Source organism: Corythoichthys intestinalis, chromosome 14 (genome assembly GCF_030265065.1).
Source record: "Corythoichthys intestinalis isolate RoL2023-P3 chromosome 14, ASM3026506v1, whole genome shotgun sequence".
NCBI classification, from domain to species: domain Eukaryota; kingdom Metazoa; phylum Chordata; class Actinopteri; order Syngnathiformes; family Syngnathidae; genus Corythoichthys; species Corythoichthys intestinalis.
The window spans coordinates 36,786,560-36,922,500 of record NC_080408.1 but is presented as its reverse complement, the minus strand read 5'-3'; the positions used below and the strand labels follow the sequence as shown (position 1 = coordinate 36,922,500).

General features: G+C 39.9%; 3 protein-coding genes across 5 annotated transcripts; 1 reads left to right on the top strand and 2 right to left on the bottom strand.

Annotated features, from left to right (window-relative positions):
- Positions 1-12,241: 12,241 nt before the first annotated feature.
- On the top strand, positions 12,242-14,469 carry LOC130929970 (insulin-like growth factor-binding protein 1). The gene is made up of 4 exons (XM_057857616.1): positions 12,242-12,586; positions 12,656-12,786; positions 13,555-13,683; positions 13,765-14,469. The coding sequence occupies exons 1-4, from the start codon at positions 12,268-12,270 to the stop codon at positions 13,888-13,890; spliced, it is 705 nt and encodes a 234-aa protein (XP_057713599.1). The 5' UTR covers positions 12,242-12,267; the 3' UTR covers positions 13,891-14,469.
- A 9,546-nt stretch (positions 14,470-24,015) lies between these two features.
- Positions 24,016-36,196, bottom strand: LOC130929992 (insulin-like growth factor-binding protein 3). Of its 2 annotated transcripts, none has more exons than XM_057857646.1 (4): positions 35,797-36,196; positions 33,957-34,246; positions 26,287-26,406; positions 24,016-24,738 (listed from the first exon to the last, which is right to left on the bottom strand). In XM_057857646.1, the coding sequence occupies exons 1-4, from the start codon at positions 36,170-36,172 to the stop codon at positions 24,613-24,615; spliced, it is 912 nt and encodes a 303-aa protein (XP_057713629.1). In that variant the 5' UTR covers positions 36,173-36,196; the 3' UTR covers positions 24,016-24,612. The 2 variants fall into 2 exon arrangements, with proteins under 2 accessions (XP_057713629.1, XP_057713631.1); XM_057857648.1 differs by having other exon boundaries at positions 33,957-34,207.
- A 22,765-nt stretch (positions 36,197-58,961) lies between these two features.
- LOC130929655 (tensin-3-like) lies at positions 58,962-134,131 on the bottom strand. 2 transcript variants are annotated; one of them, XM_057856999.1, is made up of 27 exons: positions 133,794-134,131; positions 115,587-115,758; positions 113,691-113,741; positions 113,366-113,488; positions 112,979-113,043; positions 111,878-111,961; positions 108,381-108,493; positions 107,955-108,015; positions 105,696-105,771; positions 105,479-105,608; positions 105,262-105,327; positions 94,694-94,795; positions 85,630-86,799; positions 83,502-83,653; positions 83,281-83,413; positions 82,993-83,076; positions 81,837-81,969; positions 81,234-81,763; positions 81,060-81,146; positions 78,175-78,306; positions 66,704-66,799; positions 64,360-64,437; positions 64,169-64,246; positions 61,459-61,627; positions 61,302-61,370; positions 61,070-61,099; positions 58,962-60,994 (listed from the first exon to the last, which is right to left on the bottom strand). In XM_057856999.1, exons 2-27 carry the CDS (start codon positions 115,734-115,736, stop codon positions 60,850-60,852), a joined length of 4,107 nt encoding a protein of 1,368 aa, XP_057712982.1. In that variant the 5' UTR covers positions 115,737-115,758; positions 133,794-134,131; the 3' UTR covers positions 58,962-60,849. The 2 variants fall into 2 exon arrangements, with proteins under 2 accessions (XP_057712982.1, XP_057712983.1); XM_057857000.1 differs by lacking the exons at positions 111,878-111,961; positions 112,979-113,043; positions 113,366-113,488; ... (1 more) ...; positions 115,587-115,758; positions 133,794-134,131 and adding an exon at positions 108,975-111,838 and having other exon boundaries at positions 58,963-60,994.
- Between the last annotated feature and the right edge of the window lie 1,810 nt (positions 134,132-135,941).

Here is a 135,941-nt window from a genome sequence, read left to right as displayed (position 1 = left end):
GTTCAGTTTGCTGTCTTGGCACTTTGAAGTCTTTGATATCTGTCAAGTATGTTTGCCTTTAAAAGGGTCCACGGGTATAGAGACTTGTCGGCCCTAATAAGCCACAATTGATCTCTTGTACTGAAATATGTATGAAACATAAAAATATAAAAATATTGCCATTGATTTAAAAATCTATAATATTTAGTACTTATTTTGACCTACAGAGGATGCCATGTTTTACGTGCGCACTGCACGCTGATGGTAACGACGTACAGTAACTCGTTGCTTATAGTGTCATAGCAGTGCTTGATACTAGCGGAACTAGTATGATGACTAGCATGATTTTGTCAGATTCTGCTGATGGTCAGATTGTTTTGTTACAGAGTGTGTCCCGGACATTGCACTTGCATCCAATTCCAGCTCATCAGCAGTGTATTTAAACTCAGGTGATCCTGATATTGACTTGCTGGTTGCCATTTGACAATTTGTTATTCTCAAGCCCTTCGTATAATTTAGCTAGTTGCACCCTTGCCTTGGATTTTTCGTTCGTCTGCCACCCTTCTTATTGGAATCATCTACCTTGTGCAGGTATTTGATTACATCATTTGTACTTTTCACCCTGCTTTTGTGGCACTTTGCCTCGCACCTGGGTTTACCCTCGGGTTTCTTTTATTGATAGATGTCAACCTGTTGTGTCCCTTTTCGGGATTGTGCGTTTCGTTTTGTGTGTTTAATAAACCCTTTTATGCAATACCTCTGTTATTGTTGACTGTTCTGGGGTCCATACTTGCTTCCGCATTCATGGATCGTAACAGATTTGTTGATCTGAGGACATGAGTTACTGATTGCAACTAATATGGATAACCAATTCATATGATTCTATGTCAAAAAAATAAATAAATAAATAACAGGGTGCTCCTATACCTCAATCAATCTGCAAATTAAGGTGTCATTAATCTATTGGACAGAAAATGATACAAAAAATAGCCAGCACTGGAACTAATTTTAATACATTCATCCCAGGATTCTGCAGGGAACACCCTAAATGCATTGCCCATGCATCACAGGGCCACATGAAAGACAATAAAGGCGAAAAACAGTCTTACTGTGAGGCAACAGCGCTATCCACTCCACCGTGCCACCAGTTTTGATTTAATTTCATACTTGAGCACGTTGTACAGCATTACCCAAGAAGGCATTAAGGCATTTTTACATAATATTGTGAACAGAGATGCGCAAAATACATACTTTTTGTTTAACACATTCAATATAAAGTGGGACCACTAAATGCTCTGGATAGCGCTGTAGCTGCTCCTAGCTGACCGACATCTATCTGGACAGCGCTTTTATGTGACAATGATGGCTACCTACTGGAGACCCGGTTCCGATTGGGTAAGGCATCACTCTCTCAGTCATGGAGGCTAGCTAGGGTGGCTCATAAGGCGTCTCGGTTAAGACAAACTGCACCAAAGCTTTTTGTGTGCTATGATGCACAGGATATTTGCAAAAATGATCAAACAGCTGTTTCATGTTTTTGTATATCCTAACGATTGGAGTTCTTGACAACTCTCCCGCCATTATAACTGAGATGCAGTTGCCTCACGTAGACCAACGGTTTTGTCCCACTGTCGTCTCAACCCGTCTTTCCTGTTCATTTTGCATTTGCAAACAACATCAATGCTGTCATGATCATTAATATTTCGCTCGGGTTTATAACGAAATGGCTAAACAGGTGACATGTTTGTCGCTCATATGTCATACTCCAGACTTTGGCAAACGGAATGTCACCACCTAAAGTGCATTGCGACATCAGCAACAATGGCGACCTACTAGTTAAACTAATTTTACAAAAACAAAAAGATCAAGAGGAGTTTTATTATATCACATTTTTATAACTGGTACTTATAACTTTTATCTTTAAAGAACTACCAGACCTCATAGCTGGGTTCTGTTTGACAACCTTCTCATGTAGTTTGTACTTTTAGGCATATCTAAATAAGAGCAATCAATGACTTTTGTGTTACATTAACAAGACATATCTCCTCTAGGAGCCATGAGTCAGGGCAGACAATATACAGTGGTATGAAAAAGTATCTGAACCTTTTGGAATTTGGAATTCTATATAAAATCACCATCAAATGTGACCTAAAAACTAATGTGATGTAAAAACTGTGTCTGCTTTAACGAAAACCACTCACACATTTATAGGTTTTCATATTTTAATGAGGATAGCATATAAACAATGACAGAAGGTGGAAAAATAAGTAAGTGAACCCTCTACTCTGCCTAAGGAGACTTAAAGAGCAATTGAAATCAATTTTTACCAAACAATTTAAGTCAGGTGTGTGCCCAGTCACTAATGAGTGGTTTGAAGCTGCCCTGCCCACTATAAAAAGCGCACCTGGTAAAAAATTGTCTTGATGAGAGGCATTGTCTGATTTGCATCACGGCTCGGTCAAAAGAGCTGTCTGACGACCTGTGATCAAGGATTGTTGATTTATATAAAACTGAGAAAGGATACAAAACCATCTCTAAAAGTCTGGATGTTCATCAATCTACAGTCAGAGAAGTTGTCTACAAATGGAGAGAGTTTCTCCCAAGGAGTGGACGTCGACCAAAGACCACCAAGAGGTCAGCACAGAATAGTCAGAGAGGTAAAAAAAGAACCTCAGTGTGTCTGCTAAAGACTTACAGAAATCACTGGCACAGTCCAATATCTCTGTGCACACATCAACTATACTATATGTAAAATTGTGGCCAAGAATGGTTTTCATGGGAGGACTCCACGGAGGAAGAAAAAAAAACATTGTTGCTCGTTTAATGTTCGCAAAAAGGCACTTGGACACTCCACAGAGGTTTTGGCAAAATATTTTGTGGAGTGATGAGACCAAAGTTTAACTGTTTGGGAGTGACACACAGCTACATGTGTGGAGGAAAAATGGAACAGCTCACCAACATGAACACCTCATCCTCACCGTAAAGCATGGTGGAGGAAACATCATGATTTGGGGCTGTTTTGCTTCCGTAGGGCCTGGACAACTTGCAAACATTAATGGAAGAATGAATTCAAAAGTTTGTAAGGATGTTTTGCAGGAAAACCTTGGGCTGTCTGTCACACAGTAGATGCTAAAAAGGGGATTGATGCTGCAACAAGACAATGATCCAAAACACAGAAGTAAATCAACTTCAGAATGGTCTCAGAAGAACAAAATACATGTTCTGGAGTGGCCAAGTCAAAGTCCAAAACCTATAAATGTTTGGGTGATTTTAGTTAAAGTTTTTTCATCTGTGTGATTTAGACAAAAAATAGATCACATTTGATGGTGATTTTATACAGAAATGTGAGCAATTCCATCAGGTTCAGATACTTTTTCATACCACTGTAGGCTACTTGGTGGAACTGCTGTTTTTCCTAGATCCAGAAAGTCGCTTTTTAAAATCACTTTAGTTTGTGGTACTATCAAAATGATGCTTTTTTCCCCCTATACAATGAAACAACTGAGTGAACATTCTCCGAGAATGGTCATTCCACATTTTTTGCAAGAAATTTTATAGCAGCATATATCTCTGCGTACTACCCACTTGATGCCGAAATAAATAAAAAAAAAAGAAAAATTAGGATTTGAAAATCTTTCTCTTGTGTTCTTGCGCACAGGTAGATCCTAAATCAAATTGAGAAAGTTAATTAACTTTTTCACTGCTATTGACGTTGATAGACATCAGTCAAACCAGATTGGACATCTATCGCCGTCAATGGCGGTAAATGAATTAAAATAGGTAGTAAAATTAATAAACACCTGATCATAAAATAGATTATTTTACAAAGTATAAAATTATTCTCTATGAAAAGTGCATTATTTTAGAAAATAATATAAAATTATATTTTCTCTAATTATTTTGGCATTTAACAAAATGAAATACTTTTGTTAATCCTGACTGACCTGAAACAGAAGAGGTTTAGTTTGATTTGACAGTGAAACAAAATGAAACGTCCGTTTTTGCCAAACGTATGTAAACTTCAACTGTAAATTGTTGGGTTACGGTTGCTTAGCCATCTTTTACGTGACGTGAAGGTAGGGTGTGAGACGTTCCTAATGGAATGCCTCGTGAGTAAAATTTTTATTCAAATCAGTTTAACAGCACACATTGGATGTTTTTAATTCCCATCAAGGTATTTTTAACCCTCGTTTTCTCTCTTTTCACAGTTCAACACATTTGACTGATTGATTGAAGCCGCACATGCTTGTCATTGTCATTAGGGTTCACACTTGACATCAATCAAGTCATCAAGCTTCAAACCACAAATCGCAGACTAAACGCTTTTGTTTAATTAATCTAAACAGCAATGATGGCCACTCAACAATACGATGTGAGTTTTAATAACTCCTATATCAGTTTTACAATCTTTTATTGAGCCAAGGCACTATTTTATATTTTACAGCTAAGATCTTTATTTTTCATTGCACATTCAAAGAATAATGTAGGGGGGAAAGTTGATATACAGCTAATGTGCTTATTGCTTAATGTGCTTAATAAAGACCTTACATTTTTTTCTGTTGCTACATGTTACAGGAGCAAATGGATTAAAAAAAAAATACTTATTTTGAGTAAACAATTTTTTAGGACCATGAAAGAGAAATTTGATCATTAATATTACATCAGTTTTATGCTGAAATTTTACCCGAAAGTCAAATAGTCCTTAATTTTTGTGAATAGTGTAACTATTTTATGTTGACTGATTGATGGCAACACAGCTAAAATATGGAGGTTAAGAACTGACAATTGTACCTTATTATTTGTTTTTGACCATTTTCAATTACTCCAAACAGCCCGTGCTGAGTGTCATCCCAGAATCTGAGTTAGAGGTTGACACTGAAAAGAGATGCACAACGGAATGCAGAGAGAGTCAAAAAGATCGAATGTTATCAAGTGATGAGGATGACGTCCCGCTGATGGCTCGAAGGCCAAAGCGTGTGCACTCCATCAGCATGGACCTGGCAAGGTCTCACCAAGATCATCTGGAGTCATTACAATTGGAATCAACACAGCTGTGCGAGAAGAGCACAGCAAGACAACGGAGACCAAGCACAACAATAACAGCTAGTCTACACACATGGGAACAATTCCAAGGGCTGGCAAGGAAGATGCACAAAAAATCAGTGAAGAGGAGGAGGATCAGGCCATATCGGGTAATATAAATAAATAAATTGGACAGTTTTCAGAGGTTGAAGTAGAAATGAGAACATATTAAGCCATTTAAAGCTCTTTAGACATGGTATCCTCATTTACAAGTAATACTGTATGTATTTTATATATATGGCGGAAAACACAGACAAGGCTGAAAAAGCAGTTTCTGCTCTTGCACCCCTCTTTAAAATAAACTTTTGTATTTTAAGCCAAAAGAACTGTTGTGTTTGATAGAACAATGCGTCTATATGCTGCCATAGCAGTTTCATGACGCATTAAGCCCCAGAACTATTTTTAATTTGTCCGTTTTACCCTGGAAACCCCATTTACAGACATCGCGCAACCGCTTTTGTTTCGACCCAGCCATAAAAAGAAGGTAAGTAATTATATGTATTTTCTGAAATTGATGTATTTAATTAAAAAAAAAAAAAAAAAAAAATGACTTTATAATTTTTTTCCCTTGCATATTTTAAACTTTTAAACAAATTATGTCACAATGAAAAAATAGTGTCTGTAAATAGGTCACGGATATCTACCTCATAGCTATCGCTTAATTGTAGTTTTTTTTTTTTTTTTTTTTGTTACTGTCGCATTTCCCCGATATTTTAGATGATCATCGATCCAAACAAACAAACAAACAAACAAAACATTTAAAAGGTTACATATTTGAAAAAGAAAATCTCGACCACTCTTAGGTGTCTGCGATTTCTGCACTGCGACCCTTGATATATTACCGTGTTTCACCCATAAAATCCCCCAAAAGTCTGTGTCTTGACACTCGGTGAGACAAGCTACACAGTTTTTGGATCGAAACAAGGCAAGTACGTGCTAATATCTCGTTAAAATCATGGTGTCTTTAATTATGTTCTCTCATGCTCTCACATCGTTAGGGTTTTGGTGTTTAATATTTTTTTAAAATGCCATCCTGTTCAAAATGCCCCCCAGAAAATTGAGCTTTTGAGCTTTCCAATGATGTATCACACATGCATATGGGACAATTTTGAAATTTGGCCAAGTTGGGGGTCTCAGAGCAGAACTTAAAGTCACCCGAGTGTTTTCCGCTATATATATGTGTATTGTTGCACACTCAAATTAGGCTTATGTGTGTGCGTCATGCATTTGTTTTGATGCTACTGCGCATGCGAGTCAGTTTGCCAAGCGTATGTCCGACTGCGAATTAGTGCGCATGAACTTGAATGGGCTCAATGGACAAAAAAAAAAAAAAGACCTGCAGTATGAACCTGGCCTAATAGGATCATATCTCTGGTTTTACGTGATCAATCGGTGCAAAATAAAAACTGGGAGAGAGATTAATATCCGCGCTTTCGAGTCGGCAGTGCTCTATGTCAAATGCTTACATTTTTAAGGTGCTTCAAAAGACGCCACATGATTGAACAGGCCGGCATGATCATAGAACGGCAAGCTTGAGTCTGATTGGTATATTTAGGGTGACCACATTTTGATTTCCAAAAAAGAGGACACTCGGCCTGGCCTCGAGATACTTGAATTTTACTCGAAGTTCACTCAAAGGTGCTTATATCACTTTAATACAGTGGGGAGAACAAGTATTCGATACACTGCCGATTTTGCTGGTTTTCCCACTTGCAACCCATGTGAAGGTCTGTAATTTGTATCATAAGTTCTCTTCAACTGTGACGGACGGAATCTAATACAAAAATCCAGAAAATCACATTGTATAATTTTTAAATAATAAATTTGTATTTACTGTAACTGCATGAAATAAGTATTGGATACATTACCAACTAGTACATATTTCGGCTCTTAGTTCTTTTTTAAGAGCCCCACCTGTTCTCCACTCATTACCGGAAGTAACTGCACCTGTTTGAACTTGTTACCTGTATAAAAGACACCTGTTCACATGCTCAAACAAACAAACTCCAACCTCTCCACAATGGCCAAGACAAAAGAGCTGTGTAAGGACATCAGGGATAAAATAATAGACCTGCACAAGGCTGGGATGGGCTACAGGAAAATAAGCAAGCAGCTTGGTGAGAAGGTAACAACTGTTGGAGCGATTATTAGAAAATGGAAGAAGTTCAAGTTGATGGTCAATCTGCCTCGTTCTGGGGCTCCATGCAAGATCTCACCTCATGGGGCATCACTGATCATGACGAAGTTGAGCAATCAGCCCAGAACTACACGGCAGGACCTGGTCAATGACCTGAAGAGAGCTGGAACCACAGTCTCGAAGAAAACCATCGGAAACACATTACGCCGTCGTGGATTAAAATCCTACAGCGCACGCAAGGTATCGCTGCTGAAGCCAGTGCATGTCCAGACACGTCTGAAGTTTGCCACTGACCATCTGGATGATCCAGAGCAGCAATGGGAGAAGGTCATGTGGTCGGATGAGACCAAAATCGAACTTTTTGGTCTAAACTCGGCTCGTCGTGTTTGGAGGAAAAAGAAGGATGAGTACAACCCCAAGAACACCATCCAAACCGTGAAACATGGAGGAGGAAACATTTTTTGGGGCTGCTTCTCTGCCAAAGGTACAGGACGACTGCACCGTAGTGAGGGGAGGATGGATGGGGTTATGTATCGCCAGATCTTGGCTGACAACCTCCTTCCTTCAGTGAGAGCCCTGAAGATGGGTCATGGCTGGGTCTTCCAGCATGACAACGACCCAAAGCACACAGCCAAGGCAACTAAAGAGTGGCTCCGTAAGAAGCATCTTAAGGTCCTGGAGTGGCCTAGCCAGTCACCAGATCTGAACCCGATAGAAAATCTATGGAGGGAGCTGAAAGTCCGTGTTGCCCGGCAGCAGCCCCGAAACCTGAAGGCTCTGGAGAATATCTGCATGGAGGAGTGGGCCAAAATCCCTGCTGCAGTGTGTGCAAACCTTGTCAAGGACTACAGGAAACGTTTGGTATCTGTAATAGCAAACAAAGGTTTCTGTACCAAATATTAAGTTCGATTTTTGTGATGTATCAAATACTTATTTCATGCAATTAAATGCAAATTTATTATTTAAAAATCATACAACGTGATTTTCTGTTTTTTTGTATTAGATTCCGTCCCTCACAGTTGAAGAGAACTTATGATACAAATTACAGACCTCTACATGCTTTGCAAGTGGGAAAACCAGCAAAATCGGCAGTGTATTAAATACTTGTTCTCCCCACTGTATATTTAAAGTGGGCCTCCTCCGTCTGGATAGAAAAATTCAGTTTTAAAAAAAATATTGCCGTATGGTGGCAATATTTTTTTTACTCAACAGATTACAGGTTACTCAGCAGGCTTTATTCTTCCTTAAAAAAAAACAAACATGATAAAAAAAAAAATTAAAAAAAATGCAGACCCATGGAAATGTATGTATATAGTATATAATACGCATGCGCAAATTTGTATCCAAAGTCGAATAAAGGTACTCTTTTGAGTACATGAGCATTTGATCATCTACATATTGATTGCAAGAAAACTCTTAACAGCTGGGCAGGTTCCCTGGGAACACGTCATAGGCAGCACAGTATCATAGTATTCTGTGCAAAGTGTCAGTCAATTTCAACACACGCTAAATGTTAAGAAATACTCCTCCGTGTCAATTTGGAATTTCCTTTCATTAATATTGATGACGGAACCCTGAGGCATAACAATCACAGCTACTTCGAATATAATACTAACATTCAACCAAATACGTGAATGCAGAACAATTACTACAAGACTAATACAATATATTGTACCTCTGTGTACACTTATAACCCAATATACAACAGAAGACACATGATCGACATTAATAGGAGATAAACTTACAGATCTGGTTCTTCGAGTGGATGGCGAAGTGTATAAAGCACATGGATGCGTTGGATGGCTTTTTCAGTGGAGACTTTTTATGAACAAAACGGAACCAGCGTGGGACACTGCCACTCAACAAGGTGCTCCCACGCAACTTCAACTAATACCTGCCGCTCACGCTCTTTTGCTCTACACAATTTCTTCTTCTGTGCTATATTTGTAATGCCAGCCATATTGAAAAATGATAGCGGCCCCTTGGGGATGCAGGTAACACAACAGCATAAACGTCTCTTAGAACTACTCCTTCTCCCCCTACTAGTAGGAGCCACATCAACGCAGTCAGGAGCTGCCCTCCAGCGGCCGGAGAGATTCTCTCCAAATTGGTCCCATGAAAAATCATAAAAATCGGACATTTTCATGAATTTATAAAACCTGGCCGGACGATACGGACCGGACGTGAAAAGTGGACATGTTCTGGCAAAAGAGGACGTTTGGTCACCCTAGTTATGATGAAGTCGTGGTTATTGTGAATCATTGGTGAAACTGGTTGAGCCACTTTTGGCGTCTGGCAAAAAAAAAAAACAATATGTAGAATAAAGAGGGGAAAATGTAAAATTGGTGTATCCCAAAGTAGCGGAGTAAGTAGCGTTTCTTTACAAATCTGTTCACGTAAAACTAAAAAGTATGGCTTAGTAAAACTACTCTTAGATATACATTTTTCTCAAAAACTTACTCAAGTAAATGTAACGCGTTACTACCCATCTTTGCATTCACATATGAGAATATAACCAATTAATGGTCTAGTGGTCTCATAGCTAGAATTTGGGTTTGTTGTAACTTTTTTTTTTTTTTTTGTCAATGATGACTTTTGCAGCATGAGCAATTTCCCCAGTGGCTGGAAAACGTGATGGTCAACATAGAGGAGGCGAAAAGGCACCAGCTGCTGATTGAGTGAGGAGAAACTATGTACAAGTGTTGTTTTTGTTTGTTTGTTTTTCTATTAAACATCTGAATAAATGACCGAAAGGCGTTAATGTAAGAAGTGCTTTGGCTCCGCAATCTAAAACAGTGCTATAAAAAAAGTATCGGAACCTTTTGCAAATTCTCACATTTCTGCATAAAACCACCATCAAATGTGATCTGATCTATGTCAAAATCACACAGATGGAAAAAAAAGTGTCTCCTCTAACTAAAACCACCCAAACATGTATAGGTTTTCGTATTTTAATGAGGGTAATATGCAAATAATGACAGAAGGGGAGGAAAAATAAGTCTGTGAAATTCACATTTAATATTTTGTGGCCCACATTTTGTCAGAAATAACTTCAACCAGATGCTTCCTGTAGCTGCACATCGATCAGGACTAATCTTGGACCATTGTTCTCTACAAAACTGCTGTAGTTCAGTCAGATTCCTGGGATGTGTGGCATGAACTGCTGTCTTTAGGTCATGCCACAGCATTTGAATTCATTCTTTCATTAATGATTGCAAGTTGTCCAGGCTGTGAGGCAGAAAAACAGCCCCAATTCATGATGCTCCCTCCACTATGCTTCACGGTGGGGACAAGGTGTTGATGTTGGTGGGCTGTTCCATTTTTTCCTCCGCTCATGAAGTTATGTGTTACTCCCAAACAATTCAACTTTGGTTTCATCAGTCCACAAAATATTTTTCATAGACTTCTGTGGAGTGTCCAAGTGCCTTTTTGCAAACATTAAATTATTAACAAAGTTTTTTTCGACAGCAGTGACTTCCTCCGTGGAGTCCTCCCATGAACACCATACTTGGCCATAGTTTTACATATTGTTGATGTGTGCACAGAGATATTGGACTGTGCCAGAGATTTCTGTAAGACTTTAGCAGACACTCTAGGGTTCTTTTTTAACCTCTCTTGAGTTTTCTGCACTGAACTCTTGACGTCATCTTTAAGCGGACGGCCACTCCTTGGGAGAGAAGTCACAGTGCCAAACTCTCTCCATTTGTAGACAACTTCTCTGACTGTCGATTGATGAACATCCAGACTTTAAGAGATGATTTTGTACTCTTACCCAGCTTCATACAAATCAACAATCCTTGATCACAGGTCTTCACACAGCTCTTTTGACCGAGCCATGATGAACATCAGACAATGCTTCTCATCAAGACAATTCTTACCAGGTGTGTGTTTTATAATGGGCAGGGCAGCTTTAAACCGCTCATCAGTGATTGGGCACACACTTGACTTAATTTTTTTGGTAAGAAATGGTTTCAATTGCTCTTTAAGTCTCCTTAGGTAGAGGGTTCACTTACTTATTTGTCCCCTTTCTGTCATTGTTTGCATGCTATCCTCATTAATGTATGAAAACCTATAAATGTGTGGGTGGTTTTCGTTAAAGCAGCCACTTTTTACATCTGTGTGATTTTGGCAGAGATTGGATCACATTTGATGGTGATTTTATGCAAAAATGTGAGAAATTCCAAAAGGTTCAGATAGTTTTTCATGCCACTGTAGATGTGTTAAATGCTGTATATTTAACTTAAGGCAAAGCAATTGAAAAGAGGTTATCTTGCAGTGTTTTGAAAATCAGGTCAGCTATGATTCATTGGGTCAGTGGGCCCTGTGTCACTTCTTTCAGTGCCCAATGCCTGGCTCACCCAATTGGGTGGAAGCTCATTCATATGACTTGGTGCCGGTCATAGTAAATGCTTTATTGTCATCTGAAGGATTTTTGGTTTGTTCCTGTGACAAGGTAAGAGAGAAACTGGCTTAAAGGGAAAGCTGTTTAAAGTGTGCCACTTTCCACCAATACTACACAGAAGGAAACGTCCAATTACCGTCGGCTGTCTTCACACAAACATGTTATGATTCCAGAAGAGTTATGCAATAGAAAGACAAAGTGTGTGTGGGCGTCTCATGGCCTTGTATATCTCCCTTTCCTGATAAGATGAACCTTCAACAAAGAGGCTACTGGAACAAAACGGGTTGTAGTGTCAAAACAGTGCACACGAAACCAAACATGTTTTTCACATCTTCGTTGGAACATCTTAAAGCGACGTGTTTTCCTAACCCCTTCAGGAGGCATTGATGGGTGAAATGCCCTTCCAGCTACACCGGCGGAGCTTGTTTTGATGTCCAATCACTCTTAGTTCCTAAGTCAATATTGACCACAGACCCTGTGAACCTTCAACCACGCACGTCAAGCGGGGTCAATCTGTTTACCACTGCTATGTCACAAATATTTTATATCTGTAGGCGGTGTGTTAATCATTAACTCAAAACGGAGGCCAAACAGATGCATAAATACGGCTTTGTTGGGAGACGCTGACAAGAAAAGACAATTGACGTGCGGATTACAAGCAAAGACAATGTTGGTGACAATCATGGTTTTGGTCACTGCGGCGACGTTGGTGAGGTCGTCCCCAGTGGTGGGACCCGAGCCCATCCGCTGCGCTCCTTGCACCCAGGAAAAGCTGAGTGAGTGTCCCGCCGTCCCGGCCGGCTGCAGCCAGGTGTTGAGGGAACCGGGCTGCGGCTGCTGCATGGCCTGCGCCCTAGAAAAGGGAAGTGCCTGCGGGGTCCACACGGCCCACTGCGCCCTTGGCCTCAGGTGTGTGCCCAGGCCTGGCGAGGTCAGGCCTCTGCACGCCCTCACCCGCGGGCAGGGGGTCTGCACGGAAGAGCAAGGTCAGCAATAAATCTACTTTGTATCTCGCTCACAAAAATGCAGTGGCTTATTAAAGTGTTGATGTTCAGAGGGTGCTGAAGAGGAAGCAGACCACAGCTCCCTGCAGTACATGTTAAGTATGCCCGATCAAGATGCCCCTGACGCCCAGGAGAGCATCAAGGCCAAAGTTAACGCCATCCGCAACAAACTGGTACAACAGGTAAGGGGAAATACAAAAAAAATTAAGTCAATGTCAGTCCAAAAAAATACATATACCCGACTTAGTCCCTTGATGTTAAAATACACTTTATAGTTGATTAAATTTAGTTTAAAAACAATCCTAAAAATATTTGCTGTGATTACAATTGGGACTTTGTTGTTGTTTTGAAAACATACACTTTATGTTTGGACTTTATATTTGATTTAATTAAATTTAAAAACAATCCTGCAAATATTTTCTGTGATTAAAATTTGGACTTTGTTTTTGATTTTTAATCATACTGTAACTCATTTTAGTACCTTAAAGGAAAATCCAATTTAGTAAAAAAAGAAACGTGACCTTTGGAAATAAGTTTGGATTTAGGTGTCGGTAAGCATTTTTAAAAATGCATATTAATTTTTATCAAAAATGGTTTTCAAATTTGACACCTTCAATTGTAAATCTGTGCCCTGCGATTGGCTTGCTACCAATTTAGGGTGTACCCCGCCTACTGCCCTTGGTTAGCTGGGATAGACTCCAGCACCTCCGTGAGGAGGATAAGTGGAAGGGAAGATGAATGAATGAATAGTAAATTTGTATTGGTGATTGTATATTAATAGTTCTAAATATCTTAAAGAAATTGTAAGCCTACAATACAAAATTCTATTAATCAGTTGAAATAAGTATAGTATAAAAATACATTTTAATAATGAATGTCTGCTTCATTGTTCCTCAGGTTATATCTTATTTTATCAAGCCATGATTGCAACTTGGTTTTATTTCACACAGGGTCCCTGCCACATTGAGCTTCACGCTGCCTTGGACACCATCGCCAGCTCCCAGCAGAACCTCGGTGAGAAGTTCACCACTTTCTACCTCCCCAACTGCGACAAACACGGCTTCTACAAGGCCAAGCAGGTGAAAATTGCAAAGTGTAGTTGACCCTCTGCCGCCTGTCGAGGTCCCTTCATACCCCTCCTGTTTGTTTATATCCTCAAGTGTGAGTCATCTCTGGTGGGACCGCCTGCTCGCTGCTGGTGCGTCTCAGCCTGGAATGGCAAGATCATCCCCGGAACCGGCGACATCCCTGGTGATTCAGAGTGCCACCAGGAAGTCACTCACTGAAAATGGAAGTGACCCACACGAAAGCACAGCTTCCTTCTCTCATGAGGACAAATTGTAAATTATTTTATTTATTCATGACAAGTCACTTAAAAAAAACCTTTCCTCTTTTCAATTGTAAATAGGACAACACTGTATACATTTGTATTTCTGACTAAATAACTCCATCCCTCTGCAACCACCGCCAAGCCTCATTTCAGGGCCTTTTTTTTTTTTCTTTTTCAATTCATTCACATCAACACTGCCGCTCATTCATGCAACATGTTGACATTGTCTGCATGCATCTTCATTTCCTCAATGGGGGATACTTAAAGTGCCGCAAGTATGTGTATGCTGGTCAAGCACAAACATATCAGGGCTCATCCAAGCTCGTCTACCTCTGCAGTTACCCGCTCCTGTTTTTTTCTTCCCCCACGTCTGTCCACAGGGTCACTGCTTTTTTTATTGTTGTTTTTCCCAACATATATTCATGCATTTATTCTAATATTTATTATGTATCTGTTTCTTCTTTTGTAATTGAGCACTGCAGTCATATTCTGTTATTTATGTATGTGCATATGTTTAATACACAGTTTCATGAAATGTCTCGCTTGCTTTCATTTTACTGTCAAGACCATATACTGCATTTGCCATTATTTAGAACAGAACATAAATGATAAACGGCAGCAAATAATGTGGTTACCTCAAGGGCATAGGTTTGGTCTCAACATTGGTAGGGACGATATAACAGCATAACCTGCATGTACACTTTTTGCTCGGGACGGGACATTAATAAAACCAAACAGATAGGGTTAACGGGGTACAAGGCTACATTGCTCACAAATATCAACCTAATTAATTGATAGGCTAAATGATCAATGCAAAACAAATATGTATTGACTCATACAAACTTTTAGGGGTATTGGTTCAGGTTATACACAGTTCGATTCAAACCTTTGTTTTTAAAAACTACTAAAAAACATTTTGAAAATTTCCAGAATAAATGCCTGGATTCAACTTAACCTATACATGGAGCTACATGATAGCCTACATTGTCCTTCACCACAAGAGTAATACAGTCATGTGAAAAAATTAGGCCCCCCCTTTAAATATTCAGTTCTTTATTAAGAAATGTTCATATACTGTATCAATGTCTGATCTTGTTTTTCTTTATCTCTGGAAAAGAAAGTGATTTAACTGCTGGTAAACAAGAAAAATTAACGTTGTTTTACTCATTAAGCAAAATTTATCAACAAAATGCATTTTTTTACTGAGGAAAAAGGACACCCTACCATCCAATATCTAGTGTTACCCCCTTTGGCTGCAATAACTTTGGTGAGACACTTTTTGTAGCCTTTACCCGTCTTTGACATCGGTCTGAAGAAAGTTTGCCCCACTCCTCAACGCAGAATACTTTCAACAGTGACTGACTGTTGAAGTGAGGGAAAATACCATGGTGAGATCAAAGGAGCTATCTGAGGCCTTCAGAAAGAAGATTGTAGACACTTATGAGTCTGGTAAGAGATTTCAAAAGATATCAAAGAATATAAAATCAGCAATTCCTCTGTCCGGAAAATAGTCTACAAGTTGAAGACATTCAAAACAGCTGCCAACATGCCTAGGTCTGGTCATCCAAGCAAGTTCACCCTGAGAGCAGACCGCAAGATGCTAAAGGAAGCCTCCAAAAACCGTAAAATGTCATCAGGTGGACCTAAGCTGGCTTGCTGCTGTTGATGTGAAAGTTCATGCCTCTACAAACAGAAAGAGACTTCACAAGTTTAAACTTCATGAGAGGTGTGCAAGGAGGAAATCTTTGCTCTCCAAAAGGAACATGAAGGCCAGACTGAAGTTTGCCAGAGTGAATGTAGACAGACCAGGACTCCTGGAATAATGTTCTTTGGACAGATGAATTATTTGGACATCACATCAGAGGACATGTTTGGCATAAACCCTACAGCATTCCAGGAAAAGAATGTGAACCATGGAGGTGGAAGTGTCATGGTTTGGGGATGCTTTGCTGAAGCAGGACCTGGCCAGCTCACCATCATAGAATCCACCATGAATTCTATTGTGTATCAGAGGCTGCTTGAGGAATATGTGAGATTAATCTGTGAAAAAAATTAAAGCTGAAGTGAAACTGGACCCTGCAACATGACAATGACCCAAAACATACCAGTAAATCCAAGGACTGGCTCAAAAGGAAGAAATTGACAGTCATGGAATGGCCGAGTCAAAGCCCTGATCTTAATCCCATTAAGATCCTGTGGGGTGACTTGAAACGGGCTGTACATGCAAGAAACCCATCAAACATCTCACAGCTGGAAGTATTCTGCGTTGAGAAGTGGGGCAAACTTTCTTCAGACCGATGTCAAAGACTGGTAGATGGCGACAAAAGCGTCTCACTGAAGTTATTTCAGCCAAAGGGGGTAACACCAGCTATTAGGTCGTAGGGTATGCTCTTTCCTCACTTAGAATATGGATCTTTGTTGATATACTTGGTTTAATGAGTAAAACAATGTTACTTTTTGTGGTTTACCTGGAATTAATCACCTTCTTTTCCAGGGGGAAAGAAAAACAAGATAGGACATTGATATGTGTACATTTCTGAATAAAGAACTGAATATTTAATGGGGTGTCCTAATTTTTTCACATGACTGTACATCACTTTATTTGGTTGTCTTTCATCATCTTCTCCCTTATTGTTCTTGCTAAAGTGTATCAGTGGGTTGAGCAATTATGGGAAAAAAAATCTAAATTGGGATTAATTACCTAAATTATGATTAATTTATGATTATCTGATAAGATTTCTGCATAGGCTGCAAATTAAAAATATGTCTAAATAATGTAGGAAATAAATACATATTAATTAAATAAATGCACTAATAGGTATTTGGTTTCAAACGTATAAAGCCACATTAGCCAATCAAAGATGGGCTTGAGGGGAAAAAATGGACCGGTGTTCTACATTGGCGAAACGTCTTATATAAGGCGAATTTGACACCTGAAGTACTACCGTGCGCTTTCAACTTGTTTTGTTTAGATGCATACAGGCCGAACGTACTAAAAAATGGCTTAAGAAAATACTTGAATGTAGTTACAGTGGAATGAATAAGTATCTGAACATTTTTGAATTTCTCACATTTCTGTATAAAATAACCATCAAATGTGATCTGATCTTTGTCAAAAACACACAGATGAAAAAACAGTGTCTGCTTTAACTAAAACCACCTAAACATTTATAGGTTTTCATATTTCATTGAGGATGGTATGCAAACAATGACAGAAGAGGGAAAAATAAGTAAGTGAACCATCACATTTAATATGTTGTGCACCCCCCTTTGGCAGCAATAACTTCAACCATACGCTTCCTGTAGCAGCAGATCAGTCTGGCACATCGATCAGGACTAATCTTGGCCCGTTCTTCTCTTCAAAACTGCTGTAGTTCAGTCAGATTCCTGGTATGTCTGGCATGAATCGCTGTCGTTAGGTCATGCCACAGTATCTCAATAGGGTTCAAGTCTGGACTTTGACTTGGCCACTCCAGAACGTGTATTTTGTTCTTTTGAAACCATTCTGAAGTTGATTTACTTCTGTGTTTTGGATCATTGTCTTGTTGCAGCATCCATCCTCTTTTTAGCTTCAACTGTCGGACAGGCGGCCTCAGTTTTTCCTGCAAAAAAATCTTGATAAACTTATCAATTCATTTTTCCATCAATGATCATCAAGTTGTCCAGGCCCTGAGGCAGCAAAACAGCCCCAAATCATGATGCTCCCTCCATGCTTCATGGTGGGGATAAGTTGTTGACTTTGGGGAGCTGTTCCATTTTTCCTCCACACATGACATTGTGTGTTACCCCCAAGCAATTCAGCTTTGGTTTCATCAGTCACCCCCAAGCAATTCAACTTTGGTTTCATCAGTCCACAAAATATTTTGCCAAAATTTCTGTGGAACATTAAACGAACAACAATGTTTTTTTAGACAGCAGTGGCTTCCTCCGTGGAGTCCTCCCATGAACACCATTATTGGAATTTTACATACAAGTGTAGTTGATGCGTGCAGATACTAGACTGTGCCAATGACTTTAGCAGACACTCTAGGGTTCTCTTTTAACTTCTCTTGAGTATTCTGCGCTGAACTCTTGGCATCATCTTTGGTGGACGGCCACTCCTTGGGAGAGAAGCAACAGTGCCAAACTCTCTCCATGTGTAGACAACTTCTCTGACTGTTGATTGATGAACATCTAGACCAGGGGTCTCCAAACTGGTCCCCGAGGGCCGCTGTGGGTCCTGGTTTTTGTTCATACCAATCAAGCACAGACCTTTCAACCAATGTGGTTTCTACTAAAACAAGCAGCACCTGACTGCAATCAACTGCTTGCACTTATAAAACAACGGATAGGTGAAAAGGTGTGGTGTTGTTTTGCTGGAGCGAAATCCTGGACCCACTGTTGCCCTTTGTGGAATAGTTTGAAGAACACTGATCTAGACTTTTTGAGATGGTTTTGTATCCTTTCCCAGCTTTATACAATTCAACAATCCTTGATCGTAGACAGCTCTTTTGACCGAGCCATGATGCACATCAGACAATGCTTCTCATCAAGACATTTCTTACCAGATGTGTGTTTTATAGTGGGCAAGGCAGCTTTAAACCACTCATTAGTGATTGGGCACACACCTGACTTAAATTGTTTGGTAAAAATTGGTTTCAATTGCTCTTTGTCTCCTTAGGCAGAGGGTTCACTTACTTATTTTCCCGCCTTTTGTCATTGTTTGCATGCTATCCTCATTAAAATATGAAAACCTATAAATGTTTTGGTGGTTTTAGTTAAAGCAGACTTTTTTTTTTTTTTTATCTGTGTGATTTTGACAAAGATCAGATCACATTTGATAGTGATTTTATGCAGAAATGTGAGAAATTCCAAAAGATTCAGATACTTTTTCATACCACTGTATGCCAAATAAGGACTGTTTAAATACACCATGTGCCTAATGTGGTCAATAGATCGACACTTTGCTTTAAAGCTACCTCAAGAAAACACAATGCTTAAAAGTATGAGAGGGAAACACAAGGCAAAAAGTATTTTTGAGGCAAGGGAAAGGTAATAAAAAACTAAATAAAAACAAAAATAGTGAGTACTCGCCGCTTTTAACGAATGTGTGCATGCGTGCTGATGCCTGAGCAAGCGCACTGAGCATTGTGTCAACGTCTCGCCGCGTAGGAAGGAATTGCAGAACACAAATGAAAAGGGGTAAATGTAAGTCTAAACATAATGAAAATAATTCACTTGATAATGGTATGGTCAATTCTATCTTTACAGCATATTGGAAGACAATCTAATTCTAAAATATAACTGAACTCGTTGTATAATGCAAATAAGGTTGGTGGGGACAATTTGAGCACCCTGAAAAGTTGGTAGTGTTATGTCCCTACCGTCCCTATGCAAACCTACACCCTTGGGTTACTGCCATTTACGATACATATTTAATGCCTCAAGAATGACAAACACATTAAAAAACCTGTTTTGTTTCATAGTGCCTTTATTAAGTAAAAATAGACATTTGAGGGTTGCCTTCTACTGTACATGCAAACAACATATTTACCCCAAGCAGGGTTTCCCAAACATTTCCATTTTTGCCATAGCAATAATATACGCTGTACATAAACTGATGGTAATGAATTAACTTCATACAAACACGAGTCAAAAGATGTAGCTGTTAATCAAAGTGTAGCCAAGTAGAAACTTACCTGGATCTCAGTTTGGGCCCCTGACCAAAACAAATACTGCCAGCACTTATGGGTTATAGGCTTTATTCTTTGATGTGGTATGCCTTGGATTGGCTGATTCCCTGAGTAATGCACACTTGAATCTCGAGGATAAATGCAAATGATAATTACCTTGGTCTTTCTGAAAGAAAGAACAAGGTATTGTTATTGTGCAACTTTATTGTACTTATTATTTATTCATCTTATTCTCCGCGTTTTTTTGAGCCAACGCACAGCCCAAACCGTAGCACCGATCGGCACAGTTCAAGTATCGGCACGACCGGAATTTTCGCGTGACGATGGGAATTTTTCAAACCGCCACGAAAAATTTTCCGTTCGCCCGTAAACGGCAATTTTCCGAAAAATAAAAAAAGTTTCAAAATGTATCTAGTCCTACAATTTTTGACCAAATCACATAATTTGGGCATCAAAAATTCCGGGACGGTGAGGGGCATAAAAGTTGTATACAGAATTTGGCAAAAATTTACGGTTCCCCGGAAATTTGCCAAAAACTTTCCTATTCATTTTGAATGGAAAAAAAACGCGCGCTTCACAGCCCGAACCGTTAGACCGATCGGCACCGTTCAAGTATCGGCACGACCGGAATTTTCGCGTGACACAGGAAACTTTACAAATGGCCCCGAAAATTTTTCCGTTCGTCCGTAAACGGCAATTTTCCGTGAAAAAAAAAAAAGTTTCAAAATGTATCTAGTCCTACAATTTTTGACCAAATCACATAATTTGGGCATCAAAAATTCCGGGACGGTGAGGGGCATAAAAGTTGTATACAGAATTTGGAAAAAAATTACGCTTCCTCGGAAATTTGCCAAAAATTATCCCATTCATTTCGAATGGGAAAAGTCCCATTCACTTCCAATGGGATTTCCAATGGAATTTACATTGCATTGATGCCATTGACGGCCATGCATGTCGAATCTACTGATGCCAATGTACTTGGATTCAATTGATTATATGGATGTCGATGCCATTGACTGCCATGGACGTCCAAAATTTTTCCCATTCATTTTCAATGGGGAAAAAACAAAATTACCCCAAATCAACAGAAAATGACCAGATATCAATAGGACGTGTCCCCCAAACTTCCCCAATTCCATTGACGCTTATGAAGGGTGCCGCCATTGACTTACATGGACGTCCAAAATTTTTCCCATTCATTTTCAATGGGGAAAAAACTACATTTCTCCAAATCAACAGAAAATGACCAGATATCAATAGGACGCATACCCCAAACGTCCCCAACTCCATTGACGCTTATGGGGGGTGCTGCCATTGACGTCCATGGACGTCCAAAATTTTACCCATTCATTTTCAATGGGAAATTTTTTTTTTTCCCCAAATCAACAGAAAATAACTAGATATCAATAGGACCTGTCCCCCAAATGTCCCCGATTGCATTGCTGCTTATGGAGGGTGATGCCATTGACGTCCAGGGACGTCCAAACTTCCCATTCATTTCCAATGGCATTTCTTCATGTTTGTTCATTCTTTTGATGCCAATGTACTTGGATTCCATTGACGCTTATGTAAGTTGATACCATTGACGTCCATGGACGTCCAAAATTTTTCCCATTCATTTTCAATGGGAATTTTTTTTTTTTTCCCCAAATCAACAGAAAATGACTAGATATCAATAGGACGTTTCCCCCAAATGTGCCCGATTGCATTGCTGCTTATGGAGGGTGATGCCATTGACGTCCACGGACGTCCAAACTTCCCATTCATTTCCAATGGCATTTCTTCATGTTTGTTCATTCTATTGATGCCAATGTACTTGGATTCCATTGACGCTTATGTAAGTTGATACCATTGACGTCCATGGACGTCCAAAATTTTTCCCATTCATTTTCAATGGGAAATTTTTTTTTTTCCCCAAATCAACAGAAAATGACTAGATATCATTAGGACGTGTCCCCCAAATGTCCCCGATTGCATTGCCGCTTATGGGGGGTGATGCCATTGACGTCCATGGACGTCCAAACTTCCCATTCATTTCCAAAGGCATTTCTTCATGTTTGTTCATTCTATTGATGCCAATGTACTTGGATTCCATTGACGCTTATGTAAGTTGATACCATTGACGTCCATGGACGTCCAAAATTTTTCCCATTCATTTTCAATGGGATTTTTTTTTTTTTTCCCAAATCAACAGAAAATGACTAGATATCATTAGGACGTGTCCCCCAAATGTCCCCGATTGCATTGCCGCTTATGGAGGGTGATGCCAATGACGTTCATGGACGTCCAAACTTCCCATTCATATTCCAATGGCATTTCTTCATGTTTGTTCATTTTATTGATGCCAATGTACTTGGATTCCATTGACGCTTATGTAAGTTGATACCATTGACGTCCATGGACGTCCAAAATTTTTCCCATTCATTTTCAATGGGAAATTTTTTTTTTTCCCAAATCAACAGAAAATGACTAGATATCAATAGGAAGTGTCCCCCAAACTTCCCCGATTCCATTAACAATTATGGAGGGTGCTGCCATTGACGGACATGGACGTCCAATTCTCCCAATCTTTTCTAATGGCTTTAACTTTGTTTAGTGCCAATGACTGGCATTATGGTCCATTCTATTGATAGACCTGAGTGGGGCTAAGATTTGTATCTCCACAGAGGAAAGACCAAGGTGTGTAATTTGTGATTGTTATTAGGGCCAAAGTCCTAAGCAGTGTGGAATTTGTTTTTTGACTAATGGCAAAAGACGTCCAATCCGTTTGAACTGGCGGGCTTGTTTTGAATGATCATATTTCACTACCATTGGTGCTAGTAGATATGTAATCCATTTGAGTTGGGAGGGCTGGCAGAAAACGATCACTGCCAGACATTCCAGTTCTAATGGTTAGGACGCCTATAGAGCCTACCCACGTACCACGTGCTCGCTGTATGGTTCCGCCCACTTGTCCGTCACTTTGACTCTGTATTAGCATTGTTTTCAATTGATGGCGGAATTTAAAATGCATTTCATGGAAGACCCGGTGCTTTCTGATGCCGCAAACTCACTGGATCTGTTGCATAAAAGGCGTTATGTGGAAAAGCTTCGTTCTATACAGTCGCCAGATCCATATTTGATGCCTAGATCGATGATTTTTGACCGGCTGCCTTCACCGTCTCTGCCTGACCCTGATATTTACAACTATCTTGTCCACACAAAATCAGCCTATTCTCTCGAAAGTTTGAAAAACTTTAAGAGCTTGGAGGCTTGTAAATGCTACGTTGCTGGTTGGGTGAAACTGGTCCTCGTACACGAAAATTTGGCAGGAATCTTGTGCTCGGAAGGTGAGTTACGAAATTTTCAATTCAAAATCTTTTGTTCTTGCTAACATCCACTGTCAAGTCTAATGTATTTCATGTCATTTGTCAATGGAGCTAGGGCTTTTAATGTTTATATGGTTTAGCGATAGCACTCACTACATACATACGTGTATGTTGTCGGCGATTAGCCTAGCAATGATCTTAATTGTGGTTATTTGTCAGCCCCGTAGACGAGGCCAGTTTCTTTCACTTGGTACCAGCTAAATATTATTCAAAAAATAACGATGGTGGAAGAAAGGGAAGTCACAAACATCTTGAATTTGAAACTATGTCGTACTACGTCGTATGTTGTCGGCGATTAGCCTCGCAATGATCTTAATTGTGGTTATTTGTCAGCCCCGTAGACGAGGCCAGTTTCTTTCACTTGGTACCAGCTAAATATTATTCAAAAAATAACGATGGTGGAAGAAAGGGAAGTCACAAACATCTTGAATTTGAAACTATGTCGTACTACGTCGTATGTTGTCGGCGATTAGCCTAGCAATGATCTTAATTGTGGTTATTTGTCAGCCCCGTAGACGAGGCCAGTTTCTTTCACTTGGTACCAGCTAAATATTATTCAAAAAATAACGATGGTGGAAGAAAGGGAAGTCACAAACATCTTGAATTTGAAACTATGTCGTACTACGTCGTATGTTGTCGGCGATTAGCCTAGCAATGATCTTAATTGTGGTTGTCAGGCCAAAACCCTCTAAATATATATTAAATGCCTCTTACCGGATATAAAATGACTACTACATAGTCTGTGGTGATTTTTTGGTGTCCAGTTTTCACGTCGAATTGCAGCCGTCCATTTCGCTCTCCTCTTTGGATCCCTCGGAATACGGTAAAACTTCAAGTCTCTCCTTCCATCTTCTCTGTTAGTGCAACCAACAGCCACTCACGCCTTCACCATTTTGATTATTAATGTTAAGGAGCAGAAAAACACGGCGTAAATAGGAGAAATGTACGTAGCCGTAACAGGTTAACACTATGTTTTGACGGACAAGTGGGCGGAACCATACAGCGAGCACGTGGTACGTGGGTAGCCTCTATTGCCTTCAACGACAGCTAATGGGTTACATTGAAATTTAGTCCGAAAACCCGTAAATTTTTGCAAGTGCTTGTACGCTGCCCTAAAAACTCAGTAATTACCCCTTGGTAAGTTGATTTCTTCACGTGTAGACAGTTTTGTGGTTTTCATGTTGCTTACGCAATGCTTGAAATCCTGGTGAAAATGTTGCAATTTTAGCGGTCCTGAACACACAATCACTCAAGCGCCGATACACTGAATTGAATAGCAAGTCGGTTGCTTAGAAGTCATTTTGGGCAAATTCCAAAGCTCATACTTTTTCATTTTTGCCAATGAGCTCCAATCAGAATAAGGTATACTTGACAGATGGGCAATGCTTAATTGAAAGGCTTCTTTGCCTAATCATAATAATTGTTACTGTTATGACAGCACAGCTATGTGTCCTGTCAATTGCCCAAGTCTTCTTCATCGTCAGAAATGTTCATGAAGAATCCATCTTGTTCCTTGAGTCCCAAAAAGTCCGGCAGATAGAAAGAGCAAACATCCACACGTCGGCTGGCTCCCAATATCCTTGTGTGTCTCTGCTTGTTTATCCCTCCCCCTCCCTCAGGGAAGTCCCTTCTGGGCCGCTATTGGCTGTGCGAGTGGAAGTGCCGGGCGACTCCTCGTTCCTTCCCATCGAAACCTGGCAAGGGCTGCCCGTATTTGTCCACACACCAACAGAAGCCTCGCTTTCTGCCCTTGGATGGACGGCACTGCAAATGAAGAGGAGGGATAAGGTGAAGCTGAAGGTTTGAAGAAAAAAAAAAAAACTCCAGTTGAATGCACAGCATTATGGCTAACCGGCCACTTTAGTCAATGGAGGAGAACGGCAATAGTTAAGAGGCATTAATGGGCAGATTGTGCTGAGTGGACGCAGCCTTGGCCGCGCAGCGTCCTGTGGTATTTTCAGCTACTTTTATGGTCCACCTCCTGTTACGCACACATATAGAGGCCTTAAAGGTAAACAGAAACCTGCTCAAATATTTGCTTAGGGACCTTCGTGAACAACTGAGAACCCAGATCTATTTTCAGGAGCCGGTGGCAGCACGAATCATCTGTTGCTGATTATACCCCACAGCTCCAAATTATGGGTACTACAAATGACTTACAGAGTCTGCGTGGAGCAACCCGAGGGCTGTTATTTTATTGCCAATTTTACTAAAGGTCAACCTCCGCTTTAGTAAAACACGTTTGTTACCGATCGGGATGCAACTTGTGCATCTGCATCACAACACGCTGGAGCTAAGAATAGCCAAGAAGACATTTATTGCTATTAAGGGACGCTTTTGGCTCCGGATTATCCGCATGTCTAAATTAGAGGGGGCCACATGAAAGGAGGCACCGGAGGCCTGCGTGCACACTGCGCTGGATCCACTCTACATAAACAAAGACAATGAGCCTGGCTGTTTATGAGATGATTGCAGGTCAAAGGAGAGCACGTCCATTAAGCAGGAGGTCGTGCCGTGTAATAAGAAAAGCGACGCAGCGGCGCCCTAAATGCCTCCATATGAACGCGTCAGAACCGCTCATTTATTACAACCCCGGCATGGGCTGAGGATGCGGGAGGGGAGGGGTGGCGGGGGCACGGCCGCCACTCTATTTCTGGGACTGCTTCTCAAAAGTCCAGCAATTATGGGGCGAGGACGTCGGGTGCCGGCGGCCACCTTGACGTCTGTCTCGCTGGGAAGGTTCCCGAGCGTCGTCCCGGCCAGGCAGCGCCGCTGGGGTTTGGGCCCTGCGGTTGCAGTCTCCAGTGCCAGTGGCTCGGGGTCTACCTCACTGGTGTGGCGGCGCAATGATGAGGCTCTAATAACTACCGATGAATACAGGAGGACAGATTCACATCTATAATTGGGCTGCAGGAGGCCCACAGTTTGAGTCACTACACTTTGGATCTCTGTTAATGCAGCCTGCAAAGAGCAAGACATTTGAGTCGTGTTGTATACTCCAGATCGGTCTTGGTTCAAGACCACATTTTTAGGTCTTGACAGTAATGACTTTAATAAGTGGTTTGCATCATTCATGCACTTGTATCAGCATTTATGCATCTAAATTATCGACTCACATGGTTGCTATGAAGCTGATAACATCTTTATCAATATGCTATACGTGCATTTGCGAAGGTAATCAATATGTCAATGGGGTCTTCTCAACAAAGATAATTAGCTAAAATGTACAAAAGGCTATATTAAAAATCCATTTCAAAGTGAGAATGATCCATATATTATATGCTACCCCATACACTTGTGTTTGTTTCCTACCTGTTTTTTCTTATAAAAGCCCTTCTTGTCGCAGTTGGGAATACGGAAACCTCGTGGATTGAGGATGTCTGTAATCTTCAGGCTGCTTAGGATGCTCTCGATCTCTCGGCGGCAAGGACCCTGAACATGGGGAAAAGATGTAATCAGTCAGAAATAGTTCTACATGAAACAGTTTGGTTTCAATGATTGTCTGTTCATGTTCAATTCTCGTCCAAAAAGAATTTAGAATCATAAAGGTGTTCAGGGAAAGCACCCTGCCCCACACCGAAGGTCAGTCAGCTTCCCTTAACAGTATATGCGGAATGGAAAAACCTCCACTATCAGAATTGACACTGCTACAGTGGGGCAAATAAGCATTTAGTCAACCACCAATTGTGCAAGTTCTCCTACTTGAAAAGATTACAGAGGCTGTAATTGTCAACATGGGTAAACCTCAACCATGAGAGACAGAATGTGGGAAAAAAAACTGAAAATCACATTGTTTGGTTTTTAAATAATTTATTTCGAAATTAGAGTGGAAAATAAGTATTTGGTCCCCTACAAACAAGGAAGATTTCTGGCTGTCAAAGAGGTCTAACTTCTGCTAACGAGGTCTAACAAGGCTCCACTCGTTACCTGTATTAATGGTACCTGTTTTACTCATTATCGGTATAAAAGACACCTGTCCACATTCAGTCGGTCACACTCCAAACTCCACTATGGCCAAGACCAAAGAGCTGTCGAAGGACACCAGAGACAAAATTTTAGACCTGCACCAGGCTGGGAAGACTGAATCTGCAATAGGTAAAACGCTTTGTGTAAAGAAATCAACTGTGGGAGCAATTATTAGAAAATGAAAGACATACAAGACCACTGATAATCTCCCTTGATCTGGGGCTCCATGCAAGATCTCACCCCGTGGCGTCAAAATGATAACAAGAACGGTGAGCAAAAATCCCAGAGCCACACGGGGGGACCTAGTGAATGACCTACAGAGAGCTGGGACCACCGTAACAAAGTCTACTATCGGTAATGTCCCCCTGCTGAAGAAAGTACATGTCCAGGCCAGTCTGCGGTTCTCTAGAGAGCATTTGGATGATCCAGAAGAGGACTGGGAGAATGTGTTCTGGTCGGATCAAACCAAAATAGAACTTTTTGGTAGAAACACAAGTTCTTGTGCATGGAAGAAAAAGAATACTGAATTGCATCCGAAGAACACCATACCCACTGTGAAGCATGGGGGTGGAAACCTCATGCTTTGGGGCTGTTTTCTGCAAAGGGACCAGGACGACTGATCTGTGTAAAGGAAAGAATGAATGGGGCCATGTATCGAGAGATTTGAGTGAAAATCTCCTTCCATCAGCAAGGGCATTGAAGATGAGACTAGACATGTGCCGGTTAACGGTTTCACGGTTTACCGTGGTGTGAAAAAGTCGCGGTTTCAAAACCACTAAAATTTTCCGTCAGACCGTAGTACGGTATTCGCCATTTTTCATGTGTCAAAAATGCAGCCAGAAGTGGCGTGGCGCGGCAGCGCTCCTCCCCCCACCCCGTTTGTTGCTGTGTGTGAAAGTGACAGCCAGCAAACGCTAAACAAATACTCCAAACATAAGGCGTTCTTTTCTTCAATTTATTGAGCTTTCAAATCGTGGTAAGTGGAATATACAAAATGAATACATTTAAAACGTTGTACAATCGTATTTTTCCATGTGTGAGTAGCTAAACAGATTAGCACTATGACAAAGTTCGCCAAAAACAAAACACATATTTTCCTTTGAAATTCGATATACAAACTAACGAAAAGCTTTAAAAAGACGAATTTTAGCCTAGACTTAGCTGGGAGAGCAACTTCGTTGAGTGTTACAGCCGCAGAGTGAGAAAACAAGCTTGATTCGCTTGAATGAAGGGGGGGGGGGAAGGCATATCATCAAAGATCGTTAATTGAGGAAAAATGATCTTGCCCTAAGCACAAATCCACATTCGCTGGATCAAGGAGGGGTCTCCCTCCCAATGAATTTTTTTTTTTTTTTTTTAGATGAAACCTTTCCACAACAATATTTACATTTTAACTAACTTATACATTTTTAACTAACTTATTAACTTTTGAATTCTTTGTTCTTTCTAACACAAAGGCATGACATCATGTAGACTAGAGTTGACACAGTGGCTGAAAATGGCGAAACTTCACTTGAGCTTTTAAATCCTCAAAAAAAATTATGCAGTATAAATTTTTTAAAAATTTTAGTCAGAAGAGTTTTCACTTTTTTTTTAATAGAAATTATTTTGTTCTTGCTCTAAACTTGAGCAACTTGAGCTGTGGGTATAGTCTACGTTATATTTTAATTTTATTTGAAATATATATATATATTTTTTTTTATTGATTATTTATTTTAACAATAGATTCATATTCCAATTTGCAACTATGTTCTGGAAAAAAAAAATCCTGTTCAATGGAAAAAAGTTTTTTTTTTTTTTTTTTTTTAACCCATACATCTCAAAATAACACATTTTGGAGCTATAAATGCAATACCGTGATACCGTGATACCGCGATATTTTTGCTCACGGTTATCGTACCGTCAAAATCTCATACCGGCACATGCCTAGATGAGAAGTGACTGGGTCTTTCAGCATGACAATGATCCCAAACACACAGCCAGGGCAACAAAGGAGTGGCTTCGTAAGAAGCATTTCATGGTCCTGGAGTGGCCTAGTCAGTCTCCAGATCTCAACCCCATAGAAAATCTGTGGAAGGAGTTGAAGGTCCGTGTTGCCCAACGACAGCCCCAAAACATCACTGCTCTAGAGGAGATCTGCATGGAGGAATGGGCCAAAATACCAGCAACAGTGTGTGAAAAGCTTGTGAAGAGTTACAGAAAACGTCTGGCCTCTGTTATTGCCAACAAAGGGTACATAACAAAGTATTGAGATGAACTTTTGGTATTGACCAAATACTTATTTTCCTCCATGATTTGCAAATAAATTCTTTAAAAATCAAACAATGTGATTTTTTGTTTTTTTTCCCCCACATTCTGACTCTCATGGTTTAGGTTTACCCATGTTGACAATCACAGGCCTCTCTAATATTTTCAAGTGGGAGAACTTGCAAAATTAGTGGTTGACTAAATACTTATTTGCCCCACTGCATGTGACTCGTCTAAAATTACACAATGGAGATTTACCTTCAATGTTATGGTTTGGTGTGAGAAACAAAACCATTAAGTTTTTCAGAATGTAAATACAACCAAGTTCTTCCTGATTTACCAGTCTCTGGGAGTTGATATCAAAGTCAAAATTTATTGGAAGGAACTGTAGCGTAGTTCTGAGTTGCGTCTAGTCTGCTCGATTGTTAAATCGATGCAGCCAAATGACTTACGATACAATATAGTCTTAGCCGTATATGTTAGCTCCAGTGTTGTTAATCTCACTTTAAAAAATTAGTTACAGTTAGAGATTACTTCCCCCCAAAATTAATTGAGTTAGTAACTCATTAACCTAATTGTAAGAGTAATTAGTTGCTCAGCAAAGTAACTGACATTACTTTTCATGCTAAATACATTATTATATTCTATAAAATTTTCACATCACAGATGTTTATATTAACTGATTGAAGAAAACGTTATATACTGTATTTTAAAACATTTGGTATTTATTTGTATCAAATATATTACTGTTAAGAAAAGACAAATGTAAACTAACCATTACCCAGTGCAAATCTCAAACTGTATGTAAGGACTACTGTGCAACAAACAGAACACTATCATTAGATATTCCGTAAAGTCACAATAACAATATCAAAGGGAGCCTCAGACAGGCTCGAACAAACCACAATTGTGCTCTTTTACTATAATATGTTATTAGAAACGCATAAAATATTGCCATTTTATATTTAGTACATGTTTTGACCTACGGAGGGCGCCATGTTTTATGGACGCTCAGGGTGTTTAGGTAGATTGTCACTGTCACTCGATGAATACTACCAGGTTAACTGCAATTCCTTCTATGTGGCGAGACTTCTAACATATGCGCTCATCGGTTACAAGTGGCGAGTACTTACCATTTGTGGTTTTATTGATTCTTTTATTACCTTTTCATTGCCTCAAAATGCTTTTTGCATGTGTTTCCCTCTCATACTTTTAAGCATAGTGTTTTCTTGTGGTAGCTTTAAAGCAGATTATTGATCTGTTGACCACGTCAGTCACGTAGCGTATTTAAACCACCCTTATTTGATATTACTACGTTTAAGTATTTTCTTAAGGCATCTTTAGTTGTTCTGTCTGTATGCATCCAAACAAAACAAGCTGAAAGGTAGTTTCGCCGGTGTAGCACATTTTGGTAGAACACGGGTTTTGTCCCACTCTCGTCTCGTCTCATCACGTCTTTCCTGTTCATTTTGCTTTTGCTGCTTGTTTGTGGAATATCGACAGTGCAGTCATGCTTATTAATATTCCTCTCGGGTTCAAATTGAAAGGGTTGAACAGATGACATGTTTATGTCGCTACAGTCATACTCCGAAAGCCCGCCGGTGTAACCATGTGACGTCACCGCCCTGCGACGTCAACAACAATGGAGACCTACTAGTTAAACTATGTTCCTCTCAGGTTCAAATTGAAAGGGTTGAACAGATGACATGTTTATGTCGCTACAGTCATACTCCAAAAGCCCGCCAGTGTAACCATGTGACCTCACCACCCTGCGACGTCAACAACAAAAATTGAGACCTACTACTTTTACAAATTGTATAAAAGCGAAAACATCAAGAGGGGTTTCAATAATAAATTATTTTTACTCATAATAACGTTTATCGTTTAAGAACTACAAGTCTTTCTGTCTGTGGATCGACTTAAATCAAGTTTGAGCACGCAACCTTTGAAATTCCCTTGCCCGTCGCCATTATCGCTGTCTTGTTGTGTTTGCCAGAGCGTGCATTAAAGCAGGGCAGTATCCGCCCACTTAGCCAATCATCATCGCCAGGGGTCCCCAAACTACAGCCCGCGGGCCAGATACCGCCCGCCTCCACATTTGGTCCGGCCCCCTGAACAATACCAAACAGCATTTTGAATTTTTTTTTTTTTTTCTCAATATTGTTATTCATTTCCTGGCCTTTTTCTGTGAAGAACTCAGAGAGGGTTATTTGGTTATTATCTACTTAATTAATAATGTTATTATTATTTATTATTATTATAACAAATTATTATGTTTATTTTATTTACTTTTGTTCCGTGAAGAATTTCAGAAGAAGAATTATTTGATTGTGGCTTTATGAAAAACAATACATTTTTACATTTAGGCACTCCTGCAATCGTCACACTTTTTCTGTTACAAACTGACCCCGGCCCCTCATCAAAGAAGGGAAAAGTAATGCGGCCCTCACAAGAAAAAGTTTGGGGACCCCCGATTATCACATTTGCAAGGGTGTCACCACCCCCTTCCCTCCTCCCCTCTTCCGCTCTGCTCTATGAGTCTCCAGGGAGGTAGCTGATGTGTGACAAAATCAGACAAATCGTGGTTCATTCAACCAAATTGTAGTAATGCGCCCCTTCACATCCTCAGTAACGAGAACGACGTTGAAATGATGGCAAAAGTAATTAATTAGATTATTGACGAGTGAAAAAAATAACACCGTTATTAACAACAGTGGTTAGCTTCACTATGAGGACTTTGATTTTGTCTGGATTAAACATGTTCCGTCATCGTAGTCTGACCTGGAGGATATTAGAAATCGTTTGTTCACACTGGTGTTTATCTTTTTTTTTTTTTGCAATTTCAGAAGAAAAGTCCTTAGTTGTGAATTGCTGTCCAATAATAATTCCTTACTGGCATGTCTTCAAGTGTCCCAGTCATAGGCAGAGTTTGACTTTTGAGGGAGGGGGGCACAACATGTTGATAACCCCAAAACCCAATGTCAGCAATAAAATTAACTTACAATAATATTTATAATAATAAATTGGAAAATGAGCGTTTTTTGTGTCCCATCATTCTTGAGGGGAATTCTAAATCAGCAAGCTCAGGACAGCTATACTTTTCGCCCAATCTTTCATTGAATATGGTATGCCCGCCGGTGTTGTGCCAATGTAGTTACCCCTGTCAAAAATTGTATCCCCTGAGCGGAGCCGCTGCGCTGATTTACTGGATTTCTGTGTCTTAGTGATGTAATTATCTCTGAGGTTTTAAAACATAGCCCATCCATCCAAAAAGAACTTTTTTTTTCTGTCGTATTATGTAACAGACGTACTGAACGTAAAAAAGGCAATGTTTTACTGCTTTACTCGTAGGATGACGTGTAACTGTTATTTCTGTAATTCAAGTCCTGTATTGAGTTCCTCCAGTTTAATAAACATTGATGTCCAAAATATGTAACTGTGGTTATTTTCTGGCTTCAATTAATTGTTTAAGTCGACATAACACATAACTAATTGTGTGTGCGCGCTCCTACGGCCAGGGGATACAATTTTTGACGGGGGTAACGACATTGGCAAGACATCGGTGTTCTGTTGTACAATTATTAGCTTCTTTAGTGGGGCAAAGTGAAACTCCAATCACCATTTTGGCAGTGCTCTCTGGCGTTTCATGTTCCACATTTTCAATCCTTGGTTCTTGCTCAGTAGTTGTTGTCGCATTTGAAAGCTTAGGCCTGAAAAAATTACGTATATCCATCTTGCCTCTTTGGTCCTCGGGTGGTTTTGGATAAGCAAAACAAATGACTGTCTAAAGTGGTAGTCAATTGATCAGTTTGAAAAATAATTTTGACCCATTATAAAAATATCTTTTTTTGCTCCATTCATTCATTTTTGTAGTTTGTTTTATTGCTTTACAACTTTTATAGATAATATTTTACCGGAAAACTCTTATTTTTAAAATCATATTTGGGAAAGTCAATTACATGCAATGACACTTTTCGGCCATCAGGGGGTGCCTACACCCCCCCCCCCCCCCCAAACTCCGCGTATGGTTCTGGTACAGCTGTTTGGTCTATACCAGATATTGGATCACAGCATTAAAACCTACCCAACCAAAAGCAGCATGCTAGTTTCTTTTTATTTTTAATTCAATTCAATATGACAAATATGAACAAGGCCTTGAAAAGTCTTGTTTTGGTGCGACTAACTGCGTAATGGGATTTACTGTGATGATGAATTGCAATAAGACGAAGGTGTACCCTGCCATTCAACCTAAGTCCGCAGGGAATCCCTGACACAGCATAAGCAGTATAGGAAATTGATGGATGGATGTGGTATGGGGGACGCTTAAAGGCACGGCCAAAAAGGCTTGTCCTAAGCTCCAAGTACTCTGGTCGCTAATTAAAGCGACCATGCAGCCAAAGCCCAGTTCTTGTACGCCTTCACGTCTCTGGCCAAAAGAGGAGATGGAAATAGTAGCGGAGCTTCCCAACAGGCACTCACACCAGCCAATCCATCATCTGTTGGCTCTCAGCGCAGCCGGCACGCGGACGCCTTGTGGCCAAACAACCGCCTAACCCAGGTCAGCCGCAGGGCCACGGTCCCTGCTCACTGCTATGCCATTCTGTTGGTCGCGGCGCCTGCCAACCTTCAGCATGCTTCCCTCAAAACATTTCATCACCCACAGAAGAGAAAAACACCAAAACATAGGGCGAGAGAGAGTAAGGGAGAGTGGAGAAAAACATTCCAACTGCTTGCTACGGAGGAAGGAAAATGTTGGTTGTGGTACTTACATACTCGGGCTCCGGTTTGATCTCCAGGGAGAAGTTCTGTTGGTCTGTCAGGAGTGGTCCAGGTACTTCCTCAAGTTTAAACCCCTTATTTCGCTTCTGCTGATCCCGCCGTAAGATTTCAGCCTTGTCAGAGGGCAGGAAGGGGTTGAGCGGAGGTTTCATGTGTCCCATGGGTCTGCTGTGGGCACCGTGCCTCTTCGGGAGGACACCGCCGGTGGAATTGCGCTCCTCGTCCTGAGTCTCCATGGTCTCTGCCAGTGTTTTGAAAGAGCGTGTCACGTGGTTGTTTGCTGCGGTTGAAGACCCAAGCACACACTTTTAACTACCGAGAGACAAATACGGAAATACAAGCCAAGCTATACTGTGATCCAAAGCACCACTACACACAAATGTACTCCTTTAGGCTTATTTTTAGACACCACAGTACCTCTTCCATGACCAAAAAGTGCATATATGATCGCGAGCTGTCAGTGCCAAAGGCATAAGGGCATTTGAGGGTACCACTGTATTTACAAAGTACCACAATACAATTGTGTAAGGCAAAGGTATAATCACAAGCTAAAGTTAATGTCAAGAGTATAAAAATAGTGCATTTGGAGGGTACCTTGGCAGTTTATAAACTCCTAGGCTATAAATGCAACAATTATGTACAATGATGTAATGCAACCCCATTGCGATCATATTTAGACACTTTGGTACCTTTTCCAGGATCAAAAAATTCAAGTGTCAAGGCAGTGAAGGTTGAATTTGATAGGGTACCACCACAGCGAAACGTAAACTGTGATGAGTCCATTGCAAACAATCTGCATACCATGTAACCCATTTAGTTTGTTTAGGCAGCACATGTTCAGCTCATAAAAATGTCTGATATGCATTATGTTTGATATGATCCTAAATTGTAAGTGACGAGTGTAGTAATAAGGGTGCATTTGAGGATAGCATGACAAGCCAGACCATGATAGCAGTCGATTATTGACCACAAAGGCACATACTGGTAAATCCACCATCGTAGTTGATTGGCTTTAGTTCTAGACACCCTACTACCTTTTCCACAAAGAGGTTTCTGTCAAGGACATAAAGGAAATCAAAGGATTGCCATCCTTCAAAGACATTGTAACAAGGATCAATCCCCCCCCCCCCCCCAGATTGAATAATGCTCTAACACACATAACAGATTCATGCATTAATTAGATTGGGCGTCTATCATCGTCAGTGGCAGAAATTGAATTTAAGGACTTCATGATTTGTTAGATGGTTCCTTCACTGACCAAACTAAGGTGTATGAATTGAAGATCAGTATTCTCATACTAAACTGTCCGTCATCTATCCAATTTCTATAATCTTTGTCCTCATTTAGGGTTACAGGTGAGATGCGCAACTTTTGAATAAATGACATTTTCCAACTCACCTTGGCACAGATATCATATAATATGGGTCAAAGCTCTTCTTTTGTTCTAACAGATCTCTCATCTACAATTCAAAATTGCTTCTCAGCACCACCATGCCAAAAATTGATGCAAATATTAATGCTGTTATTGCTTGGTCAGAGCACGAAAACAGCAAATAGGTGAGTTTTCAGCTAATAAAACATGTCCAAATCAACTGATTTGAAAATATATTCAGTCCATCATGCGGACAGTTTGACATCATTCTCAGGGTTGCAGCTCACATTGAAGACCCTCTTGTCCCTCACCCAAACACTTAATTAGAAGTCTATAAAGCTCCAGTATGAGCCATAAAGACAACCCTGTGTTCATTTCATTCGCCGTTCCAAAGCCCTCAATGCACGCCAGTGTGCACGCACGCTCTGCGAGCGTGAGTAATCAAGGTGCACGCATACCTGGCAGTTCATTGACCGGAGGCGTCGGTCTCTCCGCGAGACGCCGAGTGGTCGTGGCGTTGGCGCAGACCCCTCGTCCTTCCAGAAGCGCCTGCAGAGGTTTGGTCTCTCCGGGCTGGTGCTGGCAAGATAGCCCAGCACCGCACCTTCCGGTGTACACGCCGCACGGCTGCCCGAAGCTGAGCGCGCACGTCAGGCAGCAGCCACATCCAGGCTCTCGGACCCTTTCGGCGCAATCTTTGGGCAGGGGCTTGCAGGACAGGCGCGCGCCATCGTCGCACGGCTCGCACCTGATCACCGGGCCGAGCGCACCTGACCCGCGGCCAAAAGACGCCAGCACGAAAGTCAGGTAAAGTGTGCGGAAGCACGGATCCATGGTGGCGTGTATGGCCGGGGGAATAATCCTGTCCTGGTGACTGCTTCTGTGCTCTCATTCACGTAAATCCACCGCACTAAACATCCCAATATATAGTGACTGTAGTCACTCCCCCCGTGGAACTCCACCGATGAATTGCCTCCACTTTACTCTTGCGTTTTTAATCACAGCGATGTACTTGAGATTATTACTTCAAATGACTAAATATTTACAAACCAGGTGTTATTTTTACATCCATCCCTTTCTCAGTCTGCATCTGATATTTAGGTCACCATGACAAATAAGAATGGACATTTAAAAAGTCGTCAAAATCAATCGGAAATCACTGAAAATGTAGATATTTCTCACATAAATTGGACAACGTTCAGGATTTTTTTGTGCATCAAGTGGGTCTTGTGGTTTAGTTGAGCTCATGCATAAAGCCAACCATAGGGGGCGCTAAATGTGTGAGTGTGAGTAATTGAGAGAGCTGGTACATTAACTCAAGTGACAATTTTGGGAAATTAAGAAAATATATACAATAGTATATATGGCGGAAAACACTTATGTGACTTGAAGTTCCGCTATGAGAACCCCAATTTGGCCAAACTCAAAATTGTCCTATATGCATTGTGATACATCATTGGAAAGCTTGCTATCTCAATTTTCTAGCGGAAGAAAATTTTTAAACAGGAGGGCATCTTTCCAAAAAAAAAAAAAATAGCAGCAAAACCCTAACTGGAGGTGAGAGAATGAGAGCGCATAATTAAAGATGCCACGATTTTAATTAGATGTTATCGCGTACTTACCTCTTTTCGATCAAATAACTCCATGTAGCATGTATCATCGAGTGTGAAGAGACAGCTGTGAATGGTCACAGCCAGATTTTGGGGGGATTTTATGGATGAAACATGGTCATTTAACAAGGGTCGGGATGCAAAAATCTCAGACATCGAGGAGTGGTCGAGATTTTCATTTTTCAAATAATTCCGATTTTAAATGTTATTTTTATTTCAAATTTTCTTTGTCTGGATCGATTATTTATCATCTAAAATATTGGGGGAAATGCGACGGTAACAAAAAAAAAAATACAATTAAGCAATAATTATGAGGTCGATATCCGTCACTTATTTATAACTTACATATACATATATACATATATAACATATAATACATAATACACATATAATACATACATATAATACATATATAACCTACTTACATATAACTATTTGTAACTTACCATTTTTTTCATTGTGACGTAATTTGTTTAAAAGTTTAAAATATGCGAGTGAATAATTTTTTTAAGTGTTTTTTTTTTTTTTTTTTTAAAGCTAAATATTAGACATCAATTAATGATTCCAATCTAAAAATGACAAACATCCCTTCTTTTTATGGCTGGGTTGAAACAAATGCGGATGTGCGACGTCAGTAAACGGGGGTTTTCAGGGTAAAATAGACTAATCAAAAACAGTTCGGGGACTTAATGCGCCATGAATCCGCTATGGCAGCATATAGACATATTGTTCTATCAAACACAACAGTTCTTTTGGCTTAAAATACAGCAGTTTATTTTAAAAAGGGGTGCAAGAGCAGAAACTACTTTTTCAGACTTGTCTGTGTTTTCCGCCATATACAGTATAAATAAAAAAAAAAAAAGACTTATTCTTTAATCTTTTTGAAAAAAAAATTTTTATTACATAGATTATAAATAATAAATTCATATTTTAATAACGTGTTAATAAAAACTAAACTGTTAAAATGATAATGAATAAAAACAGAAATACATTGGTTATGCCCCCCCAATAACACTCAAAGAGTTGATTAAAAAAAAAAAAAAAATCATAACGAACTACGTTTCAAAAGTTTTAATTAAATGAGGGTTAATATGAAAAAAAAAATCATATCACATTCCCACCTTTAGACAGTTTCGAGTCTTCATTAATCCTGTTTTTGCAACGTGAACGGAAGGAAGAATACCTGGAGAAAACACACAACCACAGGGGGAACATGCTAGATCGGTAGTCTGAACAAGAGAGCCAATAAACCCACCATATTTTAAAATATGATTCTACGAGAGCCATATAGTGTGTGTGTGTATATACAGTGCCTTGCAAAAGTATTCGGCCCCCTTGAACCTTGCAACCTTTCGCCACATTTCACTGCTTCAAACATAAAGATATAAAATTTTAATTTTTTGTCAAGAATCAACAACAAGTGGGACACAATGACTAAACTCCTAATGGGATGCTGACTACAAATCAAAGTGGATGCAACACAGGCGAGCCTCCAAAACACCCCTAGCTGTCACCACTCACCAATCAAGGACATGGACTGATCGAAGTTACATAAATTTAATTGTGAAATCGCCATGCAAATTAATGACTTTTTGAACAGTAGGCGCTAGACTGTCATTGGACTGATCATGAGCTGTTGCTTGTGCGACCTTGGTGGAAGGGGGACGGGTCCCGATAAGCTTTGGCTTTTTTCCGTTCCCTTTGTCATGTCTCTTTTCATCTTCTTGGATAAACAAATATTCTTTTATTTTTTTTCTTTTTCTTTTCTTCTTCCTTTATCACATGATTTAATGCTGATGATGATGATGATGATGTTGATGATGATGATGACAAATGACAATGACAATAAATTTCACTCTACAATCGTGAAGTGGAACAAAATTTATTGGATAATTTAAACTTTTTTAACAAATAAAAAAACTGAAAAGTGGGGCGTGCAATATTATTCGGCCCCCTTGCGTTAATACTTTGTAGCGCCACCTTTTGCTCCAATTACAGCTGCAAGTCGCTTGGGGTATGTTTCTATCAGTTTTGCACATCGAGAGACTGACATTCTTGCCCATTCTTCCTTGCAAAACAGCTCGAGCTCAGTGAGCTTGAATGGAGAGTGTTTGTGAACAGCAGTCTTCAGCTCTTTTCACAGATTCTCGATTGGATTCAGGTCTGGACTTTGACTTGGCCATTCTAACACCTGGATACGTTTATTTTTGAACCATTCCATTGTAGATTTGGCTTTATGTTTTGGATCATTGTCCTGTTGGAAGATGAATCTCCGTCCCAGTCTCAGGTCTTGTGCAGATACCAACAGGTTTTCTTCCAGAATGTTCCTGTATTTGGGTGCATCCATCTTCCCGTCAATTTTAACCATCTTCCCTATCCCTGCTGAAGAAAAGCAGGCCCAAACCATGATGCTGCCACCACCATGTTTGACAGTGGGGATGGTGTGTTCAGGGTGATGAGCTGTGTTGCTTTTACGCCAAACATATCGTTTTGCATTGTGGCCAAAAAGTTCAATTTTGGTTTCATCTGACCAGAGCACCTTCTTCCACATGTTTGGTGTGTCTCCCAGGTGGCTTGTGGCAAACTTTAAATGAGACTTTTTATGGAAATCTTTGAGAAATGGCTTTCTTCTTGCCACTCTTCCATAAAGGCCAGATTAGTGCAGTGTACGACCGATTGTTGTCCTATGGACAGACTCTCCCACCTCAGCTGTAGATCTCTGCAGTTCATCCAGAATGATCATGGGCCTCTTGGCTGCATCTCTGATCAGTTTTCTCCTTGTTTGAGAAGAAAATTTGGAAGGACGGCCGGGTCTTGGTAGATTTGCAGTGGTCTGATGCTCCTTCCATTTCAATATGATGGCTTGCACAGTGCTCCTTGAGATGTTTAAAGCTTGGGAAATCTTTTTGTATCCAAATCCGGCTTTAAACTTCTCCACAACAGTATCTCGGACCTGCCTGGTGTGTTCCTTGGTTTTCATAATACTCTCTGCACTTTAAACAGAACCCTGAGACTATCACAGAGCAGGTGCATTTATACGGAGACTTGATTACACACAGTTGGATTCTATTTATCATCATCGGTCATTTAGGACAACATTGGATCATTCAGAGATCCTCACTGAACTTCTGGAGTGAGTTTGCTGCTCTGAAAGTAAAGGGGCCGAATAATATTGCACGCCCCACTTTTCAGTTTTTTATTTGTTAAAAAAGTTTAAATTATCCAATAAATGTTGTTCCACTTCACGATTGTGTCCCACTTGTTGTTGATTCTTGACAAAAAAATTACATTTCATATCTTTATGTTTGAAGCCTGAAATGTGGCGAAAGGTTGCAAGATTCAAGGGGGCCGAATACTTTTGCAAGGCACTGTATATATATATATATATATATATATATATATATATATATATATATATATATATATATATATATATATATATATATATATATATATATATATATATATATATATATATATATATATATATATATATATATATATATATATATATATAAATATACATACCATATTTTATATATTTTAAATTTAGTTTGGCTGGGGGTGTGACTTGTACTCTGGAGCGACTTATGTGTGAAATTATTGACACATTATTATATCATTTCACATGTTATTTTGGTGTTTTGGAGTGACACTGATAGTTTGGTAAACTTGTTAGCATGTTCTTTATGCTATAGTTATCTGAATAACTCTTAATAGCTATGTTACGTTAACATACCAGCCACTTTCGCATTTCGTTGTTCATGCATCATGTAACATTATTATCCTGTGCACTTATTCAGCATGTTGTTCTCTATTGTATTTTCATTTTAAATTGCCTTTCAAGATGGCATATCTCTTCTATGTGTTGAATTTTATCAAGTAAATTTCCCCGAAATTTTACTCCGAAAAATGCGACCTATACTCCAGTGCGATATGAGTTTTTCCTCTTCGTTGGGCATTTTATGGCTGGTGCGACTTATACTCAGGTGCGATTTATAGTCCAAAAAAATACGGTCTATATATATATATTTTTTTTTCTTTTATGCATTTGAACGCATCATGCATGAGAGTGACGCTCGGCTTTTACGAGCAGTCGCCGAGTTGCGATTGAAATAAATCTTTAGAAAACAACAACGAAAGCCTGACATCGTTACTTAGTATGTTACAATCATTGCGCACTCACCACTTGGAAAATAACAAATAGGATCATGGTGTGGCACTGCATATATTTCCTGGAAGAGTAAAAAACGGAACCAGGGAACAAGACAATTTTGACAGGCGAAAAAGACATCGAAGTCAAACTGATTGAGCACCTCTCTGAATTGAGGTACCACAGAGTTCACTTTTGTGGTATAATTTTCCCCTACGCTTTTTTATATACTCCAGATCGCCTGGCATTGAGTTGGGAGGGGCCAACCCCGCTTCTGACTGAGCAGAGAATTAAGGCGCAAGACAAGCTCTATACGTATTCCCATCTATGTGCAATCCTCGATGGGAGGACCACTAATGGGCACTGAATTGAAGCATATTATTGCATCATATGTTTGAAGGTCCAAGAAAAAATGAGTGAATGGACCATCAGCTCATCACAGCTCGTTAATGTGAAATGAGCCGGCTGGTTCCACATTTAAAATTACGAGTTGGTGGAGAGCCAAATGACTCATCAAAAGAGCCAGATATGGCTCGTGAGACATAGGTTTCTGACCTCTGTGCTGGCCCCTCACATGAAAGCTCGAGCCGAGATTCAAACCCACGACAAGGCATCTGCCGGTTACTGGTTTCATGGTTTACCGTGGTGTGAAATGGTTTCAAAAGCACTGAGATTTTCCGTCATACCGTCGTACGGTATTAGCTATTTTTATGTCCCAAAAATTCAGCAAGAAATGGCTTGGAGTAGCAGCGATCCCCCCTCCACCCTCCTGTTGTTGCTCTGTCATGTGTGTCGGTGAAACTGCTGTCGCTGTCAAAACTACACCTGAGCTTTTTGCAAAACCCCCTCAAAAAGTCTAGTCTAGTATGGGAGTATTATGGCTACCGAAAAGAAACAGACAGCCGCGGCTTAGAGGTGGAAGGACAGCCGACTTGCAGGCAACACCCCCAACATGATTTCACATTTACGTGACCATCATCCATCACTTTACACAAAATTTAAGGTAAGTAAACGTTGTTATGAACGTGTAACCCATACATCTCAAAATAAAACATTTTAGAGCTATAATTGCAATACCGTGAAACCACAATATTTTTGCTTTAGGTTATCATACCGGCACATGCCTACACATGATCCTTTGGCTTTAAAATAGAAAAGCCTACAAAGTCCAGTGTTTTGCAGGGGACCAAGCCCTGTCCTGAATAGTGGGAATCCATTCGTAATTGGAACTCCCCCAAAATGTTCTATAAATACTTACAGATTTTACAAGATAATGCCAAAGCACTATCACATTTAAATGAAACTGCTCAACTTACTTCAATATAGAGTACTTTCTTAACACCAAGATGTCACCAGATAATTCTGTAATACGAATGTTGCTTTCTCAGTGGATAGCAGAGGTAAGTCTACCCACCTTCTCAGCACCCACAATTAACTTACCGTATTTTTTGGACTATAAGTCGCAGTTTTTTTCATAGTTTGGCTGGGGGTGCGACTTATACTCAGGAGCTACTTATGTGTGAAATTATTAACACATTATTATATCATTTCACATGTTATTTTGGTGTTTTGGAGTGGCACTAATGGTTTGGTAAACTTGTTAGCATGTCCTTTATGCTATAGTTGTCTGAATAACTCTTAATAGCTATGTTACGTTAACATGCGAGCCACGTTCGCATTTGGTTGTTCGTGCACCATGTAACATTATCATACTGTACCCTTATTCAGCATGTTGTTCTCTATTGTATTTTTATTTTAAATTGCCTTTCAAGATGACATATCTGTTCTATGTATTGGATTTTATCAGGTAAATTTCCCCCAAAAATGCGACTTTTACTCCGAAGCGACTTGTATAAGTTTTTTTCCTCTTCGTTGGGCATGTTATGGCTGGTGCGATTTATACTCGGGTGCGACTTATAGTCCGAAAAATACGGTATAGGCCACCATTGACGGCAAAATTTTAACTGGCAGTGTTCATTAACTGTCATGGCAAGGAAGGAGCTAACTCATTTCCTACCAAAGACATATAAACAATGTTGTTTAATTATTAATCATTATCAATTATCAACTAACGATAACTAAAGAACAAAAGAGAATAGAAATTAACTTTTTTTAATGATAAAATATGGAAATCTGAATTTTTTTTGGGTGGTTCTATGTCATGTAGTCATAGAACACAATATTCTGTGGTGCTTGTAAAATGATGTTTGGTAGCGAATGAGTTAAGCAATATCACACAAGAGGGAGTGATGCTGTGAGTCGGTCATAGGCAAAATCCAGGCACTTTCAACATTGTAAGTAGGCCGCCAGGCCCGCTACACCTACAGCAACTCTACAGCGGAGAGTTCTTCTCACTGGAATGCCAAACATTTGTTTCATATTCAGGAAGAGAGAGGAGGGAACAGGGAGCGCGGAGGGGGGGGGGGGGTGAACCTGATTTTCCTAGCTCTCCTCCTTGGAAGGGGTCTCTTTGGAGCCACCTGCACATTTTCTGCATAGCAGCAGTCAGCGTTAGCTGCTGCTGGAATGTCATCCCGCCGAGTGGCCACTCAATAAAGAGGGAGTGTGAAGAATGTTGCCAGAGCACACACAGGATATTACCGTACTGTACATGCATTCAAAACGGGCTGCCGAGTTGACACATTTTAATCTGGTGCAATGTCAAAACTTTTTTTTCAGCCTAGGCAAGCAGGTGTACCTAAAAATAAACCTTGTTACGGTGGTGAGCGCCAGTCTTAATAAACCATGTGTCACTGCCTTGTATAATACTTTCAATTCAATAAGTCCTCTATGTCGAATTCTTTTTTCCGCCATGCATTAAAGTGTTATTTCACCCCAATTACATGTTAATCATGCACCTAGCAAGAGTACACCTCTGTAGTCTGGCCCACTTAAATTATGGCCTGCCAAAAAGTCACTGCGCCAATCAGTAACTGCAAGCTTTAAGCAATTTATCCAAACGAGTGCAGTTACACTAAGTGCAAAGGACAACACTGAAGGTCTTTCTCATCAATCCATTTTCAATACTGGCTATCTTTATTATTGTAAAGAGCTAGATCATATTCGAGCTGATTTTGCGCTAGAGTTTGAGGGTACACCCTAGAATGGCACTTCAGGCTCATAGACAAATAACCATTCACATTCACACCTGTAGACATTTGAGAGTATTCAATTCAGTATCTGGAATGTGGGCAGAAGATGGAGAACAGGGAAAATGCTAACTCCAAATCTATCAATTATTTTAGTAGTCGATTAATCTATCAACTAGTTAGTTCGAATAATCGAGTAATCGGATTAGGAACATTTAATGCGTTGCAGAATAAATTTTAGGAGATGTAAAACAAAGGCTTGCTAAGATTGCACTTTCAAAAGTGCATTAAATGTGAACACAAAATAAAATTACATAAAATAAAGTGCCTGAGCTTTGCCTCAAGCAGTATTAAAAAAGAAAGAAATGAGGCTCTAAGAACAATTGTCTAAATGCATAGCAAAAGTCCGCTAGCTTAAAGTGCCTGTGACACGAAAAAGCATATTTATTTCATAATACACGCGGTATTTTATGCTCCTGACCAGGGGTCGCGTTAACCGAATATTTTCCGTCGTTGACCGGTTTTTTAAAACGGTGACGGAAAAAACTGAAGTCCATCCGTCATTTTGACAGGTTGCAATTCACACCCCAGACCACAGGGTGGCGGCGAGTGAGCATATTAATTAGCTATTGTCTCTCTTTATGCATTACGTCGTTGGCCTTACTCGGAAAAATGTCAAGGCAACTGAGTGTTTGCCTAGCACGGCCAGACTGTTCTCCCTGTATTTTTCAAACACTGAGAGAAACGTCTGGGACACAGCCTCTCGAGTAGGTACAAAATCAATCGACAAATCAGATTTGTTTATTTGCGTGACGTGTTCTTCACGTGCAACGTCACTCTTGCGCGCCGAAAGTCGTCTCTAGAACAATACGGATGGCGAACGGGAGAGCCGAGAATATGTTTCAATCCGCGGTAAATTCAGTTTTAAATGAGCTAAAACACATTGACACGAATCATTGACAAAGGTCTGTCTCGCGCTAGCCATGTTGAATAAACTCCGTTCTCCTCGTATGTTTACTTCCGCACGCAAGTCCCTCGTCCTGCCCTCGTCGCTTTGCTAACGGCACGTCTGCCCATCGCTGATTGGTGCACTCCGCTGTCTGTTTGCCTCTTGTTAAGCTTGTTCGGACAGAATATTAATTAAAAATGTCGAATATGAATGTATATCTAATATGAATATGTCGTTATTATCATTTTAAAAATGTAGGTGACTGGTAAAAATAGATTATGACCGGATTTTTATGACACTGTCAGTCAAAATGACAGACAACGAAAAAGTCTAGCGCAACCTCTGCTCCTGACTGAAATGGACCACTTGGATGTGTAAAGAAGTGATCGATATATTTATTAATTTTTTTTAATCCCGCGCTACGAAAATGATAGACTTCCAGCGACGGTCCTGCATTGAAGAAGAGGGCACTGTGACGTGTAAGGGAGAAGGAGTCCTCTTCACTATACAGCTGTACTGTTGTATGAGAAAGACTAAAGATTCAGCTGATTGTGCGGATTAATTCATTTATTTTTTGCATCACGACAGCCAAACGGCTTCAGAAAAGTCTTGCTATACGAGGGAGAGGCGTGTGAGCCTTTTTGGGGTTTCAAAAGGTTCCCATTCACCGGTGGATATTGGCCAAAACAAGCCCTACTACTGTGGGACCATGGGACTTATGAGGAAGTGAGTAAACATCGTGTTTTGTACTATGTCAAGTACTGGGATCATTTTGACATGTAGGTGGGTTGCATTTTGTGGCTGACATGCTCCTTGTCCCCTTGGCCGACGACCGGCGGCTTGTCGCACATCCCCCCGCCGGGAGAGCACTGTACTCGGCTTATTGCCCTCTTCATGTGCCCAGTGTTCTGTCAAATTTTCCAACCGATCAGAAATTGAAACTTTGTGTTAAAAATACCCGCGAATACAGCGATTACAAAGTAAACACTACAGGCATCATGGATGGGCATGTAAAAAGCTCTCCTCATGCACATATTGTCATGTTAGCTGCATAACAACTGCAGCCGCCCTCCTGAGTCTCTCGCTGTTTACGACTTCACCGTGTAATAAAGCATTATTTTGCCATAATTGTGTTAACCATTTGGCAGCTACACGCTGCTGCGACATCGGTCGGTTTGTCCGGCGGTCAATGTCCAGCTGCTTCCCCGCAAACGAGCCCTCTGCCCTCAGCAGGGGAACGACGAGCTCTAACTTGTTCGCCGCCGGGCAGGTTACCGATCGGCGAGGACAATCGACAACCCAGTTGTCATGTGAAATGATCCAGGCTAGTGTGTGATTTTCCGCTTCGAAGACTTTGAAACATCACTCGGTTCAGGTTAACATGTCGGCTAGCTGTCACGCCTCTTGGTTTGTTTACATTCGGCGAAGCCGGGGAAGGGAAATGACATAAACCCGACATAGGTGACATAAAATATCGTCGACAGTTTTGACAATAATGGAGTAATTTTGCCATGTTGTCCTGAATAAATGCATTTTTATTACCGTATTTCATATTCCATTTAGCACAAGACTGTTATTTGTCATGACCAAGCCATTTATTTAGCTATTGGGGAAAAATACTTGGTCAAAAAGAATATCCTGTAAAAATATTGGAGTAGAGAGACTGAGACAATGACATTTTGCAGCTCTCTGCATTGCGTTTTCCTCGTTCTGAATAATTCCCCCTCAATGGGCTGAATAGTAAAACCGATGAGCACATTCTCCCGCTGACGTCATCCACCTGTTGGGGACGCTAGAGCCCTACAATGGTAGGCGTGGCTAACCGGCAGATTAAAAGACTAATTTCTAGTCATCTGCGCTTTGCTAAATTGTTGTATATAGTCGAATCGTCTCAAAATATGATTCTAATTAACATAATAATGCTATTTAAGACTTTTTTTCACCTGTCGTACGCACTTTAAATGCTGTACAATGCTAGTGTATCCACCCAAATCAATAAAACTAAATGCAAACACTTTCAAAGGAAACCATGACAACGCCACTCTAATTAAACGAATACTCGACGCAGCAAAACATTTTTTGAAGCTTTTTTCCAATTGAATTACTCGAGTTAATCGAGTAATTATTGCAGCACTACTCCAAATAAACAAGAACTTCCATCCATCAACCCATTATTGGTTGCTGGATGGACCCGAGCGTTTTCTAAGCAGACACAAGGGACAAAAATTCACACCTCAGGACAATCGTTAGGTTGAAAAACAAAGTGGTAAAAGTACAGGTCTTTGCCCTTTTGAGCTTTAAAAAAAAAAGTTCAATATGAAACTTCACATCTCAAATAGATCCTTTTATACAAATCAAATTTACAGTGCATTAACAGGATTTATTTAGCTATCAGCCCCCCCCCCCCACCCCCCATTAAAAATGCATGTGAAAATTGGTAGATTCCAAACTACATCTACACATAAATGGCAATTCTTCAAAAACAATCCTATACAGTTTATTTAAATATCATCTTTAATTATGTTCTTCTTCCTGGATTTGATTGTAGTTTTATTTGGTATTTTTTAAACTTATTTGTTGAAAGGTGCTCTACAAATAAAGGTAATTTTGAATTATTATGAACATTATAATTATCAATTTAAGTACAAGCATCAGCTCCACATGGTATTTTGAGTTTTACGACTCAAGGCTGCAGCCCCAGCATCCATTTTTTGGGCATTGGAACCATTCCAGAGCCCTAACTGTATTTAGTGTACGATTTGTCATTTTCGGATGATTACCTTAATTTGAACCCCATTCCCCTAACCAGTGTTTATATCTATGAACACATATACACTGTATATGTTCGGTAGGTGTGTTTGGGCGAGACAGGAACGGGTGGAGCTGTTGAGGAATGAGACGGCCAAACGTATCACATGACTGGTCTGGTTAGTTCAATGTTTTTCTTTTTTTTTCTTTCATGCTGATCTTATCACAGATTGACTCCATGCCGAGGACTTTATAGTATAACCACTACTAATATGATCATTAAATCCATTTAATTGTGCCACACCAAATAAATTAAAATATATTTGGCCTACAATAGAAAGATGAAATGGTTTCTGAATTATTGGTTGAACTCCGTATTTTACATCTTTTTGCATGTTCCACTTTGTAGGTAATCTCGATGTTGTATCAGGGTTTTCAAAGACGGTTATAAATCAAGTTGCAGCCTACCTAAAAAATTGTTGAGATGAAGTTAGACCATAGGTTGAGTCAGGGGCGTTACCGGGGGGTGCATTGTTGCCTCCTCTTTCAACTAAAAAAAAATAAATAAATAAATAAATAAAATAAAAATAAAAAAGAAATTAAATTTTGGTTTTGTTCCCAGGGGGCGCTACACACATTTACGCATATTTTGGTTTTCTTTTCTTTTCTTTTCTTTTTTTTGTTTTTTTTGTTTTTTTTTTGCATTTTATCTTTTTTTTTTTTTAACCAGTGTTCACCTGGCTGTTGAGTTTGGTGAGTTTGGAAGCATTCTGAGGGGGTCAAAGTAGGGCTCAAAGCGTCGGCGGGACAAAGAATGACTGTTAGGGGGTGCTTGCCGCTACATAGTCTATTTGGAATTTGTCTTTACACGGTATCAAAGATTGCACCTGTCTCGACCTGCCTGCCGATTTTGGTGCATTTTGAAGCATTCTAAGGGGGTCAAATTGAGCTCAAAGGGGCTGCGGAACACAGAATAACTATAATAATAATAATAAAACCTAGGAACCACAATAGGTTACCTAAAAAAAACATTGTCACCTGCATGTCCATACTGTTCAGTTATGGATGTGTTCTAAGTCAAATAAAAACAAATCAACTTTTATTTGTTTAGACCAAATCACAACAACAGTTATCTCAAGGAGAAAATAAAACATGTTTTAAGGTGCAGTAGCCCTACGCTGGATTTCGACCTACTTGAGCATTGTAGGTTTTTATTTTTATTTTTTTAATTTATTTATTTTTTTAATGTATAAGTTTTATGCCCCACCACCACCAGGTAAGACTAATGCCCACCCACACCTGGCATCCTGGTAACACCACTGGGTTTCGTTTGACTTTTGTGGGCGAGCAAAACATGTTAATGACCCTGAACCTGCCCCTCCCCCCTGCGCCCCCTCAATCTCCACCTATAAGTTAGTCACAAATTCACAAAATCCCTTTTTCCGTTTACTTGTGGTCAGCAAACATACCGGTAGCAAAAAAAAAAAAAAAAAAAAAAAAAAATTGGTTGACATTTACAATGGCACATCCTTTGTTGTGTTCAGGAAAGCATCAAAATCTGCAAGGCAAACTGTTAGCTTTTCTGATAACAATATTTACATAAGAAGACATACATTTTTAAATAGTGGGAGAGGGTGGAGGGAGCTAGCGGACACAACGATGCACACAACTACATGTACTCCCACTTAAAACCACAAATAAATCCCAGCGCATGGTTAGGCATGCTTTTTAGACCGTCCCCTCCAACGATCGGCCCCCCTGAGAGGCCTGACGCACCACCGGCACCCTTCAAGCTCCGCCCCTGCTCACCAGAAATGCTTAATATTAATTCTGTTACTGAATATCAATCGATACATATCAAGGGAGTAACAACAATACACCGATCTGGAAAGATATACCGATAGGATAATGTCGATCAATACCGTTATCTTTTAGATATGCCATTTTGTTAAAAAGAGTGTTTTTCATTCAAATTTCTTTTGTTTCAGCAGCAAAATGTCCCCATTGCTAAACATTTATATTGCTGTAGGTGTAAGGTAATTGTTTGTGTTAAATGTGAATGGATCGAAGGCCCTTAAATCTAATCAAATAAAAATCAATTGTGGCAGTCAATGCAATATCCAGAAATATTATATGATTGGTCAAAGAATCAATATTGTTCTGAAGCCAATAATATACATCCCATCTACAGATAAGTTCTGGTCGTCAAAATTGACAGCAAAACTTGTGAACAACCAATCAAATCATGAACTGATGCTGATGTCTTTGAAGCGCCGCACTCTGGCCCTTTGTTGCCAAGTCAAGCAAATCTGCTGAAATCTGATTTGGCAAAAAAAATCCAACAATACTCGTGCTGGAAGCAGTGAAGCTGGGCAAAAAAACTACAAAATGATGAAAAAAAAAAAAATGGAGGAAATAAAGTAATTCTGGGGCGTCAACTCATAGCTGTAGTAGGAGCTTTTATTATGAAATGACAGGAAGTAAATCATTCAGTAGGAGACAAATGGATATGTGAGAGGCTAATCAAAAAAATCGATTAAACAGATAAGCTTTTGTTTGAGTGACTAAAATTTGACCAAAGTCGAGAAAGAAATGAAAGCCTCATCAGACGAACAAAAGGTACTGTACAGCACTGGTTGTACTTAGTTGTATAGATGCTAATGCCTAATGTGCAATGTTTAATTTTCAAATGCTTAAGCTGGATACTTCATGAAAGTTGGAATTTAGGTTGTTTATGTCTTATAAAAAGTGCTGTCAGCAGAAAAAATGCGTGTTACCTGCCTTAATACTGTGTTATCTTTATTGTCTCCCCAGATCCATAAATTGTCAATTGTGCTCTGACCAGCCATTTTCCACAGCTCTTTAAGGCTACCAGACAGTCACCTGTCATTTAATTCAGAGGTTAATGCCTTACTTTAATGCCCCTTCTTAATGTGGTTAGAAAATGCAATTAGTAAAGTAGAGGACATTGTGGAGATGAGTTTGTAGCATAGGCCGTGATAGTTTGTAGAGTGTTCGGAAGTGGTCTGAAATTCTCCACAGTCCCCCTCACCCCCCTCCCAGACAATATGGTTTACTATGTCTGCACTGGTCTGTCTGGTCCAGACTTTTTAACATGTTTTCACACATGCTCGTACATTTCCTCACATGTGTGAAGGAGGTCTGACCGCTCTGTCAGTCGGGCATGATTGGACGACAGAGAAACACACAAAGTGCCTTTTCATTCACGCTTCATTTCTATTAGTCTGTTCACACTTGGCAGCAGTGAGCTGGTGTTTAATATACAGCGAGTGAAAAAGCACCTGAACCAAATGGCCCCAACCATGTACTGTATCATTACAGACACACCATTAGTCATTGTAAACAAAGACTCAATTAGGGTGGCGATTCCTTGCGGAGATTTTTTATAATGCTCTATTTGTTTTTGTAAAGCGCTAGTGGTCGGGGGTTATATATTGTGATTTGATGTGAATTTTGCAAGGAAGTTGTCACGGTTAAATGTCAATAGCAGTCAATAGAAAAGGTGGAACGCAGGAGTGGGCAGTCTTAAGGGTCTGCTGCCCATGGAATATTTGATACAGCCCACCATGCAATTGATAAAACAAATAAAGCCTTTAAAAATAGCCCCACAGATATCAAATCCACAAATGGTCCTAATAGACTGAGGCGTTTCTTAGGAAATCTATACAGGTTATTTTACGTGACGTCATCACCGCCAAAAAGACAACAGCCATCTTAGACCTGAAGCCATGCTTGTCGCTGTGTACACACTAGGGGTGTGACTAAATATCGAAATGGTGATGTATCGTGATACTTTGTATCCCAAAAGGTTGCCGATATGCTCCTGACAAGAATCGAGATATCGTTTTAAAAAGGTGTCAATGTCTAAAAAAAATAAAAAGTAAAAAGGAACCAACAAGTTGCTACCAAAATTGTCCACCATAATAGTGTCTCATTGATGGTGCATGACGCCCGATCCATTTAGACTGGGAACGTTCATTCATTCGAAACCAGAGCATTCAGTCATTCTGTCCGATTTTCAGGGCATTTACAGGTCACTTGCGATTCATTTTAGGACATTTAAAGGTCATTTCCTGTTGAGTTTGAGTCACTGCCTATTGATTTGGGTGATGCCCAGGTCACTTCCTGTTCTGTTAGTCAAAATAAACAGGAAGTCACTCATAAAATACCCCCAAATCAACAGGATGTAACTGAACATCAACAGGTAAATGACCTTAAATGGCCCAAAATTACCTCATTGCCTAGCATTAGCTGCCACTGATGGCCATAGACGTTCAATCCGTTTGAAGTGGGAGGGATGGCAGCGAATGAACGAATGTTCATTCGCTACCACCCTCCCAGTTCAAATGGATTGGATGTCTACTAGTGATAAACTCATTCCAATTCACAGCAGAAGCTTGTTTTTCTGTTTATTAGTTTTTTGAAAAATATACTAGAATGATTTCCTGACCCACGTATCGATGATCGTTGTATCGCCATATCGTCAAGATCATCGTTATCGTGAGCTTTGTATCGCAAATCGTATCGTATCGTGCGGTACCAAGAGGTTCCCACTCCTAGTACACACCCACAGTGTCAAAACAAGCTTCAACTCTTACGGGTCGTAACAAGCCACTAAGATATGCAGTTTGGGGATTTATTTCTGTATCACCAGTGGAACTCATAACACACTTTGAAAATCACTTATTTCCCCTGCTTTGATTTTGCCCCCCCCCCCCTCACCCCCACCCCACCCCAAAAAAAAAAAAAAAAAAAAAATTAAGTGGCCCACTTTGTTGCATGAACTTAATTCATCTCATGGAAAAATAATACTACAACAAACCGATGCCACAAATTTGATGCCATCTCCAAACACATTTTTTATGTGGCCACCTTCCTTCACTTTTCTCATTTGACATGTTTCTCTCTGAGATGAAATCCATTCCCTTCAAATTAAACTGATGTAAAAGGGGTCTGCATGCAAGAATGACTTCTTATATTATCTTTAATGAACCTGTGGTACTGCTGTTTATTGCCACAGGGCTCTTGTACTGTAAGGGGCAGCACATTTGATGCTTTTAGCTACAAGTCTGCTCTGCTCTCTTGTGTATTTTTTCTTGCAATTACTTCTCCTGTGTCATTAATCTGCTTCTAAATGTATAAATCACATCAAATTGCAGCATGGGGCCATATAAATCACACAAACATTCGTGAAATATAGGCGCGTTTCTGTGTAGTCGAGCATTTTTCGACTTTCCCTATAGCTTTTTACATTTCAAAATAGAGTTTTTGGTTGCCACACCTGCAGGCCTACACTTCCTTCCGGGCCTCCCCGGGAATTCTTTACTTTCACTACCTGCAGCTGGACAGCAAGGAAAAAGAAGAGGTAAATGAGAAGGCAGACACCCTGCTTCTTATATTCTGTTCACAACCTGCCCAGTTCTGTGTGGCTTGTAAAAAAATATTTTGTCCTGCTCTCCATAAGAAGACATATTTAATCCACACATAAACTGACCCAACTTTAAATAGAGTGAATGATACATTAGTAACTTGACTTATGAATTTTCCGATATACGAACAGCCGACTTGAGTCGAGTGTAGCAGTGTACTCAATGAGCAGCGTTTTCTGCTACAACAAATAATTCTCAACAAAAAGACCTTTCAATCTTTTACGTGCCACCAGCATTTGAAGGTTAATGTCAAACTAAACCTGGAAAGAAATTAAACGTTGTGTATTTAAAATAACCAGCCTTTTAGTTCACTATTTTAATACTAGCATTAAATGCTAGGCGTGTAGATCAAAAATTTGAACGTAAAGTAAAAAAAAAAAAAAAAAAAAAAAAAAAACGATCGAAAGAGATAATAAAAAAACTTCAAAATGATACAAAACCATGTTATTCCGTTGAGAAATAAGGGAGTGAATGATGACTGCCAAGCCTCCCAGTCAAACTGAATTGTACATCTAGGCCATCAATGGCAGGCACAGAGTTAAACAAAAAAATTATGACCATAATTATGAAAACCTGCATATTTCAATATAATAGATTAGGGACTCCAAGGAAGCATCACCTTATTGATGTGGAGAGGTTTGTGTGCCCTAATAATCCTGAGAGCTTTTTTGTCGGGAGCGCTCCTGGTAGGGTCACCCAAAGCTAACAGGTCTCAGGTGAAGGGCTAGACAAAGTATGGTTCACCAAACCCCATGATAACTAGAGGAAGGAAAAACGAGACCATGCTCACGTCTGGAGGCAGGCCTGGACGGAGGGCCCGTCAGCGAGCGCCTGGTGGCCGGGTCTGCCACAGTTGCCTGGAACCGCCAGATTATTCTCCCTGTATTGGGCCCCATTTCCTTGTTGGCCTTTCGAGCCAGAACCAAATCATCCGTGCAATCAGATTCATTTATTTGCGTGACGTGTTCTTTACGAGCAAAGTCACTCTTGTGCGTTGGAAGTCGTCTCTATAACAACAAAGATGGCGACGAATATGTTCCAGTCCGCGGTAAATTCAGTTTTAAATGACCAAAAACACATCGAGTCGCTAAAACCAACAGTCTGTCACGCGCTAGCCATGTTGAATAAATTTCTCCGTTCTCCTCGTATGCTTATTCCCTCAAGCTAGGGTTTCTTGTCGCTTTATCCACGACACGTCTGCCCGTCACTGATTGGTCCACTCTACTGTCTGTTTGCTGTGGCTTGCTCCGCCCTGGGAATTTGATCTGCCGAACGGTCGCCGGACTCTATAGCTGGAACAGCGGTGAGTCTAGTGTACCAGGCAACTGCCACGGGGCCCGGCCAGGCTCAGCCCGAAGAATCAACGTGGCTTTTCCCCACCCCTGTGGGCCCACCACTCGCAGGGCGGACCAATGCGGTTGTGTGCGCTGCCAATTGGGCGGCAGTGAAGGCAGGGAGTGTAGACGGACCAGACCTAGGCCGCAGAAGCTGGCTTTGGGGACGTGGAATGTCACTTCACTGGCAGGGAAGGAGCCAGAGCTTGTGTTGGAGGTGGAGCGCTATCAGTTAGATCTGGTGTGTCTTACCTCCACACATAGCCTCCCTCTGGAACCAAGCTCCTGGACAGGGGTTGGACCTTGTTCTTTTCCGGAGTTGTGTCAGGCGTGAGGCGCCGGGTGGGTGGTGGGGATACTCACAAGCCCCCGGCTGAGCACCGCTGTGTTGGAGTTCATCCCAGTGGATGAGAGGGTCGCCTCCCTACAATTTAGGGTTGAGCGGGGGAAAACTCTGACTGTTGTTTGTGCGAATGCACCTATATAGCAGCTCAGAATCTTCTTGGAGTCCTTGAATGTGGTTCTTCACGGGACCCCTGAAGGGGACTCCATTGTCCTCCTGGGTGACTTTAATGCACACGTTGGCAATGACGGAGACATCTGGAGAGCCGTGATTGGGAGCAACGGCCTCCCTGATCTAAACCCGAGTGGTGTTATGCTATTGGACTTCTGTGTGAGTCATGGATTGTCCATAACTCACACCATAATAACTCACACCATGTTCAAACACAAAGATGCTCATGAGTGTACCTGATACCAGAGCACCCTAGGTCAAAGGTCAATGATCGATTTTGTGATCGTATCGTCTGACCTTAGACCGCGTGTTTTGGACACTCGGGTGAAGAGAGGGGCTGAGCTGTCAACTGATCACCAGCTGGTGGTGCGTTGGGTTCGTTGGCGGGGAAAGCCTCTGGACAGACCTGGTAAGCCCAAACAGGTTGTGCAGGTGAACTGGGAACATCTGGAGGAAAATGCGTGACCTTCAATTCCCACCTCCATAGGAGCTTCTGTCGCATTCCTTTGGAAGCTGAGGACATTAAACCTGAATGGTCCATGTTCAAAGCTTCCATTGCTAAAGCTGCAGTAGAGAGCTATGGTCTTAAGGTCTTAGGTGCCTCAAGGGGCGGTAACCCTCGAAAATGTTGTCCCTGGGGACTCCTGAAACAGGCCCGAAGGACTGCAGCCTCGGCTGTGATGGACGCAGAACATAGGGTGTGGGAGGAGTTCAGAGAAACTATGGAGAAGGACTTCCGGACGGCACCAAAGTTGTTCTGGAGGACTGTCTGGCACCTCAGGAGGGGGAAACGGGAGACCCTCCGAGCTGTTTACAGCAAGGATGGAACACTGTTGACCTCAACTGAGAAGATTTTCAGCCGTTGGAAGCAACACTTTGAGTCCTGAATTCAACTACCCCAACTGACCTGCCCTCTGTTTCAGAGGCAGAGCTGGAGGATGAGAGGGGAATTGACTCAATCTCTCTGGGCAAAGTCACCGAGGGGGTTAAACAACTCTGCGGTGTCAAAACCCCGGGGATTGATGAAATTCGCCCAGAAATGCTGAAGGCTCTGTGTGTTTTGGGGGTGTTTACAGTTTGGTGGGCTGAGGATTGCAACGCTGCTTTTTGCAGATGATGTAGTCCTGTTTGCATCATCAGCCTGTGTCTGCAGCACTCGCTGGACAGGTTTTCAGCCGAGTGTGAAGCGACAGGTATGACAATCATCACTTCCAAAACTGAGGCCATGGTTCTTTGAAGGAAACCGGTGGATTGCCTTCTCCAGGTAGGGAATGAGGTCCTGCCTCAAGTGAAGGAGTTCAAGTATCTCGGAGTCTTGTTCACGAGTGAGGAAACAATGGAGCGTGAGATTGGATGGAGAATCGGGGTAGCAGGAGCTGTATTACAGTCGCTTTATCACACTTTTGCAACGAAGAGGGAGCTGAGCTGAGAGGCAAAGCTCTCCAGCTACCGTTCGATCTTCATTCCTACCCTTACCTATGATCATGAACCATGGGTCATGACCGAAAGGACAAGATCACGGGTACAAGCGGCCGAAATGGACTTTCTTAGGCAGATAGCTGGTGTCTCACTTAGAGACAGGTTGAGAAACATTGCTTTTTGCAAGAGGCTCAGAGTTGATCCGCTGCTCCTTTACGTAGAAAGGAGTCAGTTGAGGTAGGTCGGGAATCTGGTGCGGTTGCCACCAGGCGCCTCCCTAGGGAGGTGTTCCTGACACGTCCAGCTGGGAGGAGACCTCTGGGCAGGCCCAGGACCAGGTGGAGGGATTATATCTTGACACATGCTTGGGAGCGCCTCGGGATCCCCCAGTCAGAGCTAGTTGATGTGGCCAGGGAAAGGGAAGTTTGGGAATCCCTGCTGAAACTGCTGCCCCAGTGACCCGATTCTGGATAAGCGGTTGAAGATGGATGGATGGAGATTAGGGATTGCATATTTTTGCAACCGAGTACCAGTCCGAGTCACCTGATTTTGAGATTATGCCGATAGCCAGTCCCGATCCGATAATGAATGATTTATATATTTATTTATTTATTTTTATCTGAACAAAAGTTCCAAACATATTACTGCACTGTACTTTACACAGGCTTGAGACCATCGGAACCAAACAAATTCATCTTCGTCTCATCAGACCATTTGACATGGTTCCAGTAATCCATGTGCTTTGTTGACATGTCTTCAGCAAACTGTTTGCGGGCTTTCTTGTGTAGTCTTCAGAAGAGTCTTCCTCCTGGGGTGACAGCCATGCACACCAATTTGATGTAGAGTACGGCGTATGGTCTGAGCACTAACAGGCTGACCCCCACCTCTTCAATCTGTGCAGCAATGCTGATAGCACTCTTGTAACATGACACTTTGGAGGGAAATGACAAGCAGTACTCAATTTGGACATTTAGGGATGTACGTATTTGCCATGGGGTGTACTCACTTTTTTTTGCCAGGGGTTTAGATATTAATGGTTATATTTTGAGTCATTTTGAGGGGAAAATAAATTAACTCTATTTATATACTACTACTCTATATAAGCTGCACACAGACTAATTTTCATTGTGTCAAAGTTTCATTTCGTTAGTTTTGTCCCATGAAGATATACTTAAATATCTGCAGAAATACGAGGGGTGTACTCACTTTTGTGATACACTGTATATATATACAGTATATGTATTTATTTATTAAGCCTGGCTGATATTGGAAGAAGTGATATTATTATTATAAATTATACTGCCAAGGCATCACACTTATTTTTTGCATTTTTTCTTAAAGTGCACCAGCATAAAATGTTGGCGCACCCATATTTTTCATTGCATTAACTTTAATGCCATACTTTTAATCACTCTCTATAACATTCATATAATTGATATGAGTCAATCCACTCAAATTCACTCACGCTATGACACCTACGCTGCCAAGAACAGCCTGTGGACAACGAAGATTGACTAAACGATAATTGACACATTTGTACCTTTGATCATAGAGCCACAGAGCCTTCACTCGCCTGATCAAAGCTACAAACCTGTCAATGATGATTAGCTTTAAGTAGCAAACTCCAGCTGCTTGCTGACCAAGAAAAGCAGCAGGAAGGAGAGTGACTGTACACGCATGAAGCAGAAAACATTTTTTTCCCCCCACCCAATCCCCATCCTCTGAAAAATGGCGCGATCGGCCTGGTTTCCGATCATGTGATCGGATCGTGACATCCCTTATAATAAATATATCAAGAAACCTTTTAGGAAATAATTATTATCTTTGGTTATGATTTCAAGGATTAAAAAAAAAAATCTTGATTGTACAATTAATTACAGCAATTACTGGTCAAAAGCTAAACAATAGCATTGACTTCATGTTTTCTTTCTAGAGTTGTTCCCTTATTTTACAGCAGACTCAGTAAGATTGTGTTTTCTTTTCCAATCAATGCATCTTAGAATAATCATTTATTAAAGGGAGGCTTATCTTGGCTTGGATTTGATGTCCTTTTTGTTTTTAACAAGGAAAAATATGTATGTATTATGTATGTTATTATTTATTACGGTGATTTATTAGCAATCAATTAAATAGTTGCAAAATATTTTTACAAAGACGTTTACCAAAATCATTTGTATCCTTTGAACTGTTCAGTGTGTGACGACCAACCCCAACTCGTTTATTGTTTTTTTTTTTTTTTTTTTTTTTTTTGGGGGGGGGGGGGGGGTTTAAAAACTAAGCTTTTTATAGACAGTATTCAGTAATCATCATATGTTATATACTCATTGAGGACAAGAACTAGTGTGCTACTACAGGCTATAGGCTGTGACGAAGACCCCACATGCCCTCCTCTGGCTAACTCTTAACCTATAGGTAACAACAAGTCCACAATTACTTAATTAGTCCTGACACACACAAAAATAAAATAAAAATGAAAAAATTGGGCTCTGTGGATAGATGCTTGTACATCCCTGGAAAATACCTACCACATTTTATTATGATACGTTCACAAATTTCGATTTTTAAATTTTTTTATTTTATTTTATTTAGATTTTTTTTTTTTTTTTAAATGACAGTGTACACACACCCAACAGCAGCATTTGCGTCGACTTGACAGTATAATGTGCTACACTAATGAGCTGGGAGGAGTTCCGATGTCTCAATGAACATTACATTCGTCTCTCTGTATAATACTGCCCCCGGGTGGGGTCTATCATGAAGTAAAATAGCCTCCTCACTCACTTCAGAGACATGTTTGGGTTCAGTCAAAGGTGCAAATGCTTGTCTGGCGACCAGTCCAGATCAGGCTCCAGCTCACACTTGACATAAATGAGAAAAGGTGCTGCATACTGTAAAATGGATGACTAGTGCCAGAGCTAGTAAAAAAGTTTTGTTAGGAAGTTAAGACCGAGATCTCATACAGATGTTTCCTTGTTTATTTACAACAACAATTCTATTTGCATATACAAATAAATTGATACATAGAGGTCCATTATACATGAGGTACAAATACATGTAGCCCTTTTTTACCATTGTGTTAATTGAATAAACAGGGCCTCACAGTGGTGAAATTGGTGGAAACAAAATGGATATTCATCTCCAGTACAGACAGGCGGCGTCTTTCAACACTTTACAAACACTATCAAACATGAAAATATAGATGGATCATTTTTCTCCCGGCATCTTTGAGAGCAGCAGTTTTTAGAGTGTGACTAATCACCTCCCCCTGGGGGGGAATAAGAAGAATTAAGGGGAGGCACAGCAGTTTGACTAGAATAAAGAAAATGTTACTTTCTTGAGGTTAGATATTTTGTTGTTGTTTGAGGGGAGGGCTGGGGTTCTACGATTTTCCACTAAAATAATTTGTTGAGATTTTTTTTTTTTTTACGATAGCGAGGCCTGTTATCTTGAGAAAAATAAATATTGTATTTTACAAATCTGTTTTGCCAACCTCAGTTAAGGAGAAATGAAGTTTTATCAAGGAAACACATTCATAGTGCCTATCCTAACACTATAAAACAGTATTTTTTTTGACAGCATGTTTTAAATTAGCAGCAGTTTGAGAGAAAAATCAGGGACAAACCAACTTTATTAAGGCAATATAGAGATTTGAAAGGGACAGTAATATAGCAGTTTAACTGTTAAAAGAGAGAGAGACTTAAGTCACTCATTTGTTATAGGAGTATTTTTAAAAAGCTTTTCTATATTTTTAAATAGTTCATTGTCTCCCTGCCACATACAAAATTGTGAATGGGGCTATATTTTAGATATACCCTTGCAAAATGACAACACAAAGCAATATGTTTATTAGTGTTTACTTAAAATAATTTTTTGTCGCACTCTTTTTTTTTCATTAAAATGCTGATAGCATTCACACCCCGAAGTTATAGGAAAACTTATAATGCTTAACATGTTTAAGTATGGTTTAAGAAAATTAAAAAAAATATGTTGCATAGATCATAGATGATGCATGATATCTGTCCATAAAAACCTGTTTATATACACACGCACTGCTTTAGCGCATTTTCCACAAATCAAAAAGAAAAAGCATTCATTTAATCAGCAACGTTAATGCCCTTACTCTTTAATATTGAACAAGGAAAACTCATAAATATTAGGGTTTGGTCATGTCATCAATGTTAAGGAGAATTTCATGGCTTTTCACGTCACATTTCAACATTCTCAGTTCTCCAAAAGTTTGTCCTCCTATTTACTCTTAAGTGAGCCGATCATAACCTTGGACACAAAGTTGACGATCGCGCTGGCCGGCTGCTCGGGGTCGTGCTCAGCAAACAGATGGCACACGTTGTCTGTGGAGGTCCCGCTTTTTCTTGCCACAAATCCAAAGATCCTGTGCGAGAGTGGAGAAAATTGTGAGGAAAAACATGGATTGCGGTAAAGAGTTGTGAAGGAATAATGTGTTTACTTTGCTGAGGTGCAGCCGTCCCTTTTCCACCTGTTATCAGAGAAAGGATAACATTATCAGCTGTAAAGTTTTACTCACAAGTACAGTACATGTAATACATCGGACACAAAAGCAGAACAAAATGGACTTTAACAGACATTTTTCTACAGTAGTTTTCAAAACTGTCCAGCTTTTTGAGACAACTGTAATTCTTTGATTTCCACCTTCAGTCTTTCCCGGTAGGCCCACTTACTTTCTATCTTGAGGGTCCAATGCACAAAATATGACTGTGTTGACATTGTAGTGCCTCCTGAAGAATAGCCTACAAGGCAGACAAGTTGTTAATACATACGCCAACAATTATATTATATTGATTGACGTGTGTGTATACAGATTTGTGTTCAACTCACTTCCTCTGGTTATCAGTAAGGGTGATTCCCTGCGAGGACACCTTGAAGTGAACTATTGTGGAAGTTGGTGGAGGGTTGGAACTGAGAGTCAATCCGGTGGCTTTCTGCACCGCTTGGACCCCTGTCAGGGACTCCATGTCCACCGAGCCCAGGTACCACACATTACAGGCTGTAGAAAAACACGAGTGATTATATTTTCATTACCTCTTATATGAGTGATTTTCAGGTTTTATTTACATTTCTTATTTAATGTGTATATCTAAAGTATTCAAAGTACTATTGGATGATTATTTCAGGTGGCAAGTACTGTAGTAGTAGTAGTAGTAGTAGTATGTATTAACACTCATGCCGATATTTTACATGTGCTGACTCTCCACAACCATCAGCACATGCAGTAACCATGACGAAGTAAACAGTGACGCATAAATAATAACCAGGGGTGCACATAAGTGGTCCGCATGCACGCATGCGTACTGGACGTAGACAAACACGCTGGCCCTCAACGGCTTCCATACGCTTTTGCGTACCGATGGCTGACCACTGTATTTGCGGCGGACACGAGAAAATCACTTTTCAAAATGTCAAAGAGGCAGGCCCCTCTGAGTAATTATTTCCGTGTTCCCCCACCCCCGTCAAATAACAGACAGACGACAGAGACGTCACCGGAGCTACCGGAAAAAGGACTTTTGCTGAAAAGTGGCTGCAAGAGGTACCATGGCTAGAAGCAAATGATGCTCGCACGGAAATGTGGTGCAACATTTGCCGTGAGAATCCCAATGTCGTTAATAAGAGCAGCGCATTTTATGTAGGGTCAAAGAATTTTAGCCATCCAAACTTTGAAAAGCACGAAAAAAACAGAGCATGTGGCAATTAAGCAAACTATCGATGCCAGACAGGACCCCACTCGGCCTATGGACAAGTGGCGGAAAAAAGTTATTGAAGAACAGCACCATGCACTGACAAACGTGTTTTGGCTCGCATTTCACAAAGCTAAACATGCACGTTCAATGAGCTCTTATGAGGAGGACATCCCACTTTTACAAAGGCTTGGAGTTAATGTGGGAGCCTCATATGAATGCCCTTTATTTTGAATTAGTGCTTTTATGTTTATTTCTTTACATTTCACTTCAAAGTAATGGCAATTTTGTTGTGCCACTTGATAATCAAGCATTAATTGTTAATATAATTAATTAAAGGTAACTGGCTCTAAGTAAAGCTTGTCATAATTTTATCGCATCAGGTGGGTCAGCTCTCAAACTCAATGAGGACCAACCCACATCTCCAGGTCCTCCTCTGAGAACCTGGGCAAAAAAAATATGTGCACCCCTGATAACAATAATATTACACATTATAAAAGTGTTGGACTAGGCCAATTTAGATCACCTCCACATTACTCCACTGGTCACAATTATTTCTGCATTTTAAAAATATATATTTAAGATATACACCATATTAGGGATGTCCTAATCTGACCACGTGATCAGAAATCGAGCCGACTCCGCCATTTTTCAGAGGATCGGAATTGGGTGAAAAGGATCAGGATGGTAGTATATATATTAAAAAAAAAAAAGTTTTTATGCTTCATGCTCGTACAGCCCTTCCTGCTGCTTTTCTTGATCAACACTGCAGCTGGAGTTTGCTATTAAAGTAACGATTTACAGGTTTGTAGCTTTGACCTGGCGAGTGAAGGCTCTGTAGCTCTACGATCAAAGGCACAATTGTGTCAAGCATCGTTCAATGAATGTTCGTTGCCGTTCTCGGGTGTGAAAAAATATTGAAATGGTGATATATCGTGATACTTTGCATCCCAAAGGGTTATCTATATGCTCATGTCAAGAATCGAGACATCGTTGCCTAGTATTGGCTGCCACTGACGGCCATAGAAATGGGAGGGGCCCGTTTGAAGTGGGAGGTGTTCATTCACTGCCACCCTCCAAGTTCAAACGGATTGGACCGCTACGAGTGATAAACTTACAGCAGAAGGATAAGAGATTGCTTATTTTTCGCCACATTGTGAGCTTTGTATCGAAAATTGTATGATATCGTGAAGTACCAGGAGGTTCCCATCCCTAGTTCTCGGCAGCGTGAGCGTCAAAGCATGAGTGAATTTGAGTGGATTCACTAATATGAATTATATGAATGTTATGGAGAGTGATTAAAAGTATGGCGTTGAAGGTGACGCAAGGAAAAATGTGGGTTCGCCTACATTTTGTGCTGGTGCACCTTAAGAAAAAAAGTTAGGCCCACCATTGCAACCAATGTAAAAAGTAAGTGTGGGCCTTGGCAATTTATATCGTAATGTATATTTTTTTCCAATATCATTCAGGCCTAATTTATGTTTTTTTTGTTTTGTTTTTTTTACTTTGTAAAGGTTATAAAGTAACATCATTTCCCCGAAAGAGCAAGTATTGTAAAAGGTACAGTACTGTAACAACTTTTTTTTTCGGTATCTGATTGGGGCTCTGTTTCGGCAGATTCTCAAAATCAGGTAACTCGGGCTTGGTTGCAAAATTTTGCGACCGGGACATCCCTACACCATACATAGTGGCTGTATTTTTTTTCCTGTAGTTTATACTGGCAGTGGTTGTTTTTTTTGTTTTTGTTTTGTTTTTTAAATTTTATTTAATAGTGTTGTTTGGGTAGATGCTGTGCATGAATTGTGCCACTTGAAGCAAATTTATATTTACTCTTATGTATTCTTAGAAATTACCTGCTCCCTGTTTAAGCAGTTCCGCAGCAGAGTTGGTGACCGACTGAGGCGTGTTCTCCACCACATCTTCGAGAGGATCTAAAAAGCAGAAAAAGGTTTAAATGAAAACTGGAAAATCTACCCTACGAAAAATATTGATTCACACAATATTCTATCAGAATGAGACTGAGACATCATGTGTGTGTGTTTACCTCTGTCGGGTATGATGAGTTTACACGGCAGGGCCAAGGGAGTTATTGAATGTTGGCAAACCAGTGCAGTTAAACTTCCTGTTAGACAAAACTTTGGTTAGTTAAAAAATACAAAGGGAATTTGATGCTTTATGAGTACACCGGTTTTTGTTTTTTTAAATACTGCTGGCTCCTATATTCCTACAATGTGGAGCAGGTCATTATTTACCATTTGCTTTAAAGGGATCCACGGATAGAAAGGCTTGTAGTTCTTAAAAGATAATCATTATTATGAGTTAAAATAATTTGATATTGAAACCCCTCTTGGTGTTTTCGGTTTTATACAATTTGTAAAATTAGTTAACTAGTAGGTCGCCATTGTTGTTGACGTCACAGGGCGGTGACGTCACATGGTTACGCTGCATGACTTACAGAGTATGACTCTAGCGACATATACAGTACATGTCATCTGTTCAACCCTTTCAATTTGAACCCGAGAGGAACATTAATGACCATGAGAGCACTGCCGATATTTTACAAAACGAGCAGCAAACGCAAAATTAACAGGAAAGATGAGGATGAGACGTGACGAAACTAGGGAAAAAAACTGTTCTGCCAAAATGTGCTACACAGGCGAAATGTCCGACAAGAGGCAAATTTGACCCCCAAAGTACTATCGTGCGCTTTCAGCTTGTTTTGTTTCGATGCATACAGACAGAATATACTAAAGATGTCTTAAGAAAGTACTTAAACGTAGTCATATCATATAAGGGTGGTTTAAATACGCTACGTGACTGATGTGGTCAACAGATCAACAATCTGCAATCAACAAGCTACCACAAGAAAACTCAATGCCTAAAAGAATGAGAGGGAAACACATGCAAAAAGTTTTTTGAGGAAATCAAAAGATAATAAAAAAATCAATATAAACTAGGGCTGTCAAAATTATCGCGTTAACGGGCGATAATTAATTTTTTAAATTAATCACATTAAAATATTTGAGGCATTTAACGCACATGCCCCGCTCAAACAGATGAAAAATTACAGCAGTGTCATGTCCAGTTGTTACTTGTGTTTTTTAGTGTTTTATCGCCCTCTGCTGGTGCTTGGGTGCGACTGATTTTATGTGTTTCAGCACCATGAGCATTGTGTAATTATTGACATCAATAATGGCAAGCTACTAGTTTATTTTTTTGATTGAAAATTTTACAAATTTTATTAAAACGAAAACATTAAGAGGGGTTTTAATATAGAATTTCTATAACTTGTACTAACATTTATTTTTTAAGGACTACAAGTCTTTCTATCCATGGATGGATCACTTTAACAGAATTTTAATAAACTAATACAGTACTTATGTACAGTATGTTGAATGTATATATCTGTCTTATCTTTCCATTCCAACAATAATTTACAGAAAAATATGGCATATTTTATGGATGGTTTGAATTGTGATTAATTACGATTAATTCATTTTAAAAATTTTTAATCTTTTGACTGCCCTCATATAAACACAAATAGTAAGTACCCGCTGCTTTTAACCGATGTGCACATGCGTTGGACGTCTCGCCGCGTAGAAGGAATTGGAGTAACACGGTAGTGTTCGTCTTGTGACGGTGACAAACTACATCATCACCTGAGCTTCCATTGCGCCCATAAAACATGGCGCCCTCTGTAGTTCAAAACATGTACTAAATTATAGATTTTTAAATCAATGGCAATATTTTATGTATTTCTAATAACATATTGTAGTAAAAGAGAATAATTGTGGCTTATTAGAGCCTGTAAGTCTTTAAGTCAGAGGTTCCCTTTACAAAGATTTTTTTTAACTGTCATGCAGTGGTGTAAGATGCAGGAAACAAATTTAGCTAATATTTATACATTTTATTTATAAAGCAATTTACTGGCACTCAGATTCATTTTAATTGTCTTTAAGCCATACGAAATCATTACGGCATCATGTTGATTAAAAAAAAAAAAAAAAAAAAAAAAAAAAAAAAACGAGAAATCCCGGATTGTAAAACGCACTAGTGGACAGCAGAGGGCAGCAACATGCATGGATCAATCGGTTGTCACAAATTTGAAAAGCAGCCAAATGATGTCACTCTTCTAATCCAGGGGTTTTCAACCCAGTCCTCAAGGCACACTGTGGGTCCTGGTTTTTGTTCCAGCCGATCCAGCAGAGACAGTTGAACCAATGAGGCTTCTGCTAAAACAAGCCACACCTGACTGCAATCAACTGATTGCACTTGTAAAACACCAGATTGGGGAAAAAGTGTTGTCATCTTGTTTGGTAAGAATGAAATCCTGCACCCACAGTGTGCCTTAGTGGAATAGGTTGGGAACCCCTGTTCTAATCACTCACCAAAATAGGGCTCATTGGGGCAACCCTTCAAGCGAACACCCTTCTGTGTGCACTCAATCAGGAAGTGGCGCACTAATTCATTGGTGAGATCTCCGCCTGACAAACACAAACACACAAAACAAGATCATTACCTCATCACAATTGTCTGTGGCCTGTTTTAGCATATTTGAACTGACTCAATTTGGAGCAAAACAGCAGCTCCCGCCAAGCGGGCTGGGCAATTCCCCAAAACACATGATGTTGCTCTCACTTGTTAGATGAATGGGATTATGATTTCACAGAAGCGCCACGGAGGGGGCAGGAGCGGCAGTGGAATGTCTCGACACAAAGGCTCGGAGAAAGACCTGCTCCTTAAGACGGGTTGGGTTTCACACTAATAAGGAGCCACAATGAGTTAAGCTGAGAGTACGAAGGGGGGGACCGTGTCATGATGTCACCACAGGTGCCTCTGCGGAACGATAGGATGATGGTAAACAAAAGGGACAGGTGTGTGTGTTTGGGGGCTTCAAATAAGCAGTTGCCAGAAAGGTATGTCCCTATACTTGGTGCAGTTATGACCGAAAAGGGATTCTATTTTGATGCACACAGCGGGTATTGTCTCAGAGAAACGATGACATGCAACTAGGGTTGTGAGAAAATATCAAAATGGTGATATACTGTGATACTTTGTATCCCAAAAGGTTATCGATATGCTCCTGCAAGAATCGAGATAAACCATAGTTTCCGGACTACAAATCACACCTGAGTATAAGTCACACCAGTGATAAAATGTCTAACGAAGAGAAAAAAAACATATATAAGTCGCACCGGAGTATAAGTCGCATTTTGGGGGGAAATTTACTTGATAAAATCCCACACATAGAACAGATATGTCATCTTGAAAGGCAGTTTAATATAAAAATACAACAGAGAACAATACGCTGAATAAGTGTACAGTCGGATGTTACATGATGCATGAACAACGAAATGCGAATATACTGTCCTCACCAGGAAGCTACGGCTTGGTCCTGGCTATTCAGCGAGCTAAACTCCCAAATGACGGTGCTGGACGTCCATATAATTTGCTGAATCAATTTCGTCCTCGATACAAAACAGGTTCGCATCAACGTAAATAAATGATAATTAGGTGCTATGACAGCAATGACAGCTAGCTTTAGCACATCATTCAAACAACCACACAACTGGCTCTAAGTGTGCGATTGCGGGTGGAAAACACAACAACAACAACAGAAGAGATGATCCACACAGGCGTTGCCTCTGCAGAGATATTTTACAAGCATAAACAATGAATGTAGGTTCGCAGCTATGTCTCTCTCCCTCTCTCTCTCTCTCTCTCTCTCTCTCTCGCCCACTCGCTCAGAGACGCTGCGTAGCTGTCCGTCTTCTTCTGGCGTGTGAGCGCTCTTCTTCGCGTAAACCAGTGCGAGTTCGCCCCCACGTGGGCGTGAAAGCGCCACAAACTAAAAGCATGCATTTCAATATAAAAAAAGTCAATAATACAATTGAACACACATTGCCAAAGGCAGAACGCGAACGGGGCCATAGCTATTAAGAGTTATTGAAATAACTATAGCATAAAGAACATGCTAAGAAGTTTACCAAACCATCAGTGTCACTCCAAAACACAAAATAACATGTGAAATCATGTGCCCATGTGAATCATAGGCTACGTTCATACTACAGGTCTTAATGCACGAATCCGATTTTTTGTCATATCCGTTTTTTTGGCGTGCCCGTTCAGACTGCCTTTATCCATTGAGACCGTTCAAGTATTACGCATGCGCACTAATTCGCAGTCCGACACGCGCTAAGCAAGAAGACCCGCATGCGCAGAACCATCAAAACAAATGACAGACGTCATCCGTCATTCCAGGGACATCATATTTTGCTTTTCAAAAGGTGGACACAAATAACAGACATAAATAATGCCCGTTTAGGCTTATATTCAAAGTTTATATGGATCGATAGCATGCACGCACTGTCCGTGCACGTCACACACACATACGGGCAGTTTGTCCCGACTCTCGGCCGTGGAAGCAATGTTGAAATATTGCTCACTTGGAACAGAGAGAAAACTGAGCATTCTCAGGCTTATCCTCAACCCATTTTTATTTTTTATGACTGTTTTCAAGCTCAGCCATTCCTCAAACGCCGTGTTCACTGCAAGCTAGGCGCTAATAACGCACAGGTGCATCGCTACGGTAACGACTCTCTTGCTATTTGATGACGTAATTGCTGCATTAAATCCGATTTGCGGGACTGGACAGTACAGACCGCCGCGACAGTCTGGAAAAATGTGGCCCAGATCGGATTTAGACCACATACGAAAGTGACCCAGATCGGATTTGAAATGGTCCCGTTCTATGCGACTTGTCACCTTCAGACCGTCAAGTTAATGCCTCACTCGAGTCGGAAAAACACGAAAAAATCGGATTCGTGCATTAAGACCTGTAGTATGAACGTAGCCATATTGTGTTAATAATTTCACACATAAGTCGCTCCTGAGTATAAGTCACACACCCTGCCAAACTATGAAAAAAAACTGCGACTTATAGTCCGAAAAATACGATAGTTTTCGAAAGGTGTCAATGTCTTAAAAATAAATAAATAAATAAATAAATAATTAAAATAAAATAAAATAAAATAAATGTCAAAAAGAAAAACCGACAAGTTGCTACCAAAATCTTCCACCATAATAGTGTCTCAGTTAACTCTAAGGCTGCATTGACTGTGCTCGACGCCCAATCCATTTAGACTGGGAACGTATGTTCATTCGAAACCAGAGCATTCATAGTCATTCTGCCCTATTTTCAGGGCATTTACAGGTCACTTGCTGTTCATTTTAGGGCATTTCCAAGTCATTTCCTGTTGAGTTTGAGTCACTGCCTATTCATCTATTCATTTGGGTGATTCCCAGGTCACTTCCTGTTCTGTAACACAAAATAAACGGGAAGTGACCCATAAAATACCCCTAAATCAACAGGAAGTAACTGAAAATCAACAGGCAAATGACCTTAAAGGGCCCCAAATTACCGTAATTTCCCGAATATAACGCACACTTTCCCCCCCCCCAAGATCAACTTGTAAAATCACGGTGCGCATTATAAAGGGGTACATAAAGTACGTGACGTCACCATTTTGTTTCGGTAATACTTCACTCTGATTGGCCGAATGATTTCGTCTGTGTTAAATTCTGCTTTTTCACTCTTCATCAAGCTCAGAATTTAGTTTCTTGAACTCATTTGAGTCAACGTTTATTGCAGCTCCGCAACTCGGACCATAACAAACGTAACAACACAGACCTCTTGTGTGTTTCCGTCAACTATATCTGTTCCTCGGGAAACTCAAACCCAAATAACAACAGTTCGTATTGTTCCTGTCGTGTCGACAGGGATGAGCTCTCAGATTTCCGACTTATGTTCTCGCTTTCATTTTACCGTATCAATCCATGGAAGAAACATTTATTCATCATGATGAAACGAGCAAGTTACACAGCAGCCTTTAAAAGAAAAGTCACATCAGTTTTGTTTTCTCCTAGATTCTGGTAAGTTGGAGAGGTTGTTAAATCTTATTATTACCGTAAATATTGTCAGTTTATGGTAATGTTTTGAACTACCAATATGCAATGCTTGTGCTGTGTTTCACCAGTCAATAAAATGATATTTCTGTATCTGTACACAAGCTCTGTTCTCTTGTATTCTTCTATTTATTGGTGCTAAAATTAGGGTGCGCTTTATAAACGGGTCCAATAATTTCCCCTAGATTTTACAAGTAAATTTGGGGTGCGCAATATACACAGGTGCGCCTTATGTTCGGGAAATTATGGTACCTCATTCCCTGGCGTTGGATGCCACTGACGGCCATAGATGTTCAATCTGTTTGAAGTGGGAGGGATGTCAGCGAATGAATGAACCACCCTCCCAGTTTAAATGGATTGGACGTCTACTAGTAATACTCATTCCAATTCACAGCAGAAGCTTGTTTTTCTGTGTATTAGCTGTTTGTAGAATACCCTAGAATGATTTCCTGACCAGTGTATCGATAATCGTTGTATCGCCATATCGTCAGATCACTGTTATCGTGAGCTTTGTATCGCCAACCGTATCGTATCATGAGGTACCAAGAGGTTTCCACTCCTACTTGCAACACTCAATGTTTCTTTGTTTCAACATGGAACACAACCAAAGAATGTTTGGTTTCCCGTAGATAATGTTTTCGTTCCGAAAATAACCCGTCTCGTGCAACAATTTCACGTCTGTGACCCCATCTATGTGGGACATGAGGCATCGCAGGAGAGGGCCCCGGGATGGGAGCAGGCTTTTGGATGGAGCACGTCCTTTGTTAAAGTTTGAAACATTAGCTGTTCATCTGAGATTTATCAGGCAACAATCCTCTGTTTTGCTCCGTTGCAATGACGCCCAAGAGGACACGAACAGTGGGAAGAAGGGGAGACTCTCAGGTTCCAGTGTAAGCACAGTGGACAGTAACACGAGATGGCTTTAGGAGTGATTCCCATGTTATATGTGAGACTCTGGGATCAACCCCAGATGAAGTAGTCTGACATTTAAAGGGAATAGATCAGGAAAATGCTTGTTTCGCTGGAGGGAGGTTATCAGAATTTATGAAGGGCACTGTGTCAAGCACAGTCCGGAACGCTGTTTCGGTAAGAGATTCGGCACCAGAACTGGGCAGAACGGTGCTTTGATCCTGAAAATATGAGGGCAACTGTCAAAACCTCATGCTAAAAACAACCTGCCTGGCTGCACACACATGCATCTCCAGGAGGATAACAATCTACTAACATCGGATTTACATACATAACTGTTAACAACAAGCATGATAAAGTGCTTGTGTAGCATTATCCGTTTTCACAGATATTTATTATTTATTCCACGGACGGCACAGAGCTCTCCATAGCAGCAGCAGTTTTCGAGTCTGACAACATCAGGTACGAAGAGTCGCGTCGATGTGCACATGGACTCAGTTGTTCGTTTAATTGGCTGACATACTGACATGTGATCAGCATAAATAGTTCCGATAGGTTCAAATTAGGGCTGCAGCTATCGAATATTTTAGTAATCGAGTAATCGACTGAAAATTCCATCGATTAATTGAGTAAGTGGATGAAACATTTTTTTTATAGGTAAAGAAAAATTAATATACATAAGAAAACAAGACATTTCATCAAATATTGAACCATTTTCAGTCAATGTCTTTATTTTCGATATACATTGTTGAAAACAGCCAACAACTGAATCTCAGAAGTGACTCGAATAAAAAAGACTAATTCACTGCTTTCACTCAAAAAACTTCTAGATCTTATAAAAAAAATAAAAAAAAAACCTAAAAATGTCATTACGCTTGATAACACACATCACTTAAAAGTTAGGTGTTTTTCCCACGTGTTTCAATTTTCATTTGTGCCAAGCTATTTTTAAGTTCTAGTTAAGTTTTAAGTCCCGATAGGATTTTGAGTTTTTGCAGTGTTCAAAATAAATGTATGATACCTGCTGTATTGGAGCACATTAGGGACCAGTGCTACTTGGTGTTTTATTCAGCAATGACTACTGTGCTAAAATTGATAGTTAGCATTATTAAGTTTTTATTTTACACCCTCATCACTCCACAGCGCTATATTTTCACAGATTAAACAAAGCCTGTATGTAAGACACGTTAGCCACGCATCGATAGCGTTCATATTTAATAGAAACCTAGCCCTCCGCAGGGCTAACGTTACGTGAGCGAGTGACAGTAACGTTAATCTTATTTATTAGTGCTGAGAAGTATACTGCTTTAAGATGGCGGCTGTTTACTAACGCCGCCAAGTCTGTCATTTCGCATCTAGTTCTACATACATGTTATATCTATGAGACGCATCAGACGCTACCTGCTACCACCGTAGCATCATGCGGGCGTAGTTTTTAGCAGCTGTTGGCTGCAGTAAGGTTTTTTTTTTCTTCTTTTTTTTCTTTTTCTTGCGTCTTCCTATGTATGTGAAGTCAGCACGTTGTGCTGCATTAAAAGTAGTCGGGGCAAAATGTGATGCGTAGAGCTGGCAAAATTAAACGAATCCTCGAGGTGAATAAAGTTACTCGGATCAGTTTTTAAACTTTAGTTACTCGAGTCGGTCGAGTATTCGTTTCACCTCTAGTTCAAATAGACATGTTTTCTGGAACAGCAAAAAAAGAAAAAATGAACAACCTTGTTGAATTAATGCGATAAAAAAGGGCAATGCAACAGAAAATTGATCAGACCTAAGAGAAAGGAAAGTTGAAAAGGCTTATTTAATTTATTTTTAATTTTATTTGTTTGATGGGGAGGTTAAGAAAATAATCCATGTCAATGTGCACTTTGGACTTTTTTTTCCCATTTATGTTAGGCTACTTATTTATTTCCTTACAATTTAAAACAGTCAATGTTTGTGTAATATTCGAAATATATTCAATTTCACTGTCATAATTCAAGTCATTTGTATTTATTTTCGTGAATGTATGTTACTTATGTCATTATTATTTCAACAAAAATAGTAAATGTTTACATTATCTTCAATTTTAATGCACATTCTATGTTGTTAGTAGTTAAAATTGAGGTTTTGTATTTAGATGTGAGGAAATGAGGGGAAATAAAAATTAGGAGATAGAGTTTGGGGTTTCTGCTGTTTTTAAGTGTTATTTTGCAAATCATTGAAAAATACAATTTTGAATGAAAATCAATTCTCATCTTTGCCTTGTGATAGTATGTGTGATGCAGTAGCCTAATGCATGTGTAAAACATTTTTGTGTGTGTATGTTTTATAGGTATTATTGTTTGACCACCTCTCACTAATGTAAAAGTAAAAGTAGTCGTCTAAAATGTACTCAATTATAAGTAAAAAAATTGGTGAACAGAATACCGAAGTAATAAGTAACATTGTGAGTAACTGCTTATGATGTTATAATCTTTTTAAACTGTAGTATTTTTTCATCTATATGAACTGTTATTATGATACTTTGAAGAAGACTACAACCTATTACATAACCACATTAAGCCAAAGAAAAAAAAAAAAAAAACATTGAATTCCGGCAAGATTACAAAAAAATACAGAAATGAAGCATCATTTGTCCAAAGAGCATGAATGCCCTCTAGCGGAGAACAACATATTTCTTATTATGATACTTATAAGGGTCATATCTCCGGTTTTCCATGGTCAATCGGTGCCAAATAAAAACTGTGAAAGAAGGTAAAATCTGCACTTCCGAGTCATGTTGACGGTAGCGATCTATGCCAAATACTTAATTTTTTACGGTGCTTTAAAGACGCCACATGTTTGAACAGGTCAGCATGACCATTGATCATAGAACGGCAAGCTTGAGTCTGATTGGTATAGTGTGATTATTATTGCGTTGTCTAATTGGTGAAAGTGGTAGCACTACATTAGTCTCTGGCAAAAAAAAGTAAAATCTAATATGTAGAATAAAGATGAAAGATATAATGACTAGTGTAGCCCAAAGTAGCAGAGTAAAAGTAGTGTTTCTTCTTCAATAATCTACTCAAGTAAAAGTCAAAAGTAGGGCTGAGTAAGACTACTCTTGCAAGTACTTTTTTCTCAAAAAGTTTCTCAGTGATTGTAATGGAGTAAATGTAACGCGTTACTACCCACCTCTGATTTTCATGAAACGACATTTATTAACTGTAGCTTCGAAGCTACGCTGAAAATAAATACAGAAACATCCAGTACATCAAAGTTCGCTCAGAATTTTTTCCTAGTGTCTCGGCATTACACTTAGAGGGGTTATGTACTGAATATATCTGGGCATTTTTTTTTTTTTTTTAAATTCTGATCAAAATCCAAAACAATATTATCCTGATCGATTATCTTTTGTGTACAGGGATAAGTGTCATTTACACTCATTGGCTGCTATTCACTGCGATAGACATCCCATTCCATTTGCACTGAGAGGGGTAGGCCAGGCGCCTTCAGTCCAGATGGATTGGACATCTATCGCTGTCAATGGCATCCAATGAATTAAGGGTTAAAAGCGATACGTTAAGCATGATTAGTGTTTATGTAGGGAAACCCATATGTGTAGTTGGTTTGAGTCAGTGGCGTTGTTAAGGGTGTTTTAGGTGGGCTTCAGCCCCCCTAAAATATTCTTAAGCACCCCTAAATAATTTGTTGTTTTCTTAAAAAAAAAAAAACATTACAAAAATGCTGACATATTCACTATGGAGATGCCAGAATATTAATTTAAATCAATAATCATACAAACTGTCATTGTTAACTTAAATATGATCATAAAAAAATCCTAGAGTAAGGTAGAGATCCCCTTCAATGCGTAGCTATCCAATCCTTTCCTTTTGTTCATATAGAGAACGCCCACATCGCTGAAAACCCAGTCCGCATTTTCCCTGTGACCTTGCTAGCAGTCGTTACTACCCCCCCCCCCCCCCCCCCCCCCCCCACAGTCAGTCTCTGCGTCTTTTACCTTTGTTGTTTTGCGGTCAAAAGTTGTGAAAGTTTTAGTAGAGTTAAGTGTGCACTCTAGTTACCACCAGCTTTGGGGGTGACTTCCTTCTGGAGCATCAGCTGTGTTTCTCACTTTACACAGATGAGTACAGGAGCTGAGCTCATTCACCTATGATTATCATCAGTGGATAGTCATAATAATACACTAACCATAATAAAAGTTTGGACACAACTTCTCATTAGTGCATTTCTTTATTTTCATGACTATTTACATTGTAAATTCTCACTGAAGGTAATAAAACTATGAATGAACATGTGTGGGATTGTGTACTTAGCAAAAAAAGGTGAAATAACTAAAAATGTGTAATATTCTAATATCTTGAAAGTAGCCAACCTTTACTCTGATTACTTTTTCGCACACTTTTGCGATTCTCTTGATTAGCTTAAAGAAGGAGTCACCTAAAACGATTTTTGACTTCACAGGTATGCCTTTTCGGGGTTAATTAGTGGAATTTATTACAATGGGGTTGGGACCTTCATTTGTGTTGCATTGAATGAGGTGTATCCAAACTGTTGACCTTTACTGTATGTATGCAACTATGCATGTATGCTATGAATAATTTTTGGGTATACGTGTGTGTGCATGCGTGTGTGTGTGTGTAAGGAAAATTAGCCTGACTCGGATATTACTTAAATTCAAGTAATTAATATTATTTTTCAGGGTTTGAAATTACAGCCATTTTTGTTACATATGTGCCCAAAATGTAATATGTTCGATTTACAAATATTTGGGAACAAACAATTACTTTGTTGTGAGTGAAAGACATGGCATTAGCCTCTATGATTAAATGTATGTATATCTACACTGTATATACACTCACCGGCCACTTTATTAGGTACACCTGTCCAACTGCTCGTTAACACTTACCGTATTGGCCCGAATATAAGACGATGTTTTTTGCACTGAAATAAGATTGAAAAAGAGAAGGTCGTCTTATAACTGCGGTCTAAAAAAAAAAAAAAAAAAAAAAAAAAAAAAAAAAAAAAAACTGCGGCCTAGACATATACCCATTCACGACGCTTGATGGCGCCAGTCATCAATGAATCGAATGCTGAACGCGACTCGGGTGGCCAAAGCGAACCCCTGACACGAAGAAGAAAGTGGTAAGAAGGAAAAGAGAAGAAAATACCGGTAATAGAAGAGATAACCGAAAATGGAGAAACTTCGCGACAATTTGGAGAAAAGTGGGTCGAAGATTGGCCAGGTTAACCGGTGTTTGGCCATTCCTTACTACGCGGCGAAACGTCCTACACAATGCTCAGGGCGCTTGCATATGCATTCACACGCATGCGCACATCGGTTGGAAGCGGCGAGTACTCACTATTTTTGTTTTTATTTAGTTATTTAGAACCTTTTCACAGCCTCAAAGATACTTTTTGCATGTATTACCCTCTCATACTTTTAACCATTGTGTTTTTTTGTGTTAGCTTTGAAGCAGTTGACCACATTAGTCACGTAGCGTATTTAAATCGTCCTTATTTGACATAACTACATTTAAGTATTTTCTGCAGGCATTTCTTTAGTACGTTATTCCTGTATGCATCTAAACAAAACAAGTTTAGAGCGCACGGTAGTAATTTAGGTGTCAAATTCGACTAATGTAGACGTTTCGCCGATGTAGGACATTTTGGCAGAACACCGGCAGCTGAGGAGAAGTTATGACGCAAACTTCAAGTTGATGGTGATAAATGAGGCGGTGTCTTCAAACAACTGTAAAGCGGCTGTGAAATATGGTGTCACAGAGTGTAATGTATGGAGATGGAGAGCTCAAAAAGATCGCCTAAAAAATGCTCAGTCAGAGAAAAGCTTTCCGTGGTCGTTTCTGTATAAAAATTAATTTGGTGTTCAAAAAGTTTTTTTTCAAACTTAAGTCTTGAAAAAGAGGGGGTCGTCTTATAATCGGGGTCGTCTTATATTCGGGCCAATACGGTAATTTCTAATCAGCCAATCAAATGGCGGCAACTCAGAGCATTTAGGCATGTAGACATGGTTTAAGACAATCTCCTGCAGTTCAAACCGAGCATCAGTATGGGGAAGAAAGGTGATTCGAGTGACTTTGAATGTAGCATAGTTGTTGGTGCCAGAAGGGCTGGTCTGAGTATTTCAGAAACTGCTGATCTACTAGGATTTTCACGCACAACCATCTCTAGGGTTTACAGAGAATGGTCCGAAAATATCCAGTGAGCGGCAGTTCTGTGGGCGGAAATGCCTGGTTCGAGCTGATAGAAAGGCAACAGTGACTCAAATAACCACCCGTTACAACCAAGGCAGGCAGAAGAGCATCTCTGAACGCACAGTGCGTCGAAATTTGAGGCAGATGTGCTACAGCAGCAGAAGACCACGCTGGGTGCCACACCTTTCAGCTAAGAACAGGAAACTGAGGCTACAATTTGCACAAGCTCATTGAAGTTGGATAATAGAAAATTGGAAAAATGTCGATGAGCCTCGATTTCTGCTGTGACATTCGGATTGTAGGGTCAGAATTTGGCGTCAACAACATGAAAGCATGGATCCATCCTGCCTTGTATCAACGCTTATACAGTATATATAATATACTTCTTCTCAAGTCTTTGTTAGCTGTTTTTAAAGTTTTGTGTTTGTACGCTACGTTCACTTACATCCTGTGTAACTCCTGGGGGCTAAGCCCCTCGTTTTTCAAACCTAGTGACGCCCCTGGTTTGAGTTCAATGAAAGGAATAGTCAATTAGGAAGTTCACTGAGGCTTGGCGTGCTGTTCGATAAAAGTAGAGGAGTTCTTGTTCTTTTTTGTTTTTCCGGGATTTGAGATGATTCTGGTGATTTGCTGTTATTTTTTGTCATCGTGTGTGAGCGCTCTCACATTAAAAGCTGTTCATGTCTACCTCACTTAAGAAAAGTCAACAGTCAAACACAAGAAAGTCCATTAAGGACATTCCAAATTGTTAAGGTAATAACTGAACAATTCAGCCTAACTGATGCGTTTACCTTTTTTGCTCTGCTGGAGAACGGAAGGTGGGGGTGTGGCCACTTTCATCGCCAACCCGTAGGCGCCTCTAAAGGAATGGCTGTCACGCACAATGAAGCAGCCTGGCTCCTTGTCTTTCAAGACGGAAATGGCTGTGTGAAAGAAACAAGATGATAATGAGCTTGCGTTAAGCAAAATTTCTACTCTGCTCACACACAATGTCAAAATCTCGATTTCTTTGCACTTATTTATCATTCATCTGTCTAATAGGCGTGGTTAAAAATTGAAATCCAACAAAATTGATGTGTTTCTCTTGAACTTGAAAACTACCCTTTGGCTTTTCTTTGATATTTCAGGCATTTTTTTAATCTCGTACTTTTGTTGAGGACAGGCATTCCGACCAAAATTTGTGTTGCTGAAATTTACTGGATTTAGGAATTTACCTATCTAATGTGGGTGTAAGACTTCATAATGATATTGACGGGTCACCCTGTCATACACTGCGCCTCGCGTTGAGGTAGGGGGCCTCCCCACATCAAGAGGAGCTAATGTCAGACACACGCACGCAGCCATCTAACGCCGGATTTAGGTTGAAATAGTACGAAAGCTGTACCGCATACAAACAGAGAGGATTGTCTCAGGAGTGATTTGTTCGATGATTCAAGGTAATTATTATATTTTTCGTACCATGCATGCATTTTGAAACGTTATGAAAAAAAAAATCAATGGGAGAAATTAGCCGCTATGGCTTTGGCGTCATAGTTTGCAATATTTACATAAAATAAACTGCACGTTTGTTTTTTTTTTTTGTTTTAAACCAAGAATTGAAACTGTTTTACATCCATATCTATAAAGAATTCATGGATTTAAGCATTTATTCACAAGAATTTTCAACGGAAAACGCTCTTTGTTGTGGCAAGGCTCCGTCACAGTGAATTAAAGAGTAGCAGCACATTCTACATGTTTATGTAAAATAAATGCTAACTGCCCGTTTTTTTTTTTTTTTTTTTGCTTTTAACCAAGAAATGAAACCGTTTTACGTCCAAAGCAAAAAAGAATTCAGGGATTTAAGCATTTATTCACAAGAATTTTCAATGGAAAAAGCTCTTTGTTTTCATAAGGCGGCCGCAGCACATTCAACATATTTACGTAAAATAAATGCTAACTGCCCGGTTCTTTGCTCTTTTAACAAAGAATCGAGACTGTTTTACGTCCATATCTATAAAAAATTCAGGGATTTAAGCATTTATTCAAAAGAATTTTTAACAGAAAAAGCTCTTTGTTGTGGTAGGGCAGCGCCACAAAGACCTAAAGACTAGCAGCACATTCGACATATTTACGTAAAATAAATGCTGACTGCCCGGTTCTTTGCAGTTTTAACAAAGAATCGAGACTGTTTTACGTCCATATCTATAAAGAATTCAGGGATTTAAGTATTTATTCAAAAGAATTTTCAACAGAAAAAGCTCTTTGTTGTGGTAGGGCAGCGCCACAAAGACCTAAAGACTAGCAGCACATTCGACATATTTACGTAAAATAAATGCTAACTGCCAATTTGGTTTTTTTTGCTTTTAACCAAGAATCGAGACTCTTTTACGTCCATATCTATAAAGAATTCAGGGATTTAAGCATTTTTTCACAAGAATTTCAACATAAAAAGCTCTTTGTTGTGGTAAGGCGGCGCCACAGTGACTTAAAGACTAGCATCACATTCAACATATTTACGTAAAATAAATGCTAACTACCCTTTTTTTTTTTTGTCTTGTCTTGCTCTTTGTCTGTGATTCCACTCGGTCAGCTTTGACGGAGATAGACCCCCTATTAACTCTGTCACTCCCAGCCATTTTCACCAGAGCAAGGCCCTTCGCTCCCGGCCGTTTTTTCTGGATTTTGACTGATTTTGCAAGGCCCACAGAAAATTCTGTTCTATTGCTATATAAACTTTGAACCCACCAAAAGAAAGATTAGACTCTCTTCTTTCAGCAGAAAAAAAAGTTCATATCTTTTTCCATTCTTTAGAAATCAGCATTAGAAAATAGCTTAGTTTGAGCAATTTTCCAATTTCTGATGAAAAAACGGAGAAAATGAGCTTTTTGTAAACGCATACATTTCAAACATAACTTTGACTTTAACAAAGCTATTTTTTTGCATTAGTTACATCCCAAACATCTGAATAATGTTTTCCTTTTACAAAATACCATGAACAACCAGACAAATAGAGCTTTAGATAGAATCGTAACAATGTATTCACACACAACGACTGAGAGATGACGGTTTGTCGCCGAAATGACGTCGTTGTCGCCACGTCAGCTGTGTAAACTTTTCCCACATCGTTGTCTGTCTCACAAAGATGGATTATTTTTGCATTTCTGCGGGGTCTGCTTGGCGAGCCGCTCCACGGGGGGTTTCACTCGTTTTGCACGATCGTCCAGCGCCTGGTGTCCCAGACGTCCTCTCGTTGTTTTGTCCGGTCGGCGCGCCGCCTGGGCTCAATCCGCCAGCGCTCTGACAATGCTGGCCGGCCGTTCACTGCTGTTGAATCGGCTTGCCTGGTCTTCCAAAATGCGCTACTGCCCTCCAGTGGCCAGTTTTATTGCTTTAAAATTGGTTTGGAGCGTTTTTCTTTGTTTCTCAGATACAGCGGAAGCTATATATGCTTCTTATAAAAATTTTTTTAAAAAAACAAAAAGACGTATAAATACGTTTGTGGGACAATTGAGCATTCAAAAATAGAATGTATTTATACGGTTCTGGGAGCAAATGAGTTAATCGGCCCTGCCCCACGTGTCCCGTCAATATCATTATGAAGTCTATGGTATAAGATCCGGTAACTTTTTGCATATCGGGAACCCAACAAAATAAAAGAGACTGAGACATGTTAAGAGGCCCTACTTAATAAATCTACCTTGGTCTCTTGAGATGTCAGGCTTGTACCAGAATTTGGAAGTGTCTTGTACAAACTTAACAGTAACTTGCTTGCTGACGAGCACATCTGCAAGACAAACAACAGAAGAATGAATTTTCAGTGCTCATCAAGCACAATTAAGGCCATTAAATGCACAACTAGTTCTTGCCTCACCTGGCAAAGGTGAGCCGGTTCTTGGCATATGAGTTGACAGGTCAGGCAAAACATTGGGGAAGGGAATACTCAATGAGCTCCCACTGTGTGGACTTGAGAATCCACTCAGTGCTGGGGATGCTGTACCCCCATGTTCCCCGTCTGATACCCTTTTCTTCTCAGGCAGATGTGGAGGTTGCATATGGAGGGGTTGGGACTGATTCCCGTCCAAGGAGGTAAGGATAACCCTTTCTATACCTCCGTTTCCAAGCAACATGGCTGTGGTCGGACAGTGTGAACCATAGCCTAGACGCAAGTCATCCTGTTCGTCGAAGCTTTGGGCAGGACTGCGGCTGAGGGCATAGCCAGCCATTCGGCTTCGCTGACTGTTACGAGGCGAGCTGTGGCTATTTGGCACAGGGTGGACAGTTTGGTGGCCATAGTCTAATGACATGGAGTGCTGGGGTGCTTGCCTATTGGAGGACAAGCTATTTAATGAGGCTTGATGGCTCAGGACTGGATGCTCTATCCAAGACTGGTTAATTGATGGACTGAAAAAAAATACAAGAGATGGTCCAAAATTATGAAAAACATCTTTACAAGCAGAACTAGATGAAGTCCTACCTGTGTGTCTGGTTATGTGACCCAGCAATGGAGACAGAATGTGTTGTATTTTGTGTCCTGTGGCAGTTGATGTTTGAATTTGAGGTAATCTCAACTCCAGTATGATTGCCCGTCTCTGAATATCCTTGCGATTCTAAGTGAAGGTCAAGACAATTACAGAACACTATTTGCTTTACATTTTTTTATTAATCTAAAATCAATTTAAACAGCTATATAGTAGGGAAATACTGCCTTAAAGAAGAGCTGTATATTGAGCACAATTAATATTGTTTTACAGGAGATGAAAACATGTTATCAATCTTCATAAAACTACCAATTTTTTTCCGCATCAAATTAGATTCACTTGGGCTGTTTGACATAATTCGGGGAAAGTGCCGCGTTGTTAAGCTTTAGCATGTTTCTTTTTTCTTCAGTTGTGCACAGATGTAGAGAAGCTTGTTTCCTCATTTGTATTTCCCACTGTGTACAGAGAGACACTGTCAAAAAAAAAAAAAAAAAGGGGGGGGGGGTAGTTTGTCTTTGTGTCAAGCTTCCTGGCCCACAGTAACCATAGAGATGAGCCAGAACTGAATGTAGCCAGGATTCTGGCCTGGGTGTCAAGTTTTTAGAGGCACAGCGGGAACAGCATTTAGTTCCCAGGCCTTCCAAATGAAGGACGAACAACCGTAGGCCGCAATGGCAACGAGTCAACAATACAGGGAAGTTGAGTTAAAATGAAATACAAGACGGCAATATCATCTGTCTGTTTGTTGGCACTTTCAGATTTACAATGTTGCTGTGACATTATACACCAACAGAATGGTTCCAGACCAACATGATGAATGGATTAAGTACATTTCATTGAAGTCATCCCATGCTGGCACGACTTCCTATCTCTGAACAACAATTGGGAAGACAAGCTGTCTTCTACCACAGATAAACCCCACAAAACCAGAAGGGTGTATTTAAATAATCAGACTTGTATAGTCTAAGGACATTGTTCCATTGAGTCAACATGCACCGAAAACCAAATAGAGGAACCAAATATCGGTCAGGAAATCTCCTAGGGTCTGAATGTTGAATATTTTTGTTTTTGATTTCTCCCTTAAAAAGGATCATTGAAATTAAGTTGACAAAATCATGACCTGACTACAAAGTTAAAGGGAAACAGGCTTACCATGGTCTGTCCTGAAGCCTCCATAGTGAATGCTGGGAGGTGAGGTTTGCTGGAGAGATTGGGTGAACTCTAACATATTTTTCACTGAAAAAAGATAACCAAGACTATATAGTTATTATTTTCTCAAGGATACCGCATCATAAGACAGGAAGGCATACTGGCATCTCTCCAGAAACTGGTTGCTATTTTTATAATTGTGAAGATAAACTTAAGCAAAGACGAACTGGAACACAAGGTCTCGCTTGCAAATTAGGACAGCATCAAAAGTCAGTCATTGCCTTCACTCACCGTAGGGTGTAGGTGGTGAAATTGGGAATGCGGGTGTGGGTGGAGTCATGTCACACCCGGCTTCAACTCCACTGTCTGTGTCTGGACCTCGCTTCTTGTAGTCAGCACTGTCACTTCTGCACAACATGGTATGCTGAAGACAAAGTGAGTAAATAATATATATTGTATAAAAAACAGGTTATTGATAAAGGAAGGGGAAAAACTTGTACCAATGAGTGTACCTGTGACTGTGGTAGAGAGGGTGAATACATTCTCTGGCTCCTGTACTCCTCTGGCCCAGTCCATCCCGAGCTACAGAATCTTGGATGATCTATGATGTCACTTCCCTGACAATTTGGACTACTAGAGACAATTCCTTCATTCGACTGGACAGCTGGACACACAACCACAGAGGAAGCTATGGGTCGTTAAATGTAAAATAAATCATTTTACAATAGTCCTCAAAATGTGGTTGAGTTGTAACCACATCTGTGTCAAGGTTTTTGAGAGTTGTGGTTGCTTGTGAGGGGTTTGACACTGTGGCTTCCTGCCTCATTCCAATTTGTACATACTCTAATTTTGAAATTTAATGTAAGTGTAAGTGTACGTGACGTATAGATGTTAAGTATAGAAAATGGTTGAATAAATAGATGCTTTTGGAATATGTTTCGTTCTTACTGTCTTTTCTCAAATGAAAAAGGATTGATGACATTCTTTCGGGTTCCTCAAAGCTTTAAACATTCTATAGTCATGTTTTAAAAGGACTGCTGAGTAATGCATATGAGCTGTTTGGTGGACCAGTGGATGTATGTGGGAGGGCTCGCTGTTGTGACTACTGTGACAAACGTCACTACTTAGCACAAGGATGTTAATTTGAACCCTCCCAGTAAGCTCAGGACTGTTAACCTCGAAGAATGCTAATGATGCCGAAGTGCTAATGCTAGAGCTCATTAGCCACATTGTCTGGCAATTGACCTTTGCTGTCATGTCATGGTGGTCAGTTTGTCATTTTGTAAAATGTGTCCTGTTTTTCCACTAACCTAAATACAATGTAATGGAATAAAGTTGTTTCGATATAAAGGTCACCATAACTCAATAGGCTCATTAATTTGGAAAGCAACATATCTGTATTTTTTAACAGCCAATCTCACAATAGCAGGTAACTAGTGAGAAAACAATGAAAGGATGAATTGGTTATCAATTTGTCCTAACCCTAATTTATTGATTTTTTTTTTACATGCTACTGTCAAAACTGACGTAGTATTTTTTTTTAAAATAACAGAATCATCCATAAACTCCATTCTTTTGTCATTTGAGTTTGAGGTTTTTTTCTCCCTTCTAAATGACCTTTTCTAACTGATAAGCAGAGACAGGTATGACTTCTTTGAAATCAAATGGAAAAAATATTTGCCTGCAGGCTCACAGTTCCCTCTTGGAAATTCCTCAAGCCAACCAGCACCTCCACCAGCCCACCCCATTGCCAACCACAAATGCATGCTGGAGTTGTGATTCACTCAGTGCCAGATGGATGACTGCCTCTTTTCTCTGCCTCATTAGTTTTCTGCTAAAAACACCAACTTAAGTGCACTGCATCCATCAATGACTATTCAGAGAGTTAAGAGAGTGATACTCAATAACGTTGTTGTTTTTCTTTTGGTCAAAATTGTTGTAGTTTGATGAGACTGTCATCTGTGACTGATCAAGAATCCTTAATATCAGGAGCACATCACACTGAAAGCAATTACAGAATTTAAAAACCATGTTTCCTAAGATACATACTTTGGGCCCTGAGAGAATCCTATTTTCAATTTGTCCCTGACTTCAACACCTCTGCCTCCACACACACTTTTCTAAAATGTTTTGCTATTGTTATTTAGGTTTACTGTTTACAGTACATAAAATGTAATAGAGCCAAGGTGTTGCATATGTTGCATTATAACACAAAACCTTAATACAGTGCTGTGTAGAAACATGCAGAAGAGTTTTTTTTAAAACTACCAATGTTCACATGGACATGGTATGATTTATCTGAACTCTTTAATGTTCAGAATATGTACAATTAAACTCTTTGAGGAACAATGTTGAAAAAGGTCCTCACTCCTTCTCATGTAATGTGCTGATCCCCCTTCAGATAACTATACAGACAGGTCTGAACAGTGCGCTGGCCTGTGAAACATACTGAAAACATCTGAAAAAGCTGGCAGCAACCCTGTTATTTCTGTCACTCAAACACCAGGTTGGGAGAGGGAGGGAAGGTAAAGGATGTTTACTTCACATTGCAGTGATAAAAGAAATTGTTTTGTAAAGTTACAATAGCTATATGTACCTGAACAAATATTTGACCACATCAACGCAGTGTGATTGTCTTACCTATCTGCTGCGTGTTGTTCTCGCTGAATCGGAGAGTGATGCCGTTCGTGCCCTTGGAAGTCGAGCCGTTTACATGCGTGCTACCGTTTCTTTTGATGGAGTTGTTTTGGTTTGAAAGCGGCATGAAAGTAGGGTCCAGGTCCATGATGAGCTGGTTGAGCTGGTCAATGGAGTTGTCAATGTCCATGGTGAGAGATTTAAATTCGTCGTCTCGTTTGTTGTTGTTGTTTTTGTTGAGTGTCGCTTGTTCTTTGTAAGGAGCTATGTCTCTCAGAGGAGTGGTTGCTGAGCCCTGCTGCTCCAAGGTCCGGTCTTCTTTGGGTGAATTGTTCATTTCTTTGTTTCCCCGGTACCTTTCTGTATCATTGCCATCCTCGGGCATGTAAATTAACTGTTGTGCAGCGACCATCTGCTGCTGGCGGACCCAGGACTGTGTGGAATAGCTTCCCTGTCTGTAGACATGCTGCTTTGGCATGGAAGCACTGCTGGGGTTGGAAGTAGCCACAGAGTTGTTCATGGAGCCAATGTGACCCCTTCTACCCTCACCATAATGTCTCTGATAGTCCTCCATGTGCGAAGGTGCCGGATGGTGGAGGTGATTCTGACTTTGGCTTTGCTGCTCCTCTCCTCCGGGACTCCCAAAACCATCTGAGAGGAGGGAGTTCTGGCTGCTCTTGTGGCAGCAGGACGATAAAGTCCCAAAGCTGTCCACGCTTTGCAGATCCTGGCCTGTAATGATCTCATCGTCTAGGATGTCCGTTTCCCGCTCCTGAGGACCTCTTGAGGGACTTCCATTTATGTGCACTTGAGCTGGTATTTTGTGATGGATGCCGACGCTGGGCGTTGGATCATCCATCTCCTCCAGTGCGGGGTCTTCCACTCCAAATCCACTCAAAAGCCGTTTGAGCTGGACTTTCTCTTGCTGGCTTGGACCCTGGTTGGAGCGGACGGACACAGAAGTAACGGTGGCGGACGATGGTGTGGGTCTGTCCGCCCAGAGGGAGTTACTAGAGAGGCCAGAGTCGCTGCTGACAGAGAGGGCGTGATCGCTGTGGTCAGGACTGGAGGTGGCAGATGTCGTGCTGGCCCCCTGACCCAGCGTGGTCTCCCCTCCGTTTGTGATCTTTTTAGTAGATGCTTTGTCCTGATTTAGGCCTTGGCAGCGAGGTGCTGTAACATAAGAGACAAATGTTTAATGGTATAATTGCGCAGAGCCAATTGTAGATGTGCACCATCAATTCAAAACACTAGCAGCACCTTTCCTGACTGAGAATTGATTTTTAAATATTCTAAATTATTTAAGTATCACAGGTTCGGCGGCAGTGAAATCGGAGTATACCTTACTTAAGTTCCCAACGAAATGATAAATATATCAAAATATCTGTCTTCATATATGCACTGTGATTGTTGGGTGGTCCAAAGAAAGTTTGAGAATCTCCAGAAGTCTTCAATAACACCACAAAATGTCTCAATATTTGTCATTAGTCATTTTTTGGAAAAATAATTGCTTCATGCATCGTAAAAGTTGCTAACACACGATCAAAGAATGTCTGAAACGTTTTACAGTATTTAGACACCTTGGAATTGTTTTCAATTGCCTAATAATTTCCCAACAAATCAGCCGGTCCTACGTTTATGCATATTTTCACTTGTTGCCGTAACTACTCTTTGCCTCTCATCAGGAATGCAAGTGTTCACAGAGGCTCAAAAACACAGATAGATTCGAATGCTCATATTATATAACAGACCTCAAGTGTCTTCTTTGTGTCAGACGGCTGCACATCTTGACAGTTTTGACCCCTACATTCCTCTCCCTGCTGTGATCAAGCCAACCTTCTCCCTACCGACTACTCCTTGACCCCTGGCATATGTCCAAACAACCTCTTTAATCCTCAAGAAGCACTGGAGGTCAGTCATTTGTGGCCGGGCCGTGTCACCATCCATCACTGTGGAGATGTCAGGAGCAATACCATAAAAGTTCTTACTGCCAATTTAACTTAATGATTCCACAGAGGAAACTGAAACCATGCTTTTCACTTCAGTTCAAGTGTGATACCTAACGCTCTGGCCAGAAGTTCTAAATACCAGAAACGCATGATAATGGTCTCCCTCCTCCTCATGCTGCTGCCTCAATATGTATGACTTACCCCCCACATGTACAAACACACTGTTGGGAACGCACTTCCGGCCTTGCCGAGCTGGCTCGGCTCAGGCCTCCACCCGCAGCTTTCCAGTAAATCCCTCTCGTAACATTCCGAGCAAGGTGTAAGCAGATATGACAAGCAGATGTTTCTCTGTCCATGCTGACCATCACCTTCCAAACAAACACTCCTACCTTTTCTGCAACATGCACGTGACCACATAAGAGAATCCACAACATCTTGGAAGTTGATGAGGAGCAGGGTTCATGAAGAGATGCAGCTGCAGACATGTTTTTTTTCCTCCACCGGTTAACGTTGAGGGTCAAATGACTGGAGTAAGTTCTTTCTATGCTGAGAAGGTGAGAGTGTTTGCACTCTACACAAGGGGAGTAAAAGGTGGGGGGGCCTGCCATCTCCAAATAAGGACTGAGGAATGTAAACACGTGAGGCGGAGCTTAGAGGAAGGGGGTGGGTCTGGGGAAAGGCAGTAACCCGACCTCTTGCCCTGCATCATGGGGACTGCCCCACCGGGGAGGGGGGAGAGGCTGGCCCAGAAAGGATCAGAGAATGAAAACAACATTCCTTCCTGCAGAGTTTTCACTCTGCAGAAAGATACTTTTTAATTAAAGTACTTCCACTCTTCACAAGAAACGACAGCCTAGTTGTTGCGCTCCCACTTGTGTGTCATTAAATAACATTCCTACCATCTTCCGTGTGCAATATCGTCCAGAAACAGATGTGGGCTACACTCAGTTATGGCCTTCTGTAATCACATTTTACCTTAATCATGGTAAATTCTAGAGCACTGCTTCTCCAGTGGCTTTCTTGGTGGGTTGTGAACAGTAAGTAAAAAAAACATGCAGTGGTCTCACAGAGATTTTTTTGGTGTGTGTTTTATTTATTGTCAGTGTGTGCTAAATGCACACATACTTGGCTGTATTTACAGTATTTTGTACAATTTCGATATTTAACTTTAGGGCCTCACTTTTGATGCAAATGTTACTGTGAATTAGGGCTGGGCCGTATAGCGATGTAAAGTGTTTGTCAGATTTTTTCAAATGTAATATGGAATTAGCCTGTATCGTACATGTCAGTTAGGGGTGTAACGGTACACAAAAATCTCGGTTCGGTACGTACCTCGGTTTTGAGGTCACGGTTCAGTTCATTTTCGGTACAGTAAGAAAACAAAATGCAAAATATAAATGTGCTAGTTGTTTATTACACACTCTTGTGCTTTCAACAATAGGAACATTAGCTTATACAAAACTAGAATTCTGCTCAAAAAGTAGCAGGTATTTAAAGATAATCCAACAACAATTTGCCTTTCAGGCCCACGTATTGGTCAGCTTTCTTTCTGAAAGAAAGAAGAAAAAAGAAGTCCTGTGCTAAAGAGAAAAGCAGTCCCAATGACAAAGATTTTAACATGTATTTTACAAATGAAATGCCTCAATGAAACATTTTTTTTTCTTATGAACGGTTTTTAAATGCTTTATTGGTGGATTTTCTCAAGTTAAAGCGCCACACAGAAATTAATAAATTGTGTAAGCAGGATCTGTGTATTATTGTTATTATTTAATTACAGGTGTTTTAGCTCATTTCAATTTATTTTATTTAAATGGGCTATTATTTATTTTATTATGTGTTTATATTTTACAAATGTGATGTAGTATTCATTTATATTCTATTTTTTATGTTGTATAACTTTAGTTCCTATGTGAATATTAGTTCCTACTTGTTTTGTTGTGGTAGGAGGGTTTTGTATTGAACACGGGGCCGTGTTAGTTATTATTATAGCAGAGAAGACAGCAGTAAATCAATAAAGACAAGTCAGCTGTGCCCCGATCTGCCACTCAAGAGATCTGATGGACTCAAAAAGTGGGTTACGATTGCATATTAGTTTGAAAATCAACCGGATCTACCGTATTTTTACACAAGTGACTTCCGGTCCGCTCGATCCTAGATACTGGTAGTAGTATTGACACAGGAGGGTCTCGTCTCGCATCAAATAATAAACTCTGTCGTTCTTTTCGCGTGCGTCGTGTTGAGCCGCTTCTGGGACGCGTCTAACACGCGGCCGCACTGCAACTGCTGTGCATTGGCTGATTGACTTAAACGGCTGTGTTTCTCTGCATTCTCGCGGCGGCCACGTTGTCACGCCGTTGACGTTTCTTACTGTTCTACCGTGTTGGTCCTCATTATAGTAGAGAAGACGGAGTAAATATAATCTACACAAAGAAACTGTTACCCGATCGACTCACAGCCTCGAAAAGTAGGGGTTATGTTACGTCAGAAACTCGTTCGGTACGCGTCCATTCCGAACCGAGGACCACGTACCGAAATGGTTCAATACTATTACATGTACTGTTACACCCTTAATGTCAGTATAGTTAAAACGTGTACCTTTATGTTTAAATTTTAATTGTTTCAGTAAATGCAGTAAATTGTTTAACTGCATTTTTTTCATGAACCAAGTGAGGAAAACTGTACATTATTTATTGATTTTGCCACTGTTCACCGAAATGGCCAGTTTCAATCAAATGGCAAGTTTTAACCAAATTAAATGTAATATTCTGCTTTGACTTGGACTGAACATTTGCTCTCTCTTTGCAAGAAAATATTGGGATATACAGTGGTACCTCTACATATGAAGTTGTGTTGTGTTGCACAAGTTCTAAAATAAATGATTAAAAACCTGACAAAGCTGGCGATCCCTTTGGCAATGATCCCTTTGGTGATGATTACAATAATAATAATAATAATAAGTTCATGGATGCGCAAACCACACTCATATTTTTCCATCATTTCCATCTTCATTTCAATTTCAAGTGTCACCTTTTTCCTTTTTTTACCACCTGCACTAACCCTCTTGGAATCCATGTTGATTTCTCTCACACTAACAAACACTTGCGGCAAAACAATAAAACTGTGGCGCTGTCATAAATCGTCGTATTTCGAGCATGTCGTCGGATGTAGAAACAAATGCTGAGTCAAATTTTACGTCGGATGTCGAAAAGATTGTGTGTCGAAGCCATTGTATGTCGAGGTACCACTGTATCATGGGTGTAGTTTGCACAGGGGGAAGGTAGGGATATAACACTAGCAACTTTTCAGGATGCTGAAATTCCCCAGCAACTTTTTAGCCCCTTATTTGGATTATATCATGATTTCAGTTTCATGGGTAATTTAGATTGTCTTCCCATATGTTCTAAGGATATAGTAGACCCTACCATTATTTAGTAAATTATTTTCAGACGTACATTTATCATTTTTCACTTGCTGAATGTGTCGGTCCATTTTTTTCCCCTCAAGCGCACATTTGATTGGCTGATGACTTGACTCCCCTGCCCCCTCCTCCCGCCACACAGACACACACTCGCACTACTCCACCAACAGAAATACAACCTGCCGCCTCCTCTACCCCCTTCGAAGAGGAGGGATATTAGAAGTTTTTTTTGGCCAGCACAAGCCACTTTAAGTAATGTAAAAAGACGTCAATATTGTGGACCTGAGGGAAACACCACTGATTTTGCTACTTAAAGTCCTGCATCAGAGTTAGCAAAGCATTAATCTCTGTGAACCTGCTAACTTGCAGAACTACTGCGGTCAGGCAAGCCTCCACAAGGAACAACATAATCAAGCTAGCCGTCTCTCATTTGTATCATTGTTTGCATTATGTGCATTACCGTAATGCAACGCTTTGGGTTCAGAGTGCAAGTCCCAAGAATGGGTTCACTTCAGAGGGACACTAACATGAACATGGACTGACATAAAAAAAAAAAATCTGTGAGATGAAATAACACATCAGTTTCATGAAAGTACTTTGGTTCGAGTCTTGGTGTAGTTTAGGATGCCTCAGATGTAAATCGGGACCTTGGATATCTCAGATTTTTTTCCATGATTTTTTTCCCAAATCACTTTTATATAAAAATACTTTAGTTTGACTGTAGGGGTGCTCCAGTGTCCCAGAGAAGTGGACCCATTCTTGGATAGCTCCCTATTTTTTTAAATAAAGGGACTTGCTCTTCAAAATGTTTCTTTAGTAGTTTTTGAAAGCAAAGGTTTGAATCGAACGTTGCATCATGTGAACCAATTCATATAAAGTTAGTATAAGTCAGCACAGATTTATTTTGCTTTGATCATTTTGCCTGTCAATTAGTTAGGTTCATATTCATGAGAAATGTGCCCCTCACCCCCGTTCAATAATCTGTTTGGTCTTATTAATGTCACGTTCCCCGCAAAAAAGTGTACATGCAGGTTATGCTGTTATATCATCCCTACTAATGTTGAGACCAAACCTACGCCCTTGCACTGTATATCATATTTTGATATTGAGCCTAAATTAGGCCTGAACGATATTGGAAAAAACTATTGCTGCCATTTTTTTGGGGTTTGCGATATATTGCGATATTATATTGCGATATTTAAAAAAAATGTATATATTTTTTTTTCAAGAAATTTTCACAAGATGACTTAAATAGCTGTTTGGAAAGACTTTAGATGACTCACCATCACCACAGTGTACAGTCATCCCTTGTTTTTCGCGGTTAATGGGGACCAGAACCTGCCGTGATAAGTGAAAAACCGCGAAGTAGCGCACCTCCCCCATTTTTTTTTTTTTTTTTGGTGTTTTTTGTGCCCAATGTATTTATTCAGATTTAGCATTGGAAAGAGATACATATAAGACATGTTTTGTTCTCACTTTTCCCCCCAAAGTGAGTTAAAAAATGTATATAAATAAATGTTTTTTAAGCACTTCAAATGTCATAATTATAAGTTTTAAACATAACTGTCCAACCAAATCATTTTTGAACAAGAATAAAGTACTGTAGCAGATAAATGCTTGGCTTTATTAAATGCTTCTGTTTATCTACTTTAGCTGTGACCGTTAAAGTGACATGTAGAAATTTCAAACTCCTCATGATCACTTCTGGCATTTAAATGTCTCCAACGTCCCCACAGTACACACATTCATTCCAGCCCGGCTTCCTTGCAAGTGTTTAACAAGTTAAACGATGATTGACAGATGCCCGTGTGAAGTCTGCTTCTTTGGCCAGATCAAAGCCATCGTTGTGCCGCAGTGACTGAGAGGATCAAAAGGCTGGGAGAGGGAGGATAGGAGGCTGTGCGCAGACCAGAAAGTGAGGCGTATGTGGATAAAAAAAAAAGAAAAATTATCGCACGTGCTTGCGATGGGACTATTGCGCACACGCACATCGCGATGGCGATGTTTAAACGATATATCGTTCAGGCTTAGCCTAAATATATCGGCATATGACTTTTGGTCTATATCGCCCAGCCCTACTTGTGAATGAATGTATGCCCTCTCTCGTTCAAAGTCAGCTGGAATAGGTCACCTAAAGAGAATACTAAGTACACTAAATAGGACTTTACTCCGTAGTTCCTCAATAATGTTCTTAAATCCATTGCAGGCATTCTAATACGTGTAATTATGATGAAAACATGATTTATGTGTATTGATTGTGATTTTTGAAAGATAAATGTGTTTGGTCTGACTTCTGGGAAAAGTGGGTCACTATGTAATGACCCTGTTAAAATGTGGGTGAAACCAGTTGAGAATTCCTGAAGTAGCATAAATAAGTCAAACTAGTAGTCTGTGGTCGGTCCCAAAATGATCCACAAGTGACATATGGCGAGCTTTTTGGAGGAGGTTTGATCTACGACTATGCAATTACCAAATGCCCTTCCTTTGGCATTCGTCCTAAATTCCTACAATTCCAACTACCCGAGTGTCAAAACTTGGTGAAATGACTTGACTTTATTATCATTCTCATTTTCTTCAACTACCAGCACTCCATTAAATTTGTTTTCAACCTTGAAAATCGATTGATTGCAAATGTAATACATGTACAGGATGGTTGAATAACAAGACAACCCCTGGTTGGTTGGGGGAGGGTTGAAATTTCCCACCACTGAGTCACAAATCCATAAAGAAAGATTAAAAACAGCTTCTAATCACAACTTTATGCCTCACCAAAATTATATGCATTTAATTGGCGCTGATGGTGACATACTGTAGCAGGCAGAGCGATGTCTTTAAATATTAACTTTAAAATCATATAGCAAGTGATAAGAGGGAAAAAATTTTACCTATTCACATTCCTCCTGAAATAACCAACTTCCAAACGTTTCCAGCTGTTAGTGCTCTGCAAAGGCAGCATTTTGTCAGTAAAAACCCTATCCAGGCCGCTTTTAAATCCCACTCTTCATTCACACATACATATAAATACACACTTCAGTGATTAGAGGTAAAAAGTCATTGAAGTAAATGAGTTCTTTTCCCCCACCTCAACACACAATCTTAGCACTTTTGTGGCAAACAGTTTTTAGACTTCCTTGGGCCGTGTCGCTTTAGAGACTGTAAAAGAAGGGGACGCCGTGTCTACCAAGCTGCTGGGAAGAAGATGTAGAATTCCCACAAAGCCTCGCTCGGATGTAGTGTTTACATGAGAAACTAGGGCTGTAAATATCCCACATGAATGCTTCTGAATGAAGTGATGAGGGGAAAAATTGTGGCTTTGTTCATGTCTACTCTTTTTATTTTTAATTAAGGCGTAAATGTTTATGTGAATATAACATCTTATTTTCATCAAACTTTCATAAAAGCATCCAGTGAATCATGGGAATGGGTGGATCTGAATCTATTCTAGGAGGCTGTTGTGAACGGCGCAGTTGTGTGCAGAGCGGTGACCACAAAGAGGACAGCGTGCCGCCGAGCTGCTGTTGGTGTCTCTGACTGCTGAGGCACTATTGAGACTGTGCAATGGTTAAAGCGTGCCTACTCATTTACAGCATCAACAAAATAGAAATGCCTGGAGAACTTAAGTCTCTGCCCCCAAAGCTGATGCTTCCATGCAACAACATTCCTCAATACACAGTGTACAGAGAACATCTTGCTAAAGTACCTTCAGCATCACACATGTTCTGGTAGGAGTCCCAGCGGATCAGGGGGTCGGCCGTGTTGTAGTCCACTGTAACATCCACGCCGTTATGCCATCTGTCAGCGCCTGAGGCCAAAAGAAACATCAAATCTAGTAATGACCTCCCTTTAGTACAACTTAGGGAATATTTTGCCATAATAACTTCTAATATGTCTCAGAGCAATGCAGAAGTCATCATATCCAGCAGAGTTCATATCTATCATCATTGTGCAACTGAAATCTTTATTTTCTAGGGATTTATTGCAGATGTCTTCATAAGAAATATGTATCTCTCATGTGCTTAAAGCTAGACGACCCTCACCTGCACTGATTTCCTAAGCCTACTGACACGCAAGGGAGCACAAATCTCTTCAGTAAACATGTTATGTTTAGGGCTGTCAAACGATTAAAATTTTTAACTGAGTTAATCACAGCTTAAAAATTAATTAATCGTAATTAATCGCAATTCAAACCATCTCTAAAATATGCCATATTTTACTGTAAATTATTGTTGGAATGGAAAGATAAGACACAAAACAGACATAAACATTCAAAATACTATACATAAGTACTGTATTTGTTTATTATAACAATAAATCCACAAGATGGCATTAACATTATTAACATTCTTTCTGTTAAAGGGATGCATGGATAGAAAGACGTGTAGTTCTTAAAAGATAAATTTGAGTACAAGTTATAGTAATTTTATACTAAAACCCCTCTTAATGTTTTCGTTTTAATAAAATTTGTAAAATTTTCAATCAAAAAATAAACTAATAGCTCGCCATTGTTGACATCGCCGAGCGGTGATGCCATATCGGGTTCCCTGCCATTCTTCAACAGTGTCTTTATGTACGCAAGGTGAAATACACCACAAGGTGTCAATGGCGAGTTTTAAATTAATTAGAGATCTAGCCAAGGCAAAATCTGAGTAGTTTAATGTGTATTTTGCATAGCTATTTTAATTGGGAATGCCAGTTCTCTTTGCATTGAGCGCTTTTCTTTTAGTGAACATTATTTTTTGGAGAGATAGGAATATTATTTTTGTTGTACTTTCACTAAATGATACTGTAGCGACTTAACTGTTCCGCCCAAATGCATGATGGGAAGTTGGCCAACCATGACTGTCAGTGGTGGCTGCAAATGGTATACAGTATGTTCTGCGTTGCGTTCAATTAAGCGTGTTAAGAAAAAGAACGTCTCCTGCTCTGCCCAAATGCATGATGGGAAGTTGGGCAACCATGACTGTCAGTGGCGACTGCAAATGGTACACAGTATGTTATGTGTTGTGTTCAATTAAGTGTGTTAAGAAAAACATCGTCTTTTGCGCCACCCAAATGCATGATGGGAAGTTGGGCAACCATGACTGTTAGTAGTGGCTGCCAAACCTAAACCCAACAAAAGGCGCGGTCCAATGAACGCCTGTGTCCACTCGCATTTCTCTTTTTCTTTGCCCTCAATGTGCTAAAACGGCGTCATTATTAACTGTTTGAGGCAACGCATGAACGCTTCAATCCGTGCATGTGTTAATTGCATCAAATATTTTAACGTGATTAATTTAAAAGATTAATAACCGCCCGTTGACGCGATAAATTTGACAGCCCTAGTTATGTTCCAATTTTTTTTTTAACAACGGATTTTGTATGTATGCTAAAATTAGGCAATAAGGGCAGAATTTAAGCACCCTTGGATTATTAGTAGTGACATTCAGCAGTAAGAGCAACTGTATGACATCTGCTAAACTCACATTTGATCAATGAATTAACTACCGTAATTTTCAGACTGTAAGCCGCAACTTTTTCCCCTCATTTTGAATCCTGCAGCTTATAGTCCAGTGCTGCTTATTTGTTGATTTTATTTGGTCTAACAGGTAACACTTTATTTGACAGCTGCGTGATAAGACTGCCATAAGACTGTAATAATTATGATCATGGGCATTAATGAATGCTTATGACAGATGTCATTAAGTGTCATCTGCCAAATTATGCCACTAACTCCATTAAATGTCCAGCTCCGATCTTGTACATCTATTCAAAAGTGAGATAATTTGCCGGATGACACAAAAGGACATCTGTCATCAGCATTTATTAATGCTCATGGAAGTGTCATGACATAATTATAATGGGTAAGACAGTCTAATGGCACCAATGTCAAATGTGATACCAAAATACCATAACTAGAAATCAATGAAACAACTGGAACTGTAACTGAAGAAATAATTAGCACATAACATGAATTTTGATTGTTATTTACATCTGTAGCACTGCAATGCATGCTAGGAGGTTGACTGTCTCTCCCAAGGGAGCAGTGATGGCCAAATGAAGCTTCTTGAAGCAGTGAAGCGTTGAAGCCAACTGGTTCAAAGCTTCGTGGTGGTTCATTTGGATTTATGACAGTCTTATGATGCCGTTGTCAAATAAAGTGTTAGCGGTTAACATCTTTCAGTGTAAATATCCCATAATACAGTAAGGGCAGCTGCGGCTTATACACCAGTGCGGCTTATCTATGATCTATGAGCAAATGCCTTTTTGTGTCAAATTTGGTGGGTGGTGGCTTATAGTCAGGTGCGCCTTGTAGTCCAAAAATTATGGTAGTTTGTGCAACGGAGTAAAAATGGTATGCTTCATTACTACTTGACTTACTGTTTTACATTTGATTATCTTATAATAATGACCAAGAAGGGTTTTCAATAAAATTTTGATTTACTGTAATTATGACCAATGTACAAATAGAAACTGAACATAAACAAAAGGCATTTCTTGAATACAGCTCTTGTACTAGAGCTCATTACATTTGAACAGTGTACCTAATGTTATGGCCAATGTGTGCGTGAATGTGAACACAAACACGCATAATTTCAATCAAGGGCATGAGGAAGCACATGTTGGACCTTAGCACCACTCTGTCGGCACACACTTAATACTCCATTTGTCATTTTGTCTCTTCAACATCCCACATCCTTTCTCCCCTCAGGGAGGTGGAACAAGGTGGCATGAAAAAGAAGGGGAAAAGTATTTTTCATGTCCTGACAATAGCGTTTGGAAGATTTGTGGTATAAAGTTGCCAACAATAGTGATAAAATCTGCAGTGGTATTCCTCAAAAGTAGAAACAATGATTTTGTTAGTTGGATTGAGTTTATTTTGCCTACGCTTATAGATTAGTCGAATTTTTCTTCTTCTATCCCAGACAATAGATTTTGTTTTTTCTGTGTGTGTTCTATGTTAGAAAAGGTGACCACTAATGGCAGAAAAAGTGTGACAATAGCTACAGAACCACACCAGGATGGGAAATGACTTGTGAGGGAAGCATGGCTTTACAGGGCATCCAGTTTTTGCCACACGATGTCGCAACCATACATCGTGAAATGGTGAGTTGATTCTTTTAATTTTTTCCTACTGAGTGGTATGACACTTCTATGGCAATCCTCAACATCACTTATAGTTCAAACATGACCTAAGTCTAACAGCCTTTTAAAATGTAAAACTTAAAATGCCTGTGACACGAAAAAGCATGTTTATTTCATAATACACGCGGTATTTTATGCCCCTGAATGATATGGGCCGCTTGGATGTGTGTGGAAGCGATCACTATTTTTATTTAGTTTTTTGAATCCCGCGCCATGAAAATGAGTGACTTCCGGCTTCAGTCTCGCATTGAGGAGGAGGGAGCTGTGACGTGTACGGTAGAAAACGTCCTCTTCACGCTACAGTGTACTGTTGTGTATGAGGACGAAGGATTCAGCTGATTTTGCGGATTAATACGTTTATTTTTCGCATCACGCCAGCCAAACGGCTGCAGAAAAATCATTCTGTATGAGGGAGAGGTGTATGCGCCTTTTTGGAGTTTCAAAAGGTTCCCATTCACCGTGGATATTTACTGTAGGACCATTGGACTTACGAGGAAGTGAGTAAACATCTTGTTTTGTATTATGTCAAATACGAATACAGCGATTACAAAGTAAACATTACAAACTTTCTTTAAATGAAGGACTACTTACGTTTGATCATTGAAAGGCATGTAAAAAGCTCTCCTAATGCTCATTAGCAGCAGCACGTTAGCTGCACAACAACTCCAGCCACCCTCCTCCAGGGAACGATCTGTAAATTGCTCTCCGCCGGGCGGTTTGCCGATCCGCGAAGGCAATCGACAACCGGGTTGTCATATCAAATAATCCAGGATAATTATGTGTGATGTGCAATTGGGGAAAATACTTGGATAAAAGAATATCCTGTAAAGATATTGAAGTAAAGAGACAGAAACAATGACATTTTGCTGCTCTCTTCGTCGCGTTTTTCTCGTTGTGAATAGTTCCCCCTCGACGGGCTGACTGGTCTTTCTCAAGCGATTTATATAGCTATTGGGGAAAATACTTGGATAAAAAGAATATCCTGTAAAAATATTGAAGTAAAGAGACAGAAACAATGACATTTTGCTGCTCTCTTCGTCGCGTTTTCCTCGTTGTGAATAGTTCCCCCTCGACGGGCTGACTGGTCCTTCTCAAGCCATTTATGTAGCTACTGGGGAAAAATACTTGGATAAAAAGAATATCCTGTAAAAATATTGGAGTAGAGAGACTGAAACAATGATATTTTGCGGCTCTCTTCGTCGTGTTTTCCTCGTTCTGAATAATTCCCCCTTAATGGGCTGAATAGTAAAACCGATGAGCCCAGTCTACCGCTGACGTCATCCACCTGTTGGGGACGCTAAAGCCCTATAATGGTAGGCGTGGCTAACCAGCAGATTAAAAGACTAATTTCTCGTCATCTGTGCTTTGCTAAATTGTTGTATATAGTCGAATCGTCTCAAAATATGATTCTAATTCACATAATAATGCCATTTAAGACTTTTTTTCTCGTGTCATATGCTCTTTAATTGTGAATAAACATGGTTTTATGATAGTGACAATTTGAAATTTGGGGAAATGTGTTTTGTTGTGATTTGTTTTAAAGCTCAGGGTCACACTGCGACCTAATGGTTGCATTTTGCGACTAAAATTAACCCAGTTGGAGAATTTTTTTTTTTCATATACGACATGCGCGACCAGTAACATTGCGTTGTTTTTTTTTTCCTGACAAACTCCTTCACGGTTGAATCCAGCAGTTGGTGGTAATGTAACGAGCTGGTTTGCCAAAGGAAAATACAACAGAAGAAAAAGAAAGTTGAGATGGGCGATTTGTGAAGCAGGTTATAATTAAGGTAGCGTGAAAACTTGACAGCACTTTCGAACAATGGCGAAAAGGACAATAAGTTACTACTTTCTTTCAGCACAAGGGGTTAAAACTAAGGTGAATGGGTTGAGTTTGGCCTTTTGGCCGGGTTATTGGGGTTGCGCAGGCCCAGGTCGTTGAAATTGCGCTAGTGTGGTTCTGGCGGTTTGGCTGGCGTTGCTCCGGCAATCTGGTTAAAAGGTCAAATTCCAACACCAACAAACCCGCAGGCACTGTTTCAAAGGAGGGTGACGGGGGAATGACTCTGACTCAGGGGCTCGACACACTGGAGGCGATGAGCGATGGCGAAATGTGAAAGTCATTGTCTTTGAGCTGAAAGCCAACACACGGCGGGCGTTATGACTGCAGCAGCAAGCTACAGTGACACGCACCGCCCTGTGCCTGTGCGTCATCGCTCATCTCTGATTAGCTATGAATTTGCAGGGCATTTTAAAATTTCCACTCTTTTGAGTGCCAACAAAATCCCATATCGAGTTTGTATTTTTTATTTTTATTTATGTCCCAGAAATCATGCCGAGATGTATCATAAAGTATGTGCTGGTCGCACACTGCTAAAATGATACGCTCCTCTGTGTTGACAAAGTGTGGAGTGTGGATGTCAATTTCCGGATTGGCCAGTGACCTCGCAAGGTGATTTATCAATCAATAAAGCCGTTGCTGATTGGTTATAGTGCCAGGTGACAGCGACAGATAGAAAAACAATTCCCATGTTAACCCAGTTTCTAAGCAGTATCCTGGTTGATGTCAAAACTGATGGAGCGCCTCATAAAAAATGTTAGTCTGGAGCTCTGTAAGCTACAGTGCTAGTATCCTATTCTTAAACTTGTACAACAGTAAGAATGTAAAAATGTTCCTGAAGTTTGTGTTATCCATTTTTTTAATGTGGCAATGGAGCACGGTTTTACTTAGTTTTAGTTTTCTACTTTTTAACCCATTTTTAAACTTACATGACACTTAAACGTTACATTGTGTGTATTCCCTTTCAGGGGACAGTGTTCACTACAGCAGACAGCTTTTCAAACGTTGGCACGTAAGACCTTTAACCCTTTATAGAGCAAGTGACTATTTTTGGTCATTAGAAAATATATATTTTATCATTTTAAATACATGTATAAATTAATACAACGTTAATAAAAACTAAATTAATAAAATCAAAATGAATAAAACCTCACACCGGTTGCATCCCCAAGCAACACTCTAAAATTGATGTGTTTTTTTTTTTCTTTTTTCATTTGAATTTTAATTAAGTTTTTATTGTCAATACTCAGTGGCACTGGGAGGGGCGAATGAACGACCATTCATTTGCTCATTCACGTCTAGCGCTATCAGTGGCAGCCAATGAGTTCAACAAGTGCCCTGAGGGAAAAAAAAAAATCATAATTTGTGCATGAAAGACTTAATAAATGTTTTGATGACAGTGGCAGTTTGGCCAAAAGATTGATTCCCTTTGCAATATTTCCCATTAGGAGTGTGACAAAATATCGAAATGGTGGTGTATCGTGATACATCCCAAAAGGTTATCGATACGCTCATGTTAAGAATTAAGATATCGTTTTAAAAAGGTGTCAATGTATTAAAAAATAAATAAAAAGAAAGAACCAACAAGTTGCTCCCAAAACCTTCCACCATAAAGGCCCAAGTACACTGCATGCGTGATCAATGCGGATCCGGTCCGGTTCAGTGTTGACTGCGTGCCACGCAGTCCGTCAAAAACAGGCAAATCATACCGGCTGCTGCACGGCTGCGGTCCGCCAACTCCGTCCCCTCGTGAGCTCTCGCGTGATCGCGCGCGATAATGTGCCATTTAAAACAACGACAAACACACGGAGTCTGTAGTATGTACTCATCAGAGAAGCAGAGAGAGAGCACATTTTTTTCCTTGCATATTGATATTGTAACGTTTGCTAAGCGGAAGTTTGGCCGTGAAAAACAACACACGAGCTTCAACGCCTTTTTCCTCTTTTTCTTTATTAACTTCCCGCCACCTCACCAATGCAAAAAAAACTACAGTGGGGAGAACAAGTATTTGATACACTGCCAATGGGTTTTCCCATTGTCAGTGTATCAAATACTTGTTCTCTCCACTGTATTTACATTGACGCTATCTAGTCCACCAATCGGAGCGTCGGGCTGGTGCACCAGCACACCAATGACAGCCCCGCGTTGGTGCATAAATTAACCCACCGATGACAGCCCCGGTCGGCACAACACTGGCGACGCTACAATATTTTAGTTGTGTCTGTCTCTTAATTCCAGATTGACTGCATCATGTTGAGATCAGGGCTCCGTGCAGGGGGGCTATTATGCCCTTGGCTGTGTCGGTGCGTTTATATCTTTGTGCACATTTAAAATTTATGGCACATAACATCTCATAGAGCTGTTATAAACAACTGATAAATAATCTGTCATATTTATAAAATGGATAGCGAATTATATATGACACGAACTAAAAAAACAGCGTACTTGGAATTGGTGTCTCAACACTGCAGATTCATGTGCCCAGCGCAAACTGTTGTTTTTTCTATTAAGAGTCAAGTGAAATGTAGGAAAGAAGGAGAAACGTCTTGAATAGACCACCAGGTCGAAACTTGTGGGTGTCTCTTTTTTCTCTTTCGTACTTTTCCCCCTCGACTCTGTATACAAACCGAGATTGTTTGTGCGCGGGGCACGAGAATTTCTGCAGTGGAACCACTTCCAGATACGCTGCTTTTTTTTTTTTTTTTTTTGCTTAGCACGTCGTGTGTTTGATATCATTGCCAGAAAAACACAAATAATAGGACACTTTGCAGTTTCACTTTTAAGGGTGTCCTTTTAGTAACGATCTGCTGCATCGTATATCACTTTGTGACTTTCCACCTCCATGATGAAGCGCTCATCATCCATCTTCGCTCATGTTTAAACCGTGATGAGTAGGGATGGGAATTGATAGGATTTTTACGATTCCAATTCCATTATCGATATTGCTTAACGATTCGATTCTTTATCGATTCTCTTATCGATTCTAATTTGGGAAAAAAGAAGAACAAACGTTTTGATTGGCATCGAGTTTGTTTAATCAGAAGTCGCAACCTTACAAACTCACAACGAGATCAAAAGAGGCCCAAAGCCTCAATGTTAACTGTGGCAATAGGTGGCAAGTACACAAGAATGTGTAACATTTTACTGAAACATTTATCTAATAGAAATAAAAAATATTGGTATATATATATATATATAGGCAGATAGGTTTTTGTTCTGCCTTTGGCAATCTGTGTTAAAGCAGGGGTCCCCAAACTTTTTCCTGTGAGGGCCACATAACTTTTCCCTTCTCTGATGAGGGGCCGGGGTCAGTTTGTTACAGAAAAAGTGTGACGATTGCAGAAGTGCATAAATGTAAAAAAATATTGTTTTTCAGAAAGCCACAATCAAATAACCCTTTCTGGATTCTTTATAATAATAATAATAATAATAATTAATAATAAAAACACTATTAATCAAATAGATAATAACCAAATAACCCTCTCTGAATTCTTCAAGGAAAAGGCCAGAAAATAAATAACACGATTGAGAAAAAAAAAAAAAAATTCAAAATGGCCGGACCAAATGTGGAGGCGGGCCATATTTGGGCCGCGGGCCGCAGTTTGAGGACCACTGGAGCGCGCATACACCCAAAGAAGAAATGCCGCATCCAAGTGAGTGAGAGAGGGAAACACTTCTACGAGCCTACATTCTTTGTTAATGTTAATATCTACAGAGGCAACGCCTGTATGTATCATCTTTTGTGTTGTTGTTGTTGTGTTTCCACTCGCGATCGGACACTTAAGTCCAGTTGTGTAGTGGTTTGAACGATGTGCTAATGCTAGCGAACGAATGCTAACCATACTGTTATTAGCAGCTAATCATCGCTGATTTACTTTGATGCAAACCTGTTTGTTATTGGGGACGAAATTGATTTGTTTCATTTCTATTCTTAGTTTCACTCTTCAAGTGATGGTTGAATAAAGTCAGCAAATTATACCAACGTCTTCTGCATCGTCATTTGGGAGTTTAGCTAACTGTATAGCCGGGACTTTGTACTGTGAAGACACACTTTCAAGCGTTTGAACCTACGTGCTGTCATTGTTATGTTTATGGCTGCAATGCTCGTGCTTACCCGTCGTAACCTTTCATTTTCACACTCTTTCCTGGTGAAGTGTAGTCACACTTTGGAGCGAGTGGTTCTTGGCGCCATGCTAGTTTGATGCATTTGGACAACAAGACAGTCACGACGCAATATGCGTCTTCAGGACTCGTTAAAGGGATCGTTAAGGCTTTTTCATTGTGATGTCGAGGCCTCGAAACACTCGGAACCGGTTCCGAATTGGAATCGGATTTCGATTCCCATCCCTAGTGATGAGGCACCTGGGCTTTTGACGTCAGGCCCAGCTCCGCCCATTTTGTCGGATGCGTGTCCGGCAAAAATAGAAAATAGCCTATACCATGCGGCAGGCATGCGGCACGCCGGAGGTGGTTCGCAGTCAATCCGGAGCACTGACGCGGCCGGTATACGTTGAACAATAGGATATAATGGGAACGGATTGGCTCCGGCGCTATTTTTTACCGGAGTCGGACCGGAACCGCAACAATCACGCATGCGGTGTACTTGGGCCCTAATAGTGTCTCAGTTAACGCTATGGCTGCCATTGACAACGCTGAACAGCCAATCCATTAAGACTGAGAGGAAAGAAGGTTAGTTCATTCGAAACCAGAGCATTCACAGTCACTCCTTCCAATTTTCGGGGGATTTACTGTTCATTTTAGGGCATTTACAGGTCACTTCCTGTTGAGGTTGAGTCACCGCCTAATCATTCCCAGGTCACTTCCTGTTCTGTAACTCAAAATCAACAAGAAGCGACACATAAAATGCCCCAAAATCAACAGGAAGTGTCTCAAAATCAACAGAAATGGCCCAAAATCCCTCGTTGCCTGGCATTAGCTGCCCCTGACGGCCAGAGAAGTGGGAGGGGTTCATTTGCTGCCACCCTCTCAGTTCAAATGTATTGGACGTCTACTAGAGATAAACATATAGCAGAAGGATGAAGATAGCTTGTTTTTCTGTTTATTAGTTTTTTTGTAGAATATCCTAGAATGAGTTCCTGACCAATGTATTGATAATCGTTGTGTCACCATATTGTGAGATCATCGTTATCGTGAGCTTTGTATCGCAAATCGTATAGTATCGCTAGGTACCAAGAGGTTCCCATCCCATTCCCATGGGAATGATTAAGTTGTAATTCGAACAAATAGACTCAACATACATCATTGATTTTTTTTTTGTTTTTGTTATTTTTTTAAATGAAACTCACCTGGAATCTTTTCGGGTCCCTCCGAGAAAACCAGCTCTACTTTGCCATACTCTGGAAATCTGAGATCTGAAACATAACACAGGAACGCCATGGGCATGATGAGAAAATGTCCCTCTGTCACAAGAATGCCAAGAAATGGAAATGAAACCTGGCACAGTCCTTGACAAAACAGATGAGTCAAGACTTGCCTTTTTAAAATATATACACGATACTGTACCTTTGTTTGCTTCTTCCATGTCCTCTTTATCAAACATAAGCTTGTAGCCCTGCACTGCTCCCGTGTGGAACTGCAGCCTGAAAATCACCTCACGCTCTGAAGAAACTTCACTCTTGTGGTAACATTTAATCTAAAATGGGAACAAAGAAAATATAGTGAAGCTAAAAAGAAAAACTGATGTCATGTGGGTATATTCAGTTCTGTTTATTTTCTTTACCATAATGTCCCCTTTGAGTAGCTGGGCTGGCTCCAGTGTGACACAGATCCTGCCCCTGTGGCCTTGTCCAATGTGACTGCCAGGGAAAAAGTAAAAATTTAAACCCATTATGAAATTAAAATTGGTATAAAACGATTCTAATTCTGATCTGATTAAAAGGGTTCGAGACTGTAATCAAAATAGTTCTATTTCCATATTTTTTTCAACCTGTGTGACTCAAAGTTTCATCAAGGTGCATTTGTAATTTATTCTAAAGCTCCGAAAGGGGATAACAGCGCTCCATTACACATTCTCTAAAAGGTAATAGTAGCATCATAGACTTCACCATCAGTTGACAAGACAGCTCCTACAGACATTGCGCCACGCCTTCCCATAGGAGGCCGACCCAGGCAGAACGTTGAGTTGGATTTCACTGTGATAAACACACAGTTCTAATGCCGGATTTAAACGGAAATGGGATGAAGGTTTTACTGCATACAAGCAGGCAGGAGTGTCTCAAGAGTGATTTGGTCGAGGATTCAAGCTAATTATTATACTAAATAGCACCATGCATGCACTTTGAAACGTTGTGGGAAAAAAAAAAAATCAATGGATAAATTTAGTGTAACTTTGGCTTGAAATATTTATGTAAAATGAATGATAACTGGCTGTTTTTTTTTTTTTTTTCCAAGAATCTAGACTGTTTTACATTCATATCTATAGAAATTCTGGGATTTACACATTTATTTACAAGAATTTTCAACTTGTGATGGTCGCAACATTGGATTACACAAAATCGTAACTTTTGCTCGAAATATTTACATGAACTGAACGATAACTGCCCATTTTTTTCTGTGATTTACAAGACTTTTTCAACTTAAAAAGCTCTTTGTTTTGTGCCGCCAGGTTGGATTACACAATATATATAAATATATATACATACACATATATATATATATATATATATATATATATATATATATATATATATATATATATATATATATATATATATATATATATATATGTATATATATATATATATATGTATATGTATATATATATATATATATATATATATATATATATATATATATATATATATATATATATATATATATATATATACAGGGGTGAAAGTGGTTAGAATTTCCTGCCGGAAGTCCCTGGCAGGAAGGACGCCACGGAACCAGATTTTTTTTTTTTTTTTTTTTTTTGGGGGGTGGGCGTCAAAACTACTGAAATGCAAAAAAAAAAAAACTGTTTTGGTCAGTTATTTCTATAACACATACACAAACTGATTTTCATTCAAAATTGTATTTTTTCAATGATTTGCAAAATAAAAGTTAACAAAAACAGCTATAACTCCAACCTCCATCTCCTGATTTTTATTTCTCCTCATTTCCTCACATACTAAATGCCATACCTCAATTTTAACTACTTAAGAACACAGGATGTATATTAAAATTGAAGATAATGTAAACATTTTTTGTTGTGTTTTTTAATAATAAAAGATATACGTAACATACATTCAGAAAAATAAGTACAAATGACATATTATGCAGTGAAATGGAATATATTTTGAAGATCGCGCAAACATTGACCCTTTTAAATCATAAGGAAATGAATAAGTAGCCTAACATAAATGAACAAATATAAGTTCAAAGTGCACATTGACAGCTAAGATGTTCTGAACCGCCCCATTAGAGCAAATAAAACTAAATATGATAAATAAGCCACCTTAACTTTTTGCTTGCTTTTAAAAGACTTGATCCATTTTCTGTTGCATTGCCCTTTTTTTTTTTTTTTTTTTTTTTTTTTTTTTTTTTTAAGCTGTTTCAGAAAACATGCATTTTTGAACCAATCAGAGCGAACTATCTCCGGTAATCACATGTCGGTATGTAAGGCAATTAAACGGATAAATGAGCCCAGGCGTTGCTTGCATTCGTACATTGACGTGACTCGTTATCGTCAGAGTCGGACTCGGATATCTATTTTCGGAATCAAAGCACTGTATACCGGAACAGCGTTCCGGCCCTGAATCTTATACCGGAACTGCGTCCCGGCCCAGAATCTTATACCGGAACCGCGTTCCTGACCGTTCCCGCCCACTTTCACCCTATGGTGAAGTCTATGGTGGTATATTTAATATAGTAAACATTTTGAGAGACAAATCAGTAAGTAACTTTAAAAAAGAACAGAGAAAATGGGTCGCAGCAGTACTACCACAGGAAAAGTTCATATAAAGTCCTGGATAAACAGAGTTATGGCACCACTTACTAGATCCCAGATGAATAGACTGCTTGCATTCCCTGGTAGACTTTGACATACGGTCGACATACTGGGGGGAAAAAAAAAAAACGCAACATATCTTAATAGACATTTTGACTTGTATTGCATTCATTTGTCGTTTTAGAAATTAACATTTTTAAACAGTCTTCTTTCATGAGTATATAATGTATATCTGTTAAGCGTTTTCCAAATACCAAAGAAACTTCCCATGCATGGCATGCCAATTCAACTGCTTTCTTAGACTGTATTTGGTCCACAGGCCTTAGTGTCCCTCTGCTTTAAAGACTGTCTGAGCATGTGCATGCAGATGTGTGTGTATGTGTAAAAGATTCTGATGTGGTCGTGTCTGAGTTCCATCTTATGCTCTTTGAGGCACTGCAGCTGTGTGAGGCAGTAAACAAAAAGACTTTTAACCTCCAGAGGAATCAAAGTTGGGGATTCCGTGGAGGATGATGCAGTGCAGAAATAGAGGTGAGGCGTTGATTTTCATGGATCCGCTTAGGAGGCTATTCAGTATCCAGACATACCTAGAAATGCACAGTGATTTACAGTATTTAAAGCTGGACAGAATTACTTCAACACCAGTAAAGTTATGGTGCAATATAGTCTTTATGTTTCCCCTCACAGTTAAAACTGTTAATTACACATAAAATTGGTTTCCATTTTTTTTTAGCCCCAAGTTCATTATTTGCTTGGTTTGCACCACTTGTCTACAATATTTGCATCATTACAGGCTAAACTGTTTTTTTTTGTGTACTCTGATAGCTACAGTGGTATGAAAAAGAATCTGAATCTTTTGGAATTTCTCACATCCTGCATAAAATCAACATCAAATGTGATGTGATCTATGTCAAAATTACACATGAAAAACAAACGGTATCTGCTTCAACTAAAACCATCCAAACATTAAATAGGTTTTCATATTTTAATGAGGATAGTATGCAAGCAATGACAAAATAGGGAAAAATAAGTAGGTGAAACATCACATTTAATATTTTGCTCCCTCACCTCCCCCTTGGCAGCAATACCTTCAACCAGACGCTTACTGTAGCTGCAGATCAGTCTGGCACATCGATCAGGACTAATCTTGATCCATTCTTCTCTACAAAACTGCTGTACTTCAGTCAGATTCCTGGGATGTCTGGCATGAATCGCTGTCTCTAAGTCATGCCAAAGCATCTCAATGGGGTTCAAGTCTGGATTTTAACTTGGCCACTCCAGAAAATGTATTTTGTTCTTGTGAAACCATTCTGAAGTTTATTTACGTCTGTGTTTTGGATCATTGTCTTGTTGCAGCATCCCTCATCATTTTAGCTTCAACTGTCTGAGAGATGGCCTCAGGTTTTCCTGCAAAACATCCTGATTAACTTTTGAATTCATTCTACCATTAATGACTGCAAGTTTTCCAGGCCCTAAGGCAGCAAAACAGCCCCAAATCATGATGCTTGCTCCACCATGTTTTACGGTGGGGATGAGGTGTAGATATTGGTGAGCTATTCCATTTTTCCTCCACACATGACAGTGTGTGTTATTCCCAAACAATTTAACTTTGGTTTCATCAGTCCACAAAATATTTTGCCAAAACTTCAGTGGAGTGTCCAAGTGCTTCTTTGCAAACATTAAACAAGCAACAATGGGTTTTTTTTAGACAGCAGTGGCTTCCTCCGTGAAGTCCTCCCATGGACACCATTCTTGGCCATAGTTTTACATATAGTTGATGTGTGCACAGAGACATTGGACTGTGCCTTGATTTCTGTAAGTCTTTAGCAGACACTCTAGGGTTCTTTTTTTTTTTTACCTCTCTGAGTATTCAGCGCTGAACTCTTGGCCTCATCTTTGGTGGACAGCCACCCCTTGGGAGAGAAGCAACAGTGCCAAACTTTCTCCATTTGTAGACAACTTCTCTGACTGACGATTGATGAACTTTTAGAGATGGTTGTGTATCCTTTCCCAGCTTTATACAAATCAACAGTCCTTGATCGCAGGTCTTCAGACAGCTCTTTTGACCAAGCCATGATGCACATAAGACAATGCTTCTCATCAAGACAATTCTTAACAGGTGTGTGTTTTATAGTGGGCAGGGCAGCTTTAAACCACTCATTGTCACGTGCGCTCAACGTGCGCTCATGTACTAGCATATTTCCTCACATTGCATCTGGCTTCCATCACAAAGTCTTTTCTGTCATGTGCCACCATATTGCATCGCACTCATGCATCACAAAGGTTTCCATCATAAGGACTGTGCGCGCCTTAATATGCACAAAGAACAACTGAGAACAGTATATAAGGCAAAAACAAATAGCATTCAGTGTCAGGTCGTCAGCGTTCCAGCATACGCTAGCATGTGAACTGTCCGTTACTGCTTGACCTGATTGTTTTCTTTGCCTGTCAACATCAATAAAATCCTGTGTCTGCGATATACAACTGGTTCCTTCGTCCCCTTCGTGACAGTACGACCTGACTAAAATGGAACCAGCTTATCAACCCTCTGTTCTGGACCGTCTTCACCAAACAGAAAAGGAGGTCTCCCGGATGTCTGGTGACCTAGCATCGTTAATCCAGATCGGCCACGAACACCAGCAAAAACTCCAGCACCAGTCTGTACCAACTTCAATGCTTTTGCCGATGTAATGATCAAAGTGTTCGACCAAGGCTTTTCTAACTCCAAGACATCCCGCGCCCTCATTACCATCCATCAAGGCAATCGGTCAGTGTCTGAGTATTCGATTGAGTTCCAAACTCTGGTGAGACGCAGCGACTGGAACACCGAAGCCGTGATCGACGCATTCTATCACAGCCTGACAGACTACATCAAAGATGAACTCCTCTATGAATTATCCAGAACCCTTGACGAAGTCATTGTCCTGCCCCACTGATTGCCTCTTGGTTTCTGATAATCTGATGGCTTGCTCTTAGCCCATGCCTGTATCTGACTGACTCTGAACCCGATCCTGTGCCATCGATAGTTGATTCCTCCACTGGAAAGGACCTCTGAACCCGATCCTGAGCCATCAGTAGTTGATTCCTCTACTGGAAAGGAGGAGATTGAGCCGATGCCCACTCTAAACTCATGCCTGTATCTGACTCTGACTCTGAACCCCACCCTGGATTAGTAGCCCTTGGTGGGCTCAATTCTTGGGACTTCTGAAGCCGTCCCTTGAGAGGGGGGTTCTGTCACGTGCACTCAACGTGCGCTCATGTGATAGCATATTGCCTGATATTGCATCAGGCTTCCATTACAAAGTCTCTTCTGTCATGTGCCACCATATTGCATCACACTCATGCATCACAAAGATTTCCATCATAAGGACTGTGTGCTCCTTAATATGTCACAAAGAACAACTGAGAACAGTATATAAGGCACAAACAAATAGCATTCAGTGTGAGGTCGTCAGCGTTCCCGCGTACGCTAGCATGTGAACTGTCCATTACTGCTTGACCTGATTGTTTTCTTTGCCTGTCAACATAAATAAAATCCTGTGACTGTGATACACAACTTGTTCCTTCGTCCCCTTCGTGACACTCATCAGTGATTGGGCACACACCTGACTTAAATTGTTTGGTGAAAATTGCTCTTTAAGTCTCTTTAGGCAGAGGGCTCACTTACTTATTCTTCCACCTTCTGTCATTGTTTTTATGCTATCTTCATTAAATATGAGGATAGCAGGATGGTGATTTTATGCAGAAGTATGATTAATTCCAAAAGGTTCAGGTAGTTTTTCATACCACTGTATGAAAGATTCAAAGACGTAGCTTTGCTATTCACTTGTCCTCTTGCTTTGTACCTCCAATGTAGAGTACATACAAACTACAATCATATGATTGAAAACTATTTATTACACACATGGCCAAGTAATAGATGAGTGGAAACATGTCGGAAACCGTATAACAAAAGTAGTTCTGGTTCTTACCGCTTCTGGGAAGGCGTCATAAGCGCAGACACCTTATCATCGTAGTATTTCCTCATGGCGAAGCGGTCCAATGCCTGATCAGCACTTTGAAGGAAGACAGGGTGGAGGTTGGGGATGGACAATTTATTAAACACTTCCAGCAACAATGACTCAAAGAGATTCAACTTGTGCTGCCCCTGTAATTAAAGTGCGTTAACCCTGACTTGTGCAAGGTCAACACAGACACACATGCATACACATGCATAATGGAGAAGAGTGAAAGTAAGCGGAGGGACAAGGGATTCCCGCAGAGAGGAAGAGAATGGCAGCATTAAGTAAACAGGGGGGTGGAGATGTGGGAGTGTGTGCACAACTCAGCCATTCAGGCTTCCCTAAAACCAACAAGCGTGGGGGCCATTTCACCCAGACCCTCGTGTCCCCCTCCAAGCACCTCTACGCAAATCTATTCAATTGTAAATCTGACGCACTGTGTTCCAATCTTCCTCTTTTTTCTTTTTGGCCTAATTTTTTGCACATTAACCTTCCCAATCGTGTCTTCCTTTTGCGACACAAACTTGAACGTCATTCACACCAATAGGTGCAAAATAGCCACATTCGAAATACGTATATGTACCTGTGCCTTTAATCCAACATGGGTTCAGTGACTGTTTGGTATTCACATTTGCATGACCACAATGAAAAAAACTAGTCCCGTTTATATCCACTGTAAAAGCCGACATTTTGTTGTTGTTGTTTTGCGTAACTGGCAGCGATGCAGAGTGGGGGGACTATCCAAGATGAATAGATGGGGTGAAAGTGACACCGTGGACAGCAGTAATTACTGTCACTACTTTTTTCCCTCTCAAACGGATTTCTGTAATTCTATATGGGGTGATTCACCACTTAAATTGTGTGGTTTTCCTTTTTTCTCTTTGTCAGCCTCTGAATCACATTGACCTTGAGTTACAAGGGATAAACAAATGAGTTGACTTATTTTGCGGTCCGCTACATGAGTCATGATCCATTGTTGTGGTTTGTTCGCTGCCGACAGGGAGTGGGCTAATGATGACAAACCATGTCTAGAACACAAACATTGACATTTATAGACACATGAGCGCTTACCTGGCTGATACGTCCGTGAAATGCACAAAGGATGAAATGACAACACCGATTCGCCCTTTGCCGCCCTAGTAAACAGGAGGACGGGAAATGATTAATCATCTTAAACACAATACTGTAATATTCAGGAACAAGTGGATTTTTTTATATTATACAACTTGCATTCAGTGATATTTCAGATTTTAAAGTACTTTTTCCCTTTGTGGAAATAAAATAATGAAATAATAAAAGTTTTGAAACTGGCCAAAATATCACATTGAATCCAATAAAAAAAAATTATTACCGCAATAACAATTTGAGCAAAGCTTAAAGAAGAATCTCAAGAACTTAGATGTTGAAATTTCATTATCGCTGGCATTTATGGGAGAAAAAAAAGTTGTGAAAGCTTACTCTGCAGTGGATAACCACCACGTGGAGCGGGTCAGCATTGAGCCAACTTTCCATGGCTTTACAAATGGTGCAGATCTTATCTAGAGGTGGGGCGTGCATGTCAGGCCAGCCTGTATCTAGAGTCTAAAAACACAAAACAGTGGCAACACAATGTATTATCGATCAGTTGAGTTCTATTTTCTTAAAACAGTTATGACTAAGTTAATAAAGGGATATTTGGCATTTTAATAGGATAACTTTAAAGATCAAATTTCATTGTGTCATCTTGTGATAAAGCTACCCTTTGTTCCATTTAAATAAAAATATATACATATTCAGTATGTACCTTTGGATTCATTCTTGACAGGTCATGTCTTTTCTCTGACAGGTTGATAATCTGAGAAAAACACAGGCAGTTAAACAGTCAGCACATTGTTTTTGAACATTTATAACGTTGTTCTCATATAGTACATATGAGCTCAATACTCAGATCAGTACTTCTCAAATAGTGGGGCGCGCCCCCACAGGGGGCACAGAGCGATGCCGGGGGTGGTGCATGTGACCTCAGGGAACATACTTTTTTGCCATACTAGAATAAAGTGTCATTGGCAGTGGCGCTCTCATTTTCAGAGTGTGCGCAGTATTTTTGAACCAAACAAGAGCACAAAGAAAAGAGATAGGAAGAGCTGTGCGCCGTTTTCGGGCCGGGCTCATGCAGCACAGCGACCCACTGTATTGCCGGTTCTCACGAGTCTGCCTGAGAAGCGCCATGTTCGGATTGGGAGCGTCACGACGACCGCCCTCAACTCCAGTTCTCCCTATGCACCCGAGAATGCGCCGTTTTCGGGGCGTTTAGCTTTTGTTTGGCTTTGACTTTAAATACAGTGAAAGACGATAAAAGACCACTCTGTTTACTGTGTCTAAAAAAATTTTTAGCGGACAACGGGAATCCAAATCAATTAAGACTTTGTAAGGGTTACATCAGTAAATCAGCAAGCACTGTTTAGCATGCTCAGTGCAAAATAACCCGACAATATAGCAAAGGAGCTAATACTGCCTGCAGGAAAAATAAAACTGTCCCTGTGTTCAATCACACTGTCATTTTTGTTCTATTCATTTTTGGGGTTTTTTGGTCAAATTGTTTGGCAATTTGTTCTCATGAGTTAATGTATTACTGTATTATTATTTTATACATTTTATTTTTCAGTATAAATTGGTCAAAAAATGTACTTTGTATTTTTACAGTTTGGATGTGACTTTTTAAATTCAGGTAAATTGATGCCTTTTAAGTCTTTTCTGCTACAAACAAAACAATGCTAATAAAGTTATACCTAATTGTAAGTTGATCTATGTTACCTTTTTTTTCTTTGATAGAAAAAGGGGCACAATGACAGGCAGAGGTGTAGTTATAATAATAATAACTTTATCGACGAATGGTACTATTTACAGTACCAGCAGAGAGTTGGAGGGGTGCGAAACATTTATGTCTCCTTGGGAGTGGGGGGTGGGGGGGGTGTAACAGAAAATATTTGAGAAGCACTGGCATAGATCCATACAGTGGTACCTCTACTTATGAAATTATTCGGTTCTGGAAGTAGTTTCGGAAACTGAAAATTCTGTAAATAGGGACGCGTTTTCCATGTAAACCCCCTAATCCGTTCCAGGCCCACCAAAATTCAGACATGAATCTTTTGTAAAGCATAAGAATGCATCAAAACATGTAACAAATGCATGTTACAATTAGATTATTGTACAATAGACAATAAAATGAGAGTTGTGCATAATGTATAAAAAAAAAAAAAAAAAAACAATAATAATAAAGAATAAAAGTTAATACACTCATGTAAAGCTGTCGGAACACGAGGGGCGAATGAAGAGGACACTAGGATACACACATACACATACAGTTGGGGTCCCTCTTAGACAAATGGATGCCAGGAAAGTGCTAGGCAATAGCCAATGGCAGAGCAGCTATAGATATGATACGTTCAGTATACTCTGGGAGCTCCGAGTAGCAGCCCATACTGTGTTTTTCCCTTTTGTATCCTAAAATTTCTCTTGTAACAGGCAATATTTTCCCGTTGAGGTGTGTCATAACCTGAAAATTCGTATGTAGAGATGTTCATAAGTAGAGGTACCACTGTAGTTTGTCAAAAGCCAAGCAAATGTGACATCAATGCTGCGTGCACTTTGACATGAGGTTACAACAGCAACAACTGGCATAAGACAGCGTGTCACTGACCAGGTAATTGTCAGCATGTTTGGACTTAAGCATTCGAGTAACATCCTTCAGGTTGTGAGTGTAGATCTCTTCTAGGCATCCCCGTGGGAATGACACAGCAATGATGCGCTCCGTGATGTACGTCAGGTCCAGCTCGTATCCCTCTTCCATGCTGAATGAATGTGGTTCCTGCCTGTTCAAAGAGGAAAGGTACCAGTGAATCGGGGCCTCCAAGTCATTTCACACCATTTTCGCTTGTGACAGGTGACTTTACTCAAGTCAATATTTAACGGTCAAAGTCCTCAGCGCTTGTCATTGTGTCTCAACCTACTGCCGATATACTCAGAGAATGACCTCTATACCAGGTTGTGTGTGTGTTTGCACAGTAATAGTTGTCAGTTAAGCGTCAGAAACACGCAATGTATTGGCTTATTTGGAAAGATTAAAACCAATTATCTATGCCATAGAGATATGTACATTGTACTAATGACAAGACAACAACAACAGTGCGGGGGGAAGGGGGGTTGTGTAGTTTAAACATGTTGGTATGAATGCTTGAGTGGACGGTGTGTTGTTCTGTGCTCAAGACAGTAGACTTCCTAGATGGACTATTTAATTAATAGGTAATAAGACCTTAAGAACTGTTACAAAAATAGCTAAAAAAACATTGTCCAAAATCTTTTTTTCTACATTTTTGAGGAAACACCTGTTACCTGTTCATTATTTGTATTACAGCTTCCATCAACAGCCCTTATCTATGTTATCATTTCCTGAAACTGTAAAAATCGGTAACGGACCGCTCCAGTGGAATTTTTGCTATCACATAAGAGGGTCCAAGATCAAATGTGGGAAAGACCAAATGTTTTGGGGCTTTATTAATTCAAGTATCTATATGAGAACAGCAATACAGTGGAGGATTGGTGAAAATCTGCCTCGTAGTCAACAAAACAAAGTTCCAAATCTTGGTTCAGGCAATCCAAATGGAGTTTACATTGTCCTCCGCAGGCTTGGATGGGTTTTATTTTGGTACACTGGCTACTCCCATCTTAATAAAAACATATGTTGCTTTCATTGAAGACTAATTGACCATACACGTGAATGCGGGTTGGTTGAATGACTCTGAAGACGCAGGCAAGGGCGTAAGTTTGCATATAGGGACGGTAGGGACATAACACGGGCAACTTTTCAGGATGCTCAAATTGTCCCTACCAACTTTTAATCAACCTTATTTACATTATATATTGAGTTCAGTTATGTAGGTCATTTAGATTGTCTTGCCAAATATTGTAAAGATAGAATTGACCCTACCATTATTAAGTTAATTATTTTCATGACGTCCAGACTTAGATGTACCCCTTTTCTCTTGCTGAATGTGCCTGTCCATTTTTTCCCCTCAAATGCACGGATTGGCTGATGACTTGCATTTATTATATATTTTCTACATTTTATTTAAAACATTTTTATTTGCAGCCTACGCAAACATTTTTTTCCAGATAATCATTCATTAATCATAATCAAGGTAAAAAGTTTTCATTTTTTGAGTTTGGTTGTGCTTGTGGACAAAAGCAGTAGTGCTTTTCCTGAAGGAAAGCTACAATTTTATGAATTTTCCTTTTACCCTAAGAAGTTTTTTTAGTTATATTTATTGTATTTATTAGGACAAATGTTGAGTGGTTTTATGAGAAATGTTAATTTTTTGCATTCCTGGACAGTGTACGTGAGGTTATGCTGTTATATTGTCCCCTACCAATGTTGAGACCAAACCTACGCCCTTGGACGCAGGGATTCCCCCCAACAACAGTAATGTGCCCAATCTTAGTTCACACACGCAACTGAAGTAAGAAAATGATTTTTAGCGTGTCCCTTCTCCACCATGGGTGTTACAATCTAGACCACCCTGCAATAAGCGCATTAAAAATTAATAACTGTAATAGCACATGATAAAATCTTCTGTATAGTGGATCCACAAAAACTGATTTGTGAAACAGAGGACGTTTACTGAAATATAAGGGTTGGACTGTAATATTTCTAACATTTTATGACTGAGATAAACATTATTCCCTTGGCGCCAGTGGCATTTCTTGATGAATGGTAATTGGGATTTGATCCAAATACATGCACGCAAACAGTTTCACATTTCCAAATGAGGCTAAAAGATATCATCATCCTTCTCGTATGACCCTCTGATTGTTAGCTGTGATTAAACTATTGACAGTCAAGAATGTGTCTGACAGTCAATTGTGAAATGACTGCAGGCTACAGCCCGGCACTTTGAAGGGGGCCCGAGAGGGAGCCACAGAGCGGGGATGTTTCAGCCGAGCGGAATGAAAGAGGCCATGTGTCTGAAGAGGTCATCACTCGGGGAAACAGAGTTGGGTGTTCAGCGAGTGTGTGTGCAAGCCTGACTGAGAGGTCCTCGGGGATGAAACACATGGCAAGGTTAGCACATTTCCCTTGAGACTCTGGAGAAAAATATTGACTAATAGGAAAGTAATGAACACGCTGACCAGTAGTTATGGTCCACCTATCTTCAGGGCAGGGTTGGGAGATGGTGGTGGGTTGGGGGTCTTTGTACTGTTTTGGATGTGTCAAAGTGCTTTGCTAACTGAAGATCAGATTGGAATCTAACCAACACTTAACCTCTGTGTGACCCAGTATTTTGAAACAGTCTTTTGAAAGTCTACTTGTATTAGGTGCGCCAATCATAAGTTTAAAAAAAAAAAAAAGTTTGGCAAGGTTGGATCAGATTCTACTGTTACAGTGCTTGCTAGATTACTTCATACCAACGTACTGCACATACCTAAATTTGTATTAAAACAAGGCGGGGGCTGGGCTGGGGGGTGGGGGTGGGAATATGCCTGCATTCAAATCAAACTCAAAAGTTATGGGAATGTCTGTACCATAGGGTAGGGTGACCAAAAGTCCTCTTCTGCCCTGACATGTCCACTTTTCACATCGAGTCCAGGGCGTCCGGCGGGGTTTTATAAATTCATGAAAATGTCTGGTTTGCATTATTTTTCACAGGACCAATTATTGTGTGTTGAAATTGACTGACGCTTTGCACAGAATACTAGGGTACTGTGCTGCATGTGACATGTTCCCAGAGAGCCAGCCCAGTTGTTAATACTTTTATTATGATCAATACATATATAATCAAATTCTCATGTACGTAAAAGAGTAATTAAGTGGAAAATACCTTTATTGTACTTTGGAATCAAATTCGCGCATGCGTGCACAATCACAGACTGGCTTTATCATGGCGTTGAATGTCAATTCTCATTCACAAACAAACCTTCGTCACGGCAGGAGCTCACAGGCTTTCGGTATGTACACTTGCTAAACTTACTTTTTGGCAGCTGTTGACTTCTGTCGGAGCTTTGTACTGGTGTGATCTGTAAAATCCCGTTTTGTGTCGCATCTTTGCGCTGCCGATGATTGTAAAGTTTAATAGCAACGTTTGATTTTGCCTCAGCTACCGGTGTTCGCTAATAGGGTAGCTGTCAGTGAGCTAATCTGCACTATGCATTATGGGAAATTTAGGTTGAACTGCTGCGCTTGGAAAAATGCTGGTTGAATCGTTTGTCAGTTTATTTCAGTTATTGTTTTCGTGCAATCTAGAACATTGAATGAGTATAACAATTTAGTGGGAATAACAATTTGTCAACCACAATTGTCGTGATAGTAATTCAGAAAAATGTTTAGTTAGTACATAGTCTACTGTGTTTGTGTATTGTCTGGACTACATTTCCATGGGTCTGCATTATGTTATTATTATTTTTAATCATTATTTAATTCCAGGTTTTTGTTTTATTTATTTTTTCGTTTTTATTGTTCGATTATTTTTAGGAATCATAAAGCCTGTTGAGTAACCTCTGAGAATTTGAATTCGTCTTTGGTTACATTCTATATGGCTATAATTTTTTTTTTTTTTTTTTTTTAATAAAACTGAATTTTTCCACCCAGACGGAGAAGGCACACTTTAAATATATTAAATTGATATAGGCATCTTTGAGTGAACTTCGAGTAAAATTCAAGTATCTCGAGGCCGTGACGAGTGTGTTCTTTTTTGGAAATCAAAATAAGGTCACCCTACTATAAGGAATCAAAACAATAAATATGTTAGCACTATACAGTATATCCAAAATGAAATGCATGTTCCAATGTCATAATAAGCCTAATAATGCTGCCCAAAAGAGTTGACTGGGAGATCAAGTTTCCATAGATGTTGCATGATCATACACTACCTTGTCCAAGGTAACGAAATGTCTCACCTACCATCTCTAAGCTTCGGAATTCATCCAATATCTAATTTGTTCACCATCCACAAAAAGGATAAACTACTATATTGTAACCAATATAAAAGGCATAGTGACTCCATCCACAGCAAACCGTTATCTGTAAAACTGCCTCGAGCTCCAGCCTTAACCAAGACCACTTCTCCTATTCATCACTCAAGCCGTCATGAGCAACTAGCCCCGACACGCTCTAAAGATAATTGCTCTTTAATTTATTCTAACTACTTTTGTTCTGGTATGAGGCAAAATATTAGCTCACAAAGGCAGAAAAAGCAGTGCCAAGGAGCTCAAATCTCAATGCCACCCATGGGACGGTAAGAGCACGGCTGGAGGAGGATCTAAGGAGGGTAGAATGACGAAATTTATTTAAGAAAAAAAAAAAAAAAGGTGTTCAGGTCTGCAGTGAGCAAGCTTCGACAGGTTTATTAGGGTCAGGATGTTGGGGGATTAGGGTGGGCCAGGCTCACGCAGCTCTTACCCCTGCAGGTAAGGGTTTGGACATAGGTGGGTGCTTGATCTCACTATATGCACCAGAAAGTGTTTATAGGGAAGCAAGGGACCAAGTTACAAACATATACAGTCAGTGTTAAAGTAGGCATACCTCATTCAAAGGAGCCACACCCTTAACCTGGCCAGTGTTTTATTATGGAATATTCCACAAGCAGCTTCAACATGGGGGAAAGTTCCCATTCCCAAGCTTCAGTGATACGGGTTGAATCACAGGCTATGGTTGTTTTCATTTTTTAGGAGACAACAGTTGGCAAAAACTTGCATACTTGGTTGTCCCAGTGAATGAGACAGGGTTGAGTTGAGCTGATGTCTGTTTATGTCTGATTTTGCCGGTTGCTACATGCGGTGACAAGCTACTCGGCTGTGTTTTCCATCAGTGATGGCAATGTGATCATCGTTTCAGCGGATTGTTTCTACATACTTTTATTTACTGTTTAAAAAAAAAAAAAAAAAAAAAAAGAGGAAAACAACCTTCAGGCAAGAAAGGTTTTATATAACGTGTCAGGAATAGGTTCAAATGTAATACAGTGAGGCTTTTATTTTCATTATTGAAGTCGCAGTTTGGGGGCTCCGTTGTGGTGGTACTGAAAATACTTACCATAGCAGTCTAAAAGCAGATCTTCTCAAATGTGTTCTGTGCAAATTACAAATGTGATTCCTACACAAAGTTAGTGGAATAAAAGGACTTTCTTAGTTTACAATAAGACATGATTTTCATGCAAATATATACTGTTCTGGTAATTATGATCTTTTGAATGGCTTGGATTTGACCTAGTTTGCTTGGTGGCTAAAGAATACATTGTCACGTGACACAATATTTATGGCCTACATGTGTTTTCATACAATAGTTAATGCAATTCTGATTTTACTATTGTGTAAACATAATTTCCATCATGTTAAGACCTAAAGATGACGTTGCATTGAATGCTATTTTCCCCACTGTTTCATATATGTTAAAAAAAATATAGATATATATAAAAAATTAAAATAATACATATTCTGCTTATTTTTACCTTTAATGAGTAAAAACAACAATGTGACCTGTTGAATGTGAATGTTTGTTACCTGCATGGTTTGTGATTTCATTCCAATCGCTTTTGTAAATTTGTAGAAAGTGAGAGTCACTTTTAAATATACAGTAAATTCACAAACTGAACTCAGTTGTTACTGACACTGAAGTAATGTTGCAAATACACAAATGTTATCAAACAGCAGATATGAATTTACATTAATGAACATGAAGCAAAAAAGGCAAAGACTTTATCTTACTCATTATTTGCACGCCCCACAAGATGTACCAACTAGCTTTTTTCAACCCAATTATGAAAAACTGGATCTAAAAATGCCAAGGCAAGGCAGGCCAAGTCCTTTATATCCCAACCCCCCCAAAAGGCATATAGTTTTACCATACAAGCAATATACCGAAGGCTGAACGTTGCCCAGATGTGAGTCATGCAGTTTTTCGCCCAATTAAAGAAAACTACAAATTCACTGCAAACGTCATGCCTTCAGACATATGAAAGCAATCTCAAGGTTCCCTGCCCCCTTTACTACCACCATTCAAACTTCAAGGTAACTGACATTAGGACATTTAACCTGCAAATAATGCTTGTCCAGCTTCAATATGAGCAATAATAAAAACATGAATTCATCTGAAGTACAGACAACCAAATGATAGTTTCAATCCAACACACACAAAAACAAAAAACAGGTAACACTGTTCTACTAGCAAAATGCTTCCTGGACAAAAGTAGTGAGACTTAACTAAATTTGGGTCCCTAAAAAAGGAAAATTATGTGAAAAGTGTCAATCGGCTATAAATTTTGAGATACAGAATCTGGCCGAAATGTTAAAATTCAAGCAATTTCGGCGAAAATGGGTGTTTATTGAAATAGAAATGGTTATTTCTGGATAAGCATATCTACCTGAAAATGTCCACCATTTCAGAATATTAATCTTGTAGGCAAGGGCTTTGACTAAGTATGCTGTTTTCAATACAGTGTATCACAAAAGTGAGTACACCCCTCACATTTCTTCAGATATTTAAGTATATCTTTTCATGGGACAACACTGACAAAATGACACTTTAACACAATGAAAAGTAGTCTGTGTGCTGCTTATGTAATAGAGTTAATTTATTTTCCCCTCAAAATAACTCAAAATATAGCCATTAATATCCAGACCCCTGGCAACAAAAGTGAGTACACCCCTTAGAAACTATGTACATCCCTAAATGGTATACAAGAAAACCCGCACGTCTCATCAGACCATAGGACATGGTTCCAGTAATCCATGTGTTTTGTTGACATGTCTTCAGCAAACTGTTTGCTGGCTTTCTTGTGTACCATCTTCAGAAGAGGTTTCCTCCTGGGGTGACAGCCATGCACACCAATTTGATGTAGAGTGTGGCGTATGGTCTGAGCACTAAAAGGCTGACCCCCCCACCTCTTCAATCTCTGCAGCAATGCTGACAGCACTCCTGTAACGAGTCACATGACATTTTGGAGGGAAAATGACAAGCAGTACTCAATTTGGACATTTAGGGATGTATGTAGGTTCTAAGGGGTGTACTCACTTTTGTTGCCAGGGGTTTAGCTATTAATGGCTATATTTTGAGTAATTTTGAGGGGAAAATAAATTAACTCTATCATATAAGATGCACACAGACTACTTTTCATTGTGTCAAAGTGTCATTTTGTCAGTGTTGTCCCATGAAAAGATATACTTATATATCTGCAGAAATGTGAGGGGTGTACTCACTTTTGTGATACACTATACATTGCATAAACCCTGGTGTTTTGGAAGTGGCCAAAATGCATTAATACATATACATTTCATAAGCAGTGACACACGATATATCCATACCATGTCAAATCTAGTAACTTTTAAAACTGATATTATATAATTACATCAATGTATATTTGTAATTGAACTTTAACATTAAATACCTTGAATACTTAAGCCAAACAGCATTAAAATATTTCATTTTCCAATCCAAGTCACCGCAGTAAGTATGATTTTTTCCAAAATTTTGTAGAACAGTGAATGTTTATTGGTCCATTTAACCAAGGCTAACTAATAGGGGTGCACGATATCCATTTTTTGAAACCGATACCGATATTGATAACTTTCTGTTCCTCAAAGCCGATACCGATATCGATAACCGATAATATTTTTTTTTTTTTTTTAATGTATAACCTATAAGTTGTTTAACACCTGGAGGTTTAAAAAAAAAACAAAACAAAAAACTAGTGGTGGATTCAACATAGATTTGCCTTTGATCTCACCAGATTTTTCATAATGACATGAACAAAACAGTGCATTTCACTTCTGCACTGCCCGACAGCCAGCTAAAAATGAATGCACTTCCATAAACCACAAGGCTTGGTCTTTTCTTGCTTTTATGGGAAGACACTCGTCTTAATAATGTGAAAGTACAACAGAAAAATACACATATTCAATACTCAATATACAACAAACTGCACAATACACTTATATACACAACTATTATATGTATAGCATAGCACACTTAGCCTGGTACACCAGACTCACCGCTGTTCCAGCTATTGAGTCTGGCCACCATTCCCGCGGATACAATTTCCAGGGCGGAGCAAGCCACAGCAAACAGACAGCGGAGTGGACCAATCAGCGACGGGCAGGGCAGACGTCACGTTATTAAAGCGACGAGGGACTTGCGCGCGGAAGTAAACGTATGAGGAGAGTGGAGTTTATTCAACATGGCTAGCGCCGGACAGACTGTTGTCAATGACTCGTGTCGATGTGTTTTTGGTAATTTAAAACTGATTTTACCGTGGATTGGAACATATTCTCGGCTCTCCTGTTCAGCTTTGTTGTAGAGACGACTTCCGACGCGCAAGAGTGACGTTGCTCGTTAAGAGCACGTCACGCAAATAAACGAATCTGATTTGTCGATTGATTTTGTACCTGCTCGAAAAGGCTGTTAATGGGATGGTTCCCAGACTATTTCTCTCAGTGTTTGAAAAATACAGGGAGAAAAGTCTGGCAGAGCCAGGCAATAGCACACTAGCTTGTGCTACTAAAGTTTTGGCTGGCTTCTATAACACAACAACTTATTAAGTTCTGTACATATGACCCTTCACCATAGAAGTAAACATATGGTGCACATCCATATGTCATAGTAAACATAAAATACTTACAGACATATTTCCGAGGCAGAAACATAACAGAAAGCATTCACGATTGTCAGTGCGACCGCTAGACACCGCAATGTGTATGTGAATGAGCTTGTAATGTGAACAAAACTACTGTGACAAAAAATAGATGCAACAAATTATTCTGACCAGCAGGTGGGAGCAATGTGTAAAGTCACTGTAAACTGTGAAGCCAGCACAATACATACTATCGGTCCTATTAATAATGTTATTGTATTTATCGGGGTGACGTCATAATTCCTATTATCGGACCAATAATTATCGTGCACCAGTACTTACTAACATTAAGTCTTGACTCCTATTGGTTCAAATCTGTAACCGGCTAATTACCTGACCTACCATCTCTCATTCAAATGTCTTCACACTTGGCTGAAGTCAGCTCCAGTTCTACTAAGGGTCCGTTGAATTTTCTAGCATTACTTCAGGAGCAAAAAAATTACAACCTCAATCACACAATACGTCTTCCTGCGGGTTGAGTTGTGTTTTATGTAATGTGGGCTCAGTGTAACAATGCACTGCGGAGCAAACAGTCAGCTGCGAGCAGCATGGTGGAGGCCAGAAGGTCCTTCATTCAGTGCTGGCCAGCAGTAGATGCGTGCATTCAGCTACAATACTGCCAAGAGCCCGGTAAATTTCAAGCGAGTTGTAGCCAACCGTATGCATTTACTGATGGCAACTGTCGCATGTGCTGCTGCTTTCAAACGCGCCACATGGGCTGCTGCTCGACGCCGGACAGCTATTTCACTCTCGCAAAGCCCGTTGAGAGATTACTCCTCCTCGCTGGCATGGTAGAAGACTGTACACATGGGAAACATCTAAAGAAAGTGTTATCCACGTTTTAACAAGCTATAGTAACAAGCAAACATTTGGCACTTGAGTGAGGCGTGGTTTGAGCACAGAAAGTGGAAACATTATTAAACCTTAAGAAATATACAATTATTAGTATTTATTATTATTATTTCTAATTTGGCAGACTTGTTAACTTTTTTTCTTGACCCAAGCAGGTAATTTATTACTGGAGATTTCCACTGGAGTGTCCCTTTGAATCTAGACTTTAGGGCTCTTTTATTTTTCTTTATCTTCACAATACTGGCAATAAGGCCAGCTTCCATTTGTAAATACGAGATCAAGTCTGCTGCTGGCCCACTACCATATGATCCCCCAAGTTAGCTTTGATTTTTTTTTTTCTTTATTCTCCCTAAATACTTATTAACACTTTTCTATCCCTCTACTACTACTCTGTCTATACTATCCTCCCGCTGTTTTCACACTGTTGGGCGTTACATATTGCCTGGTTCTAGGCTTTATTATTTTTTAAGAAGTTATTGTCGTGAGAATTCAGATTTTAGGTGACTGGACTGTTCAGACTGCAGTCATATTAAAAAAAAAATTAATCCATGTTAGATTTAAAGAGAACCTCAGACTTAAAGACTTGTAGGCTCCAATAAGCCACTTTTTTTTTTTTTTTTTTTTTTTTACATTTTTACTAAAATATGTTATTAGAAACACATAAAATATTGCCATGTTAAAAAAAATCTACAATATTTGGTACATGTTTTGAACTATGGAGGGCGCCATTTTTATACATGCAATGGACGCTCGGGGTGATGATGTAGATCAGGGGTCCCCAAACTCTTTCCTGTGAGGGCCACATACCTTTTTCCTTCTCTGATGAGGGACCGGGGTCAGTTTATAACAGAAAAGGTGTGACGATTGCAGGAGTGCCAAAATGTAAAGATTTATTGTTTTTCAGAAAGCCACAATCAAATAACCCTTTCTGGATTCTTCAAAAGTAAATAAAATAATAATATATTATAATATTATAATAAATAATAATAACACTATTAATTAAATAGATAACAACTAAATAACCCTCTCTGGGTTCTTCACAGAAAAAAGCCAGGAAATAAATAACACTATGGGGAAAAAAAAAAACTTTTTTTTTTCCAAATTTTTTTGTTCAGGTGGCCGGACCAAATGTGGAGGCGGGCCATACCTGGCCCGCAAGGCCGTAGTTTGGGGACCCCTGACGTAGACTGTCACTGTCACTCGACAAATACTACCAGGTTACTGCAATTCCTTCTACGCGGTGCGACGTCCAACACATGCGCTCATCTGTTTAAAGCGACGAGTACTTACTGTGTTTTTAATGAGTCTTTTATTACCTTGTCATTGCCCCAAAATACTTTTTGCATGTGTTTCCCCTCTCATAATTTCAAGCATTGTTTTTTCTTGTGGTAGCTTTAAAGCAGATTGTTGATCTGTTGACCACATTACTTACTAGGGATGGGAATCGAAATCCGATTCCAATTCCGAACCGGTTCCTAGTGTATCGAGGCCTAGACATAACAATGAAAAAGCCTTAACGATCCCTTTAACGATTCCTAAAGACTCGTGTTGCATCATCACGTGACGTGACATGTATTGTTGTCCAGACGCATCAAACTAGCATGGCGCCAAGAACCACTCGCTCCAAAGTTTGGCTACACTTCACCAGGAAAGAGGGTGAAAATGAAAGGTTACGATTGCAGCCGTAAACATAACAATGACAGCACGTAGGTTCAAACGCTCGAAAGTGTGTCTTCACTTCACGAGGAAAAATTACAACAAAGCGACTTGCAGTCATTGCAAGCTGGAAATAACTGCGTCGGGAGGGAATACGACTGTACTGTCCTCACCGAGACGCTAAGACTCAGTCCTGGCTATACAGCGACCTAAACTTCTAAATGACAAGGCAGAAGACGTTGGTATAATATACTGACTTTATTCAGCCGTCGTTATGACACCATCACTTGAAGAGTGAAACTAAAAATAGAAATGAAACAAATCAATTTCGTCCCCAATGACAAACAGGTTCGAATCAGCGTAAATCAGCGACGATTAGCTGCTAATGCAGTAATAACACAAATGGTTAGCATGCGTTCGCTAGCATTAGCACATCGTTCAAACCACTAGACAACTGTTTAAGTGTCCGATCGCGAGTGGAAACACACAACAACAACACAAAACATGATACATACAGGCGTTGCCTCTGTAGATATTTTACAAACATTAACAAAGACCGTAGGCTAGTAGCAGTGTTTCCCTCTCTCACTAACTCGCACACTCGCTTGGATGCTTTGTAGCTCCACTTCTTCTTCGCGTGTAAGCGCGCTCTTCTTCGCGTGTAAGCGTGCTCTTCTTCACGTGAGCGTGCTCTTCTTCGCGTGAGGAAGCGCAAGGGCGCCTCCACTTGAGCGTGAAAGCACGCTAAAAACTAAAAGGCATGCATTTCAATATAATGGTAAATAATACACTTTAACACATATTGCCAAAGGCAGAACAACGACCTATAGGCTATGCCAATATATACCTTTTTTTTTTTTTTAATTTCTATTAGAAAAATGTTTCAATAAAATGTTACACATTCTTGTGTATATGGCACTTATTTCTACAGTTAAAATTGAGACTTTGGGCCTCTTTTGACCTCGTTGTGAGTTTGTTTAATCAGAAGTCACAACCTTACAAACTCGATGCCAATCAAAACGTTTGTTCTTCTTTTCCCCCAAATCTGAATCGATAAAGAATCGAATTGTTAAGCAATATCGATAATGGAATCGGAATCGTAAAAATCGTATCATTTCTATCCCTATTACTCACGTAGCATATTTAAAGCACCATTATTTGACATTACTACGTTTAAGTATTTTCTTAAAGCATCTTTAGTATGTTCTGTCTGTATGCATCGAACCAAAACTAGCTTAAAGCGCACGTTAGTACTTTGGGTGTCAAATTCGCCTCTTGTGTGACATTTCATCGGTGCAGCCTATTTTGGCAGAACACTGTTTTGTCCTACTCTCATCTCGTCTCATCCTGTCTTTCCTGTTCATTTTGCTTTTGCTGCTCATTTTTTGAAATATCGACAGTGCTGTCATGCTCATTAATGTTCCCCTCTAGTTCAAATTGAAAGGGTGACAAATGTTTATTTAGCAGAGTCATACTCTGGCAGTGTAACAATGTGACGTCACCGCCCTGCGACGTCAACAACAATGGCGGCCTACCAGTTAAACAAATTTTGCAAATAGTATAAAATGAAAACATCAAGAGGGGTTTCAATATCAAATTATTCTAACTCATAATAACGTTTATCTTTTAAGAACTACAAGTCTTTCTATCCATGAATCCCTTTAAAATCACACGAAAAGGGCCTGGATCAGGTTTGAAAACAGCAAATTCATATTGACTTGGCCCTCTCAGATCGTCATGAGAAAAATCTCATTCGTTTTAGTTAAAGACAAAAAGAATTGATTTGATTCACTTCAAGCTGCAGGATGACATAGGATAATTTCAAATCCAGCATTTGCTTCTGTAGGCACTGTGGCAATGACAACACATTTGAAATAAACAAATGTATAAAAGTCCAAGTACAAAAAGCCACCGATTGGGAAAAGTTTGTATTTTTAGCAGATTTATATGGTAATGCTGGAAGCCTAACATGTATTTATCACCCTTTTTTATGAACGCAGAGGAAGAAAAACATCACCGGCCTGACTGCGAGAAAAAACTACTGCCTGAAGGCTCCTAAAGTACTCCCTCATTATCCATTGCTATCCCAAGGTCACTGTGAAATGTGTCCCAAAATGGATTACATTCCCACTCTCACTCCATGTTCATCTCAAACATTTTTTAGTCCTTCCTCCCTTCCTTTAATGGTTTGCATATGGCTGCCAAGTAGCAGCGACTCCCTTTGCTGAACGTAGGTCGCATTATCTCAAAATCTTGAGTCGAAATGGCCGCTTGTTAGATGCATTTGTTCGCCATAGGGGACATGTACTGCTCACATTTGTTTGACTTAAAATACAACCGGCAACAAAAGCAGTAATTGGCAGTTTAAAAATGTTTCTCTTTTCCTGCTCGGCCTGTAATTAATGTTGAAAGAGATCGGCCTGTTTTAGGAACGACTTACTGACTGAGTGGAATGATGCACGAGGAGGGTGTAGATATGGAGGCGTGAGGCTCAATTTAAATCCTGTGCAAGGGATGCACTCATGTTAAAGAAGACTGCTCCCGCCACTGCTCCTCTGATGGAAGTGGGTTGGTACATGCCGTCAAAATGATGGTTGCCCCGAGGCTGCTCGTACAACACAGCAGATGTGTTCTCCAAAGACAATCTTGCAGTAGATCAGAGCAAACACGCTCAAAAATAAGAGAGCCCTGTTCCTTTTTTTGGCGCCGATAAAAGACTCCCAGCTAAGTCATCCACAATAATGGCCGCATGTGTTTCATATTATGAGCTATACCATATCACACCGAAGCGAACAACCAGTGCACTAGGCAGAAGTCATGGAGGAGGACAAGTAAGAGCCCTTAAGTCAAAGGCTTTTACATCATTTTTTACGTTAAAATTATGAAAAATACTGTATTACACAAATGAAAATCAATCAAACATTGAAATGATTTGGAAAAACTCCCCCCTTTCATTACAGCTTCCAGTTGGCTAATAGTTTTATTTTGAAACTTTAAGCTTAAGGCGATACATTTTCTCCTCAGGAGCTTTAAACGAGTGGGAAAAAGACCAAAGGGGGAGAAAAAAAAAGACTTTTGTAAATAAAGATGCGATCGATCGGGTCCGATCATGTCATTTTCAAAGTATCGGAATCGGCAAAAAAAATATCGGACATGCCTTTTTTTAACATATAAATATATTTTATTTAAATCGTTTTCTAAATGTATTTAACGTTACAGACAAAATGTCTTACACTAATCCAGAGTACTTTTGGCTTAAAGTAGGGTTATCAAATTTATTGCGTTAACGTCGGTAATTAATGTTTTTTAATTAATCACGTTAACGCATGCGCTGCACGACCCACTCACGCATTATCGCGTTCAATCTATAAAGGCGTCGTTTTTCCTATATATAGAGCTAAAAGGCAGCGTATAATTAGTAGAGAATTTTGACAGCCTTTGGAGCCTTTATTTATTTGGCTAAAGCCTTACAATCCCTCTCTCGGCAATTAAAAATATCGTGAGAAGCATTGTGGGGAAGAAAGGTGGTAGTTGATCATTTTTTTAACACCCTATGTTCTTTCCCAACGCAGAGAAGATATATGATTTGGTGCCCCTACGCACAGTCATGGTTGCACTTCCCATCATGCATTTGGGCAGAACAGTTAAATGGGTGCAGTATCATTTACTGAAAGCTCAACAAATACACTAGATGGCAATATTTAGTCACAATATACAAAGTCACAGTTATCCTTTAAGAATTACAAGTCTTTCTATCCGTGGATCCCTCTCACAGAAAGAATGTTAATAATGTAAATGCCATCTTGAGGATTTATTGTCATAATAAACAAATACAGTATTTATGTACTGTATGTTTAATGTATATATTCGTGCGAGTTTTATTCATTTTTTTCTTAATGCATTGCCAAAATGTATATGATCGGGAAAAATTATCGGGAATGATTGGAATTGAATCAGGAGCAAAAAAAAAAGCAATCGGATCGGGAAATATCGGGATCAGCACATACTCAAACTAAAAAGATCGGGATCGGATCGGGAGCAAAAAAACATGATGGGAACAACCCTATTTGTAAACATTCAATTACATTCAATTTTAAATGGTAACTTGTAGGGGTGTAATGGTACACAAAAATCTCGGTTCAGTACGTACCTCGGTTTTGAGGTCACGGTTCGGTTCATTTTCGGTACAGTAAGAAAACAAAATGCAAAATATAAATGTGTTGGTTGTTTATTACACACCTTTCAACAATAGGAACATTAGCCTATACAAAGCTAGAATTCTGCTCAAAAAGTAACGGGTATTTAAAGATAATCCAACAACAATTTGCCTTTCAGAGCCCGCGTATTGGTCAGCTTTCTTTCTGAAAGAAAGAAGAAAAAAGAAGTCCTGTGCTAAAGAGAAAAGCAATCCCAATGACAAATATTTTAACATGTATTTTACAAATGAAATGCATCAATAGATCTTTTTTTTTCTTATGAACGGTTTTCAAAAGCTTTATTGGTGGATTTTTTTCAAGTTAAAGCGCCACACAGAAATTAATAAATTTAATTGTGTAAGCAGGATCTGTGTATTATTCTTATTATTTAATTACAGGTGTTTTAGCTCATTTCAATTTATTTTATTTAAATGGGCTATTACTTATTTTATTATGTGTTTATATTTTACAAATGTGATGTAGTATTCATTTATATTGTATATTTTATGTTGTATAACTTTAGTTCCTATGTGACTATTAGTTCCTACTTGTTTTGTTGTGGTAGGGATGTTTTGTATTGAACACAGGGCCGTGTTGGTTATTATTATAGCAGAAAAGACAGCAGTAAATCAACAAAGACGAGTCAGCTGTGCCCCGATCTACTACTCAAGAGATCTGATGGACTCAAAAAGTGGATTACGATTGCATATTAGTTTGAAAATCGACCAGATCTACCGTATTTTTACACAAGTGACTTCCGGTCTGCCCGAGCCTAGCTACTGGTAGTAGTATTGACGCAGGAGGGTCTCGTCTCGCGTCAAATAATAAACTCTGCCGTTCTTTTCGCATGCGTCGTGTTGAGCCGCTTCTGGGACACGTCTAAGACGCGGCCGCACTGCGACTGGTGTGCATTGGCTGATTGACTTTAACGCCCGCGCTTCACTGCGTTCTCGCGGCGGCCATGTTGTTGCGACGTTGACGTTTCTGGGTTATACTGTCCTACCATGTTGGTCCTCATTATAGTACAAAAGACGGAGTAGATATAACCTACACAAAGAAACTGTAGCCCGATCGACTCACAGCTTTCGAAAATTAAGAGTTACATTATGTCAGAAACTCGTTCAGTACGCCTCCGTTCCGAACCGAGCACCACGTACAGAAACGGTGTTCGGCCATTCCTTACTACGCGGCGAAACGTCCTACACAATGCTCAGGGCGTGCTGTTAAAAGTTCGTTACCAACTGCGCAAACTGCATCTTCGTTCCAGGTCCGCCAAAAACTAGCGCCAGAGCCAATTGTTCCCATTATATCCTATTGTTCAACGTATACCGGCCGCGTCAGTGCTCCGGAGTGACTGTGGACCATCTATGGCGCGCCGGTGTTCGGCCATTCCTTACTACGCGGCGAAACGTCTACACAATGCTCAGGGCGCTTGCGCATGCATTCACACGCATGCGCACATCTGTTAGAGGCGGCGATTACTCACTATTTTTGTTTTTATTTAATTATTTAGAACCTTTTCACAGCCTCAAAGATACTTTTTGCATGTATTACCCTCTCATACTTTTAACCATTGTGTTTTTTTGTATTAGCTTTGAAGCAGTTGACCACATTAGTCACGTAGCGTGTTTAAACCGTCCTTATTTGATATAACTACATTTAAGTTTTTTCTGCAGGCATTTTTTTAGTACCTTATTCCTGTATGCATCTAAACAAAACAAATTTAGAGCGCACGGTAGTACTTTAGGTGTCAAATTCGACTAATGTTGGACGTTTCGCCGATGTAGCATATTTTGGCAGAACAACGGTTCAATACAAATGCATGTACCGTTACTCCCTTAGTAACTTGTGTTGGATTTCATGTTTTTCTTCATGTTAAACTCTTTTCACACACATATGAGGCCCATGCGAGTTCAAATGTTACTTATAACATTGCTCTTATAGTCTATAAAAGTTTTTCAATGGCGAGAAATTCAATTTGACAAAATTTTTCCATTTCAAGAATAAATCTGATGCAAGGATCTAACCATTTTTGGGGCGTTTGATGGTTGCTTTGAGTGTTTTTTCATGTGCACCACTAGTTGTTGTGATGCACGGAAGGACCGCATGTCATACTTACACGGGCTCATATATTACCCAAGATCCCCAAGTTTCGCACTCCTGCTCAAAGAGGTCAGGTTGACTACCATCATTTCATCAATCAAGGATAAAGAGACTTTCACATAGTGTGCTGGGTTTGAATGGCTCCCTTCTCTGTCCTCAGTCTTGTTGAAAGTAGTGAAAACACTCTCACACACAAACACGCATACATAGATGTGAGTGCCTGGAACACACAGGGCCAAGGTAAATACTGTGGAAAAACGTTCTGTTATGCTTTTGCAAGCCCAATGAAATGAGTTGGAAGGGGGGAGCTCCACTGTGCTCCTTTACTACACCATGAGAAGGCAGAGGTTAAAATCCTCCCTGCTGGTAATGATTGACTGGCTGTGTAAAGGAGGAGGAAAAAACAAGAGGAAAGTTCAGCCTTACCTTTGAAGGCTGCGGGGAAGCACTATTTGCAGTCTTTTTTTTTTTGCACTCCTTTGTCAGTCAGCGGTGTTCAAGTATTAGAGGGAGGTCACAGAACCCTCATTCCGTTATGGAGCTCGCTCATTCCAGCCACACTTTTGGACGAACAGAGGGGGAGTCAAGATGGAGGCCAAACACTTAAACCGAAGTTGTCTGATTTCGGCCGGGTGATGAGGAGAGTCCTTGCAGAGTTACACTGGAGCGTCAGTCGCGACTTCGGCACACTTTCCTCCGGTCGAAGCTGCGCGATCGCAGAAGCCGCAAGTCCAGGCATGGGGATGGTCCTCCCACAGCTCCAGTCAGCCGTCTCACCGTCTCCCTCCCTTTGGTTACCCACGCCCCCTTATGAACCTCCTCCCTCCGCCTCTGTCCATTTGTTCACACGCACACTTCCTCCAGACACCCCCCACAGTACGAAGCCGTTTCCCATCTATTTCCAAACCGTCCCATGTGGAGCGGGGGGGGGGGGGGGGGGGGGGATATGAATGTATACGAATCATCACAGCAATACAACACATGCTTTATTTGACCTGTGATATTCTTTACAAACCAAATCATGTGATGTTATTTTAAGGGTTTAATTAGATTATTGTTATTTCTACGATTAAGTTATAATTATTATATGGCAGAAAACACAGACAAGGCTGAAAAAGCAGTTTCTGCTCTTGCACCCCTCTTTAAAATAAACTGTTGTATTTTAAGCCAAAAAAACTGTTGTGTTTGATAGAACAATATGTCTATATGCTGCCATATCAGATTCATGGCGCATTAAGCCCCCAAACTTTTTTTAATTTGTCCGTTTTACCCTCGAAACCCCCGTTTTCAGACGTCGCGCAACCGCTTTTGTTTCAACCTAGCCATAAAAAGAAGGTAATAATTACAGTGTATCACAAAAGTGAGTACACCCCTCGCATTTTCTGCAGATATTTAAGTATATCTTTTCATGGGAAAACACTGACAAAATGACAGTTTGACACAATGAAAAGTAGTCTGTGTGCTTCTTGGACAAAAGTAGTAAGACTTAACTAAATGTGGGTCCCTAAAAAAGAAAAATTATGTCAAAAGTGTCAATCGGCTATAAAGTTTGTGATACAGACTCTGGCCGAAATGTTAAAATTCAAGCAATTTAGGCGAAAATGGGTGTTTATTGAAATAAAAATGGTTATTTCTGGATAAGCATATCTACCTGAAAATGTCCACCATTTCAGAATATTAATCTTGTCGGCAAGAGCTTTGACTAAATATGCTGTTTTCAATACAGTGTATCACAAAAACGAGTCCACCCCTCACATTTCTGCAGATATTTAAGTATATCTTTTCATGGGACAACACTGACAAAATGAAACGTTGACACAATAAAAAGTAGTCTGTGTGCAAACCCTAACCCTAGTTTATTTATTTTCACCTCAACTCAAAATATAGCCATTGATAAACTCCTGGCAACAAAAGTGAGTACACCCTTTTGAAAAAAATGCACATCCCTAAATGTCCAAATTGAGTACTGCTTGTCATTTTCCCTCCAAAATGTCATGTGGCTCGTTACAGGAGTGCTGTCAGGATTGCTGCAGAGATTGAAGAGTTGAGGGATTAGCCTGTTAGTGCTCAGACCATACGCCGTACTCTACATCAAATCTTTGTGCATGGCTGTCACCCCAGGAGGAAGCCTGCAAACAGTTTGAGAAGACATGTCAACAAAGCACATGGATTACTGGAACCATGTCCTATGGTCTGATGACACAAGGTGTACTCACTTTTGTGATACACTGTATATTTGTTATTCACAATATCCGTAATTTTTAGCTTTGAATAATTAATCAATGTCTAACATTTTGTTTAAAAAAAAAAACAACTTTGAAAAATTACTCACTCGCATATTTGAAACTTTTAAACAAATTACGTCACAATGAAAAAAATTGGTGTCTGTAAATAAGTCACAGATATCTACCTCATAACTATCACTTAATTGTATTTTTTTTGTTACCGTCGCATTTCCCCCAATATTTTAGATGATAAATAATCGATCCAAAAAAAAAAAGTTTAAAAGGGTAAATACACGAAAAAGAAAATCTCGACCACTCCTCAATGTCTCCGATTTCTGCATCACGACCC

Coding starts and splice junctions, on each gene's coding strand:
- LOC130929970 (XM_057857616.1), top strand. CDS start 12,268: ATGTTGGTGACAATCATGGTTTTGGTCACTGCGGCGACGTTGGTGAGG. Junction 12,587..12,655: donor GGTCTGCACGGAAGAGCAAG/GTCAGCAATAAA, acceptor GTTGATGTTCAG/AGGGTGCTGAAGAGGAAGCA. Junction 13,684..13,764: donor GCTTCTACAAGGCCAAGCAG/GTGAAAATTGCA, acceptor TATATCCTCAAG/TGTGAGTCATCTCTGGTGGG.
- LOC130929655 (XM_057856999.1), bottom strand. CDS start 115,736: ATGGAAGAGGGATACGAGCTGGACCTGACGTACATCACGGAGCGCATC. Junction 105,772..107,954: donor GTCTATTCATCTGGGATCTA/GTAAGTGGTGCC, acceptor TTTCCCTGGCAG/TCACATTGGACAAGGCCACA. Junction 105,328..105,478: donor CATGGAAGAAGCAAACAAAG/GTACAGTATCGT, acceptor GTTATGTTTCAG/ATCTCAGATTTCCAGAGTAT.
- LOC130929992 (XM_057857646.1), bottom strand. CDS start 36,172: ATGGATCCGTGCTTCCGCACACTTTACCTGACTTTCGTGCTGGCGTCT. Junction 34,247..35,796: donor TCCGGTCAATGAACTGCCAG/GTATGCGTGCAC, acceptor CTTCAACCGCAG/CAAACAACCACGTGACACGC. Junction 26,407..33,956: donor TCAAACCGGAGCCCGAGTAT/GTAAGTACCACA, acceptor CCCCATGTTCAG/GGTCCTTGCCGCCGAGAGAT.